This window comes from Oncorhynchus tshawytscha, linkage group LG20 (assembly GCF_018296145.1).
Source record: "Oncorhynchus tshawytscha isolate Ot180627B linkage group LG20, Otsh_v2.0, whole genome shotgun sequence".
In the NCBI taxonomy this organism is placed as follows: domain Eukaryota; kingdom Metazoa; phylum Chordata; class Actinopteri; order Salmoniformes; family Salmonidae; genus Oncorhynchus; species Oncorhynchus tshawytscha.
Genome location: NC_056448.1, coordinates 16,109,080 through 16,253,258, shown reverse-complemented (window position 1 = coordinate 16,253,258; position 144,179 = coordinate 16,109,080). Strand labels below are relative to the sequence as shown.

Below are 144,179 nucleotides of genomic sequence, written 5' to 3'. Positions count from 1 at the left end.
TATGGACAGATCTTGGCATAAAGCTGACCTTGGCAAGGAGCAAGGTTCTGATTTAAAGTTGGCTCTTAACAAACCATACTATTTTATTTGGTTTTTCGCATTGTTCATAACTTGTTTTGTACGTAATGTTGCTGCTACAGTCTCTTATGACCGAAAAAAGCTTTTGGACATCAGAACTGGGATTTCTCACCTCAAATTGTACTAGGAGTTCTTCTTCAATGAGTCGGACACGAGGGATATTGTCACGAATCTCGCCGAAGATGGTGCCTCTTCCTGTTCGGGCTGCGCTCGGCGGTCGTCGTCGCCGGCCTATTAGCTGCCATCGATTCCCTTTGCGTTTGTTTCTGTTTATTGGGTTTAATTGGGTACACCTGTTTTGAGTTAGTGTTTGTTTGTAGGCTATTTAAGGGCACTAGGCCCGCTGGGTATTTGTGCGGGCTTGTTCTCTGTTATTTTGGTGTTGGTGTATAAGTGTATTCTCATTATTTTCCGGACAGTTTTAGTCCTGTGTATTTTGGACGGGTAGTTTCTTACGCCCTAGTGTTGGCATGTCCATGTCTCCGCTGTCGTTGGAATAAATAGATTCATGTACGATATTACCTGCTCTCTGCGTTTGACTCCTCCACCGCACCATTTGTAGAAGTCGTAACAGATATACTATAGTCACCCGACCAGGCCCAAATCTATGTGATTCACTGGAAAAGGAAGCGTAGGTTTTGCAGAAAGAGATCAGGATGACTTGTGAGGATCAGGCAACGAGTGGCTAATCTGCACTTGCCTTCCGTTCTGCTAGCTAACGTTCAATCGCTGGAAAATTAATGGGAGGAACTGAAAGCACGTATAACCTATCAATGGGATATTAAAACTGTAATATCTTATGTTTCACCAAGTCATGGCTGAACGACGACATTAAGAACATACAGCTGGCGGGTTATACACTCTATCGGCAGGACAGAACAGCAGCCTCTGGTAAGACATGGGGCGGGGCCCTATGCATATTTGTAAACAATAGCTGGTGCAGGATATCTAAGGAAGTGTCAAGATTTTGCATCTCATGATAAGCTTTAGACCACACTATCTGCCTAGAGAGTTTTCATCTGTATTTTTAGCTGTCTACATACCACCACAGACCGAGGCTGGAATTAAAACCACACTCAATGAGCTGTATTCCATCTTAACATAAGCAAACAGGAATCCGCTCAACCAGAAGCGGTGCTCCAAGTGGCCGGGGACTGTTTTGCTTGCACAGATTGGAATATGTTCCGAGATTCTTCCGATGGCATTGAGGAGTACACCACATCAGTCACTGGCGTTATCGATAAGTGCATCGAGGACGTCGTCCCCACAGTGACTGTACGTACATACCTCAACAAGAAGCCATGGATACAGGCAACATTTCCACTGAGCTAAAGGGTAGAGCTGGCGCTTACCAGACGAGCTAAATATCTTCTATGCTCACTTCGAGGCAAGTAACACTGAAACATGCATATGAGAGCATCAGCTGTTCCGGACGACTGTGTGATCACGCTCTCTGCAGCCAATGTGAGTAAGACCTTTTAACTGGTCAACATTCACAAGGCCGCTTGGCCAGACGCATTACCCGGACGTGTAGTCCGAACATGCGCTGACTAACTGTCAAGTGTCTTCACTGACATTTTCAACCTCTCCCTGTCTGAGTCTGTAATACCAACATGTTTCAAGGAGACCCCCATAGTCCCTGTGCCCGCACCAACAGCTCCACAGATGATGCAATCTTTATTGCGCTCAACAATACCCTTTCCCACCTGGACAAAAGCAACACCTATGTGAGAATGCTATTCATTGACTACAGCTCAGCGTTCAACACCATAGTGCCCTCAAAGCTCATCACTAAGCTAAGGACCCTGGGACTAAACACCTCTCTGCAACTGGATCCTATACTTTCTGATGGGCCGTCCCAGGTGGTAAGGGTAGGTAACAACACATCCGGCACCCTGATCCTCAACACGGTGGCCCCTCGGGTGCGTGCTCAGTCCCCTCCTGTACTCCCTGTTCACTCATGACTGCACGGCCAGGCACGACTCCAACACCATCATTCATCATTAAGTTTGCTGATGACACAACAGTGGTAGGCCTGATCACCGGCAACGATGAGACAGCCTATAGGGAGGAGGTCAGAGACCTGACCGTGTGGTGCAAGGACAACAACCTCTCCCTCAACGTGATCAAGACAAAGTAGATGATTGTGGACTACAGGAAAAGGAGGATTGAGCACACACACCCATTCTCATCAACGGGTCTGTAGTGGAGCAGGTTGAGAGCTTCAAGTTCCTTGGTGTCCACATCACCAACAAACTAACATGGTCCAAACACACCAAGACAGTTGTGAAGAGGGCAGGACAAAACCTATTCCCCCTCAGGAGACTGAAAGATTTGGCATGGTTCCTCAGGTCCTCAAAAGGTTTTACAGCTGCACCATCGAGAGCATCCTGACGGGTTGCATCACTGCCTGGTATGGCAACTGCTCGGCCTCCGACAGCAAGGCACTACAGAGGGTAGTGCGTACGGCCCAGTACATCACTTGGGCCAAGCTTCCTGCCATCCAGGACCTATACCAGGCAGTGACAGAGGAAGGCCCTAACAATTGTCAAAGACTCCAGCCACCCTAGTCATAGACTGTTCTCTCTGCTACCGCATGGCAAACGGTACCGGACTGCCAAGTCTAGGTCCAAGAGGCTTCTAAACAGCTTCTACCCCCAAGCCATAAGACTCCTGAACACCTAATCAAATGGCTACCCAGACTATTTGCATTTTTTTAGGTATTTTCTTCAAACTGCATTGTTGGTTAAGGGCTTCTAAGTACTCATTTCACTGTAACGTCTACTACACCTGTTGTATTTGGCGCATGTGACAAATACATTTTGATTTGATTTAATGTTGTGCAAGGCCGACTCACCCACACGCTCACCCACACACATTCACACACAGGCCTTGTATCTTTATAGAGCCACGATGAATAGTACATAACCCTCAAATAAAGTCAGACATACACACACACACACACACACACACACACACACACACACACACACACACACACACACACACACACACACACACAGTCAGCCCTTCTCTGGCACTCTGTCTTAGAGTTGTGTGTTCTCTGGTCCGTCATGTCTTGGCGGCTGTACGATTTATTCCGCCATCCATCTATCTTTTATAATGAGTGGAGTTGTCCTTTTTGCCTGTTTCTCAGCCATCTCAATGATTTATGAACTGTTGGGCTTGACTGCGTATTATTTCACTCTGCGGAAGGTTGTGGAGCCAGGATAGGAGAGTTTTGGCTGTGTCTTGGCTTTTCAGAACATTGCTACATATTCATTTTCATACTCTAAATGTTTTATTTGCTTCAAAGTGTATTATACATGCCAAGTCGTTGTTTTGTTGTTGTCAACCTCAAAACTACTCTCTTGCTATCACTCTTAGAAAATGCCTGCAGTATGACTCAATAGAGTTAATTTGATCTTCATTTCTAGAACTGTTCTACTCTACAATACACACAGCTGTCCATGTCCTAAATTAGCATTTTGTTTGAATATAGACTTGAGTCTGTGTGTGTGTGTGTGTGTGTGTGTGTGTGTGTGTGTGTGTGTGTGTGTGTGTGTGTGTGTGTGTGTGTGTGTGTGTGTGTGTGTGTGTGTGATTATGTGATGATGTGTTTGAGAAGTATAGCTAGGTCGCTTTGAGCATGGCAGCTGTTTGTGTGTGTGTGTATGTGTGTATGTGTACAGTATGTGTGTGCTTTAGTGTGTGTGCATGTGTGCACCTGGCCATGTGTGTCTTCATGCCTGCATGTGTGTTTGTGTGTGTCTACATTTGTTTGTATGTATGTATGTGCCTTTGTGTGTGTATGTGTGTTTATTTTCTGTTGTGGATGTGGGTGAATTAAGGTGCACTCTACATGGGTGAAATTAGGTTCTGGGCAATAGGCATCTTCCTCTAAGTATAGTTCTACCTGACTAAACTGGAATTTCAAATGGATGCAATTGGACTTGACTGGCAGCCAAGCGGCACAGCGCCTGATATTGCCATCTATCTTCTCCCCTCTCCAAGAGGAGCTTTTCTAATGACAGCAGGCTAGGGCAATGGCACAGGACCCGACAGATCTGCCACTCATAGTTAATTCATATGGCTTGTTTACACTGTAGGAAAATAGGTAAGAAATGCATTAGCATTGATTTGCCCACTATGACCCAAGCCTCATCCAGCAGGCTGAAAGGCTCTCAGACACGGTGTGTATAAGACTAAATCATGACTTATTTGGTATTGCACTGAAAGTAGGAGTTATTGCGTTGAAGTGAAGTTGAAGTGATTGAAAAAATATGCAGTAGATATTAATCTCTCCGGAAGATTAAACCTTTGAAATCGGATTTGGTTTATTACATTGCATTGTAGTTAAGAAAAGGACATACTGGTACTTGACTGCATTTGTGCTGTATTTCTCTCCAGTTTCTTATCGCTTTTCTTCTGGACCCTGAGAGAATGTAGCAACAAAGTTGGAGATAGAAAAGGAGCAGTATAAAATCCTAGAGCACCCTTGCCGGAGGCTACGGTTAGATCGCAGTTCTGTTTCACAGGTCACTGTCAAAAGAGGAACTGGAGAGACCGATGAGCCAGTGATCAGGACAGAAAAACATTAAGGAGATAATTAATTAGTGAGAGAGCGAGAGAGAATAAGGGAGAGGAGAGAGAGAGAGAGAGAGAGAGAGAGAGAGAGAGAGAGAGAGAGAGAATGAGAGACAGGCTAGAGACAGAGTGATAACAGACTGCAGTGAATATTAGCTGAGGGAAAACGGAGTCACAATGAGGCAGGTTTAGGGAGCCAGTGGAGCAGAAGACTACCTTCTAAAGATGAGGTGTGTGTCTAGACTGGCAGACAGTATTACTGGAACGACAGTCAGCAATGATCGACTGTCACTGTTGGATTAGAGTGATAGGCCTCTACCGATCCGAGCAAAATGTACCCCAAGGAAAATTCTGTCACCCATTTTAGAAGTAATCTCTTGGATCTGTGTGGTAAGCCCAGAGAGACACAGACATCCCTTGTCTCCAGGGCTGTACAGTCGTGGCCAAGAGTTTTGAGAATGACACAAATATTCATTTTCACAAAGTCTGCTGCCTCAGTTTGTATGATGGCAATTTGCATATACTCCAGAGTGTTATGAAGAGTGATCAGATGAATTGCAATTAATTGAAAGTCCCTATTTGCCATGCAAATGAACTGAATCCCCAAAAAACATTTCCACTGCATTTCAGCCCTGCCACAAAAGGACCAGCTGACATCATGTCAGTGATTCTCTTGTTAACACAGGTGTGAGTGTTGACGAGGACAAGGCTGGAGATCACTCTGTCATGCTGATTGAGTTTGAATAGCAGACTGGAAGTTTCAAAAGGAGGGTGGTGCTTGGAATCATTGTTCTTCCTCTGTCAACCATGGTTACCGGCAAGGAAACACGTGCCGTCATCATTGCTTTGCACAAAAAGGGCTTCACAGGCAATGATATTGCTGCCAGTAAGATTGCACCAAAATCAACCATTTGTCAGATCATCAAGAACTTCAAGGAGAGCGGTTCAATTGTTGTGAAGAAGGCTTCAGGGCGCCCAAGAAAGTCCAGCAAGCGCCAGGACCGTCTCCTAAAGTCGATTCAGCTGCGGGATCGGGGCCCCACCACTACAGAGCTTGCTCAGGAATGGCAGCAGGCAGGTGTGAGTGCATCTGCACGCACAGTGAGGCGAAGACTTTTGAAGGATGGCCTGGTGTCAAGAAAAGCAGCAAAGAAGCCACTTCTCTCCAGGAAAAACATCAGGGACAGACTGATATTCTGCAAAAGGTACAGGGATTGGACTGCTGAGGACTGGGGTAAAGTCATTTTCTCTGATGAATCCCCTTTACGATTGTTTGGGGCATCCAGAAAAAAAGCTTGTCCAGAGATGACAAGGTGTGCACAAGGTGTGCATCAGCCCTGTGTCATGCTAACAGTAAAGCATCCTGATACCATTCATGTGTGGGGTTGCTTCTCAGCCAAGGGCTCACTCACAATTTTGCCTAAACACAGGCATGAATAAAGAATGGTACCAACACATCCTCAGAGAGCAACTTCTCCCAACCATCCAGGAACAGTTTGGTAACGAACAGTGAGAGAGCGTGATAACTAAGTGGCTCGGGGAATAAAACCTCAATATTTTGGGTCCATGGCCATGAAACTCCCCAGACCTTAATCCCATTGAGAACTTGTGGTCAATCCTCAAGAGGCGGGTGGACAAACAAAAACCCACAACATTCTGACAAACTCCAAGCATTGATTATGCAAGAATGGGCTGCCATCAGTCAGGATGTGGATTGACAGCATGCCAGGGCGGATTGCTGAGGTCTTGAAAAATAAGGGTCAACTCTGCAAATATTGACTTTTGGCATCAACTTCATGTAATTGTCAATAAAAGCCTTTGACACTCATGAAATGCTTGTAATTATACTTCAGTATTCCATAGTAACATCTGATAAAAATATCTAAAGACACTGAAGCGGCAAACTTTGTGGAAATTAATATTTGTGTCATTCTCAAAACTTTTGGCCACGACTGTACAGTAGCTCATAGCTCCTGCAGTCCTCTCCCCCGGCCAGGCATTAAAACACCCGGTTGAACTAATCAAACTCTTTATTGTCCTATTTTATAGTGTCCGCCCTTGAGTTTAGGTGGCAAGATGATTAGTTAAATCATGCCTTTAAGTGTCTGATTGGAACTAAAACCTGTCCGTCCACTCTCCTCTCCAGCTCTCTGGTGTGCCAGCCATGGTTTGAACATTACAGTGCTGTGTAATAAGACCAAGACTAAAGCACCTCCAATACCTGAATGTAGTTGTAAACCAGCAGTCACATGATCACAGGCCCAGACTTGACCTATAAAGCACCACTGCAATACTCTATTGTAAACACTGGACCCATTTCCTGTCCCCTGATGCTTAATCCTCTACCCTCTGAGTGACATTGGATTGTTGGTTGGTCTGTGGCAATGGACGTGGTTGTGAATGTAATTGAGTATAAGAAGTGGGTTCATTGCGTTTACAATACAATATTGCAGTGGGGATAGTAACTAACCAATAATTTTGCTTTGTCTTACTACACAGCAATGTAATTTTTACACCATAAGAATTGACCAGATCACAACCATGTATCTGTGTTCTTGAGACAAGTAGAATACTGAATAGAGAATTTAAAAAGCTTATTGCAATTTCAATGAGGTAGCCATCAAGGAATGAATGAATCAGGAGACGAATGAATAATCGAAAGCAATTGTGCCAGTATGTAGCATGTGTAATCAGCCCATTCTGTGCCCATTCTCACTTTACTCATGAAATCATTGTTATTACCATGGTGCTACAAAGGTACATTCATCCCCAGTTATCCGTCTTTACACCATCTGCCAATGAAGCATGGACCTGTGAGTCATAAATACATAAATGCATCATGAATACAATACCTTTGGAATAACCTTGTTGAATAAGTTAATCAGCTCGTTCAAAAAGTAGAGTTTAGAAAAAAAGTAGACATTTAGAAAGTGTCACACATTCACTAATGCTGAATTTAAATGGAAACTGTATTTATAGTGTGTTTGGCTGTCACATCACACTTCACACATTGAAATGTCTCTGTAGACTATGACATGGAAAAGCATTCATAACCATTCTATATTGAAGGACAATTTTATTCATAGCCTAGATCCTAAATGGCACCCTATTCGCTATATAGTGGGCCCTATGGGCTCTGGTCAAAAGTAGTGCGCTAAATATGGGATAGAGTGCCATTTGGGACATAGATATACACTACATGACCAAAAGTATGCATGTCGAACATCTCATTATGCAGACAATCTGGAATTTTCATGGCATTATTATTTCTCATAAAAACTAGAAGAGAAGCATTTAATCTCTCATCAACACTCAATCAGTAAATACTGTATGTGCAGTTATAGGCATGTTGCTCGGTTTTGAGCCAGCTGCAGCTTTGCTAGGTGTTTCTTTGCTGCACTTGACCGTATTACCAGACAGTAATCAAGATGGGACAAGACCAGAGCCTGAACAACTAGTACAGTTGTGTCATAACTCTCCTGTGACGACCTGAAGGATCAGGTTACAGTGGGTCTGCTCTGTAGAGCAGAGAGGGAGAGCGGGAAGTCGGCTGTTTTATGGTCGGTCATAAAATACGCTGTCCCTAGTCTCTGTAGTGGTCAAGATTGGAATGTAAACTGTGGAACACAGTGAGACACTTGGACATCAAAAGTTTGAATAATTCAACAATATTTATATTTTTGAGAATGTGGGAGGGGGCTGTGGACACTTAAGGGACAGTCATGACAAGTGTGTTTCATTTGGTGATCTCATGAAGGACAGGAAACACATATAACTGTATCTCTTAAAGTGTACATTATCCAGCTGTCAGGTTTACATCTAAATATTGTGAAACGTATGTGATTAAACATGAAACAACTTGTGAAAAGATGTAATGTGATGTTAACCTTCTAAATGAGAAAATATGTGTTTTCATATAAAGTTAAACAAATCATTGGCCACGCCCACGTGAGCATAGACATTACGTTGGCGTCATGGACCGCCTTTTCCCACAGAGTATAAAACCACTTCCAACTAAATTTACATTAAGTCAGAGAACGCCGGGACGGAGTCCCCACATTGGAATGGCTACAATTCAATAGACCATTAGACTAGAAAATATGATGCTACAATTCAATAGACCATTAGACTAGAAAATATGACGCTACATGTTGACATGGTTAAAGAACTACAACTTCTATAGACCACGGAGACCAGACAGCTGTAGTTTTGGCTACACGGCTTGAAATGGTTAAACTCTGAGACTATCGATCACTGCAGAATAAGAGTAAACCCTAGACGTAGAATTACTAGTCTGCAGCTGGAAATTACGTAAGTGTAGTAGGAGAATACCGACAATACCGGCATCTATTCTATGCAACAACCATCTGTACGCCTGACGTATCCATTATGAACACAGCCAGAGACTTTCTGTCGATTGACTCTCCAGCAGACGGACGGGCGGCCACAGGGAGAGACAACAACACATACACTCGGAAATATGTCAATTGCAATTTATTTTTGAATGAGCGGTCGTTCATGTAAAGTATTAGCAATTTCTATGAGTGTTGTTATTAGCTATAAGTTTCCCGCTCTTGAACATCCCACACCCAACTTTCCTTTGTCTACTAAGCCATCATACTGGTTTAGCCCACTAGGGACTTATAAATGCATTGTGTTAGTAACCAATATCTACTGTTAGTTTGTTATGTATTTTGTATGTTGCTGATTCATCATTTAGGCTAAGGTTTGTGCAGATTTCCAAGGGTTTGCGACGTTCAGTAATGAGAACTGATGAGGTAGTAATGATACATTAATAGAAGACTAATCAATAAGATATGAAAATATCTGAAGAGTTGATTTGGGAAATAGAGACTCTATAAACATTTTCCCATGGTGACCCAACTTCCTAGTTATTTAAAGTTTACATGACTAGTTTAATCACGTAGTAATAATTACACATAGAGAAAATAACAGTCTTCACATTTAATGATAGTCACAGACACAACATTATGGTGCCCCTTGTGAGGAGTCTAAGATAGAATGAGGTCTTCATGATTGAATTAAGTATATATATTAATTGTAAAAACATTTTACTGTACAAACAGACTGCGTTAGATACGATACGAATAGAGCCCATAGAAGTTGTCCCGGTGTCGCGTATCTGATGATGTGTCTTAGGAGTTGGAGAAGGCCAGCATCCCAGTCGCCTCTTCACTGTTGACGTTGAGACGGGTGTTTTGCGGGTACCATTTAATAAAGCTGCCAGTTGAGGACTTGTGAGGCGTCTAGATACTCTGATGTACTTGTCCTCTTGCTCAGCTGTGCACCAGGGCCTCCACTCCTCTTTCTATTCTGGTTAGGGACAGTTTGTGCTGTTCTGTGAAGGGAGTAGTACACAGCGTTGTACGAGATCTTCCGTTTCTTGCTAATTTCATGCATGGAATAGACTTCATTTCTCAGAACAAGAATAGACTGACGAGTTTCAGAAGAAAGTTCTTTGTTTCGGGCCATTTTGAGCCTGTAATTGAACCCACAAATACTGATGCTCCAGATACTCAACTAGTCTAAAGAAAGCCAGTTGTATTGCTTCTTTAATCAGAACAACAGTTTTCAGCTGTGCTAACATAATTGCAAATGGGTTTTCTAAAAAATATAACAAATATTCCAGCAACAATAGTCATTTACAACATTAACAATGTCAACACTTTATTTCTGATCAATTTGATGTTATTTAAATGTACAAAAAATGGGCTTTTCTTTCAAAAACAAGGACATTCCTAAGTGACCCCTAACCTTTGAACGGTAATGTATAATCATTTGCAAAAATTTTGAAAACTTTTTTTCCCCCCGAATTGTCATAATGGGGTATGTAGGATGTTATGTAACAAAATGTGGCTGTAATGTAACAAAACCTTACCAAAATATTGATGTCCTTGTCATTTTCATGTCAGAGAAGGTGTAACCCACTTTTCAATCTTGTGTTTTATTATTTTGTTTTGTTAGCAGAAAGGGCCTTCATTTATAGTTTCTGACAGACATCGACAGCTCAAGAACAGTAGTTCCCATCTAACACAAGCTTTTGTGACACCGCAGACAATGTTGTCTGCCTTCTCCTCAGTGTGTGAGAGACATTCAATATCCCTAGCCTTGACAGTACAATACTGATGAAGTTATTCAATCTGTCTTTACAAAGGAACACTACAAGTTGGATCTTGAAATGTAAATAATGTTACTGGTTACTGCAACCACAGTTTTAAGGCAAACTGACAGCCCAGCAGTGTTTAATCGCAGGGATTTTCTGTGCAGGGCCATTTCTGAGATAGCCATGCAAGCAGTCACTGGGGTATTGTATCCAATTTACCTGAGTGCTGGTCGATGATTCAAAAACTAAAGCCCATTCTGATCAATACAGGGGTTAACCAAAGTGATGCGTGTTATCTATTCCTCTCCTCCTCTCGCTCTCACTCTTGTATTCTCTTTTCCTTTTGTATCGCTCGCTCTATCTTTGTCCCTTAATTCTGTACACCTCTATACCTCTACACCTTTCAGTCACTATCTTATTCTCTCTCGCTGGTCCCATTGTCCATTTCTCTCCACTGTTTCTATGTTCTCCACCGGAATTAGGATTTCCAAAACCCAGAGAGGCACAACCTCTCGATTCAGCATATTTTCTCTCCCCTCTGACGTCAATTATAGCATAGTGACAAGTCATCACCTTTCTCCTGAGAACCCAATCTCAATATATTTCTCCATCTCCCCAGCTAAGATCCACTACCAACCTGCTCTACCCATTCAGAGAGAACACCTCACACAGAACATGCCTGTTGGGCACTTGATGAAGTTTGTCATCACCTACCAGATGGTCAGTAACACACACCCACCCACACACACCCACCCACCCACCCACCCACCCACCCACACACACACACACACACACACACACACACACACACACACACACACACACACACACACACACACACACACACACACACACACACACACACACACACACACACACACACACAGTCAATAACACCATTTATTAACACCTTTGGCTCATAAGAGACTTGACACACATTGATTAATAACAAGGCTTTTCTCATATAATGTTCAAAATATATCCTCAGTGTGTAATGTATATGTACGTGATTTGTTAAAAACAAAATGTTAGTCTAAAATAAATGTGAGATAATCTCTAGATGCTTTTTATAGTGGAGATCAAGTTTATAAATTGCCTGGCTGGAATGATAAGACAGTAGATTGCACAATCAGATGGAACTGTGTAAATAGCATTTTAACATAATAGATTTAGCAGGTTATAACTTGTGGGATAGACACCAGCTGAAATGTGGTTTTAACCAATCGGCATTCAGGATTAGAACCACCCGTTGTATAATATAATAATAATATACACAGTGGGATCTCTTGGGCACCTGTAAACATAGAGGGAATATCAACAATAAGGTCAGCACATAACTACAGTGGGGAGAACAAGTATTTGATACACTGCCGATTTTGCAGGTTTTCCTACTTACAAAGCATGTAGAGGTGTGTAATTTGTATCATAGTTACACTTCAACTGTGAGAAACGGTATCTAAAACGAAAATCCAGAAAATCACAATGTATGATTTTTAAGTAATGCATTTGCATTTTATTGCATGACATAAGTATTTGATACATCAGAAAACCAGAACTTAATATTTGGTACAGAAACCTTTGTTTGCAATTACAGAGATCATACGTTTCCTGTAGTTCTTGACCAGGTTTGCACACAGGGATTTTGGCCAACTCCTCCATACAGACCTTCTCCAGATCCTTCAGTTTTCGGGGCTGTCGCTGGGCAATACGGACTTTCAGCTCCCTCCAAAGATTTTCTATTGGATTCAGGTCTGGAGACTGGCTAGGCCACTCCAGGACCTTGAGATGCTTCTTACACAAACACACAGCCAGTTGCCCCCAGTTGCCCTGGCTGTGTGTTTCGGGTCGTTGTCATGCTGGAAGACCCAGCCACAACCCATCTTCAATGCTCTTACTGAGGGAAGGAGGATGTTTGCCAAGATCTCGCGATACATGGCCCCATCCATCCTCCCCTCAATACGGTGCAGTCGTTCTGTCCCCTTTGCAGAAAAGCATCCCCAAAGAATGATGTTTCCACCCCCATGCTTCACGGTTGGGATGGTGTTCTTGGGGTTGTACTCATCCTTCTTCTTCCTCCAAACACAGCGAGTGGAGTTTAGACCAAAAAGCTCTATTTTTGTCTCATCAGACCACATGACCTTCTCCCATTCCTCCTCTGGATCATCCAGATGGTCATTGGCAAACTTCAGACGGGCCTGGACATGCGCAGGCTTGAGCAGGGAGACCTTGCGTGCGCTGCAGGATTTTAATCCATGACGGCGTAGTGTGTTACTAATGGTTTTCTTTGAGACTGTGGTCCCAGCTATCTTCAGGTCATTGACCAGGTCCTGCAGTGTAGTTCTGGACTGATCCCTCACCTTCCTCATGATCATTGATGCCCCATGAGGTGAGATCTTGCATGGAGCCCCAGACCGAGGGTGATTGACCGTCATCTTGAACTTCTTCCATTTTCTAATAATTGCGCCAACAGTTGTTGCCTTCTCACCAAGCTGCTTGCCTATTGTCCTGTAGCCCATCCCAGCCTTGTGCAGGTCTACAATTTTATCCCTGATGTCCTTACACAGCTCTCTGATCTTGGTCATTGTGGAGAGGTTGGAGTCTGTTTGATTGAGTGTGTGGACAGGTGTATTTTATACAGGTAACAAGTTCAAAGCGTTAATACAGGTAATGAGAACAGGGATTCTTAAAGAAAAACTAACAGGTCTGTGAGAGCCGGAATTCTTACTGGTTGGTAGGTGATCAAATACTTATGTAATGCATTAAAACACAAATTAATTACTTAAAAATCATACAATGTAATTTTCTGGATTTTTGTTTTCGATTCCGTCTCTCACAGTTGAAGTGTACCTATGATAAAAATTACAGACCTCTACATGCTTTGTAAGAAGGAAAACCTGCAAAATCAGCAGTGTATCAAATACTTGTTCTCCCCACTGTATATTGTCAGTATCCATTTTACAGAGCCTTCAGAAAGTATTCACACCCCTTTACTTTTTTCCACATTTTGTTGTTTTTCAAAGTGAGATTAAAATGGATTTAATTGTCACTTTTTGTCAACGATCTACACAAAATTCTTTGTAATGTGAAAAATGTATTCTTTAACAAATCTTCAAGCCCTGTCAAGTTGTTTGTTGATCATTGCTAGACAGCCATTTTCAAGTCTTGCCATAGATTTTCAAGCCAATTTGAGACAAAACTGTAACTAGGCCACTCGGGAACATTCAATGTTGTCTTGGTAAGCAACTCCAATGTATATTTGGCCTTGTGTTTTAGGTTATTGTCTTACTGAAAGGTGAATTTATCTCCGAGCCTCTGTTGGAAAGCAGACTGAACCAACTTTTCCTCTAGGATTTTTCCTGTGCTGTGTAACAATTTTGAAAAACATAATTCAACTTTTATATTGTGGGTATTTGTGTGTAGGCCAGTGTAAAACAAAATCTCCATTTAAATAATTTTAAATTCATGCTGTAACATAACAAATGTGTAAAAAGAACCACGCTGAAGGTAAAACACTCTGACAGGATTTGAACATCCAAAGTAAGGATAGAGATTGACTTGAATTTTGAATATTAGATTCAGTGATGTGCTGCATCTGGTACATTTTTGTTGTGCTTTGCGCTAAGATGTCATAAAGTGTGAACTTTGCTATGATCATTAGTGTGGTTTTACACAATCATTTAAAACAGCACAATCTCTTCTGAATAGATGCAAGTTCATCCCAACAAGCATAACACATTTACAATCCACTAATTTTGGAAACCGCAGACCTCAAGTGTACTATTAGCTAGTGCATTGGGGGCGATCTGTGTGTGGTAAGTGCATCTAGCTCATCCAGCTGTCATTCCCTCTCTCTCTCGCTCGCTCTCCTCTTCTCTCTCTGCTGCAGGCGTTCTGGCGTGAGAAGGGTTTCTCGGGAGAGATAGTGGCACGACCCTCTGCGGAGTGTCCCTTGAGTGTCACCTTCGACGGCACCAGTCCCAGTGGGAGTGCTGCTCTCGTGGGCTTCATCTCTGGTGTGCAGGCCTACGATTGGAGCTCCAGAGAGGTAACCAGGATGGAGAGATAGATGGATGGATGGATGGAGTGATACGAGGCATATGACGGAGACACAGGGAAGACAGCATAGACAATATGTGGAGTACACTCTCCCTGAACACGGCCCCGGTGGTCAGAGTTTCTATGAAGCATAGATCATGTTATTAAAGAATGGATATTGTTGAACTGTGAATAACCTAGCAAACGAGGCCCATGTTTTCACCCTGTTTGAACCCAGAGGCATCTATTGGATCATTACCCGACGGCTTCATTATTTTATTAAACATCCAGCTCGTTACATAACACCACCTACAGCTACAGAGATACAGTACAGAGCAAAACAGGGACACACATCACCTTACTGTAGACTACCTGTCACCAAATACATACCAGATAGATGATTGAGAATGAGAGAAAAAAACAGTTCCACTCCACTGGTAAATGTGTGTGAGATATTTTCACACTGTTTGTGATAGAAAAAGCAAATCGACAGATAAAGTGATCCCTTTCACACAGTCCTCTGTTATCAGCTTCATATGACAGCAGGCGAGAGACATGTGGAGAGGGAAAGAGAAAAAGAACGTGGGGAAATAGAGAAGGTGTAAATGGGTATCATTTGGCTGAAGAGTATTGGGAAGGGTGCTTACTGGCAGAGTGTGGTAAATGGTGTTGTCACCCTTTTACAGTATATGGGCCAACATGAGTGGCTCCATATCCATTTAAAAAATGTCAGTAGTGTTGAAGTGTTCACTTCAACTTTTGGGCTAAATACAAGCTGCTACCTATTTTCAGCCCTGATATTTGAAGTGGTACACCTGGCTGCATCTCTGCTCTCAAGTGAACTATCAAATGGCAAGGCTCAATCTATTTCTTGTTGTGTCATCCTTGAGCCCTAAAACAAAGAGCACACAAAACACTCAAATTGGTATTCTTTCAAAGACGTATTATGAAAAGAGAAAATACAAAACAGATTGCACGCCAGTCCATCTGTGATGATAAGCAGAAGAATAAACAAAACTGCATATCAGTGCGATTCTACAAATCAAATAGAATCAGTCCAAGAAAAAATAGGTTCCCATGTGATTAATCATGTTTTCTCAACTTAAAATCTGCTCAATCAAATTTATTTGTAAAGCCCTTCTGATGTCACAAATTGCTGTACAGAAACCCAAAGTGCTGTACAGAAACCCAGCCTAAAACCCCAAACAACAAGCAATGCAGAAGCATGGTGGGTGGAAAAACTCCCTAGAAAGGCCAGAACCTAGGAAGAAACCTAGAGAGGACCAGGCTATGAGGGGTGGCCAGTCCTCTTTTGGCTATGCCGGGTGGAGATTATAACAGAACATGGCCAAGATGTTCAAATGTTCATAGAAGACCAGCATGGTCAAATAATAATAATCACAGTGGTTGTAGAGGGTGCAACAGGTCAGCACCTCAGGAGTAAATGTCAGTTGGCTTTTCATAGCTGATCATTCAGAGTATCTCTACCGCTTCTGCTGTCTCAAGAGAGTTGAAAACAGCAGGTCTGGGACAGGTAGAACGTCCGGTGAACAGGTCAGAGTTCCATAGCCGCAGGCAGAACAGTTGAAACTGAAGCAGCAGCACGGCCAGGTGGACTGTGGACAGCAAGGAGTCACAAGGCCAGGTAGCCCTGAGGCATGGTCCTAGGGCTCAGCTCCTCAGAGAGAGAGAGAGAGAGAGAGAGAGAGAGAGAGAGAGAGAGAGAACATACTTAAATTCACACAGGACACCGGATAAGACAGGAGAAATACTCCAAATTAAACAGACTGACCCTAGCCCCCGACACATAAACTACTGCAGCATAAATACTGGAGGCTGAGACAGGAGGGGTCAGGGGACACTGTGGCCCCATCCGACGATACACCCGGACAGGGCCAAACAGGCAGCATATAACCCCACCCAGTTTTCCAAAACACAGCCCCCACATCAATAGAGGGATATCTTCAACCACCAACTTACCATCCTCAGACAAGGCCGAGTATGGCCCACAAAGATCTCCGCCACGGCATAAAACAAGGATGGGGCACCAACCCGGACAGGAAGATCACGTCAGTGACTTAACCCACTCAAGTGACGCACCCATCCTAGGGATGGCATGGAAGAGCACCAGTAAGCCAGTGACTCAGCCCCTGTAATAGGGGTCAGAGAATGAGTCAGAGTCAGAGAATCCCAGTGGAGAGAGGGGAACCTGCTAGGCAGAGACAGCAAGGCCGGTTCGTTGTTCCAGTGCCTTTCCGTTCACCTTCACACTCCTGGGCCAGACTACACTCAAACATTTGACCTACTGAAGAGATGAGTCTTCAATAAATACTTAAAGGTTCTTGTGACCGTAGCGTACGTGTAGGTATGTACGGCAGGACCAAATCAGAAAGATAGGTAGGAGCAAGCACATGTAATGCTTTGTAGGTTAGCAGTAAAACCTTGAAATCAACCCTTGCCTTAACAGGAAGCCTGTGTAGAGAGGCTAGCACTGTAGTAATATGATACATTTTTGGGTACTAGTCAAGATTCTAACAGCCGTGTTTTGCGCTACCTGAAGTTTATTTAGTGCTTTATCCGGGTTGCCGGAAAGTAGAGCATTACAGTTGTCTAACCTAGAAGTGACAAGGACATGGTCCAGAGTAACGCCGAGGTCCTTCACACAACCATCAAGATTAATTGTCAGATTCAACAGAAGATCTCTTTGTATCTTGGGACCTAGAACAAGCATATCTTTTGTCTGAGTTTAAAAGTAGAATATTTGCCACCATCCACTTCCTTATGTCTGAATCACATGCTTCCAGGCAGGGCAATTTTGGGGCTTCACCATGTTTCATCGAAATGTACAGCTGTGTGTCATCCGCATAGCAGTGAAAGATAACATTTTGTTTCCGAATGACATCCCCAAGAGGTAAAATATATAGTGAAAACAATAGTGGTCCTAAAACAGAGCCTTGAGGAACACTGAAATGTACAGTTGATTTGTCAGAGGACAAACCATCCACAGAGACAAACAGATATCTTTCCGACAGATAAGATCTTAACCAGGCCAGAACTTGTCCGTGTAGACCAATTTGGGTTTCTAATCCCTCCAAAAGAATGTGGTGATCGATGGTATCAAAAGCAGCACTAGGGTCTAGGAGCACTAGGACAGATGCAGAGCCTCGGTCTGACGCCATTAAAAGATAATTTGCCACCTTCACAGTGCAGTCTCAGTGCTATGATGGAGTCTAAAACCAGACTGAAGCGTTTCGTATACATTGTTTGTATTCAGGAAGGCAATGAGCTGTGGGAGAGGAATGGGAGATTCGATATAGGCCGATAGTTTTTTATATTTTCTGGGTCAAGGTTTGGCTTTTTCAAGAGAGGCTTTATTACTCCCACTTTTAGTGAGTTTGGTACACATCCGGTGGATAGAGAGACGTTTATTATGTTCAACATAGGAGGGCCAAGCACAGGAAGCAGCTCTTTCAGTAGTTTAGTTGGAATAGGGTCCAGTATGTAGATTGAAGGTTTAGAGGCCATGATGATTTTCATCAATGTGTCAAGAGATAGGGTACTAAAAAACTTGAGTGTCTCCCTTGATCCTAGGTCCTGGCAGAGTTGTGCAGACTCAGGACAACTGAGCTTGGGAGGAATATGCAGATTTAAAGAGGAGTCCGTAATTTGCTTTCTAATGATCATGATCTTTTCCTCAAAGAAGTTCATGAATTTATCTCTGCTGAAGTGAAAGCCATCCTCTCTTAGGGAATGCTGCTTTTTAGTTATCTTTGCGACAGTTTCAAAAATACATTTTGGATTGTTCTTATGGTCCTCAATTAAGTTGTAAAAATAGGATGATCGAGCAGCAGTGAGGGCTCTTCAATACTGCATGGTACTGTCTTTCCAAGCTAGTCGGAAGACTTCCAGTTTGGGGTAGCGCCATTTCCTTTCCAATTTTCTGGAAGCTTGCTTCAGAGCTCGGGTATTTTCTGTATACCAGGGAGCTAGTTTCTTATGAGAAATGTTTTTAGTTTTTAGGGTTGCGACAGCATCTAGGGCATTGCGCAAGGTTAAATTGAGTTCCTCAGTTAGGCGGTTAACCGATTTTTGTACTCTGATGTCCGTTGGTAGGTGGAGGGAGTCTGTAAGGCCATCTAGGAGTCTTTGGAATGTCCTAGAATTTATTGCATGACTTTTGATGATCCTTGGGGTCTGAGCAGATTATTTGTTGCGATTGCAAACATAATAAATGTGGGTTCGATAGTCCAGGATTAGGAATTCAGGGAACTCAGTGAGGAACGCTGTATATGGCCCAGGAGGCCTGTAAACAGTAAACAGCTATGAAAAGTGATTGAGTAGGTTGCATAGATTTCATGACTAGAAGCTCAAAAGACGAAAACTTTTTTTGTTTGTTGGTAAATTGGCATTTGCTATCGTAAATGTTAGCAACACCTCTGCCTTTGCAGCATGCACGTGGGATATGGTCACTAGTGTAACCAGGAGGTGAGGCCAATCACATCAAGATTATGATCAGTGATTAGTTAATTGACTATAACTGCCTTGGAAGTGAGGGATCTAACATTAAGTAGCCCTATTTTGAGATGTGAGGTATAACAATCTCTTTCAATAATGGCAGGAAACGAGGTCTTTATTCCAGTGAGATTGCTATGGTGAACACCGCCATGTTTAGTTTTGCCCAACCTAGGTCGAGGCACAGACACGGTCTCAATGGGAATAGCTGAGCTGACTATACTGACTGTGCTAGTGGCAGACTTCACTAAGCTGGCAGGCTGGCTAACAGCCTGCTGCCTGGCCTGCACCCTATCTCATTGTTGAGCTAGGGGAGTTAGAGCCCTGTCTATGTTCATAGATAAGATGAGTGCACCCCTCCAGCTAGGATGGAGTCTGTCACTCCTCAACAGGCCAGGCTTGGTCCTGTTTGTGGGTGAGTCCTAGAAAGAGGGCCAATTATCTACAAATTCTATCTTTTGGGAGGGGCAGAAAACAGTTTTCAACCAGTGATTGAGTTGTGAGACTGCTGTTGAGCTCATCACTCCCCCTAACTGGGAAGGATCCAGAGACAATTACTCAATGCCGACACATCTTTCTAGCTGAAGCTATGTTGCGCTTGGTGACCTCTGACTGTTTCATCCTAACATTGTTGGTGCCGACGTCGATAACAATACCCCTATACTCTCTACACTCGCCAGTTTTAGCTTTAGCCAGTTCCATCTTCAGTTTAGCCTTTACGTCGGTAGCCCTACCCCTGGTAAACAGTGTATGATCGCAGGATGATTCGTTTTAAGTCTAATACTGCGGGTAATGGAGTTGCCAATGACTAGGGTTTTCAATTTGTCAGAGCTCATGGTTGGAGGCTTCGGCGTCTCAGACCCCGTAACGGGAGGAGTAGAGACCAGAGAAGGCTCGGCCTCTGACTCCGACTCGCTGCTTAATGGGGAGAACCGGTTGAAAGTTTCTGTTGGCTGAATAAGCGACACTGAGAAAATTGGCAAGCTGCGGGGACTGTGCGAGGGGATTTATACTACTATCTTTACTTACTGGTGGCACAGACGCTGTTTCATCCTTTCCTACACTTAAATTACCCTTGCCTAACGATTGCGTCTGAAGCTGGGCTTGCAGCACAGCTATCCTCGTCGTAAGGCAATCGTTCTCCTGTATATTATGAGTACAGTGACTGCAATTAATGTTAATGTTACTACTTAGCTTCGGCTGGTGGAGGTCCTGACAAACCACATCCAGATAAAGCATCCGGAGTGAAAAAGTTGAATGAAAAAAGTTGAGTGAGGGAAAAACTAAAACTAAAAATATAAATGGTAATTAAAAAGTAAAAACTGTGAAGTTGGCAGGTAGCAAAGTAAGGTTTGCAACAAAACGCACAGCAGCACGTAAACAGGTGAAACAGATCAGGGCTGATGTTACGTTTGATACTGGAGCTCTGAGGCATGCGTTGAAGTCGCTAAGATTTCAGCATGGAAATGTTGGACTTGAGCCTTGATCTTTCATTTCTTAGATAGTGAACATTCATACCGTAGTAGAAGGCTAGTTAATTCATTATGGACACTGACCTATTCATGACCTGTTGCTCCTAAAGTGTATAGTCATAAAAAAAACACGAATCAGGGTTAAGAAGCAGAGGAGACATGTTAACTGTCTGAAGTAACCCTCAGTTTAAACCTATATAATGATACGTTATGCCGTATGTCATGAAATGGAGTTCTAGAGGAATACTATAATCTGGCAACGTCTGTCCCTCTGTGCTGTGTTGAACGTGGACTTGTGGCCCTCTGGTCTCCACACTCCGTCTCTCCTACTATAACTCAACCAGAGACATGAGGCATTCACATCGATAGTCCACCAGCGGACCTCAGCTTGAAGGAGCTTCTTGGAACTGCATTCATATTTTAACAGGCCAAGCATATTTCTGTGCATGATGAGAGAATGTGAATTCAAAGCTTCAGGATTAAGACTCTCATTTCTCCTCCTGTTCAGCTGAGCGAGAGGAGGGATGCTGTCATTCTCAGCCTGGTGAAATACCTGGGAGAGGAGGCTGCTAGCTACATCCACTATGAGGAGAAAGTAAGTGTCTAATTGGCCTAGATATAAATGTCATAGAATGTCAAGCCTGAATAGGACAGTCATACTTGAACGTTGGGTCTTAGTGGCTGCATAACCCCCTAAACCTCTTTGTATTTAATAATATGCCTAGTATAATATTCTTTATATAGTTAGAAATAGCTTTGGTTTAAAGACACTGGGAAACCTTGGGACTGTGTTGGATGAGCAGTAGACTGGAGCCTCTCCACTAAACCCACTGTTCCGTCTGCTATCATGGTCCCTGGCTAGTAACTCCCTCAACAACTGCACACTGGTTTGTCTCATAATATCTCTCCAGCAAGAACATTTGAGCAGCATGAAGTGCAAGGGTCAATTGCTTCCCTGGGACTAGTCAGTCTTGTAGGGAAGTAGAAAACACACAGATCGCTTGTCGCCGTGACACAACACACTACCAAGATTGACAAACGAGCACATTGGCCTGACAGATGTTGTCTGTTACAATATGTTAGCATTCTGCTCCCTGGGCGGCTTTTCATGCGCTTAAGCTTTGAGTGGCGAGGAAGAATAGCCTCTGAGGAATCCAGGGCTGGGGAGGGCATGGGGGGTGATGATTTTCCCTGCTTGACTAGTTACGAGACTCTGGAGGGAGAAACAATATAGAGAGATGGATATCAACAAGTAGGAGATACAGTGAAGACTGAGAGAGGAAGTGAGTGGACAGATGGATTCACACAGGGGGACTATTAGTGCTTCATTTGAGCTGGATCCGGCACCTCTCAGATTTGCCTTAGTTCGTTCCATTGCCTATTTGCCCCGGATCCAGTATCTCTCGCAGCATGATTTATTAATTATTTCACTGTTCGCACTGTAGATATTGAGCAGCATGAAGTGATCCGAATGAAATCAAGTTGCCTCCTTGTTATTTCTCCCGCACCCCCAGAAAGACCACCATGTAAAAGCGTGGGAATCCTTCTGTGTAATCATCCTATCCTGCCACACTGATTCCAGACCTGCTCTCTTATTTGTAGACATAGAGTTCATGGGGAGGGCCGGGGGGGTAAGTAACTGATACTGGCACAGGTCTTGTCTTGGTAGTGATGGTCCCAGATGTGCTCTGCTGTGTGTTATGTTGCAGGACTGTGTGTTCCAGATGTGCTCCGCTGGTCGTTGTGTTGCAGGACTGTGTGTTCCAGATGGGCTCCGCTGGTCGTTGTGTTGCAGGAATGTGTGATCCAGATGTGCTCCGCTGGTCGTTGTGTTGCAGGACTGTGTGTTCCAGATGTGCTCCGCTGGTCGTTGTGTTGCAGGACTGTGTGTTCCAGATGTGCTCGGCTGGTCGTTGTGTTGCAGGACTGTGTTTTCCAGATGTGCTCTGCTCTGTGTTGTCAGGACTGGGCCTTGGAGGAGTACAGCGGGGGTTGTCCTGTTAATGTCATGGCACCGGGGCTGCTGACATATTACCACCCCAGCCTCTGCACGCCCTGTGGCAGGTAATAAACCCTGCTAAGCTGCTACTGTTCTAAACCTCCCCTCTAGTCCCCTCTATCCCTCCTCTTCATCGGCACCATCCTACCTGCACGTAACGCCACTGACATATCTACCCTGTCTATATTTACCAATGACCGCTATTGTACCCCACTCTTTCACCACCCACATCTTGTCTATGCTCTTTCCTTCCACTATAACACACACACACACACACACACACACACACACACACACACACACACACACACACACACACACACACACACACACACACACACACACACACAATCAGCCTCTGAAACCACCGTATGGCCCCATAACAAACCCGCACCAGCACCAGCTAACCCCTGAGCAACGACCTGAACTAATATAAAGGAGAACAATATGAGTGATTACTTCTTCACTATGAGACATTCATCGAGGCCCAAGGAAAATGGATGTGGGGTCGGAGGGGACATCGCTTTCTTGGGAAGACGGTCACATAATGAATTTGCAATGGCTTGTTAGGAGACGCACACAGCTGAATGGATGCTCATCCATGGACAAGAGAGATGGAGAGAGAAAAGGACGGAAAGAGGGGAAGAGAGGGGGAAAGAGTTAGGGAGATAGTGAAAGAGGGATGGAGAGAGAGGAAAAGATAGATGTAGAGAGAAAGAGCACACATGAAAAAAGACTAACGTTTTACTCTAGAATAATACAGTATTTACTTTAGAATTCTATAGTAAACTGTAGTATACTGTAGAATATTATACTACACACTGTAATATCCCTCAATCGTGTGTAGTACTTATTATAGAGTGCTGTAGTATACAACACTAAATACTACAGTATTATCTGCAAAAAAAAACACTACAGTCCGCAAAAACAACACTTTTTGAACTATATTAAATACTACGGTATACAATTTACATACAGTCCATTCAGAAAGTTTTCAGACTCTTGACTTTGTCCACAGTTTGTTACGCTGCAGCCTTATCCTTATTTCCCCTCATCAATATACACACAAAACTAATAATGACAAAGCAAAAACATGTTTTTAGAAATGTTTGCAAATTCATAAAAAATGTCAAACTGTAAAATCACATTTACATAAGTATAATGACCCGTTACTTAGTACTTTGTTGAAGCACCTTTGGCAGCAATTACGGCCTTGATTCTTCTTGGGTATGACGCTACAAGCTTGACCCAAGGCCCTTCTCCCCTGACTGCTCAGTTTTGCCGGGTGAAAGAGTCTTGATGGTTCCAAACTTATTCCATGTAAGACTGATGGAGTCCACTGTGTTCTTTGGGACCATCAATGCTGCAGCCAGTTTTTGGTACCCTTCCCCAGATCTGTGCCTCGACACAATCCTGTCTCGGAGCTCGGCTTGGTTTTTGCTCTGACATGCACTGTCAACTCTGGGACCTTATATTAACAGGTGTGTTCCTTTCCAAATCATGTCCAATCAATTGAATTTACCACAGGTGGACTCCAATCATGTTGTAGAAACATCTCAATGGAAACAGGATGGACCTGAGCTTTGAGTCAAAAAGCAAAGGGTCTGAATACTTATTTCTGTTTATTCTTTTTATTTTTAATACATTTGCAAACATTTCTAAAAACCTGTTTTCACTTTGTCATTATGGGGTATTGTGTGTAGATTGATTCGGATCTTTCATTTTTAATCAATTTTACAATAAGGCTGTAACATATCAAAATGTGAAAAAAGTCAAGGGGTCTGAATATTTTCCGAATGCACTGTATGCAAGCAGCAATACCCATATAGAACACAACAGAATCAGTGGATTACCCAAACCTCCCATATCTCTCATCCAGACCCACGAGGTGCTTTAAGATCACTGCAGGATCACCAGCAGCATACCACCCTGCATCCTTCTGCTGGCTTGCTTCTGAAGCTAAGCAGGGTTGGGCCTGGTCAGTCCCTAGATGGGAGACCAGAAGCTGTTGGAGTTCCAGTAGGAGGCATTCTTTACTCTGATCTAAAAAAAATGTCCCAATGCCCCAGGGCAGTGATTTGGGACATTGCCCTGTGTAGGGTGCTGTCTATTCCCCAGGTCGTTGCTGTAAATAAGAATGGGTGCTCAGTCAACTTACCTGGATAAATAATTAGAGGAGATTTTAAATTATGTAAGAAGATTTAAAAATTATGTAAGAAACTGTAATGACTTTAAAGAGCTCCCCAATGAATGGAAGCCCTTACCAGAGGATGTTCACTGTTTGTTATTGTGCTGGACAAACTCTTGTTCTACCCTTCATTATAACTCTGTGTCTGCTGAGGATGAACAGCCCAACACACAAACATCCTCCGCTCACATGTAAGTGATCTGTATATATATTATATCTATATTTATATAGGAAGAGAGAGAGACCCATTCAGTTGGTGAAAGGCACTGTGGTTAAAGTGACCCAGGTGTTCAGGCATAAGTAAGCCTGCACATCCATAATGCATGCAGAGTAAACATGTATCTGCTAGAACATGCTGGAACATCTGGATAGTGTTTTTATTCATAGATGTTGAGAGTCATTTTTTAAATTTTCTCTTCAGAGTCATGTAATAGTATCTAATCACATTTTAGATCAGATTGTTCTACAACAGGCTTTCTGCTACAGGCTCTCTATTAGCAAATCATCTCAATCAGAAGTAAATAACATGTTGTCCTGTTTGAAGCATATTCTAAGTGCAGGTGTCATTTCTCATTAACTTTCACTCTGATGTCACAGATAATCACCCCCGCTTGTTTCAGGATTGTACTCTCATCGTTGAAATCTGTTCCTATTTAGCATTGGCAAGCAATGAAATAAGCATGGTAAACATTTCAGTGTGAAGACAGCTGGCAGGGAGTGATAACTGTGAATGCAGATGATTCCATACTCTACATCCAAAGCCAGTGTGCTCACTGAAATTCTAAATAATGAATTACAGTCTATCAGAATGGGGGATTAATAATAAACGGGTCTTAAATACATCTATAACTAAAAGCATTGTAGCTACACTATATATACAAACGTATGTGGACACCCCTTCAAATTAGTGGATTTCATAAATTCAGCCACACCTGTTGCTGGCTGGTGTATGAAATTGAGCACACAGTCATGCAATCTCCATAGACAAACATTGGCAGTAGAATAGCCTTACTGAAGAGATCAGTGAATTTTAACCTGGCACCGTCAAAGGATGCTACCTTTCCAACAAGTCAGTGTATCAAATTTCTGCCCTGCTAGAGCTGTCCCTGTCAACTGTAAGTGCTGTTATTGTGAAGTGGAAACGTCTAGGAGCAACAACGGCTCAGCTGCGAAGTTTTAGGCCACACAAGCTCACAGAACGGGTTCCGGCAAGTGCTGAAGCGCGTTGTGCGTAAAAATGTGTCTGGCCTCTGTTGCAACATTCACTACCGAGTTCCAAACTGCCTCTGGAAGCAACATCAGCACGATAACTGTTAGTCGGGAGCTTCATAAAATGGGTTTCCATGGCCGAACAGCTGCACACAAGCCTAAGATCACCATGCACAATGCCAAGCATCTGCTGGAGTGGTATAAAGCTCGCCACCATTCGACTCTGGAGTGATGAATCACGCTTCACCATCACGCAGTCCGACGGACGAATCTGGGTTTGGTGAATGCCAGGAGAATGCTACCTGCCCCAATGCATAGTGCCAACGGTAAAGTTTGGTGGAGGAGGATTAATGGTCTGGGGCTGTTTCTCATGGTTCGGGCTAGGCCCCTTAGTTCCAGTGAAGAGAGATCTTAACGCTACAGCATACAATGACATTCTTAGCCATTCTGTGCCTCCAACGTTGTGGCAACAGATTGGGGAAGGCCCTATGCTGTTTCAGCATGACAATGCCCTCGTGCACAAAGAGAGTTCCATACAGAAAAGGTTTGTCGAGATCGGTGTGGCAGAACTTCACTTGCCTGCACAGAGCCCTGACCTTAACCCCATCAAACACCTTTGGGAGGAATTGGAATACCGACTGCGAGCCAGGCCTAATTGGCCAACATCAGTGTCGACCTCCCTAATGCTCTTGTGGCTGAAAGGAAGCAAGTTCCCACAGCAATGTTCCAACATCTAGTGGAAAGTCTTCCCAGAAGAGTGGATTCTGTTATAGCAGCAAAGGGGGACCCAACTCCATATTAATGCCTATGATTTTGGAATGAGATGTTTGACGAGCAGATGTCCACATACTTTTGCTAATGTAGTGTATTTGGTTCAAGACATTCTCTAAGACCTCAGCCTTAACTGGAGTTGTGCATAAAGGGTGTGACCATTGAGAAAGTTGAGGATGTTAAACTCTTAGGTATAACATTTGGTGGTCAATTATCATGTTCAACTCATATTGACAATGTTGTTGTGAAGATGGGGAGGGGTATTTCTGTTATAAACAATATATATATTTGTGACACAAAAATCAACTATACTAGTTTTTCAGGCTCTGGTCTTGTCCCATCTTGACTACTGTCCAGTAATATGGTCTGGTGCAGCAAATAAATACCAAGAAAAGCTGCATCTGGCTCAGAAGAGAGCAACATGGCTTTACCTGCGCATACAGAACTAAGGTCAACAACATGCATGCCAGTATTTCCTGATTGAGGGTTGACGAGAGATTAACTGCTTCTCTTCTAGTTTTTATGATAAATATTTTTGTGATGAAAATTCCAGATTGTCTGCATAATCAAATAACATTAATCCCAGACACCCATACATACTGTACGCCCAAGACATGCCACCAGGGGTCTCTTCGCAGTTCCCAAGTCCAAGATTCACGGCAACGCACAGTATTATATTAGAGCCGTGATCGCATGGAACTCCCTTCCAGCTCCAATTACTCATGCAACATCAAAAAAGATTAAACAAAACGTTATGGAACGCCTCCCGGGTGCGCAGTGGTTAAGGGTGCTGTACTGCAGCGCCAGCTGTGCCACCAGAGACTCTGGGTTCGCGCCCAGGCTCTGTCGTAACCGGGAGGTCTGTGGGGCGACGCACAATCGGCCTAGCGTTGTCCAGGTTAGGACACATTGGTGCGGCTGGCTTCCGGGTTGGATGGTGCTGTGTTAAGAAGCAGTGTGGCTTGTGTATCGGAGGACTTTCAACCTTTGTCTCTCCCGAGCCCGTACGGGAGTTGTAGCGATGAGACAAGATAGTAGCTACTAAACAATTGGATACCATGAAATTGGGGAGAAAAACAGGTAAAAAAAATGTAAAATTTAAAAATGTAATGGAACGGTGGGGACTGTGAGGGAGTAGTGTTTGTATTATTGTTAAATTTTTCTGTTGTATTGTTCGTATATTGTTGTATTTTAAATTTGTATGTGACTGTTCTTCTATCAGTGTATCAGTGTTTTGTTACTTGTCAAGTTTTGTGTTTTTTGTGGATCCCAGGAAGAATAGCGGCTGCTCCTGCAAAAGTCAATGGGGATCCAAATAAACAAATAAAATGAACTCTCCTTCCCAGGATCCACTGGGCCGGCACGGAGACGGCCACCCAGTGGTGTGGCTATATGGATGGGGCAATTCAGTCAGGTCAGAGGGCAGCCCTAGAAGTCCTAGCCAGGCTGTGCCCTTTCACCCTGACCCAGGAGGAGCAGGAGGCTGTGCAGGCTGCCCAGAACCAGAATCATGAGTCTGGACCATGCCAACACATACCTTCCACATCCCATCTCCGCAGGGCTCTGATCCTCACCACGCTCATCATGGCCACTGCTGTACTATTGGCTCAGCCACAGCTCTGCCGAGACTGGATTGGACAGGCTCGGCAGGTAGTGCTACGAAGGTTTGCTTTGTGGTAATAAAAGTGGGTGGGGGGTGAGACTATACAGAAAAAAAAGTTTACTTTGGACTGCATTGTACTGTAAGTCAATTCAATTATATGTAAAGGGTTTTATATGTGAACATTCCCTTCAGTCGTATTAAGTCATACAGTGCCGTCAGAAAGTATTCACAGCCTTGACTTTTTCCACATTTTGTTGTGTTACAAAGTTGGATTAAAATGGATTTAATTGTATTTTTTTGTCAACGATCGACACAAAATACTCTAATGTAGAAGAAAAATTCTAAAATGTAAAAAAGTGTATGAAAATAAAACACACATACAGTGGGGCAAAAAAGTATTTAGTCAGCCACCAACTGTGCAAGTTCTCCCACTTAAAAAGATGAGAGAGGCCTGTAATTTTCATCATAGGTACACTTCAACTATGACAGACAAAATGAGAAACAAAATACAGAAAATCACATTGTAGGATGTTTAATGAATTTATTAGCAAATTATGGTGGAAAATAAGTATTTGGTCACCTACAAACAAGCAAGATTTCTGACTCTCACAGACCTGTAACTTCTTCTTTAAGAGGCTCCTCTGTCCTCCACTCGTTACCTGTATTAATGGCACCTGTTTGAACTTGTTATCAGTATAAAAGACACCTGTCCACAACAGTCACACTACAAACTCCACTATGGCCAAGACCAAAGAGCTGTCAAAGGACACCAGAAACAAAATTGTAGACCTGCACCAGGCTGGGAAGACTGAATCTGCAATAGGTAAGCAGCTTGGTTTGAAGAAATCAACTGTGGGAGCAATTATTAGGAAATGGAAGACATACAAGACCACTGATAATCTCCCTCAATCTGGGGCTCCACGCAAGATCTCACCCCGTGGGGTCAAAATGATCACAAGAACGGTGAACAAAAATCCCAGAACCACACGGGGGGACCGATTGAAGGACCTGCAGAGAGCTGGGACCAAAGTAACAAAGCCTACCATCAGTAACACACTACGCCGCCAGGGACTCAAATCCTGCAGTGCCAGACGTGTCCCCCTGCTTAAGCCAGTACATGTCCAGGCCCGTCTGAAGTTTGCTAGAGAGCATTTGGATGATCCAGAAGAAGATTGGGAGAATGTCATATGGTCAGATGAAACCAAAATATAACTTTTTGGTAAAAACTCAACTCGTCGTGTTTGGAGGACAAAGAATGCTGAGTGGCATCCAAAGAACACCCTACCCACTGTGAAGAATGGGGGTGGAAACATCATGCTTTGGGGCTGTTTTTCTGCAAAGGGACCAGGACAACTGATCCGTGTAAAGGAAAGAATGAATGGGGCCATGTATCGTGAGATTTTGAGTGAAAACAGCATACCACCTTGCATACCACTGCTGGCGTGCTTCTGAAGCTAAGCAGGGTTGGTCCTGGTCAGTCCTTAGATGGGAGACCAGATGCTGCTGGAAGTGGTGTTGGAGGGCCAGTAGGAGGCACTCTTTCCACTGGTCTAAAAAAATATCCCAATTCCCCAGGGCAGTGATTGGGGACACTGCCCTGTGTAGGGTGCCGTCTCTCGGATGGGACGTTAAACGGGTGTCCTGACTCTCTGAGGTCATTAAAGATCCCATGGCACTTATCCTAAGAGTAGGGGTGTTAACCCTGGTGTCCTGGCTAAATTCCCAATCTGACCCTCAAACCATCACGGTTACCTAATAATCCCCAGTTTACAGTTTACAATTGGCTCATTCATCCCCCTCCTCTCCCCTGTAACTATTCCCCAGGTAGTTGCTGCAAATGAGAATGTGTTCTCAGTCAACTTACCTGGTAAAATAATGGAAAAAATAAATAAAAAACTCCTTCCATCAGCAAGGGCATTGAAGATGAAACGTGGCTGGGTCTTTCAGCATGACAATGATCCCAAACACACTGCCTGTGGACAGGTGTCTTTTATACTGATAACAAGTTCAAACAGGTGCCATTAATACAGGTAACGAGTGGAGGACAGAGGAGCCTCTTAAAGAAGAAGTTACAGGTCTGTGAGAGTCAGAAATCTTGCTTGTTTGTAGGTGACCAAATACTTATTTTCCACCATCTCCTTTGACTGTGATTAAAGCTGTGAGTCTATCTGGATAAATATTTGTCCATTATTCTTCAAATTCTTCAAGCTCTGTCACATTGGTTTGATCATTGCTAGACAATCATTTTTACATCTTGCCATAGATTTTCAAGTAGATTTAAGTCAAAACTCTAACTCTGCCACTCTGGAACATTCACTGTCTTCTTGGTAAACAACTCCAGTGTAGATTTGGCTTTGTTTTTTAGGTTATTGTCCTGCTGAAAGGGGAATTACTATCCCAGTGTCTGGTAGAAAGCAGACTGAACCAAGTTTCCCTCTAAGATTTAGCCTCTGCTGTTCCATTGTGTTAATTTTTTTATCCTGAAAAACTCCCCAGTCCTTAACAACTACAAGCATACCCATAACATAATGCAGTCACCACTATACTTGAAATATAAAGAGTGGTACTCAGTAATGTGTTGTATTGGCTTGAAAATATGGAGGGCAGTACTCAGTAATTCATTTGTTTAAAAAAATTATCCAAAAACATAATTCCACTTTGACATTATGGGGTAAAAATAAAATAACAAATGCAACATTCAACATTTGATCCATTTTTAATGCAGGCTGTAACACAACACAATTTGAAAAAAGTAAACAGGTGTGAAAACTTTCTGAAGGCACTGCATATCAAATTATTTCACATTAGCTCTATGCTTTTCAAATAAATAATATTATACAGTTATCAGCTTCTGAGTTTTTCCATTAGAGAAGAATATAGAAATTGAAATAGGCTAACAAGATGAGTAGTGTGTTAAATCAAATTGACATGCATTTAACTCTAAAATGACATGGACGGTACACCAGTGTCATGGTGAATAGAGAAGAGTACAATATATAGTATTTTCCTAGGGATATTCCACATTTCTTCATGGTCACACAGCAAGTAGCCAACAATGTAGGTTTGGTTTGAATTAAATTAGGTGTGTTTGAAAACTGGTCTTGACTAGGTTTGGAAAGCACATTTATGATATGCTGTGTTTTTCCCAAAGACCAGGAAAAGCCTGCTAGTGCAGCTTTGTGATATCGCCAGGCAGTGCTTACGCACTCACTCTTTCAAACACATACATGCACCCTTCCACAGACACACGCATACATCCACAGACACACACGCACTTAGATGAGTGTGTGATGGATGAGCCAGTCATACAACGATAACTTCCCAGTGTAAGTGATTTAATCGCTATCGCTCAATTGCACAGTTGAAAGCTTTTTGTCAGACACAGGCTCCCTGCTAGGGGTAGCTCTCACACCCAGCGGTCATTGGACGTCGGTACTGGGTCTCCGTCGGTGCCATGACATGTTATTTGTCTTCGCTATCACTGGTTTTGTTTCAACCAGCCCAGATTAAATCAAGGCCAGCAGCACCACAACTCTTTGTATGTGTCCATTTGTGGGTCCCCGAATGGGTCACGGGACAAATGGTCCCTGGTGGGTCAAAATTCCTAACCGCACATCAATTCAATGTCCATTTGTTGTCATAATATAGTATCTCACCTGATATAATACCAACACACCCACATGGAGAGCTTAGAAAACAGATGCTATGGTAGGTGAATATGGGTAGTTCCTTCTCACTGTTATATATAGTATGTCATCGGCAGCATAAGTCATGCATGTGCCATCTGGGGGTTTGGCAACATGCCATGTTAGCTGTTTTTTCTGGGGTCATTTAACACAAAGTGATGAGTTGACTCTGTTCTGGGTGAGGGACTGGCAGTCCCATACAGCTTTTAATGTAAAAAAAGGTGGACCGGAAAAGGGAGCTAAGATCTATCTGTCAGGTCCTGTCTGTGTCTGTCTGATGAACAGTAATGCTAAGGCTCAGGGTATTAAAGTCTGTGCTTTGAAAATGAATGGTGGTCTTGCCTGAGTCTATGAAAAGCAGTGTGTAACGTTTTTAAACATCTACTTACAATATTGTCATTGCAAAGTCTGCTAAAAGCTAAATATATGCTGTGTTTTCAGAAAGTCACAAGAGCATTACAGTTTGCTTGGGGGACATAGCTGCATTATAGTAATTAAATTGTGGAACCATAACTATCAGCATTAATACTGTCTAAAGGAGATACAGGAATGCTAAATGTGCAATGAAATTGTAGAAATAAACCTTGAAACATAGTGATGATAAGGGGCTCTAAGGACTTTTTTTTAATCAAAGGACTTTCTTCCAATTAGTTTTAGGGGAAGTAAACATACTCAACATAACCCGTGCCTTATCTGAAGTGTTTTTCTTTTTCTCTTTAGCTACATTATCAAGACTGCAACCTCTGAATGGCCTTACTGCATTTTATTGAAGGATGATTAGTAGGCTACGCTGTAACCCATGCTGACTTATGTCATCCAAGAAATTGCAATTTTTCTACATTGCACAATGAAAAGTAAAGTGAGATGGATTCAAATGAGCACTTAGCCTGACTACGTCAGGAATCTCTTTGAATTGAATGTGAGACTATGATAGTGCAACATTTCTTAGAGACAGCCCATGCACCGGTGTAAATGCCTGGGTATGGATGCGTGGGAGAGGAGTGTGGGATGGAGGCCATGCAGGTATCGACACAAGCTTTCAATCTCTGTTCTCCCACTACCTTAAGAGAAGTCAGAGGCATAGCTAGCTAGCTTAAATCAGTTGATCTATGCCCCTATGCAAGGCTAGCCAGGGAGATGCATTCGGCCATGAAGCACAACCTATGCTTTTAATGTCCAGGTAAACAGATGACACGGACCTGCACACTGCAGAATGAATAAGGAAGGGAGCGTCATTCATTTATTGTTTCGAGTCAATCCCCTTGGGACTGTTGTGACTGAAGACGGCTAATTTCACAATTCCCTCCATCACTCTTTTCTCTCTCCTCTCACTCTCTGTGGCGAGAGCAACAATCACAGCCTCAGCAGGTTGCTATGGGCATTGAGGTGGAAGACAGAGTGAACAGAGCAGACGTGGCCATGGCAGTGAGGAAAGGGAAGTGGGAACAGCAATTCCTCCATCACCAACTTACAGACCTGTTATTTCAACATAACTTGAAGAGCATGAGAAGGAAGAGATGTTTTTACCCGACCCGTTATCTTAACCTTTGATGAAAGAATAATTGTACGTGAGAAATGTATGTGTGAGGAGAATCTGTAAATTGGAAAGTGTATTCATCTCGACTGCAACATTTAAAAGACTGTATTCAAGTAGGACAGAAAAAAACACAGTGCTAGGTGTTTCATAAGTGTAGTACTCAAATTACGTCATTCTTAAATGGGATTTTTTTCACCATGGGAAAATGGTCCATGCAAGTGGAGTCTAACTGGCGTAGACACATTGTATAAGTAGATACACTTCCTGGGTCTATTTTCGGTCAATAGTGGCCCCTGCTTGTTTCTTTTTGTGTCTAAGGACTGAGGAGGTGGTCTTTGCCAGTGTAAAATTGGAGAAAAATCCAGATTGGGCTGAATTGCGTTTTTTCTCTGCCTGTTTCAACTATTCTGTATGTAATCCAAATTGCATCCACATGGGAGAGAAATGTAGTACCTTCACAGTGTCAAGCTGGATTGCATACAATGCAGTGGTGGTCCGTGCCATTTAAGATTAGGGAGGATGATTATTAGAGCTTGGCCTCATTTCTATTACAGCACATTGGATGACTGTCATTCAGATTCCATTCACCCAGCTCAATGTAACATCGACAGGTATGGGCTACTACATTATACTTGCATTTTCCCTATACCCATCATGAGGTTGCTACAACCTAGCCTACGACAGAAAGTTTATAACGTAGGTGCACAGGTCGGGAGACACATTGTAGTAATCAAGGTGACAGAATCTTGCCTGCATCTAGCTAATCTGGGGTGTAATCATTAGTCCAAATAAACAAGGGTTTCTATTGGACAAATTCAGGTAGATCACTCATCCTTTTGTTTTCTTCTTTTTAAGAAACATTTTGCAACAGAATCGGTGGAATGAATTCATCCCTGATCAACCGGACACACAGTTCATTTTCATAGCAGCCACATACAGCATCATCACTCCTCTCACCTTTCAAATGAATAAAACTGAAAGCTTACTTTGACTTGGAAGAGTTGCAGTGTTGTATAGCCTTAGCCAGCTAGCCACATAAATAACATTCCTCTCTGTTTGAGTCATGTTGTTGAGTAGGCTAAATTAGCTGCATTATCTAAGTAAGTGAAATGTAAACTAAGAAGAAGAAACAAATACAATGAAATATAGCTAGCTCTCTCGGCTGCTTCTCCTTAATTTTTTAAGAATGTATTTGTTCAAAACTGTTCAACTATTGTCTTTCTCTGAGTCAACTAATCACCACAATGCATGCACTGTAGTGCTAGCTCGCTGTAGCTTATGCTATCAGTACTAGATTCATTCTCCGATCCTTTGATTGGAATGGCAACATGTCAGTTCATACTGAAAGAGCTCTGATAGGTTGGAGGTTGTCCCCCGGATGTCGTCATAATTACTATGCAAGGCTATGGAAAGGGTGAGAACCATGAGCCTCCAAGGTTTTGTATTTGAAGTCAGTGTACCCAGAAGAGGATGGAAACCAACTGTCCTCCGGCTACACCATGGTGCTACCCTACAGAGTGCTGTTGAGGCTGCTGTAGACCTTCATTGAAAAACAGTGTGTTTTAATCAATTATTCGCTGACCTGAATATATTTAGTTTTTATCTAAAAAGGATAACTCTTTTAATGTTTCACTATTTAGATTTTTCCTCTGAGGAGCCTCCACTGGTATACCCTACAGTTGAACATCTTCACTTGGGGGCCTTCCGGAGGAGGAAATGTTATGGACTGCCAACTGTCTGGTCTGGACCCTGGTCAACACTATACAGCCTCATGCATTATTCAATTGGCGTGGTCTCTCCAACACAGCGCTCTGTCTGTGTCACTATCACCGCAGAGCAAGGGGGGGGGAGAGAGAGAGAGAGAGAGAGAGAGAGAGAGTGAGTGGAGGAAGAGATGCCACAGGGAACACCAGGCAGATTTGCCATCTGGACCTCTGAGGTGACAGCTTGACACACGTTTCAAGAGCAGCTAAACGTGGGAGCAAATTCACAAACTTGGCCCCCTCTTGAGAAAAGCTATGCTATGGTACATGGAGCGTAAAGCGCTTGGTGCAGCGGAGCGGTGCACATGGTGTGTCACAGTATACGGTCGAACAGAAGTCAATGCTCCAAAATTAATTAAGCTAATGGTGATGTGACAGGAGAGATGTGTGTGGAATAGAATGGACTCTATCAAGCATAAACTCAGACCAAACTTACAAATAAGCATACTGTGCGGCAGTCAGTCATTTGTACGATCAGTAACACTCATGTCTTGTGAAGAGTGCTGATGTCTTGGTCTTTTGCTAGTTAGCAGGTGCAACGAGCTCATCGTACAACTTCATACATCTGTAGTAACTGCGTATGGACATACACAGGCAGACGGACGCATACACACACCATACAGATACACAGGGTACTAACAAGCTCATCCAAAGACTACTCACACTTTCTCTAGTTGGTGTGCTCATGCTCACGTTTCCTTCAGTTTTATTATTTAATGTACACCCTGAAAATCCATATGCTGGAGAACAGCTCCGTAACAAATGTATATGGTTTCCATTACAGTATGGTAGAAAAAAAGGATCAATGACATTTCCATTTTATCAATTTATATTGCTCACCATTGGCTCAGACATCATTTTCTTATAAAACAGAACAGTTTTCAGTGAACAAATAGTACAGTTAATTATAAAATGTTCGGGGGGAGAAAGCAGAAATATACAGTACAAAATAGCTATCTTTTCAGTGTAGAAATCCATTTAATACTCTTTTGACGAGGAAAACACCTCCAAGCTCAACCCCATTTTGAACACGCATACGAAGAACAAAACAGGTGAAACTAATGACTCCCCCATCCCTCTCAATCTCTCTGTACACACAAGCACACTCAAATGTAAGACATCCTTTGAACACTGGAACTGCCAAAGGGCAACGCCCACTGCCATTTGATTTTGTAATTAAAATAAAGCAACATCCTGCTTCTTCGCTGACTTTCCCTTCATATTTGTATTTTACATTGTTCAGCTGTCAGAATGTTTTAAATGTCCTTTGTAAAAAAATGATCTGATCATGGATTCTAGTACTTACTACTAATCTAATTGATAAAATGTATTTAAAATACATGTTGAAGTAGTTTCTATGTTGGTATTTACAGGTATTTAGGTTGATAACATCACAGTAGATGAATCTCAAAGGGTCACCGTTCTCTAGTGGGTACACTTAAAAGGCTTCTTCAGCTGTGCCCTTAGGAAAACCCTTTTTCCATGTGGAAATGGTTTTACATGGAAGCCAAAAGGGTTCAACCTGGAACCAAAAAGGGTTCTTCAAAGGGTTCTCCTATGGGGACAGCCGAACAACCGTTTTAGGTTCTAGATAGCACCTTTTTTTTAAAAAATTTTTTTAAGAGTGTACTTGTACGCTGAGATGCTCAGCGGTTCTAGTGTTAAATGGGATTTGACATAACCTTTTAAGGAGATTTTGATGTTGTCACGTATTCAGCGTTACTCATAAGTTGTTAGAAGTGGCATGAACTGTATTTGTGGCACACGTACATAATACTGTATCTTGCTCAAACACACTATCAGGAAATGCAAACACACTCATGCATGAAGACACGCGACAGATACACACACACACACACACACACACCCACCCGCCCACACAGACACGCACATTGATTTGGCAGAAGAGCACTGTAGTACTATAAGAACAGGAGAGAGTTGAGGCTTCGTCCATCTTCAAAGATTACAGAGGAATCCAAGGAATCCTCTGTGGAACGTTCATCATTCCAACTAATGAACTCACACACACACACACACACACACACACAAACAAAAGAGCTGATTGGATATAGAACATCTGTCCCTCTAGTGCTCTGACCCTATGGCAATAGTCTCATATCAGTGAGTATTATCCCAGAGGGAACTCTTTGAAATGGTTTCACTGTGAAATCGTCTTGTCCTCTCTTAATGTGACAGAACAACCACAGAGAGAGTCCTCCCCAGTCCCCACGAGACAGAGGGCTGGATTCAATCTGTATTGCTGAAGCGTTACAGATTGCACAATGAAAATGTAAAGGTAATTTACGATTGAGTCGACATATGCAGCGTTTACCGTGAACGCAGTTTAAACTAACGTGGGAACATTGCCTTTAAATTTAAAAACACGCTGACTGGATAGAGCCCAGAGACACTCACCCCTAAAGGCTTTTGTTGTCGGAGAGAGACGGTAGATTTTTTGTTCTTGAAATAGACATATACTCCAGTTGAGAAGTTTGAGACTCAGGTTTACCTTTTTATTTTATTTCCTGGCCTGATTATGGGCCAAGGTGTGTAATTACAGTTGTCTGTGTGTCTGGGAATAGACTGAGTCCTCCACCAGGTGTGATTGGCAAGAGGACCAGTTGTTCTCCAGAGTAGATCCTCAGACCTTTTTAAAAAACGACCTCCAGCTCCCCAGGGGACTAGATGAACAATGACAGCTTAACTCAAATATTACTCAACAGACAGGTGCACACTGTAAACTTATAAAGCAAACAAAATACACATAAATACTTCTGAGCCGCAAATCAGCGGATAGCTTATTTTGTAGCCGTCTCGACGGAATAGAAATGATTCATATTTTTTGAAACCACAGCTGCAAATAATGGGTTGTTCAACAGCAAAGAAAAATCATGGAAAATGGCTGGGCTGAAACTTCACTGTGAAATGTCTGGGCGGTCACAGCCCTGTCCACTTGTCACCTTCATTAGATGTAATGTTCCATAAGCTCCACGGCCCACTTCCGCATCGCCAGCCTCCAGCAGAGTGACAGGGTTCCACTGCTCATTGTGTCACACGCCAAGTCAGAGTCCCACGTTTCCGTGGCAACGGTCAGAGGGGTGCTGCAGACGCGAAGTGTTTCAACCCCCCTCAATCTGGACTAGCACAATTGGCTAATCAAAGGGTTAAAGTGGCCGGTGCGTTAACAGCAACCTAGGTCATAGCTGGATGAACACTGTCCCAGGGCAGCTGAGAACCAGTCAGAAAGAGTATATAGACCTTGTAAAAGAAAAGAAAACATAAATATTCAGTGGGATAGAAATCATGAAAGTCATTCTTGCTCCTATATTAGATTGTCAATGGGCTCGTGGAGGCATACTGTAGACGTCTAGAGAGTGCCATAGTAGGATCAGAACAGACGGTAATGGAGAAGCTGTAGTGTTGTAGGGCCTGATTCCTCTGCTAGTTCGCAATGGGCTGGTTAAACATACATCTTCTAGTGAATGGTGGGTACGTCTCCAAGCCAAGCTCCAGGCAATGGTCGGGGACACGTGTATTCATTCTGAGGGGAAAATAAAGATGACAAAGTTAAAACAAGCGGTGAGTGTGGTACATTGGTGGTGGTTACAACAAAGTAATTGCAGTTCCTGATTAATCTGATCATGGCACAATGGAGCCATGACAATGCAAGCAAAGCAAATTAGGGTAAGCAATTAAGCAGACAATGAAATGCCACCGCTTTGACGGTTTAGAGGTTTGAAATGGAGTGGCTTCGCCTAATGATAGAGACAGAGCGAAGAGACTCCACCAAATTAAAATAGTGACTCGTCATCCATGTTCATTTTCAGAAATGTTAATTAAAGTTTTGCCAATTAAATCAAATTGTTCCATTGTGTTCAATTGACCTTGCATACATTAACACTTTATCTTAAGCAAATTAAAACATCCTGTCTGAATACTAATGGTAATGTGTATTGTGCGCAACGATCGTTATCTCAATTACCCTCTAGTTGGACAAAGGCCTTAATCTAAAGAATCTCCGTGGTGCAGACCTATTAGGCTACATCATGTTTCCCCCTTTGAAAGACCTCAGTAATTACATGACAAATCGGGGCTAGCAGTTTTCCTCTCTGCAGATATGGGAATGCATTAACCCATGTTGCTCCTCCACAGCAGTTGGGTTAAAAGTCCATTAACCTGGTAAAAAAACAACAAAAAAAACAAGCTCCACACCAGCTTGTTAGAATCTTCACACTTTAACTCCAGAGTCACATGCTGTGAATGAATCTTACCCCGAATAACGACAGGAGGAGACTCAGTCTCTGCCTTACCAAGGTTGCCTCTGCATTAACCTTTTAAGAAGCCTATTTTGGGGCTTGGCTCGAGGTAAATCCAATCTTAATAACGGAGATGCTTTGGATTTTGCCATCCTAAGCTATTTCTGGAGTTCTCAGAATCCGCCTGGAATTATAAATGTGAGGCTTTCTGCTGCCACAGCTTAGATAACTGTGTGTCAGTGACAGATGCCCTCTTCCTCTGACGGGCTGTAAAGCTACATATACAGTAGGATGCCCTGAGACTCATTTGGATTCAGTCTGCTATCAAACATACAGACACAACTCACTCATCTCTCTCTAAACATGATCTGATCGAAATTTGTTGCGTCTACACATGGAAATACAATCTGTCTCTTATCTGCTCACATTGTCCATATTGTGACCAGATTCCCTGTATGCAAATGAATCTAACATGCCTTATATGACACACCCACTGGGCACACGCTGGTTGAATCAACGTTGTTTCCACGCAATTTCAATGAAAGTATGCTGAACCAATGTGGAATAGACATTGAATTCATGTCTGTGCCAGTGGGAAGCTGTATAAATCGATAGAAAACACCACACTTTTATAGTCAATAGTTCTATACTCTCATAATTTCAGCCTACTTTTGTTATCCAACATTTTAAGAATGGGCTTAATAGGCTACAGTCCCTATAGACGGGTGGGCTGATGATGTCACGAAAATGATGTGTGTGCATCAATGTTGCCCTAAGCCACACGTTGTTATGCTCCTGAACAGTCAGATAGTGGCAACAATGACAAGAAGCTGCGATGTGAGGAATCGTAGGTGGCTCATTACAGCACGTTGTATCTTGTTAACAGTTGTTGTATCTTGTTGATACCATGTCTTGTTTTGAGGTGTTTTGACTGATTTCATGTCAATGCTAATTTGGCAAAAAAAAAAGCCATCTAGCTAACAAACAAATGTAACAATGTATTTGAGAGACAATGAGTCTGACAACGAGTGTTCAGGGAAACTCTCTGATAGCTAAAAAAGACACCAAACAAACGAGCTGAGTATCTGGATGTGTGTACAAAGTGCAATTAATGCACAGTATGAATAAAGAGCACACTTAAGTTACAGAGTAGGCTATAAATCCGACTGGGATATTTTTTTTTTTTACGGTCATCCAACTCGGAATTCTAAGTCGGACACTCGGGCATCTTTTTTAGATCGATGCCGTGTTCAACACAACTGGGAGCTCAGAACTCGGAAATCTCAGACTTCCAACCTCACTGCGTTCAAAACAACTGGGAACTCTGAAAAAAAACAAGCTCCCACTGGGAAAATCTATTTGAACGGTCATCCAATTCTAACTTGGGAATTCAGGCCTCATTCTAGAGCTCCGAGTTACGTCATGATTTTACCTTTGTATTTTTCCAAGTTCCCGGTTGTTTTGAACGCGGCAAGAGCTATGATTTTCCGACCTGAAGATCACTGACGTCATGATTTTTAAAAAGTGCAAAGGAGGTCACATGTTTAGCAAATACTATGGCCTTAAGTAGCCGTAAGAGTCCTTCATGTTGTAGCCTACATTATATTTGGACATCTTCTGCACTGTGTTAATAGTTGGAAAATGCAACAGAATATAATACAGTTGAAAAGGATTGCATTATAATAGCACTGTATTGTTTTCACATCTGATACAGTAACTGAATTATACTATTCACCTCCCGCCCACTGTTCATTGTGGCTATATCTCCAGGTGGAAAATTAGGCCTACATAGTACACCTAGCCATACACTTGTCATGCATTGCACCCTTCTGCTGTGACTCCATCATAGTCTGTCCCATGCATCCCCAGTACATTTGTAGTTCAGTTGAAATTCTGATATTACAGTCCTTGGTCTTTCTGTACAATGTTTTCAAATGTTTGATTGATGTGGGAACAGGAGAACCAGTTCTCTCTCTCTCATCCAGAACAATATTTTTTAATATATATATATATATCTTTATTTCTATCTGGCAATTTTAGCTGTATGCGGTATTGGACTGTGGATTCCGAACACAGTGCACAGGCACTTGGTTTCTAACGAAGACCATGATCTTAATTCAACTGGCTGGTGTTATTTTTTTGTTGCCAAATGTATAATGCTTTCGTTGTCTGGATTTGATTACTTAAATTTTCAAAATATATATTTTCACCTTAATTTAACCAGGTAGGCTAGTTGAGAACAAGATCTAAATTACAACTGCGACCTGGCCAAGATAAAGCAAAGCAGTGCGACACAAACAACAACACAGAGTTACACATGGAATAAAAAAAAACATACAGTCAATAACACAATAGAGAAAAAGTATATATACAGTGTGTGCAAATGAGATAAGATAGGGGAGGTAGGCAATAAATAGGCCATAGTGGCAAAATAATAACAATTTAGCAATTAAACAGTGGAGTGATAGATGTGCAAAAGATGAATGTGCAAGTAGAGATACTGGGGTGCAAAGGAGCAAAATAAATAAATAATAAATAACAGTATGGGGATGAGGTAGTTGGATGGAATATTTACAGATGGACTATGTACAGGTGCAGTGATCTGTGAGCTGCTCTGACAGCTGGTGCTTAAAGTTAGTGAGGGAGATATGCGTCTCCAGCTTCAATGATTTTTGCAATTCGTTCCAGTCATTAGCAGCAGAGAACCGGAAGGAAAGGTGGCCAAACGAGGAATTGGCTTTGGGGGTGACCAATGAAATATACCTGCTGGAGACCGTGCTACGGGTGGGTGCAACTATGGTGACCAGTGAGCTGAGATAAGGCGGGACTTTACCTAGCAAAGACTTATAGATGACCTGGAGCCAGTGTGTTTGGCAAGGAATGTGAAGCGAGGGCCAGCCAACGAGAGCATACAGATTGCAGCGATGGGTAGTATATGGGGCTTTGGTGACAAAAACGGATGGCACTATGATAGACTGCATCCAATTTGCTGAGTAGAGTGCTGGAGGCTATTTTGAAAATGACATTGCCGAAGTCAAGGATCAGCAGGATAGTCAGTTTTACAAGGGTATGTTTGGCAGTATGAGTGAAGGATGCTTTGTTGCGAAATAGGAAGCTGATTCTAGATTTAGTTTTTGATTGGAGATGCTTAATGTGAGTCTGGAAGGAAAGTCTACAATCTAACCAGACACCTAAGTATTTGTAGTTGTCCACATATTCTAAGTCAGAACCGTCCAGAGTAGTGATGCTGGACGGGCGGGTAGGTGCAGGCAGCGATCGGTTGAAGAGCATGCATTTAGTTTTACTTGCATTTAAGAGCAGTTGGAGGCCACAGAAGGAGTGTTGTATGGTGTTGAAGCTCTTTGGAGGTTTGTTAACACAGTGTCCAAAGAAGGGCCAGATATATACAGAATGGTGTCCTCTGCGTAGAGGTGGATCAGAGAATCACCAGCAGCAAGAGCGACATTATTGATGTATACAGAGAAGAGAGTCAGCCAGAGAATTGAACCCTGTGGCACATCCATAGAGACTGCCAGATGTCCGGACAACAGGCCCTCCGATTTGACACACTGAACAGAGAAGTAGTTGGTGAACCAGGCGAGGCAGTCATCTAAGAAACCAAGGCTGTTGAGTCTGTCGATAAGAATGTGGTGATTGACAGAGTTGAAAGCCTTGGCTAGGTTGATGAATACAGCTGCATTGTATTTACTCTTAACCATAACCGATGGCAGTTATGATATCGTTTAGGACCTTGAGCGTGGCTGAGGTGCACCCATGACCGGCTCGGAAACGAGACTGCATAGCGGGGAAGGTACGGTGGGATGCGAAATGGTCTGTGATCTGTTTGTTAACTTGGCTTTCGAAGACCTTAGAAAGGCAGGGTAGGATAGATATAGGTCTGTAGCAGTTTGGGTCTAGAGTGTCTCTCCCTTTGAAGCGGGGGATGACCGCAGCAGCTTTCCAATCTTTGGGGATCTCAGACGATACGAAAGAGAGATTGAACAGGCTAGTAGTAGGGGTTGCAACAATTTCGGCTGATAATTTTAGAAATTTCACTTCAAGGACATCCGTACAAAATGTGTCTTTGACTACCTCCGAAGGTGGTCAGAAAGATATAATCACAATCAGATCACAATGCGTATTTTGATTGTCTACACAGCGACAAATGTGGGCACAACCAGAATGTGGACAAGATCAGGACAAAAGACGCATGTTAGAACCAGGTATAAATGGAGCTTCGGAGTCTCTCAGTTGGGGGAGCTAATTGGACACTGAGTTCATCTTCGAGCTTCATACAAGTGCAACTTTAACATAGCTCAAACAGCCACACACACACGCACGCACGCACACACACACACACACACACACACACACACACACACACACACACACACACACACACACACACACACACACACACACACACACACACACACACACACACACACACACACACACACACACACACACACACACACACACACACACACCTTGACTACAGTCATTCACAGAGAAAACCTTTACCTCCGGACACTAACAAATGAACACATTGAAGCAAAAATGTAAAATACCCTTTCTACTAGTGAATGCACACAGGATCAGGTAATGTAAGACCCCTGGATACTACCTGCACTTGCTTAGCAGACAAGAATTGAACACAGACACTGTATTGAGTTGCACATAAATCTCTCTATTGTTTCACTCTATCCCTACTTTTCCAAAGAGTAAGTGACATTTTCAATTTTTTGAGTAAAAACTTAAATTATTTTGCTGATCCCTGGTCTAGAGATTCCTCTCTCCAAAAGGTGAACACCTATACTGGCATCTCAAACAAAGTACTGTACAGAGATTCTTCTCTCCTTTTCTGGAAAAAACGGAGAGAGGGCGTCTGACCCCTCTTTCCTCCTCTCCGTCAGTTTGCGATGTGCTTGTAATTAGCCTGTTATAGTGTGCACTAATTAGGATGATATAAACATGAGGTAATTAGTTTGCTCTTTGTCAGGGGAGCGGGAGCTAACACAGACATATGCCAGCTGCTCTCTCTGGGAGCACAGGCTCCTCTCTCCCACTCTCTCCATCCACTCAGGGCTCCAATTAGCCAAAAGTCTCCCCACCAATTTATTGTATTTCTTTTATAGAAGCTTTCACTCCCCTCCTATACGCCATTATGAGAAGAAGCGGCAAGCAGATGCAATTAGAGAAGCTCCGGTGTTCGAAAAAAAGGGAAATCACTGGAATTCTCTGTCTTTTTGAGCTAAATTATGCTTCAGTGACCTGTGCATGCACCGTGGAGCGGGTTAGTGTGGCTGTGGAGGAACACGGCCCACGCTAGGTCTTTGTAGAGCATGTGATTAACAAGGTCGGCTAGGACTGGGGAGGAGGTGAAAGTGAGGAAGCACACTGGGGACTGTGTGATTCACACCCGCCAACAAATGAGATAATGATGGACGTGTAGCAGCTCTAGTCTTCTCACCGGAAAAGGACAAAAGAGAGAGGGATGAAATGAGAGCAAAGCTGAGGTTCTCTCTCAAATCAAATCTCTCTCTCTCCCTGTCTGTCTGTCTGCCTGCCTGTCTGCCTGTCTGTGTAGAGCGTAGGCACATTGTTAATGTTGCATCTTACTGGTGATATATTAATATACAGTACAGCTCTGACGTTGGAGCTATTACAAACCTCATGAAATAGATATTTCTTTAACTCTCTCTCTCTCTCTGTGTGTTTACACCTTTCAAATGAGCATTTTGGAAATATCAAATATATAAAGGACTTTGAAATAATTGTGTTGACTTTGTATGTCTTCATATGCCAATAGCTAGACAAGTTAGTTCCCAGCCACATAAACACAGCACATATCCTGCTGTATCATCCTTAGAAAACATTTCACAGAATGTTGGTGACATTCATGAAGACGTGTTGTGTACGACGGGGAACAACGTTCTGGCTGCAATGTTTTATGTTAGCTGATTACTAACTTCCAAATAAACAGTGTGATCAACACAAGGCAAAAACAGAGGGGCTGAAACCAATTGCTCGTCATCTGTCACGAAGCCTGCAGGGAGACGTAGGCCTGCAGGGAGACGTAGGCCTGCAGGGAGACGTAGGCCTGCACACTCAGTCATTTGACTGCAATCTGCTTGCATTTTGCAGGGGAAAATCTTAACAAAAAATCTCAAATCTATCAGAACATGTAGAGTAGAACTACACGTTTTCCATTTCAGTTATTGCTTTTCAAATGGTCATACATTGACCAACGTATTGTGCAACGCTACCAGAAATGAACAAATCTTGTCATGAAAGTGAGAGGGTAGATAGATCTAAAAAACAAAGCTGGGTGGAGTAGCAATCATTTGGAACTATACTGTAGGCCATTTGATTTGGGTCATTCTCACGGAGGTCTCTACCTACCAGGATACTGTGCTATTACAGGACAATGCTACAACATGAGAACAGTTTCTCTCTCTGAACATAGACTGTATACTTACTATCTTATTTTGAAAGTATACAATTTGCCCCCATCCTTTCCCCCCTTCTCTAAGAAGAAAATAATAAAAGCACATATTAACAGTAGTGCTGAAAGCATGAATGCATGAATATATAAATCTTGACAGCAACAGTAATATTTTGCCCGGGGACACATATCATGACTCAAACTGCAATGCAAACTTCAACGTGACAGGGTGCACAAATCTCCAGGAGCCTCACAAAGGGAAGGCAGGCAGGCAGACAGCCAGCCAACACATCTGCCTGTATAGGAGGTAGCTATGGACTGCTGCAGTGACTAAGTATGTTATAGAATAGTGATTAAGATTTTGGGAGGCTGGATAATGACTGTGTATGTACATGCAATGCAGAGCAGAAAAAAGACACAAGCTTGAGGAATGGTGTTGGCTGAAGGATCTCTCAGAGGAAATGTGTCGCAATGACTTGTAGAGAGGATCCAACACAAGGATGTCCCGATGAAATTGTGCGTGTGTGTGTGTGTGTGCGGCGTGCACGCCTGCGTATGTGTGTGTGTTGTGATTTATGAATATGATTTATGCTAGTGATGGACGACCACATTAGGAGCGGCAGCTTCCTTCCAACATAATCTCACTCTATTCCTCTCTCTCACACACAAACATCATCAACAATCCAACAAACTCTCGAATTCAACGAACCCAGGATATTAAAATAATATTACAATGATGTTAAAATGTTTCCCATATGTATCTATTTATTCATGGTTTATAATACTCTAAACAGGGATAAGCTCTCCACCTCAAATATCTAACAAAGAAATGTGCCTTCTTCAGATTTAATTCAGTAGTTAAGTTTAGAGAAAGGCTATCTCCACTCACCATTATTCTTTAAGAGGCCTCGTTAATATGTACGCAAAGAAGGATCGTATTGTAATTACCGTATTCTAATACAATTAGAAAAATTAGGAAAATAAGTCGACTTGAGTTTTTCCTGTTTTTCTTTTCAACCGGGCAGAAGAGAACACAGGAATTGTGTGTTATATTCCTACGGTCACAGTGACTGCAGTCTAACACTGGCACCAAGTGAACACCCATCTCGACAAATGTCTCCGTTCCTCTCTGAAAACCACCCTTTAATAATTCAAACATTTGCTGAGAAAGAGAGCCAGAGTCTTTGTGAATTAAAATTAATGTGACAAGAGAAAAGAGGCAAATATGTTCTCAAAAAACTTTACGGGGCAAAAAAAATTGTCCCCGTTTTCTTTTCCAAGCAGGAGATAATAGTGTGGAAGCCTGCAGGTGAATTTGATCTTGTTTAGTTTGACAATCTTTCATGATCTCTATTCAGGAGGAGGGGACACAAAGGTGACACAGGGCATTGTTTATTCCATTGATCTAACATTGAAACTGCCTCCACTTAAGCAACCCTAGGAATGGTACAGTCAAAGCATGTGATGTACAGTTTAGAGTGCAAGGTGCAGCCTTGGGACTTACAATTAAAGAACCAGACTAAGGAACACTCATGAGTCATGGAGTAGTTTGAATATGTCAAGAAGCCAAAATGTGACTACTCAGACAATAGTCTGAAAGGAAATTTGGTATGTGAATGGACTTTACTTCGACTGCAAAATCATTTTATAGAAACTGGCAAATGGTATGTGACATAACTCTATTCAGCAAGTAAAATGGAAACAGTTGTATGTGTTGGTCAGATGAAAGTACACTGTGGTTCCCAGTGTTAACTGGTCAGGTTCACGGTCCTGTAGACCAGGCGTGCCTAGATACAGATCCATATCTCCCCTTTGACCCTTCAGTAGAGGGTACTTCTCGGTGAGAAGGATCTTCTGGCTCCAATCACTGACAGTACAAGAGCCATTCACTTTCAGTCGGTATAGTCAACGACCAATCATATTCACCTGAAGAAAACTGAAATCATGCCCAATGGGCCAATGGATGCTAAGCCTGCCCTAGGAAGCCTAGAAATGACTGCAGGTCTCCAGGGGCACAACATAACATGTGACAATTTCTTCTCCTCATATGCACTTAGTCAGGAGCTGCTCCCCAAAACATGACCATGGTGGGGATGGTCAGAAGGAACAATCCTGAGTTGCCTCCTGCCTTACTCACTACCAAGGACAGGGAATGTTTTTCCTCTAAACGTGCCTTCACTGATGAACACACTCTTCTGTCCTACTGCCCAAAGAAAATGAAGAATGTGCTCCTGATGACAACTCTGCACAAGGTTGCCGCTGTGTGTACCAGGGAGGACAAGAAGCCCGTTCTATGGCCGCCAGAGACTGAAGAGACCAAAAGAAGAGGTGCAATCTGTGTGCACCAAGCGATGTCAAAACGAGCATTATGTACCATAAATGCAGTGCATATATTTGCAAGGCACATGCAGCAACAACCACGTAATGTCCAACATGTGCGTGAGAACACACAAAATGGAACCACCATTGATTGACAGATTGTGAACATTTTAATGTTTTTGTTATTGTTAGTAATACTGTTATTGTTACTGTTGTTCTTTAATGTGTTCAGACATTAATTGTGTAATATGGTAAAGTTTTCATGTGTAGTTTTGGACCTATGTCATTTCTTTACTAATAAAATCATTCCGGTCAGTTTTGACTGGGAACGCAGATATTATTTTGTGCCACAATTTAAAAAATTGAAATAGTTTCAAAACAAATGTCCTTGCTAAACTTTGACACGAAGTAGTCTGTGATAAATAGCACAATATGTTTCATCTGAGTATTTGTTATCGTTAATATAATCCATACATTATGCTTTTTTTAAACTCAAAAACGAGTTGTATGAGCTCAGGTCAATGAGGCCTACAGGCCATAAATAGCAAATAGAAGTTCAAAACTTGTAGGGCAGAGACGGTTTGCCTCGGGCCAGGGAGTGACTTCAAGGTCAGGTTTTGACCATCTTCGTGCTTCTGGGCAGCGGCGGACATCTTGGCACAGACGCTGTGCCGGGTCGAAGGAGAGCAGGGTGAAAACCGATTTCTCAGCAGCGCCGTGAAAGAAGCAGACCTCGAACCCTAGCTGGAGGGGGGATATTCTCAGGGCCAGGCGTTTTCCTGTGGCACCAAGTGGCTTGGCCAATGGGAGCAAATTACTGGTTGCCAAAGTCCCTGAACCTGGTGTGGGATGGATATCAGAATGACGGTACCACGAAAGGGGTATCGAGAGTGCGGCGTCGTCCAGCTGTGGGCATAATAAGCACAGTTTCTTCCCCACATTCTGACACACAATTGTCAAGAGCGGTGGATAAGTTGTCCCAGTCCTCGGGGTTTCCCTCTGTCCCTTAAGGAGATAATGTATGGGAGACTGGCAGCATGCTACGTCCAGTGGCTGGCATGCGCAGTTTCACCATGAGTGATGAGGATGGTGATGAGGACGGTGACAAGGGGGTAGTTTTCTGTGTGTCCTCCTCCTTTTCATCATTAAGTCAATGGTCCTAGAAGTCCTAGCACCTGTCTTTAGAGAGGAGATTTCCATCCTGGACTCGAGTGTTTTAAACAAGCACCTCAAGGTTTGCAAAGTTCAAAATGCTCACACTTCACTGGCTATTGCAGTCGGTGTGTCCCATCGATTGGTTCATGTCCGTAGATCTGAACAATGCGTACTTTCATGTAGTTGTACATCTTTCCCACAGAAAGTTTCTGAGGTTTAATTTCAAGGATGTGACCTACGAGTTTCTGGTGCTGTCCTTCGGCTCTCCCTATCGCCCTGAACCTTTTTTACGGTGATGGCGATGGCTTTGGCAATGGTGTGATGCCAGGGGATCAGAGTATTCGCCTATCTGGACAATTGGCTAGTCGTAGCGGAGTCGAGGGAACTTGTTGAGCTACACACTGCTACACTGGTTTCCCAAATTCAGTCTCTGGGGTTCATAAGGAATCACAAGAAATCCTTTTGACTCTGGCTCAGTGCATTCAGTTTCTGGGTCTGCTTCTGTACTCAGTTCTGAATCATGCATTTTTGTCCCAACAGAGTAAGGTCGCATTCCGGCTGTCTGGCACGGTTTCCGTTGGCGCACTCTGTGCCTTTTCACTTGTGCCTGTAGTTATTGGGTCTGATTTTCTCTATGATAGCTGTGGTGCCTCTGGGACTTCTGTTGATGCGTCTATTTCAGTCCTAGGTGATTGCTACGCGTCTGGACTCATCTCATCACCGCCAGCAGTTGCTCAAGGTATCCTCGTCATGCCTAAGGTCGTTGACTCCTTGGAGAGACCCATGGGATGGGTAGTGTCCTGCAGGCTGATCACAACAGACACATCCTTACTGGATTGGAGAGAACTGTGTGTGGGCTATTCGGAAAGAGGGTTTTGATCAACAGTGCAATGGGCGATGCATAACAATCACCTAGAGATACTGTTTTGGTAGCGCTGAGGGGTTTCCTTCCGATGTTAGAGGGCCAGCATGTGTTGGTAAGGTCCGACAACAGGACGGTGGTGGCGTAGATCAAATGGCAGGGGGGGTCTCTCTATCTCCTAAACCTGGCCCGTTAGCCGCTCGTATGGAGCAGTACACATTTCCTGTTCCTGTCGTGGGACGTATCTTGCCGGATCCCTCAACGTGGGTGCAGATCTACTTTCCAGAGGGGTACCCATCTCTATGGAGTGTAGACTGCACCCCTCAGTTGCGCAGATATGTGACCAGTTTCGGCGCGTACATCTTTACGCATTTCAAGAAAACACGCATTATCATCTTTTCTTCTCAATGAGGGATCTGGGTGCTCTGTTGGGAATCTATGATTTTGTGTATCAGTGGCCTCGAACCCTGTTCTATGCATTTCCTCCGGTGGACCTGATTCAGGCCACTGTCGAGAGGGTCTGGCAGGAGGGTCTGATTCTGGTGGCACCTATTGGCCCAGACTACCCTGGTTCCCGAAAATCATCCGACCTGTTGGGCGGGGACCTGTGGAGGATTCCGTGTTGTCAGGATGTATTGTCCCAGGCGCAAGGGACAGTTTGTCAACCCCAACCACAGATATATGATCTGTGGGTATGGCTCTTGAAAGATTGAATTTGACGGCTAGGAGTTTACCCTCGACCGTGATTACAAGAGGGTTGTATACATATAAGTGGCTCGCATTTCAGGATTGGTTTCGGGTTAAATGAGTTTCTCCCCCCCCTTCGGACCTCTTTGTTGGACATTTTGATGTTCTTGCAAGATCTTTTTGAGCAGGGCCTTTCTTTTTCCACATTGAAGGTTTATATGACAGTCATCTCGGCGTGTCATGTAGTTATTGACGGCTCTACCCAGTAGTCTCATCCTCTGATGGTGTGGTTCCCGAAAGGCCAGTGTCTAAGCCCATGGCACCGACATTGGACCTGGCTTTGGTCCTTGACGCTCTGTGTGAGTCTCCCATAGAACCATTCAGAGTGTCCTTTCCTACAAGACTGCCTGCTCATGGCTTTGGCGTTGGCCAAGAGCGTTGAGGATCAGTACACCCTTCCTATTTGGAGTGTGGGCCTGGGGACTCCAAAGTGATGTTACATCCTAATGCAGCTTTTTCTCCCAAGGTTATGCCCATGTCTAACAGGTCACTTGCTTTTCTTTCAAGCTGTTCCCTTTCTCACCTCCTCCGTTTGCTTCCGGTGAACAACAGAGGTGCCATGGCCTGTGTCCGGTGCACACTTTACGCACATATATGGATAGGACCATGGATACAGTGGTTCTTCCTTTAAAAGTTGCAGCACAGCTTACGGGGTTCCGCAGAATTCTATGGCACGTTATTTAAGTGTCAGCCATTGTTGCCAGAACGGAGCAATTTACCACAATCTGCCACCATCTACCACAAACGTTCGCAACATAAGCTCAAAACTTTTAAAGGAAGAACCAGGGTTTGTGACCAGCTTATTGTCTGTTTCGCTAATACAACTCGGGGTAGGGCGCTTTCGAGGCACCATCTTTCTCATTGGATTGTGGATCTCCCTAGCACAAAGGAAAAGGGTTGCCTAGCGGTGTGCATGCTTATTCCACTAGGGGTGTGGCAGCTTCTTGTGCATTGTTCAGGGGCATAAGGATTGGTGACATGTGTGCTGCAGCGAGGTGGGGTTCCCAACATACCATTGTGAGCTTTTATTGCTTGGATGTAACTGTTCCCAGTGTGGCTCATAGTGTTGTTATGGCTGGGTCCGGGAGAGGGTGTTAGACAGTGTGCAGGTTGCGCATGTATCTGGGTTACCACAGTTCCCTGTGGGTTTAAGCCTTGGGCTGCCTTGGGGTGCAGCAGCGCGTAAATTGCGCATTCATCAGGGTTACCACAGTTTCCTGTGGGTTTAAGGCTTGGGCTGACGTGGCAGCGTGCGAGTACACAATTTTCAAGTTACTGCAGGTTTGCTGTGGGTTTGAGCCCCGGGCTGCCATGATTCATTGACTCTGTTTGATGCTATGCAGCATGTATGTGCGCTTTACCAAGAAACGATAGGTGTTTTGGTTCCTTGTGTGAGTTCTGACATTTCAGGCTCACAAGGTAGGTATTGTTCTTGAAACTGTGGGGTCTATAGACTTGGGCTGCAGTGGCAGCATGTCAGTATGCATATCCAAGTGGCAGCAGGTTCTGGTTCCCTATATGGTGCTCTCAAAGTTCAGGCCTCATGAGGCTCTGACAGTTCAGGTATCTGGTAAGTATTAAGCTTCTGAAACCCCTTTTTGAGGCTGGTGGAACCCTTGTGTGCTTGGGCTCCCGTGGGTCTCCTAGTTTGGTACACTCCGAGCCGGCTTATTTGTCCCATGTTATACCGAGTGACATAATGAAAGGGAACATACAGTTATGAATATAACTACTGTTCCTTGAAGGAGGGAACGAGGAATAATATATATATGCACCATTATGTAGTTTGGAATCGTTGAAGAGCGGTACTGAATTCCTGTCTGGGTTGGCGCTCCCCCCCTTGGGTTGTGCCGTGATGGAGATCTTTGTGGGATATACTCGGCCTTGTCTCAGGATGGTAAGTTGGTGGTTGAAGATATCCCTCTAGTGGTGTGGGGGCTGTGCTTTGGCAAAGTGGGTGGGGTTATATCCTTCCTGTTTGGCCCTGTCTGGGGGTATCATCGGATGGGGCCACAGTGTCTCCTGACCCCTCCTGTCTTAGCCTCCAGTATTTATGCTGCAGTAGTTTATGTGTCGGGGGCTAGGGTCAGTTTGTTATATCTAGAGTACTTCTCCTGTCTTATCCGGTGTCCTGTGTGAATTTAAGTATGCTCTCTCTAATTCTTTCTTTCTCTCTTTCTTTCTCTCTCTCGGAGGACCTGAGCCCTAGGACCATGCCTCAGGACTACCTGGCATGATGACCCCTCGCTGTCCCCAGTCCACCTGGCCGTGCTGCTGCTCCAGTTTCAACTGTTCTGCCTGCGGCTATGGAATCCTGACCTGTTCACCGGACGTGCTACCTGTCCCAGACCTGCTGTTTTCAACTCTCTAGAGACAGCAGGAGTGGTAGAGATACTCTTAATGATCGGCTATGAAAAGCCAACTGACATTTACTCCTGAGGTGCTGACTTGCTGCACCCTCGACAACTACTGTGATTATTATTATTTGACCATGCTGGTCATTTATGAACATTTGTACATCTTGGCCATGTTATGTTATAATCTCCACCAGGCACAGCCAGAAGAGGACTGGCCACCCCTCATTGCCTGGTTCTTCTCTAGGTTTCTTCCTAGGTTTTGGCCTTTCTAGGGAGTTTTTCCTAGTCACCGTGCTTCTACACCTGCATTGCTTGCTGTTTTGGGTTTTAGGCTGGGTTTCTGTACAGCACTTTGAGATATCAGCTGATGTACGAAGGGCTATATAAATAAATTTGTTTTGATGATCATATATTCATATGACAACCCAATGATAATTTGTTACGAACTTTATTCATAAGAGGGCCCCGGTATAAAAGCCAGAAAGGTGGGGCTTCTGAGGGCGGGCTTGGCATCCATTGACCTGTTGGGCGTGATTTCAGGTGAACATGATTGGTCGTTGCCTCTCCATAGTATGTTATACCTCGTTCCCCCCAGGGAACAGAAGTTATATTCATAACTGTACATTCATTTGGCTCCCAAATGGCTCTTCGTTCAGTACTGCAAAATGACAACGCTTGCAGTAACAGTATGCAACAAAAAAAAAACACATGAACGTCTATCACAGATGCGGTAAGGTTCTTGGAGTTCACCAAAAAGATGTCAAAAAAGAACCATTCGTTCGTGAACGACTCATCACTAGTAGAGGGACAGACAGAGCTGTAGGACTGTCTTAAGCATATCTCAGGAGATGGATCCATGTTTCCTTGATCCCTCCTCTTGATATAAATAGAAACAGGAGTGCAGGAGCAGCTCATTCTTTGCTTTCAATTACAGTTGAATCCCTGGAGGCTTTTTTCTCTCTGTCCCTCAGCCCACTTAATTGACCTCTTCTTACTTATGGACCACAGTGATACCAGGCAGTGGGGAGGGAAGGGCAGCACAAGGGGGTTGAGGTTTCTAATAAGACAAATGGCTTGACACTGAAGACCTGAGCGGGGGCACTTGGACGACACTGTCTGTTCTAAATAATAACACACTCTCAATCACCGTCTGTGTGTTATTCGACATATTGTGTGTGTAGCCAGTGAATGTGTGTCTGCGTAGCAGTATGTAGGCTACAGCAGTGTGTGTGGGTGAACAGGAAGGTGGGTAGGTGTTACTGTTATCTGTGGACACAGTACAAAGTGTCTGCCAGCGCCGGTGGCAAAAATGAAACAGGAGCAGGTAGAAGATTACAAAATTCAATTTAAGGCAATGGAGGGGGTAGGTCTTTGACATGAGGTTTCACACTGCCACTGCGTTTGTTTCCTTCCAGTGTCACAGCAACAGATCAGCCATAGAATCTCTCCCCTCACTGTCAGTGTCAGATCTGCTGTAAAACAGGCAGACTCTGGCTCTCCCTATTTGTCTTAGCTTCAGGACCCACCGTGGTTCCAGATGTAGCTATTAATAAACACTTCAGTAGGGATTGTAGTGTTGGGGGATTGGGATGAGGGAATAGTCTGCACGAGCCTGGGGTATCCTATCCATGCAGCCACAGTTTTCACACAAGGCGTCCGGGAAACTACTGCACATCGGCACCAATTTGAGGTCGTGCCTGCAATCTAGGCAGGAACAAAATCCTGCTACTGAGACACAGTTGAGGAGTTCAAGCTCAGGATATCAACATGTAAGAACGATCAGGGGCATCATTTGTTTGCCTCACTGGGCTCAGTGATGTTTAGTCTCGTTTCCGTCAGTCACTGCCTTTTTTATAGACCGATTTAGCCTCTCCTTTAGAGAGTCAATGGGAGTGTGATGTAGTGGAGCTAGACAATGGAGAGAGTGTTCAGGGACTAGTTCATCATTCACCACCTAAACCCTCCACTCAACCATGAGACTACCCCACACCTCCATTCTTTACATAGACAATTGTGATCTGCTCACTGAATCGATTAACAAATCAGTTAATTAATAATAAAATAATAGTGAAAAAATTGGATGACCAACACATTAAGCAGCTCTCTAGCAGACCATAGATCCCGTTAGTGGGGATGAGACCGGATTTGAAAAATGGGTACAAAATATCAAACCAGAAGCTATTACATATTCATTAACAAGCCTCAGTGGAATGCGTGATTTGAGCACTTAATGGCTACTTAAAGCCGAAGAGAGAGCGAGAGAGAGCGCGCGCGCGAGAGAGAGAGAGAGAGAGATAGATAGAGAGAAACAGAATGGCAGTGTTCAATGAAAGTGTTCTATAAATCAGGGATGGGCAACTCCAGTCCTCGGGGGCCTGATTGGTGTCTCACTTTTGCCCCAGGCCCAGCTAAACACAGCTGACTCCAATAATCAACTAATCATGATCTTAGTTCAGAATTAAATTAGTTTAATCAGCTGTGTTTGATAGGGAAAAAATGTGACACCACTCTGGCCCGCAAGGACTGGAGTTGCCCATCCCTGCAGTAAACGTTTTTTAGAGGGACACTTGTCAAGTGAAACGTACTGGAGGGTAAATTAGCCATGGGACATGCAAACAGTGGGCTGTGTCGGTCTGAACAATACCTCAACTAGTGGCACTGCTTTGACACTGATTTTTATTCATGCCTCTGCCTGATGAAATTATATTGGAACACGGAGCACAATCCGATGATTCTGATGAACTGTATAAGATCACGTCACCAGTGATATCAAGAATCTAGAGAATATTCAGGACATGAAACCAGATTATCGTTTACTTGAAATCAAAGAACATTTCAGCTTCTTACGTATGTAGTGAGCTTTGAAAAAGGGGCAGCTCTTTTTGAGTAGGAGAAGGAGATCAAAAAGGCAGTTATACTTGACATGAAATCTCATGACATGGAAATTTCTTACACAAAATCTTAATACTGTACATTTGGTTTTCAGTTTGACTTTTCACAGCCTTTGAGATAAACAGTAACCTGTTTCTATCGCTAGCTGTAGCAAGATGCTCATGATGATAACAATTAAGACATCACAATAATAAACATATACAGTGGGGCAAAAAAATATTTAGTCAGCCACCAATTGTGCAAGTTCTCCCACTTAAAAAGATGAGAGAGGCCTGTAATTTTCATCATAGGTACACTTCAACTATGACAGACAAAATGAGATAAAAAAAAATCCAGAAAATCACATTGTAGGATTTTTTAATGAATTTATTTGCAAATTATGGTGGAAAATAAGTATTTGGTCAATAACAAAAGTTTATCTCAATACTTTGTTATATACCCTTTGTTGGCAATGACAGAGGTCAAACGTTTTCTGTAAGTCTTCACAAGGTTTTCACACACTGTTGCTGGTATTTTGGCCCATTCCTCCATGCAGATCTCCTCTAGAGCAGTGATGTTTTGGGACTGTTGCTGGGCAACACGGACTTTCAACTCCCTCCAAAGATGTTCTACGGGGGTTGAGATCTGGAGACTGGCTAGGCCACTCCAGGACCTTGAAATGCTTCTTACGAAGCCACTCCTTGCCCGGGCGGTGTGTTTGGGATCATTGTCATGCTGAAAGACCCAGCCACGTTTCATCTTCAATGCCCTTGCTGATGGAAGGAGGTTTTCACTCAAAATCTTACGATACATGGCCCCATTCATTCTTTCCTTTACACGGATCAGTCGTCCTGGTCCCTTTGCAGAAAAACAGCCCCAAAGCATGATGTTTCCACCCCCATGCTTCACAGTAGGTAGGGTGTTCTTTGGATGCAACTCAGCATTCTTTGTCCTCCAAACACGACGAGTTGAGTTTTTACCAAAAAGTTATATTTTGGTTTCATCTGACCATATGACATTCTCCCAATCTTCTTCTGGATCATCCAAATGCTCTCTAGCAAACTTCAGATGGGCTTGGACATGTACTGGCTTAAGCAGGGGGACACGTCTGGCACTGCAGGATTTGAGCCCCTGGCGGCGTAGTGTGTTACTGATGGTAGGCTTTGTTACTTTGGTCCCAGCTCTCTAGAGGTCATTCACTAGGTCCCCCTGTGTGGTTCTGGGATTTTTGCTCACCGTTCTTGTGATCATTTTGACCCTACAGGGTGAGATCTTGCGTGGAGCCCCAGATCGAGGGAGATTATCAGTGGTCTTGTATGTCTTCCATTTCCTAATAATTGCTCCCACAGTTGATTTCTTCAAACCAAGCTGCTTACCTATTGCAGATTCAGTCTTCCCAGCCTGGTGCAGTTCTACAATTTTGTTTCTGGTGTCCTTTGACAGCTCTTTGGTCTTGGCCATAGTGGAGTTTGGAGTGTGACTGTTTGAGGTTGTGGACAGGTGTATTTTATACTGATAACAAGTTCAAACAGGTGCCATTAATACAGGTAACGAGTGGAGGACAGAGGAGCCTCTTAAAGAAGAAGTTACAGGTCTGTGAGAGTTAGAAATCTTGCTTGTTTGTAGGTGACCAAATACTTATTTTCCACCATAATTTGCAAATAAATTCATTAAACATCCTACAATGTGATTTTCTGTATTTTGTTTCTCATTTTGTCTGTCATAGTTGAAGTGTACCTATGATGAAAATTACAGGCCTCTCTCATCTTTTTAAGTGGGAGAACTTGCACAATTGGTGGCTGACTAAATACTTTTTTGCCCCACTGTATACAGTTGAAGTCGGAAGTTTACATACAATTAGGTCGGAGTCGTTAAAACTCATTTTCAACCACTCCACAAATTTCTTGTTAACAAACTATAGTTTTGGCAAGTCGGTTAGGACATCTACTTAGTGCATGAAACAAGTAATTTCTCCAACAATGGTTTACAGACAGATTATTTCAATTATAATTCACTGCATCACAATTCCAGTGTCAGAAGTTTACATACGCTAAGTTGACTGTGCCTTTAAACAGCTTGGAAAAGTCCAGAAAATTATGTCATGGCTTTAGAAGCTTCTGATAGGCTAATTGACATAAATTGAGTCAATTGGAGGTGTACCTGTAGATGTACTTCAGGGCTTATCTTCAAACTCAGTGTCTCTTTGCTTGACATCATGGGAAATTCAAAAGTAATCAGCCAAGACCTGATAAAAAAAATTGTAGACCTCCACAAGTCTGGTTCATCCTTGGGAGAAATTTCCAAATGCCTGAAGGTACCAAGTTCATCTGTACAAATAATAGTACGCAAGTATAAACACTATGGGACCACGCAACCAACATACCGCTCAGGAAGGAGACGCGTTCTGTCTCCTAGAGATGAACGTGCTTTGGTGCGAAAAGTATCAATCAATCCCAGAACAACAGCAAAGGCCCTTGTGAAGATGATGGAGGAAACAGGTACATAAGTATCTATATCCACAGTAAAACGAGTCCTATATAGACATAACCTGAAAGGCGGTTCAGCAAGGAAGAAGCCGCTGCTCCAAAATCGCCATGAAAAAGCCAGACTACAGTTTGGAACTGCACATAGGGACAAAGATCATACATTTGGAGCAATTTCCTCTGGTCTGATATAATGACCATTGTTATGTTTGGAGGACGGGGACGGGGGACGGGGGGTGCTTGTAGGCCGAAGAACACCATCCCACGGGGGTGGCAACATCATGATGTGGGGGTGCTTGCTGCCGGAGGGACTGGTGCACTTCACAAAATAGATGGCATCTTAAGGGAGGAAAATTATGTGGATATATTGAAGCAACATCTCAAGACAGGAAGTTAAAGCTTGGTCGCAAATGGGTTTTCCAAATGGACAATGACCCCAAGCATACTTCCTAAGCAAAATGGCTTGAGGACAACAAAGTCAAGGTATTGGAGTGGCCATTACAAAGCCCTGGCCTCAATCATATAGAACATTTGTGGGCAGAACTGAAAAAGCGTGAGCAAGCAATTTGGAAAGTATTCAGACCCCTTGACACATTTTGTTACATTACAGTCTTGTTCTTTCTATTACATTTTTTTGCCCCTTTTTGTCCTCAATTTCGTCATATCCAAATTGGTAGTTACAGTCTTGTCTCATCGCTGCAACTCCCGTACGGACTCGGGAGGCAAAGCTCGAGAGTCGTGCGTCCTCCGAAACACGACCCAACCAAGCTGCACTGCTTCTAGACACAATGCCTGCTTAACCCGGAAGCCAGCCGCTCCAATGTGTCAGAGGAAACACTGTGCACCTGACGACCGTGTCAGCATGCATGCACCCGGCCCGCCACAGGAGTCGCTAGAGCACGATGGGACAAGGACATCCCTGCCGGCCAAACCCTTCCCTAACCCAGACAATGCTGGGCCAAATTGTGCACTGCTACATTGGTCTCCCATTCGCGGCTGGCTGCGACAGACCCTGGACTCGAACCAGGATCTCTAGGATCACTGCGATGCAGTGCCTTAGACCTCCGCACCACTCGGGAGGCTGACAGCCTTATTCTAAAATGGATTAAATTGTTATTATTTTCTGATCAATTGACACAATACCCTATAATGATAAAGCAAAATCAGGTTTTTAGATTTTTTTGCTAATTTATAAAATAAAAGTTAAATATCACATTTTTACATGTGTTCAGACCCTTTACTCAGTACTTTGTTGCAGTACCTTGGGCAGCGATTACAGAATTGGGTCATCTTGGGTATGACACTATAAGCTTGGCACACCTGTATTTGGGGTGTTTGTCCCATTCTTCTCTGCAGATCCTCTCAAGCTCTCAGGTTGGATGGGGAGCGTCGCTGTACATCTATTTTCAGGTCTCTCCAGAGATATTCAATCGGGTTTATGTCCGGGCTCTGGCTGGGCCACTCAAGGACATTCAGAGACTTGTCCCAAAGCCACTCCAGCGTTGTCTTGGCTGTGTGCTTAGGGTCGTAGTCCTGTTGGAAGGTGAACCTTCGCCCCCAGTCTGAGGTCCTGAGTGAACTGGAGCAGGTGTTCATCAAGGATCTCTCTGTACTTTGCTCCGTTCATCTTTCCCTCGATCCTGACTAGTCTCCCAGTCCCTGCCGCTGAAAAACATCCCCACAGCATGATGCTGCCACCACCATGCTTCACCATAGGGATGGTGCAAGTTTTCCTCCAGACGTGACGCTTGGCAATCAGTCCAAAGAGTTCAGTCTTGGTTTCATCAGACCAGAGAATCTTGTTTCTCATGTTCTGAAAGTCCTTTAGGTGTCTTTTGGCAAACTCCAAGCAGGCTGTCATGTGCCTTTTACTGAGGAGTTGCTTCCGTTTGGCCACTTTTCCATAAAGGCCTGATAGCTGGAGTGCTGCAGAGATGGTTGTCCTTCTGGAAGGTTCTCCACAGAGGAACCCTGGAGCTCTATCAGAGTGACCATCGGGTTCTTGGTCACCTCCCTCCCCCGATTGCTCAGTTCGGCCGGGCGGCCAGCTCTAGAAAGAGTCTTGTTGGTTCCAAACTTCTTTCATTTAAGAATGATGGCAGCCACTGTGTTCTTGGGGACCTTCTATGCTGCATAAATCTTTTAGTACCCTTCCCCAGATCTGTGCCTTGACACAATCCTGTCTCAGAGCTCTATGGGACATTCCTTTGACCTCATGTCTTGGTTTTTGCGCTGACATGCACTGTCAACTGTGGGACCTTTTTCTAGACAGTTGTGTGCCTTTCCTAATCATGTCCATTGAATTTACCACAGGTGGACTCCAATCAAGTTGTTGAAACATCAAGGATAATCAATGGAAACAGGATGCACTTGAGCTCAATTTCGAGTCTCATAGCAAAGCGTCTGAATACTTATGTGAATAAGTATCTTCTGTTTTTTGTTTTAATAAATAAAATTAAAAAAATGTTGCTTTGTCATTATGGGGTATTGTGTGTAAATTGAGGGAAAAAAATATTTAATCCATTTTAGAACAAGGGGTCTGAATACTTTCCGAATGCACTGTATTTAATGTTGGCCATTTCAACTTAGGTTTCAGAATAAAAGGGACATAAAACTGCTCATCCCTTTTCTTTATGTTTGACTTGATGTTTCTGCTAATATACCTGAGTAAACGATGGATGGTTGCTGATGACAGAGATCTATCATAAAAGTTTTTTTTAAACTATGAAATTATTTTAAAAAACCTTTGAGCATCACTTTAAATGTCCTATCTTGACCATAATCATGGAGGAAGCAGACAATGTTCTGTCATTTAACAGCTGATTGAAATAGTTCTCTCCAGTAGCGGTAAGCAGTGTAGCTCATAATTGCCTGATGGGGAAAAGTGGCCTAACTCAATTGAAGCTATGCACCATACTAATACTCAAACTGTCATGCTGATTGAATGCTTATCCTGATGAGCACTCTTCAAGGTAAAAGTATTCCATTAATTGCACCTAACTGCGGTTTATATCATCAAATCATGGCTATTATTTCCTGAGGGGTTCATTGTTTCAGCCAACAAACTCAAATATGTGTAACATCTGTTGTGACTTCTACCATATGAAAATGTATTTATTGTGACTATGCTCTCAGTTTGTGTCTCAGTGCTATTTTCCATTACCACTGGCAAGAAAACACTCGTTCTCTCTATTTGAAAGGAAATATCAGAGGGGGGGGCATTGTAGTGTACACGAAATTGAACACAAATGTAAGTGTTTTGGAGCTGTCTGAATGTAAATCTGTTCCAATTGAGCTTTCAGAGCATAAAGCATAGCATTGAGCTTTTAGGACATAAAGCATAGACTTCTTCTCAATTATTATATTTTTGATTTAAAGGCGAGAATTTACCTCTGAAAAGGCGAGAAACTACCTCTGTGTAAACTACCTCTGTGTAAACTACCTCTGGGTAAACTACCTCTGGGTAAACTACCTCTGTGTAAACTACCTCTGTGTAAACTACCTCTGTGTAAACTACCTCTGTGTAAACTACCTCTGTGTAAACTACCTCTGGGTAAACTACCTCTGTGTAAACTACCTCTGGGTAAACTACCTCTGGGTAAACTACCTCTGTGTAAACTACCTCTGTGTAAACTACCTCTGGGTAAGCTACCTCTGTGTAAACTACCTCTGTGTAAACTACCTCTGTATAAACTACCTCTGTATAAACTACCTCTGTATAAACTACCTCTGTATAAACTACCTCTGTATAAACTACCTCTGGGTAAACTACCTCTGTGTAATCTACCTCTGTATAAACTACCTCTGTATAAACTACCTCTGTATAAACTACCTCTGTATAAACTACCTCTGTATAAACTACCTCTGGGTAAACTACCTCTGTGTAAACTACCTCTGTGTAAACTACCTCTGTGTAAACTACCTCTGTATAAACTACCTCTGTGTAAACTACCTCTGTATAAACTACCTCTGTGTAAACTACCTCTGGGTAAACTACCTCTGTGTAATCTACCTCTGTATAAACTACCTCTGTGTAAACTACCTCTGGGTAAACTACCTCTGGGTAAACTACCTCTGTGTAAACTACCTCTGGGTAAACTACCTCTGGGTAAACTGCCTCTGTGTAAACTACCTCTGGGTAAACTGCCTCTGTGTAACCTACCTCTGTGTAAACTACCTCTGGGTAAACTACCTCTGTGTAAACTACCTCTGGGTAAACTACCTCTGGGTAAACTACCTCTGGGTAAACTACCTCTGGGTAAACTACCTCTGTGTAAACTACCTCTGGGTAAACTACCTCTGTGTAACCTACCTCTGTGTAACCTACCTCTGTGTAACCTACCTCTGTGTAAACTACCTCTGTGTAAACTACCTCTGTATAAACTACCCAGTTTTGTGTTCCCCAGTTATAGTCATATTATTGACACTTGCACAGTAAACCAGACTTGACATCATAACTAACAATTTACGTTTTTGTAAGTCCAAACACCTTTGATGACCAAACTGAAACAGCCTCAGAGGAAAAATCACACCATCTCTGATCCTTTCTCCCTTGTGCTTTAATTGGGCTTTGACCCAGCATGCAGCATTCCTCTCTCGTCCTCCTCTTGAGAACGGGCTGCAACTTACAGTCTTTCTCACCACTTTCCGTTGGGACTGCCTGCACTGCACTGAGCCATAATGAAAGGCTGTGCTGGTCGGCAATATGGCTCTTTTATCAAGCTAAACCGAGCTGACGCCTGCTGCTCAATTATTAAACATTCCCCGAAATGAGCAACAACATACCATAGAAAAAAAAACTGCTGTAGACCCCCTTTAGTACTTTGCAGAGGACAGGGAGAAAATTGTCTGTGTATGTTTGAGATGATGAGATTCATTTTGTCACTGTAATGGGGAGAAACACATTTGTACTAAGGCTACATTTCACTGGCATGTTTCCATGAAAACAAGAAAGTACAAGCCTTGGGATCCCCTTCCGGGAAAATCCATGCATTGTCTGAGAGAAAACTCAGATTGAATTAAATGAAGTTCCAATCAGAAATAATATGCCAGCCTTTAAAGTTGAGTTAATCACTTTGCAGGTAATACGAGGTCTCTGTATCTCCATGGATTAAGGGCACAACATGTTGACAGAGTGCAAAAGAATTAGCCACGCAACAGCTCTGCTTGTCATAGAGGAGCTTAGCCATTAAGAGGAATTTTAATGAATGGCTTGGTGCCTATAGGTGCTAAATGAAATACTTCTCAAATAACTCACAAAAGGTGAGGCGTTTAAAAATAATTAGAAAAGGTTTTGTGCAGAATGAAAATTTGACGTCGGTGTTGTCAAATCAAATAAATGCCTTATACTTTTATTACAATGAATGACGCTGGAGGCTTACTTAGCTGCATAGACAACAAGGCAAAAATCAAAACTGATAAAACAATTCGCAAACTGCAGTGAGCAGTAAGGGTAAACAATGTTGATCATAAAGTGATCATTCATATGGATAACATAGGTTCCGTGGACTTCTTTTGTTTTGCCGCACTATACTAGCATCATTCATTCAACCTGTAAACACACAAGTGTGTAGATTAATTTACTCATTATACAAACCAAACATTTACAGGGTTTTAGATTTTGCTTACTGTGATCTTTGGTTCCTTCCAGTTGAGTTTAATAAACACATTACTTTCTGTCACTTTTTTTCTCTCCTTCCAAAACGATACCTCTCGGAGCATAAATAATCCCATTTTACTAAATCACTTCAGGTGCGTATCCATTGATAAAACAGTGCATCTGTACAGGGAAACATGCTTCCTGAGATCAAACGTAGACGTGGTGCTGGTGGCTGGTGATTGTAATTACCCTGGTATTGGGTATAAATAAGTGCCTCATCCTGGCAGGCCTGGGGCATCCATCTGCATTAAACAGCCCTATCATAAGCTTTGGGATTACCCGTATTGCTAAGGCTCTTTTATGATTACCATAAATCTTCCCAAAACAGGCGGGAGCTAACCGAATGCCCCTTCCACTATGCCCTCTGCTATTTTACTAAACACACTGTTGAGTTAAGCGGCTGGAGAGACTAGGCTGAAGAAGGCCGTAGCTACTGCAGTCTGGCAGGCAGGGGGACAAATGTTTAATTTTATTTCACCTTTATTTAACCAGGTAGGCCAGTTGAGAACAAGTTCTCATTTACAACTGCGACCTGGCAAAGATAAAGCAAAGCAGTGCAACAAAAACAACAGAGTTACACATGGGACAAACAAACGTACAGTCAATAACACAATAGAAAAATATGTATAAAGTGTGTGCAAATGTAAGGAGGTAAGGCAATACATAGGTCAATAGTGGCAATAGTGGTAATTACGATTTAGCAATTTACACTGGAGAGATATGTGCAGATGAGGATGTGCAAGTAGAAATACTGGTGTGCAAAAGAGCAAAAAAACAAAAACAAATATGGGGATGAGGTAGGTAGTTGATTGTATGGGCTATTTACAGATGGGCTGTGTACAGCTGCAGCAATCGGTAAGCTGCTCTGACAGCTGACGCTTAAAGTTAGTGAGGGAGATATAAGTTTCCAACTTCAGTGATTTTTGCAATTCGTTACAGTCATAGGCAGCAGAGAAATGGAAGGAAAGGCGCCAAAGGATGTGTTGGCTTTGGGGATGACCAGTGCAATATACCTGCTGGAGCGGGTGCTACGGGGGGGGGTATTGCTATGGTGACCAGTGAGCAGAGATAAGGCGGAGCTTTATCTAGCAAAGACTTATAGATGACCTGGATCCAGTGGGTTTGGCGACGAATATGTAGCGAGGACCAGCCAACGAGAGCATACAGGTCACAGTGGAGGGTAGTACTGTATATGGGGCTTTGGTGACAAAACGGATGGCACTGTGATAGACTGCATCCAATTTGCTGAGTACAGTGTTGGAGGCTATTTTGTAAATGACATCGCTGAAGTCTAGGATCGGTTGGATAGTCAGTTTTACGAGGATATGTTTGGCAGCATGAGTGAAGGAGGATTTGTTGCGAAATAGGAAGCTGATTCTAGATTTAACTTTGGATTGGAGATGCTTAATGTGAGGAAGGAAGGAGAGACTGGAAGGAGAGTTTACAGTCTATCCAGACACCGAGTTGTCCACATATTCTAAGTCAGAACCGTCCAGAGTAGTGATGCTAGTCAGGCGGGCAGCGATCGGTTGAAGAGCATGCATTTTGTTTTACTAGCATTTAAGAGCAGTTGGAGGCCACAGAATGAGTGTTGTATGGCGTTGAAGCTTGTTTGGAGGTTTGTTAACTTCACTAGGATAGGGGGCAGCATTCGGAATTTTGGATGAAAAGCGTGCCGAAATTAAACTGCCTGCTACTCAGGCCCAGAAGATAGGATATGCATATAATTAGTAGATTTGGATAGAAAACACTCTCAGTTTCCAAATCTGTTAAATTGATGTCTGTGAGTCTAACAGAACTGATATGGCAGGTGAAAACCTGAGGAAAATTCAACCAAGAAGTACTATTATTTTGAAAGGCTGTTTTTCCATTGAAAGCCTATCCAACATACAAAGACTTAGGACCCTGTTTGTGAGCTCTGTTGCTTCCTCTACATGTGGCCATTCTTTAAGCATTGTTTCAGGCTTTTACTCTGAAAAAATGAGGGAGATACAGCACTTTCAATCAGAGGCCAGTGGAAATTTCCAGACATCAGCCATGCGCCTGATCGGGAACACGCCTGTCTTTTTTCTCCTTTCCTATTGACGAAGCTTTTGTCTGGTTGAAATATTATTGATTATTTATGACAAACACACCCGGAGGATTGATTTTAAACATCGTTTGGCATGTTTGTACTAACTTTTATTGTACTTTTTAAACACTTTTCATCTGGACTTCAGCATTCGGATTACTGGACAAAACACGCAAACAAAAATAAGGTTTTTGGTCATACAGAGGGACATTATCGGACATTTATTGTCTAATATGGAGACCTGGGAGTGCCACCAGATGAAGATCATCAAAGGTAAGTGATTCCTTTTAATGCTATTTCTAACTTTTTTGACACTCTCCTTGGCTGGAAAATGGCTGTATGGGTTTCTGTGGCTAGGTGCTGACCTAACATAATCGCAAAATGTGCTTTCGCCGTAAAGCCTTTTTGAAATCTCATACAGCGGTTGCATTAAGGAGAAGTTTATCATTATCCGTATGTTTAACACTTGTATCGTTTATCAGTGTTTTATGATGAGTATTTCTGTAATTTGATGTGGCTCTCTGCACTTTCACCGGATGTTTGTTTGAGACAATGCATTTCTGAACATAACGCGCCAATGTAAACTGAGATCTTTGGATATAAATATGAACTTTATCGAACAAAACATACATGTATTGTGTAACATGAAGTCCTATGAGTGCCATCTGATGAAGATCATCAAAGGTTAGTGATTAATTTAATCGCTATTTCTGACAACGTGAGCCCTCTCCTTGGCTGAAAAATGGCTGTATGGTTTTCTGTGACTAGGTGCTGAACTAACATTATCGCGTGGTGCGCTTTCGCAGTAAAGCCTTTTTGAAATCAGACACAAGTTTATCTTTAAAATGAGAGGGGGATGACCGAGGCCGCTTTCCAATCTTTAGGAATCTCAGACGATACGAAAGAGAGGTTGAACAGACTAGTAATAGGGGTTGCAAAAATGGCGACGGATAATTTTATGAAGAGAGGGTCCAGATTGTCTGGCCCAGCTGATTTGTAGGGATCCAGATTTTGCAGCTCTATCAGATCATCAGCTGTCTGGATTTGGGTGAAGGTGAAGCGGGTGGGGGCTTGGGCCAGTTGCTGTGGGGGGGTGCAGAGCTGTTGGCCGGGGTTGGGGTAGCCAGGTGGAAAGCATGGCCAGCCATAGAGAAATGCTTATTGAAATTCTCGATTATCGTGGATTTATCAGTGGTGACAGTGTTTCCTAGTCTCAGTGCAGTGGTTAGCTGGGAGGAGGTACTCTTATTCTCCATGGACTTTACAGTGTCCCAAAACTTTTTGGAATTAGTGCTGCAGGATGCAAATTTCTGTTTGAAAACGCTAGCCTTTGCTTTCCTAATTGACTGTGTGTATTGGTTCCTGACTTCCCTGAAAAGTTGCATATTGTGGGGACTATTCGATGCTAGTGCAGTAGGCCACAGGGTGTTTTTGTGCTGGACAAGGGCAGTCAAGTCTGGAGTGAACCAAGGGCTATATCTGTTCTTAGTTAAAACATTTTGAAAGGGGCATGCTTATTTAAGATGGTGAGGAAGGCACTTTTAAAGAACAACCAGGCATCCTCTACTGACGGGATGAGGTCAATATCCTTCCAGGATACCTGGGCCAGGTCGATTAGAAAGGCCTGCTCGCAGAAGTGTTTTAGGGAGCGTTTAACTGTGATGAGAGGTGGTCGTTTGACCACGGACCCATAACGGACGCAGGCAATGAGGCAGTGATCGCTGAGATCCTGGTTGAAAACAGCAGAAGTGTATTTAGAGGGCGTCCTACAATCTAAGCTAGATGCCCTCAATCTCACACAAATGATCAAGGAACCTACCTGGTACAACACCAAATCCGTAAACATGGGCATTCTCATTGATATCGTTGGTCAGGATGATATCAATGAGAGTGCCCATGTTTACAGATTTGGTGTTGTACCAGGTAGGTTCCTTGATAATTTGTGTGAGATTGAGGGCATCTAGCTTAGATTGTAGGACGGCCGGGGTGTTAAGTATATCCCAATTTAGGTCACCTAACAGTACGAACTCTTACGATAGATGGGGGCAATCAATTCACATATGGTGACCAGGGCACAGCTGGGAGCTGAGGGGGGGGTCTATAACAAGCAGCAACAGTGAGGGACTTATTTCTGGAGAGTTGGATCTTTAAAAGTAGAAGCTCATAGAAAAAAGTAGAAGATCTTTAGAAGTAGAAACTGTTTGGGCATAGACCTGGATAGTATGACAGAACTGTGCAGGCTATCTCTACAGTAGATTGCAATTCCGCCCCCATGTGGCTCGTATAGGACCACCGAGGCAGTTAAAGCGGCAATCAGCAGTTCGAATAGTCCCCGGCCCTGTTTAGGTAAAAAGCTCAGGGACGAGCCTGGAGAAATATAACCACTCTCAAAATCATAGATGCAAGGATTGACCATTCATGATATCTACACTATAGTTTTAACCATGGCTCAAGGCTTTTCAGTATTTATTTACATTTACTTTGTTTACAAACATTGGACTAAAACAAGCTGATATTTTAGGTTCCGATGGAGTACGACAGTTGAACTAAGCTCTTGAGGCATCTATAAGTTATAATCTTCAAGAATCAATGGGTACATATCATTAATGTAGAAGTCCATCATTTGATGTAGCAACTGCAGATTGGTCCATTAAATAAGCCACCAGTAATAGGCATCCAGCCATGGAGACTGGGAGCATGTTGATCCCCACCTCTCCTTTTTCTGCCACATTAGAAGACAGGCAGCCAGGGCAGGTCCAGTCGCTCTATTATGGGGGATCCTACTAATGCTGATCAATACCTCATTAATCCATGTTGTGACTTGGCTTGAATAGACTTGAATAGAGTTTGTTTTTTGGAATCTTATGAGTTGGAGAGCTTCACTTCTCAGTTAGGTCAAGACGGGGTTATGTACTGTAAACTAGCTAGTGGCCCTAAAATAATTCCTGCATTGTCTTTAATTTCGGCCTTTAAAGAAATACCTCTATAGATTAAACACACACATTATGAGTGTAGTAAACATAACAAACATGATGTTGTGACTAATCTACAGTATATCTAACCATCCAAGGAGCCAAGCCATGATGCCGTATCAATGACTTATGTGAGACCTTAAAGCAGGAACAGTGTAAACAGGATGTGTCACTGGAGCCATGCAAAATGTTTTTGCTTTTCATCATGTGCATGATTAAATATTGTACCTCAAAATGCTACTGAAGCACAACGCTGTACGAAAATAAGCTGATTGGTAAATAAACTATACAAACCAAAAACTAAACAAAGTGCATTAAAGCCAGAGAGCCGAACATGACACGTGGCAGTGTAATAATGCAGCTCCCTGAACCCGAGCTAGGTTGCCATTGCCTCCTGGTTCTAAATAAAAAATGTACGTTTCCAGTGTCTGGTTCGATTTATGAATCAAAACCGCAGAAATAATTGGAAACCGTCAAGGTTCTAAGTCGACTGTATTATGAACCAAGATTCAAGGGTGCTTACCCCATTATATATTACTTTTTTTGCACTATGTGGTCAAAATAACACTTTGATATTGTGAAAATGCAGTTTTCGTGTTAGAGCGGTTTGAAAACAACGCCTGCAATTTCAGCCTGTTCAGGTGGGATGGAACTTTTGGCCCACGTGGTATCACATTGCAATCTGATTATAATAGACCAATGACTGTTCATCTGGGTAAGGGGGTGGGCTCTAGACCATCAGCCAATCAGGGCTGTGCATGTAAATATCTTCACATTTGTTTCCTAACGCCCACACAATCAGACTGAGCATTTGAAAGGACAAAGGGAAATAAATAATAAAAAAATATTTTGAAGTTATTTTCATTAAATAAACACACACAGTGATGTATTAGACATACAGTGACGGTTTAAAAATACAATTACAAAAGCTGCATGGGGGTTTAACAGTGTATGCCTGATAAAGGATTTACCTCTCTTTCTTGAGCCTTTGTGTTTTTGCTTTTGGGGTTTTGTTTTTAAAGGCTGATGTGACGGGTCATACCTCGCATTCCCTGGAGCCAGAGATGCAGGTGCAGGACCCAGTCCCGTTGCCGAGCACCTCCAAACCCTCCGGGGTGGCAGCCGGGTTGTAGCTCATGTAATATTCCTGCAGCTGGGAGCTCAGGTTCTGCTCTGGCTCAGGGCTCTTTTTCCGTCGCTTGCGGCCCACCACGGAGCTCTGCTGCAGGAGTCGTGCAGCGTTCGGGTAGCGCCTCCACGACACATAGATGACGGTCAGGATGAGCGACATGGAGAAGAAGAGCGCCACACTGCCCACCACTACCTTGTGGAAGGACATGAGCTCCAGCTCTGGGGGCTGAGTCACCACCAGGCTGCGGAGGGAGGGTGGAGCCTGGGGAGGGGAGTCTCTGGGGTTAATTCCTACCCGGCTTGGGAAGGTCGGGCGGGGAAGGGGCTGAGGCCTAGGTGGGGGTAGGGGGGCCAGGGTGGTAGGTGGAGCCAGGGGTGGAGGGGGGCTGGTGGGAGCAGGGGTTGGGTCGGGTGTCGTCTCAATGAAATCTGGTGTCGGGGAAGGAGTTTCTGTCTGGAAGTAGTCTGTTTCCTCACAAATTCCGTTGTTCCTTGTAGCCTCCATGATCTTCTCTCCCTGGAGATGCTTTGGGCTGCTGCATATCATGGTGGTGTCTTTAGTGCCTCGAAAGTTTCTCAGCCAAGCCACCAGTGGGCAGATGCCTGTCCCACATTCCCACACGTTACCCGCCAGGCTGATGGAGGTCAGGGATATCCAGGCAGACACTGCCTCCTGGGACACGTTGGACAGTTTGTTGGACTCCAGATTGAGGATCTGTAGGTTGGGCAGGCAGTGGAATACGGCTGGGTCCAGGGTCTGGATCTCGTTGCCAGACAAGTCCAGTTTCTGCAGCGTGTGCCAGCTCCAGGGCAGGCCCTGGTTGACTACTCGGATGCGGTTCCACTGCAGATAGAGCCCCCGCAGGTTAGCAAGACGTGGAAACAGAAAGAAGTTGATCCGGGAGAACTGGTTGTGCTCCAGGTGCAGCTCCATGAGCCTCTGCAGCCCCAGGAAAGTGGTCCTGGTGAGGGCCCGGAGACGGTTGTAGCCCAGGTCCAGAAACTCCAGGCTGCGACATTCCAGGAAGGCCCGGATGGGGATGTTGGTGAGGCCGTTTGAGCGGAGGTGGAGGTTCTGCAGCTTCCTCAGGCCGTGGAACTGCCCCGGCTGCAGCATCTGCAGCTTGTTGTAGGACAGGTCCAGGCTGCGGAGGTTGGGCACCCCGTGGAAGGTGGCATTGTGGAGCTGAGAGATCTTGTTGGAGCTGAGGATCAGCTCTTTAAGCCTGCGGACCCCCTGGAAGGCCCGGCTATCTAGAGCAGAGATCTGGTTGTGGTCCAGGTAGAGCCAGAGGATTTGGTTGAGGTGGGCAAACTGGTAGGGGAGCAGTGTGTGCAGGTCATTGTAGCGGAGAGAGAGGCCTTGGCAGCCCACTGAGATGTTCTCAGGGACATCTGAGAAGCCAGCTGACTCGCAATGGACGATTTTCCCCTCACAACGGCAGCTGTGGGGGCAGGTGCGTTCACCAGAGCAGAGCAGCAGCAGGGCCTGGAGGACGAGGAGCAGGAGGAGTGGGAGGTGCGCCAGTCGTCCATCACACAGCTTAGAACCTACGGATAGAGAGACAGAAAGGGAGAGAAGAAGCAGGCATGTTAAGAGAGGAATTCTTACTAATCCACATAGACAGAAATACCCATAAAATTATAAATATTAATGATTTTATAGTTCAATTAGAGTATGTTCATCATTGCCACATTCAAGGATGTTCTGTACATTGTAAAAGGATATTCTGAAAAATATTGGATTTTTAAATTAATACATAAAACACCTATACATCATGTTTTCATATTCTCGTTGCAATCAATGTGAAATTGGTGTACAACAGTTAGTGCATTATGAATATTACGCTTTCAAGGTCTGTTGATTGACATTGCAAAAATGTCTAAGTGCGCACACACAATGTTTGTATTGGGTAATTGTGCTCTCTTTTCACCCCGGTGAATCTGTGCAAGGCTCATAGTCTTGTGTTACAGCTCTTTGCATTTCTAATGCTGCAGTAGACAGCACACAGACTACAGGCTTATGCCCTGATAAACTAGTCAGGAGACAAGACCCTACTTGTCTTGACACATAACACTCCTCTCACCCCCTCTGTGATTCAACGCTTTGATCCTATTCTTCTCTGCTTTGTTCTCTTTGTGCAGCAGATAATAACGTCTTGTCCCCATTTTAAACCATTTGTTAGGAAACAAGAACACCTGTAGATTTAGCTCTAATTGAGGCACATTGCTGCCTGCTGTGTGATGTCTTCCCTTTGCGCATAAAGACAGACAGTGTGACGTGACAGTTAGCAAAATTGAATTCCCTCAAGAACTGATGTGTCCATGAAGTGGCACCTTCAGCTGGAATGTTACTTCAATGTAATCGAGGAGGTCTCTAGGTTATGGATGGATGACTATGTATGTGTGATCAGAGGCTCCGTACAGGACATTGACATGGGACCCCTGATCAAAGCATCCCATTCTCTAGGGCAGTGTTCCCTGTTTGATATACAAAAATGTGAAAAAAATCCCTATTTACTGAAATGACATAACTTGCACACCATGCCACTGATGAATGCTAGATATGACGCCCTCAATGAAACAATTGAATATTGAAGCGTATATATGAAATGTAAATGTATGTTCTAAGTAATTTAGCAGAGCGACACAGTTGTTGCATTCATATTAAGGTAGCTATGTGAGCAAACCACATAACAAAGTCAGATGCTAGGTTTTCATCAAATTGGCAACAGATTTTAATGTGAATATTCAAAATCTGCATAAAGAAAATATTCACATTTTCCCAACAGTGGTGTGTTTCCACCATGCTGACTTGTTGAAGATAAAAATCAGTGTGTGATGACGTAGGTCACACAAAATGTACTTCGCTTACATTTTCATGTACTGAATAAAAATCTAAAGTTCAACATGTTTCCATTGCATTTTCAACTCTACCAATAGTTTTGTCAAAAATAAATAAATAATCTGTTGCGTTAAATATCAAATGTGCCGACTCTGGTCTTGGCACATGCACTCTAGCCAACAGCTCACAGACACAGTGCGGAAAAGGCTGTGTGGGGAGGCTACTTACATTATGAAATTATTATTGATAAGAGCGATATTTGTATTTGTCAAATGGCAGTCAAGCATCGATCATCACGTCACCAGAAAAAGACCCTTGATATTTATTTGAATGTACAGTTGAAGTCGGAAGTTTACATTAACTTAGGTTGGAGTCATTAAAACAAATTTTTCAACCACCTCATAAATTCCAGAAAATTATATCATGGCTTTAGAAGCTTCTGATAGGCTAATTGACATCATTTGAGTGAATTGGAGGTGTACCTGGGGATGTATTTCAAGGCCTACCTTCAAACTCCGTGCCTCTTTGCTTGACATGGGAAAGTCAAAAGAAATCAGCTATGACCTCAGAAAAAAAATTGTCTGGTTCATCCTTGGGACCAATTTCCAAACACCTGAAGGTACCACGTTCATCTGTACAAACAATAGTACGCAAGTATAAACACCATGGGACCACGCAGTCGTAATACCGCTCAGGAAGGAGACGCATTCCGTCTCCTAGAGATTAACATACCTTGGTGTGAAAAGTGTAAATCAATCCCAGAACAACAGCAAAGGACCTTGTGAAGAAGCTGGAGGAAACAGGTACAAAAGTATCTATATCCACCGTAAAACGAGTCCTATATTGACATAACCTGAAAGGCCGCTCAGCAAGGAAGAAGCCACTGCTCCAAAACTAATGATGACCATCGTTATGTTTGGAGGAAAAAGAGGGAGGCTTGCAAGCCGAAGAACACCATCTCAACCGTGAAGCACGGGGGTGGCAGCATCATGTTGTGGGGGTGCTTTGTTGCAGGAGAGACTGGTGCCAATGGACAATGACCTCAGGCATACTTCCTAAGTTGTGACAAAAAGGCTTAAGGACAACAAAGTCAAGGTATTGGAGTGGCCATCACAAAGCCCTGACCTCAATCCTATAGAAGCTGTGTGGGCAGAACTGAAAAAGCATGTGGGAACAAGGAGGCCCACAAACCTGACTCAATTACTCTAGCTCTGTCAGTAGGAATGGGCCAAAATTCACCCAACTTATTGTGGGAAGCTTGTGGAAGGCTACCCGAAACGTTTAACCCAAGTTAAACAATTTAAAGGCAATGCTACAAAATACTAATTGAGTGTATGTAAACTTCTGACCCACTGGGAATATGATGAAATAAATAAAGCTGAAATAAATAATTCTCTACTATTATTCTGACATTTCACATTCTTAAAATAAAGTGGTGATCCTAACTGACCTAAAACAGGGATTTTTTACTAGATTAAATGTCAGGAATTGTGAAAAACTGAGTTGAAATATATTTGGCTAAGGTGTATGTAAACTTCCGACTTCAACTGTAGCATCAATCTCATCACCATGCACTTTCACCACCGTGTGAATTTCATCGTAACTTATTTAATCTGTGACTCCAAGTTTCTTCAATATGATGGTTATTATATCAATATTTACGCATAAAGGCATTTCCACCGCAATTTCTCGCATAATTAATCTTACAGACACAAAAAGATCCCACCATGTCAAACGAACAAATGATCTGTCAGCATTTGTAAAATTGTACCGAAACGTACTGTTTCCATCATACCGTAGCTGTCGAGATGTTCTTTTATACAGTACTCGCATGAAAACTGTTGAAGAAAACGTGATTATAGTAAGTCGTTTTTCCCTTAATAAAGTAGCTATCAACAAAGTTAGTGCTAGTAAGAAAAGACGAGGGAGTATAGTTCACAAAGGCAAGTGTTTTTTTGCCTTAGTGAGATTAAATACCAACCTTTGCTGCTGTTTGAGAAAAAAAAATCTCTCATTCAGAATGCCCTAACCTGCAGTGCCTTTGCAAAGTATTCAGACCCCTTGAATTTTTCCACATTTTGTAAGGTTACTGCAGTGTTACTCACTATTTTTTTGTAAGGGGGGCCACTTTGGGTTGAGACAATCATTCAGAGTGCCACACAGATGTTTCATTTGTACTTTTTCTTCTGACATTATCAATTGAGAGAAAATTCAGAGCAATAGAGCAATTTATTTGATGTACAGCACATCACAAATATATATATACACATGTTATGTTTCCTATTCGATGTGTGTAAGACCCATATTAAGGGTTACCTCAGTAGTTCGATGAGCGAAAATGTGCCTTCTGCTCCTTGACTGAATTCATTCTACATGTATAGTCCGTTGGTACTATCCTTGTGAGGCAATCCAGGTGTGCATTGGTCAGTCTGTTTCTGTTTTTGTTTCACAATATTCATTGTTGAAAACGTTTCTTCACATGAACAAGTGTTGACAAAAATTGTCACCTTTTGCACGCACTGCTTCAGAAGTGGATACTCTGTGTCTGACACAAGGCTCCAGAAAGGGGTTCACCTGATCTTAGTTCACCTTACAATGTGTCAGTTTCCTGCAGCTCCTCTATCTCACTCTTTATTCCAGCATGGTCAGGACAGAGGGCTGTGATGACTGGGGTCAAAGATGACACTAGAACATGAAAGGGGTTCTCACTGACGTTGATAAACTCCTTGTATTCCATGATATCCTTGAATCTTGACTCAAACTTCTTCAACTCTTCCAACACACACAAATGCATCACAGCTAAAAATGTTGCAGTATGCTGGGTTGGATGTGGTAACTGCCCTGAGTTTTGGGAAATATGAACAGTATGGTGATTTAATTTTGAAATGCTGTGACCACACGCAGCATTTTGCCCAGTTGTATCTTTCCTTGGAGCTGGAGATTCACCATGTTCAGGTAGCATGTGATGTCAGTTAAAAAGCCAGAATTAATATCCACTATGGATCATCCAGCTCTGGCTCCTCTCTCCCTTTGCTTGTAACATGAATTTGAGGGAGGAGAAAGAGAAATCTTTCCAAACTGCCACAAAACAGCCAACTCACCTCGTTGTGAAATATCAAGTCGCCGTATTCTATCTAGTATTCCTCCAGCAACTCAGTGCCCTCGCAATAATAAATGGTCACCATGTGCACGACTTGCTGCATCACATTCTTTGAGTTTAGCCACAAGTGCTTCCTGATGAATGATACTGTACAATGAAATGTAACAAATTTGGGGAAATCCTCTCTCTTTCTCACCAGGCCTATGAATCCCTTCTCCTTACTTCGCATGTTTGGGGTGCCGTCAGTGCACACAGATGCCAGATTTGACCAGTCAATATTATTATCAGCAAAAAATGTAACATGGGCAGTAAACATTTTTGAGGGAAGCGGACCCAAACACATAATTGGGCAATGTCACTTACATCAGTGCTTTTGTCAAACGCAATTCTAAAACACGGCACCACGGATATGTCAGTAATCAGTCGCTTACCGATGTCCTCGCCGATGTCTTCGATGTGTCTTGTTATGGTCGAGTCAGAGTTGCAGTCCCTTAGTTTGTGAAATCAGCACATCGGTCACTTTCAGCTGAGGCCAAAAACTATTCTTTGACAATCTCCACATCTGTGAAGGTCTTCTTGTTTCTCGGAGTATCCAAGCAATCTCATATGTTGCCTCTGTTGTTTTCTCTGCAACAGTGCTAGATCTGTCCATCATCTGTTGTTGTTCTTTGAGCTGTCCTTTGAGTTGTGCAATTTTGCGGTTTCTGTGGTTGCTTTGTGGCAGATATGTTTTGTCAAAGTGGGCATGATGTGACTGGAAATGTCACTCTAAATTTGCTCGTTTAAAACAATTGACTGCTTTCTGGCAAATTGAGCAACTCCCATCATGCAGTACAAAAAATACTGGTATGTCCATTTCTCTTGGAACGTTCTGTGTTTTTCTTGAATTGACCGAATCCTTCTCTTTGCCACCGGAGCCATGTTAGCTACGTTAACTATGTTAGCTATGTTAGCTACGTTAGCTACGTTAACTATGTTAGCTATGTTAGCTATGTTAGCTAGGTGCATTTCCCCGCCGCCATCTTCCTGATCTTCCTGGTTCTGGTATCACATTGTCATAAGTACTCTGTACTTTGTTGCAGCATCTTTGGCAGCAATTAAAGTCTTGAGACTTCTTGGGTATGACACTCCAAGCTTGGCACGCCTGTATTTTGGGAGTTTCTCCCATTCTTCTCTGCGCTGTCAGGTTGGATGGGGAGTGTCGCTGCATAGCTATTTTCAGGTCTCTCCAGAGATGTTTGATCGTGTTCAAGTCTGGGCTCTGGCTGGGCCACTCAAGGACATTGAGAATCCATTTCCGAAGCCACTCCTGCGTTGTCTTGGCTCTGTGCTTAGGGTCGTTGTCCTGTTGGAAGGGGAACCTTAGGACCCCAGACTGGGGCGGAGTGCTCTGGAGCAGGTGTTCATCAAGGATCTCTCTGTACTTTGCTCTGTTTCCCTCGACTAGTCTCCCAGTCCCTCCCAGTCCTGAACACGCCCACAACATGATGTTGCCACTACCGTGCTTCACCGTAGGGATGGTGCAAGGCTTCCTCCAGACGTGACGCTTCAGTCTTGGTTTCATCAGAACAAAGAATCTTGTTTCTCATGGTCTGAGAGTCTTTAGGTGCCTTTTGGCAAACTCCAAGCGGGCTACATGTGCCTTTTACTGAGGAGTGGCTTCAATCTGGACACTACCATAAAGGCCTAATTGGTGGAGTGCTGCAGAGATGGTTGTCCTTCTGAAATGTTCTCCACAGAGGAACTCCGGAGCTCTGTCAGAGTGACCATCGGGTTCTTGGTCACCTCCCTTTCCAGATTGCTCTGTTTGGCCGGGCGGCCGGCTCTAGAAAGAGTCTTGGTGAGAGAAATAATCTTCTTCCATTTAAGAATGATGGTGGCCACTGTGTTCTTGGGGATCTTCAATGCTGCAGAAATGTTTTTGGTATCCTTCCCCAGATCTGTGCTTCGACACAATCCTGTCTCGGAGCTCTACGGAGAATTTATTCAATATCATGGCTTTTGCTCTGACATGCACTCTCTTGTTTTTGCTCTGACATGCACTGTAAGCTGTGGGAGCTTATATAAACAGGTGTGTGCCTTTCCAAATCATGTCCAATAAATTGGGTTTACCACAGGTGGATTCCAATCAAGTTGTAGAAACATCTCAAGGATGATCAATGGAAACAGAATGTACCTGACCTTGATTTGGAATCGCATAGCAAAGGGTCTGAATACCTATACAGGGTCTGAATACAGTATATATACCTAAATAAAGTATTTCAGTTTTTAATTTTTAATACATTTGCAAACATTTCTACAAGCTTGTTTTCGCTTTGTCATTATGGATTATTGTGTGTAGATTGCTGAGGATTTTTTTCTTTAATCCATTTTAGAATAAGGCTGCAACGTAACAAAATGTGGAAAAAGTCAAGGGGTCTGAATACTTTCCGAAGGCACTGTATATGGTGATGCTACAGCTCACTCATGAAAAGACGTATGGTTTTCATGAATTCATAATGGTATGTAAATGTTGTACTTGTCTGGGCCTTGAATTGCATTTACATTCTGTGCCCCCTCAGTATTTCCTAATGTTCTGACCTTGGTGGTTTGAGTGCCCATTGCCCACACTATTGCCTTACATTGGCTTTAGTGTCTTTTTAATAACCGCACTGGACACACACTGGACATGAAGAAACAGGCTTCTTTCTTTTACAACTCCGATGCTGATGTCTTCAGCGAGTTTTCTGCCATTGAAATCGTTGTGCGGGCCACTTACATGTTCTTTCAGGACACATTAGTCCAAAAAAGTGTAAAAATATACAGTATATATACTATAATATTATATATACACACACACACACACACACATATTGTATACTGTTCTGTACTGAATTCACACCCCTTGAAATGAATTCAAAATGGATTCAAGTTAGATGTATTTTGTCACTGGCCTACACAAAATTCCCCATCATGTCAAAGTGGAATTATGTTTTTCACATTTTTACAAATTAATAAAAAATGAAAAGATGAAATGTCTTGAGTCAATAAGTATTCAACTCCTTTGTTATGGCATGCTAAAATAGGTTCAGGAGTAAAAATGTGCTTAACAAGTTACTTAACAAGTTGCATGGACACACTGTGTGCAATAAAATGTTTAATATGTATAATATGCTTAACATGCTTTTTAAATGATGACCTGATCAATGTACCCCACACATACTGTACCACAAAGACCAGGGTGGTTTTTCAATGCCTCGCAAAGAAGGGCATCGATTGGTAGATTGGGGGGAGCAGACATGGAAGTTGGTGAGGTTATTATTACACTTTGGATGGTGTGTCAATACACCCAGTCACTACAAAGATACAGGCGTCCTTCCTAACTCATATGCCAGAGAGGAAGGACTTTAAAACAGTTACAGAGTTTATTGGCTGTAACAGGAGAATAATGAGGATGGATCAACAACATTCTAGTTACTCTACAATACTCTACAGAATACAAATATTCCAAAACATGCATCTTGTTTGCAACAGGGCATTAAAGTAATACTGCAAAAAATGAGGCAAAGCAAATTCACTTCTTGTCCTGAACACAAAATGTTATGTTTGGGGCAAATCCAATCCAACACATGACATCCATGCTTTTGTTACTTCTAGGTTAGATTACTGCAATGCTCTACTTTCCGGCTACCCGGATAAAGCACTAAATAAACTTTGGTTAGTGCTAAATACGGCTGCTAGAATCCTGACTAGAACCCAAAAAATGTATCATATTTCTCCAGTGCTAGCCTCCCTACACTGGCTTCCTTTTAAGGCAAGGGCTGATTTCAAGTTTTACTGCTAACCTACAAAGCATCACATGGGCTTGCTCCTACCTATCTTTCCGAATTGGGCCTGCCGTACATACCTACACGTACTCTATGGTCACAAGATGCAGGGTAGCCTAGTGGTTAGAGTGTTGGACTAGTAACCGGAAGGTTGCAAGTTCAAACCCCTGAGCTGACAAAGTACAAATCTGTTGTTCTGCCCCTGAACTGTTCCTAGGCCATCATTGAAAATAAGAATTTGTTCTTAACTGATTTGCCTAGTTAAAAAAAAAAAAAAATTGTCCTTAGAATTTCTAAGCAAACAGCTGGAGGCAGGACTATCTCCTATAGAGCTCCATTTTTATGGAATGGTCTGCCTACCCATGTGAGAGACCTACTCGGTCTCAACTGAAGACTCATCTCTTCAGTACGTCATATGATTGAGTGTAGTCTAGCCCAGGAGTGTGAAGGTGAACGGAAAATCTCTGGAAGCAAACGAACCGCCCTTGCTGTCTCTGCCTGGCAGATTCATCTCTCTCCACTGGGATTCTCTGCCTCTAACCCTATTACAGGGTCTGAGTCACTGGCTTACTGGTGCTCTTCTATGTCGTCCCTAGGAGGGGTGCGTCACTTGTGTGGGTTGAGCTGCTGACGTGGTTCCTGTCTGGGTTGGCGCCCCCCCCTTGGGTTGTGCCGTGGCGGAGATCTTTGTGGGCTATACTCGGCCTTGTCTCAGAATGCTAAGTTGGTGGTTAAAGATATCCCTCTAGTGGTGTGGGGGCTGTGCTTTGGCAAAGTGGGTGGGGTTATATCCTTCCTGTTGGGCCCTGTCCGGTGGTATCATCGGATGGGGCCACAGTGTCTCCTGACCCCTCCTGTCTCAGCCTCCAGTATTTATGCTGCAGTAGTTTATGTGTCGGGGGGCCAGGGTCAGTCTGTTATATCTGGAGTTTTTCTCTTGTCTTATCCGGTGTCCTGTGTGAATTTAAGTATGCTCTCTCTAATTCTCTCTTTCTCTCTCACAGAGGACCTGAGCCCTAAGACCATGCCTCAGGACTACCTGGCATGATGACTCCTTGCTATCCCCAGTCCACCTGGCTGTGCTGCTGCTCCAGTTTCAACTGTTCTGCCTGCGGCTATGGAACCCTGACCTGTTCCCTGGACGTGCTACCTGTCCCAGACCTGCTGTTTTCAACTCTCTAGAGACAGCAGGAGAGGTAGAGATACTCTCAATGATCAGCTATGAAAAGCCAACTGACATTTACTCCTGAGGTGCTGACTTGTTGCACCCTCAATAACTACTGTGATTATTAGTATTTTACCATGCTGGTCAGTTATGAACATCTTGGCCATGTTCTATTATAATCTCCACCAAGCACAGCCAGAAGAGGACTGGCCACCCCTCATCCAGTATCTCCGAAACTTCCCAGGGTTCACAGAGAATGGTAAGGCAAACAAAAAACATCCAGTCAGCGGCAGTCTTGTGGGTGAAAACAGCTCGTTGATGAGAGGTCAAAGGAGAAAGGCAAGAATCATGCTAGCTAACAGGCGGGCCACAAACAGGCAAATAATGGTGCAGTACAATAGTGTAGAGGTCGACCGATTAATCGGAATGGCCGATTAATTAGGGACGATTTCAGGCTTTCATAACAATCGGTAATCGGCATTTTTGGAAACCGATTATGGCCGATTACATTGCACCCGACGAGGAGACTGGGTGGCAGGCTGACTACCTGTTACTCGAGTGCAGCAAGGAGCCAAGGTAAGTTGCTAGCTAGCATTAAACTTATCTTATAAAAAACTATTTTAACACAATCACTAGCTAGCTACACATGGTTGATAATATTACTAGTTTATCTAGCTTGTGCTGCGTTGCCTATAATCAATGCGGTGCCTGTTCATTTATCATCAAATCACAACCTAATTCGCCAAACGGGTGATGATTTAACAAGCGCATTCGCGAAAAAAGCACTGTCGTTGCACTAATGTGTACCTAACCATAAACATCAAAGCCTTTCTTAAAATCAATACACAAGTATATATTTTTAAACCTGCATATTTAGTTAATATTGCCTGCTAATATGAATTTATTTTAACTAGGGAAATTGTGTCACTTCTCTTGCGTTCAGTGCAAGCAGAGTCAGGGTATATGCTGCAGTTTGGGTCGCCTGGCTCGTTGCGAACTGTGTGAAGACCATTTCTTCCTAACAAAGACTAATTCATTTTCCAGAATTGTACATAATTATGACATAACATTGAAGGTTGTGCAATGTAACAGCAATATTTAGACTTAGGGATGCCACCCGTTAGATAAAATACGGAACAGTTCTGTATTTCACTGAAAGAATACACTTTATGTATTCGAAATGATAGTTTCCAGGTTTGACCATATTAATGACCCAAGGCTCGTATTTCTGTGTGTTATTATTTTATAATTAAGTCTATGATTTGATAGAGCAGTCTGACTGAGCGGTGGTAGGCAGCAGCAGGCTCGTAAGCATTCATTCAAACAGCACTCCTGCATTTGCCAGCAGCGCTTCGCTGTGCTTCAAGCATGTGCTTCAAGCAAGTTTATGACTTCAAGCCTGCCAACTCCCGAGATTAGGCTGGCAATACTATAGTGCCTATAAGAACATCCAATAATCAAAGGTATGTGAAATACAAATAGTATAGAGAGAAATAGTCCTATAATTCCTAGAATAACTACAACCTAAAACTTCTTACCTGGGAATATTGAAGACTCATGTTAAAAGGAACTACCAGCTTTCATATGCTCTCATGTTCTGAGCAAGGAACTTTTTTACATGGCAAATATTGCACTTTTACTTTTGTTACGTTTTTTTTTTGTCAAAGGAGAGGAGGACCAAAATGCAGCGTGGTTATTTGTATACATCTTTAATAAAGATGAAAACACAAACAGTATACAAAAACAATAACCGTGAAAAAACCTAAACAGCCTATTTTTTTTTATTTTTATAAAAAATAATTTATTATCTTCAATACCATTCATTCTTTACAACTCATAATTTTCATACATACTCAAATAATGGTATTTTAATTTAACTAATTTAACTAAACATAAACCCCAAACAAAACCTCAGGGGAGCATCTTCCCTCCCCGTCACCCTACAAAATACCTTTCCCTATCTCCCTGTCCCTAATCTATCCGTTCACAAATCTAAATGACACCCATCCCTAAACCCCCCTTCCACCTCTTCCGAGCAGCATGCTGCCCCCACTTCCTCTCCTCCCTCAAATCTCCTTCCACCCTCCTCACTATCCCTTCCACCCCCCAATCTCTCCCTGTCTTCACCATGTTCTGCCTGGCTTCCCACAGCCCCCGTTTAAAGAGACTCATGAGAAGCCAGAGCAGAAACCTGTCCCTATCCGTCCCTCTCACTCTCCCTACATCTCTCTCTAACCTGGCCCACGTCGATACAAAATCCCCCCTTACCAAACCTAACAACACCCGTGCCCTAGCCCATACTACTCCGGCAAAGGCACAGTCCCAAAAGACATGGCGCACAGTCTCCTCCCTGCCACAAGAGGATCTTGGAAAGGTGGGGGATTGCACCAAACTATACCGGTAGATGATGGAACGTACCGGCAAGCACTTATGGAGGCTCAACCAATTCAGGTCCTTGAGTCTGTTGTCCAGACCCCGCGCCTGCACTCCCTCCCAGACCACTTCTGAGATGCCCACTACAGGCGCCGGACTCCCTGCCTTTCTGACCTCCTCGTGCAGGTGCCTGTGATCTAAACCTACTCGGGCAACTTCAACCTCAGGGTGCGCACGCAGCCACTTGGCCACATGACCAAAGTGCCACGGCAGCTGTTCCGCCCGAGGACCCGTGTTAGACCACACCATTACGCTTCTCGCCTGATACGAGAAGAACACCCGCAGGAGGTAACCTGACGGGTGTATCACTGGATGAGCAAGCTCCGTTAACAAGAAAGAAAAAAAAATTGTGTCCAGCTTGAGGGGGAAATGTGGTACCCCCCTACCTCCCTCCCCGATGGGACAGATCATGCGTGCCCTGGCGACCCACTCGCACCTGCCACTCCACATGAACTGAAACACAAGCCTCACTAGAGGCCTCCTCAGACAAGCCGGCAATGGGTAGATGTATGCCAAATACAAAAGAGACGGCAACACATCCACCTTTAGGACCAGGACTTTGCCCATAAAAGACAAATACCTAGCCTTCCACATTGCTAGCTTCCTCTGTACCACTGCGATACGCATGTTCCAGTTTAGCGTCGCTGAGCCGGAGGTCTCAAAATGGACCCCGAGAATCCTCAGGGCCCCCTCACAGAGAGATAACCCCCCAGGCACATCCGTTCTACCGCGCCATCCGCGAAAAACTTGACGGAAGACTTTGCATGGTTCAGAACTGCTCCCGACGCTCGGGTGAAATCCCCAAAGATGGCAAGGGACCTTGTCAGGCACGAGTCCTTGCACAGCAGCAAGGAAGTGTCGTCGGCGTACTGCGTCATCTTAACACGCAGCCCACCACTTCCAGGGATCAACAAGCCTTCCACCCCTGTGTCTGCCCTAATGGCAGCCCCCAGAGGCTCCATGTACAGAACGAAGAGGAGAGCCGAGAGTGGGCACCCCTGCCTGACCCCAGACGAGAGGTCAAAAACGTACCCCAAGTGACTATTTACACTAACTCGGCACCCCGCTCCGACATATAATGTACGAATCCATCCTATGAACTTCTCCCCAAATCCTAATCGACCTAACACTCTGAATAAAAAGGATCTATTCACGCGATCAAAGGCTTTCGCCTGATCTAGCGCTGCTACCATTAAAGGCAGTCCTCTATCTTCAACCCAAGCGATGGAGTCCCTGATTAACTGTAGGTTCCATCTAATAGAGCGGCCCTCTACCCCGCACGTCTGATCCTCATGGACGACGTAGGGAAGGGCTGTGCGCAACCGGTCTGCTAAAACCTTTGCAAGTAGCTTGTAATCTACACAGAGCATGGTCAACGGCCGGCAGTTTCCAAGGTCTGTTACTTCCCCCTTCTTATATAAAAGTGACAGCACACCAACAGCCATTGATCCCCCCGGGACCCCCGTCTCAAGGATGGCCTTCAAGACTTCGAGGACCACTGGTCCAAGTATACCCCAAAACTTGAGATAAAACTCAGCCGGCAGCCCATCCATCCCAGGCACCTTCCCTTTTCCCATCCTCCTAAGAGCGCTTTCAACCTCTTCTAGTGAAATCTGGGCCTCCATCACTTCTCTAATGTCCTCCAGCAACCGCCTGGACAAGTGTTCTAAAAACACATTTCCCTGCTCTACATCTATTTCCCTTTCCTTAAATAAACCTTGGAAATGATCAGTTGTCACCCTGACCATATCCTCTGGTTCTCTAACTATACTACCATTTTCTTCCCTAACGCCATGCATTACCTTCCTACTCTGTCTGGCCCTAACCGACTTAAAGAACATAGCAGAACAAGTCTCATTGTGTTCTAGAAAGCCACTATGCGCACGCTCCAGGAAAGCTCGAGCCTTCCGCTCCTGCATCTCCCTGAGCTGCGCCTTTAGGGTTGCGGATCTCTCCCAGTCAAACGACCCGCCGAGGTTGCCTGCCTCGTAACTTTTGGATACGATCCACCTCCCTCCTCTCCTCCCTTTTTTTCCTCTTGCAATACCCTAATATAAAAGCCCTAATCCTCACCTTAACTAATTCCCACCACTCTAACACCCCCTCGCACATGGACCGGAGGCCTTCAAGCCTCCAAAAGAAACCATAAAACCCGTCAACAAAAGCCTGCTCCTCCAGCACATCCCGATCTAACTTCCAGTACCCCCTACCAAAGAGGCAGACTGGCGACCCCACCTGCAGGAGCACCCCGTCGTGATCCGAAAAGAAAACAGGCAACAGCCGCCCAGACAACTTACCCAGAGACCTGGGTACAAAAATATAGTCGAGCCTCCGCTCAACCCCCCTGGAGTTGCGCCATGTAGGACCGGCCATTTTCGGAGTAGTGTGTGCAGACCACCATCTACCAGACCATGGCAAGCCATTAGCCCGGTAATGGCGCCTGCACTGCTATCCCCCCCTATTTCTAAATCTGTATTAAAATCCCCCCCTATCACTAATTTCCTATTTGTGACACACAGGGGCGTCAGACAGTCCACCATCTCCCTCCTGTCTGCCACCACCTGTGGCCCATACACCACCACTAATCTAAATTTACAATCCCTTATCGTGACATCCACCCCTATAACCCTCCCTGCATTACCACAAAAGAATCCTCCACTTTTACCTCCCTGTGCCCACACAAAATCCCTACCCCGATGAGTGCACCCCCAATACCCCAAACCGACTCCCCCTTGTCCCACTCCCTCTTTAACCTACTAACATCCCCTCCATCCCTCAGGTGAACCTCCTGTAAAAAACAAAAATCAAACCCCACACCCTCCAAATAACTAAAAACCGCCCTCCTCTTAACAAAATCCCTTAAACCCCTTACATTTAAACTAACAAAAGTAAAATTAGACCCCATGAAAGAATGAAATAAAAACATGTAATACACTCAAATTCTAAACCCAGACAGAAAAAAAAAAAACAGGAGACTCACCCGATGCTCCCCTGCTCCATATCTACCGGTGAAAACACCATCCGTACTCCCGACATCCACCCCTCTTCCTCCATCTCACCAACCCAGGATGCAGGAATAGTGTTTGGCTCCGGGGTGCCCTGCACCCTGGGTCTACCCCCACACTCCTCCCCCTCCCCAGTGCTGCAGCTGGTTTGGAGAAAAAAAAATCGGGGAGGCTGAGTCCCCAAACAAAAAACTCCCCACCTCCTCCTGTACCCAGTCCTGAGTCTTGTTAGGTGTGTCCCCACCCAACAGAAGTTGAGGGCCTGGGGAGACCAGCAGCAACCCAGAGGTTTCTCCCACCCCCATCACTCTCTTGACCATCCCCTCCCTCTCACTGTCGGCCAATCGCACCCTCCTCTTCATTCTCTTCTTTGGTGATGGCGGCAGTGGAGAGATACCACCCTCCCCCCCTGCCAGCTCCTCCACCATACCCCTCATCTCTCTCATCTCATCTCCCCACCAGGGCACTTTCCCCCCACTCTACTTGCTCTTCCACCGTCTCCTTCTCCACCACTCCTCCCTCGCTTTCTTCTCTCTCATGCTCCTCGACTCGGTTGCCTTCTTCCGCCGCTTTTCCTGGTTCTCCTACTGCCGTGCCTTCTGTTTCCTTCTCTATTCCATCCGCCGCTTCTTGCTCCTCCTCCTTCCTTGCGGCCTTCCCCTCTGGACCTGTACTCTGGTCATGAGGCGTGCTTCCTTCCCCTCCTCTTCTTCCCCCATCCCCCGCTCCTGCTCCCCCCCCAGCCACAGACGCATATGACCTCTGACGAGCCGGGCACCCCGCCACAGGTGTGCTGACGAGCCACACCCGTGGCACGCCTTAGGCTTGTCAAAATCCTCGCTTCGTGTTCCTCAGATCCACAAAACCTGCATTTTCTTGTGCTGCACGAGGCGAATATGTGGCCGTAGGCCATACAGCGCCTGCAAAATGGGGGCTGACGTGCATAAAACAACGTCCCCCTGTCAGCCCCTAGGGAGAACATAGCAGGAGGATGGAGGTAGCCACCATGTCCCTTTGGGTCCTCTCTGAGGAGGGCCTGGAAGCCTCTCCTCCCATTCCAAAACCCAAAGGAGTCTTTGAGGTGCCTTGCTGAGGAGACGTTATCCATGTATCTCCCCAGAAAGGCCCTCACCTCTTCGTCCTTAACGTATGGGTTGTAAATGTTGACAGTTACAACCCTAAAGTTGTTCTTCGCAAGGCTTGTTATTTCATAGTGGCTCATCGGCCTCTCACCTCCCACTGCTCTTGCCCTTCTCAGGATATCATCGTGTTTCTCTTATATATATATATATATATATACAGATGTTTCTCCTCTGTATATGTCGTATGCTCCCTCCAACGAGTTGCCTAGGAAACAAAACACGTCCTTCACCGTCAACTTTAGAATCCCCATCAATATTATCCTTCCAAAAGTTTCCCGTCCTAAAGGCTAAAGGCCTTTTCCTTCCAAGCAAACCGAATCGTGTTGGCCAGCCCAATCCCAGGGACCGACCGTGTTGATGGATTTAGCACCATCTCCGCAAGGAGAATGGCGCTCGTTCTCTTCTCTTCCAAAACAAGGAAAAAATCAAAAATAAAGTGACTGAGCCTATCTGGTGCAAACAAACACAGAGACAGGAACAATCACCCACGAAACACTCAAAGAATATGGCTGCCTAAATATGGTTCCCAATCAGAGACAACGATAAACACCTGCCTCTGATTGAGAACCACTCCAGGCAGCCATAGACTATTCTAGACAACCCCACTAACCACTATCCCATAACCTACAACAAACCCCTAGACAAAACACACCACATAAAATAACCCATGTCACACCCTGGCCTGATGAAAATAAAGAAAGAAAACACAAAATACTAAGACCAGGGCGTGACAACTTTCTTCTCCAACACTTTGTATTTGCATTATTTAAACCAAATTGAACATGTTTCATTATTTATTTGAGACTAAATTGATTTGATTGATGTATTATATTAAGTTAAAATAAAAGTGTTCATTTAGTATTGTTATAATTGTCATCATTACAAATATATATATATAAAAATTGGCCCATTAATCGGTATCGGCTTTTTTTGGTCAACAAATAATCAGTACCTGTGTTGAAAAATCATAATCGGTCGACCTTTACCATAGTGGTCTGAGACGCGTGCAGAACGGCATCTCTGAACGCACAACTCGTTGGTATTTGTCACGGATGGGCTATTGCAGCAGACGACCACACTGGGTTCCATTCCTATCAGTTAAAAACAAGAAGCAGCAGCTTCAACGGGCACGTGTTCACCAACACTGGACAAATGAGAAGTGGAATAACATCACCAGGTCTGACGAATCCCAGTTCCTGTTGTGTCATGCTGATGGCAGAGTCAGGATTTGGCATAAGCAGCATGAGTCCATGGCCCAATCCTGCCTGGTGTCAATGGTACAGGCTGCTGGTGGTGGTGTAATGGTGTGGGGAATATTTCCCTTGATACCAATTGAGCAATGTTTCCATGCCCTGAAGATTTCAGGCTGTTCTGGATGCAAAGGGGGATCTGACCTGGTACTAGATGGCACTAATACCTAATAAACTGGCAACAGAGTTTATATACACACTTTACATTCAATACGCAACAATTGAAACATTTTACTGAGTTACAGGAAATCAGTCAATTTAAATAAATTCATTAGCTCCTAATCTATGAATTTCACATGACTGAGAAAACAGATATTCATCTGTTGGATTCATCTGTTGGTCACATTTACCCCCCCCCCTGTCAGTATCTGCTGTGGCAACCATTCACCTCATGCAGAGGGACACATCTCTTTCACATAGAGTTGATCAGGCTGTTGATTGTGGCCTGTGGAATATTGTCTCACTCTTCTTCAATGGCTGAGCGAAGTTGCTGGATATGGGCGGGAACTGAAACACGCTGTCGTACACGTCGATCCAGAGCATCCCAAACATGTTCAATGGGTGACGTCTGGCGAGTATGCAGGCCATGGAAGAATTGGGACATTTTCAGCTTCCAGAAATTATGTACAGTCGTGGCCAAAGGTTTTGAGAATGACACAAATATTAATTTTCACAAAGCCTGCTGCCTCAGTTTGTATGATGGCAATTTTCATATACTCCAGAATGTTATGAAGAGTGATCAGATGAATTGCAATTAATTGAAAGTCCCTCTTTGCCATGCAAATTAACTGAATCACCCCATATTTCCACTGCATTTCAGCCCTGCCACAAAAGGACCAGCTGATATCATATCAGTGATTCTCTCGGTAACACAGGTATGAGTGTTGATGAGGACAAGGCTGGAGATCACTCTGTCATGCTGATTGAGTTTGAATAACAGACTGGAAGCTTCAAAAGGAGCGTGGTGCTTGGAATCATTGTTTTATCTCTGTCAACCATGGTTAACTGCAAGGAAACAAGTGCTGTCATCATTGTTTTGCACAAAAAGGGCTTCACAGACAAGGATATTGCTGCCAGTAAGATTGCACCTAAATCAACCATTTATCAGATCATCAAGAACTTCAAGGAGGGCGGTTCGATTGTTGTGAAGAAGGCTTCAGGGCGCCCAAGAAAGTCCAGCAAGCGCCAGGACCGTCTCCTAAAGTTGATTCAGCTGCGGGATCGGGGCACCACCAGTACAGAGCCTGCTCAGGAATGGCAACAGGCAGGTGTGAGTGCATCTGCACGCACAGTGAGGAGAAGACTTTGGAGGATGGCCTGGTGTCAAGAAGGGTAGCAAAGAAGCCACTTCTCTCCAGGAAAAACATCAGGGACAGACTGATATTCTGCAAAAGGTACAGGGATTGGACTGCTGAGGACTGGGGTAAAGTCCTTTTCTCTGATGAATCCCCTTTCCGATTGTTTGGGGCATCCAGAAAAAAACTTGTCCGGATGTAGTTACCTGGTATATTTATGTTTACCAATAGATGGCAGTATTGACTTAAGACGGGGCATAGCTTCCCGCTAACCATAGTTATTTCCTAGGTCTGCCTATATAACTATGATTAAGAACGCTTCAGGTAGCTTAAAAGCCAGGTGCATTGGAGAATGTAATTCTAAGTTACAATTAAATACTAAACCGTACTTAAGTCTCATGAGTCATAACTCTAAGAAGCCTTTGAGGATACTACATATTTGGCGATGAGGATAACTATGGAGAACTGCGCTGGATTTTTTTGCCACGAATTTAACATGCATTGGAGAATGTAATTCTAAGTTACAATGAAATACTAAACCGTACTTAAGTCTCATAACTCTAAGAAGCCATTAAGGATACTACACCGGAGAAGACAAGGTGCGCGCTACCATCAGTCCTGTGTCATGCCAACAGTAAAGCATCCTGAGATCATTCATGTGTGGGGTTGCTTCTCAGCCAAAGGAGTGGGCTCACTCACAATTTTGCCTAAGAAACACAGCCATGAATAAAGAATGGCACAATACATCCTCCCAGAGTAACTTCTCCCAACCATTCAGGAACAGTTTGGTGACTTAATTATACTTCAGTGTTCCATAGTAACATCTGACAAAAATTTCTAAAGACACTGAAGCAGCAAATGTTGTGGAAATTAATATTTGTGTCACTCTCAAAACTTTTGGCCACGACTATACATATCCTTGCGACATGGGGCTGTGCATTATCATGCTGAAACATGAGGTGATGGGAGCGGATGAATGACACAACAACGGGCCTGAGTATCTCGTCATGGTATTTCTGTTCATTCAAATTGCCCTTGGTAAAATACAATTGTGTTTGTTGTCTGTGGCTTACTCTGCCCATACCATAACCCCACTGCCACCATGTTTGCCCACTGAAGTCGGTCACAATGCCGAATTGCAGTCAAGTCAAGACCCTAGTGAGGATGAGCTTCCCTGAGAAGGTTTCTGACAGTTTGTGCAGAAATTCTTTGGTTGTGCAAACCCACAGTTTTATCCGGGTGGCTGGTCTCAGACGATGCCGCAGTTGAAGGAGACAGATCTGAAGGTCCTGGGCTGGCGTGGGTACTCGTGGTCTGCGGTTGTGAGGCCGGTTGGACGTACTGCCAAATTCTCTAAAATGACGTTGGATACGGCTTATGGTAGAGAAATTAACATTACATTGTCTGGCAACAGCTCTGGTGGACATTCACACAGTTAATATGACACTTGCATGCCCCCTCAAAACTTGAGGCATCTCTGGCATTGTGTGGTGTGACAAAACTTCACATTTTAGAGTGACCTTTTCTTGTCCCCAGCACAAGGTGCACCTGTGTAATGATAATGTTGTTTAATCAGTTTCTTGATTTGCCACAGGTCAAATGGATTACCTTGGCAAAGGAGAAATGCTCACTAACAGGGATGTATACAAATTTGTGCATAACATTTTTATGTCAGCTCATGAAAATAGAATCTGCACTTTACATGTTGCATTTCTATTTTTGTTCAGTGTATACATACTTTAAAAATACATTTTCGGGACGGAAAAACTTTTAGTGTAAACTTAAACGACTACAGGACCTAAATATAAAAAAATATATGTAATCTTTGAGAACTAACAATCACTAAAATAAAAGCTAGACAGTTAGAGATAATTACAAATTTAGAAGTATGTTATTATGTTTGAGCAAAATAACAGAGCATTCGCCATGGCAAAAGGGATAGAATTACAGGAAATTAGTTTTAAAACGTCAAAAATGTATCTCAGATCCATGGAGAAATGGAAATAGAACATTTCGGAACATTGGCAATTAAAAAAAAAAATAACATTGTCTACACCGCCAAAATGGGGGATCTCAAAAATTCTCTCTCAAATCCTGCCTCGTCGACGGGCTGACCGTGCCCATTGCCACACCCACTAACTAATCCCTTTTTGATCTAGAAAAAAACTCTGGCCTTGTTGTATGTTTCATCTCACAGTCCTTTTCTTCTGGATTTCAGTTGCCATTCATCCATGTAAAACATGTTTAAACTCTGACAAACAAGTATTAGGGTTGTGACAAACGTTTAAAAAAAAATGCCTTACCATTTCAACTACCATCATAAAATGATGTGAATTCGCAATTCAGATATAGTCCTGCGTATGACCGCTAGGGGGCGATGCAGTTCAAATCTACCGCAGTCCAGGCTACCTACCAGACGGCGCTCACCTTACTGCTGCACCCGACCTACTCAGCAACAATATAATTAATGCCGTTTTAGGTTCTCTGTTGTGTGCCTCTCCTCCACGTTATCAGTTGTCAGTACATGGAACTTCACTTCTCATCAAGGTTATGGCTTGTTGCAGTGATGTATGACGATGTGTTTATAGATGTCCAACCATCTGTTGTTAATGCCACATATGGTTTTTGAGAGCTCGTATGGTGTTTGCAGAGCAATCATTGTACAATTTCTCCAGCCAGGCCATCACGTTGTTTTTACATGGCATCTTGCAGTCTATATACCATTAGGGTATTGAAGCTGACATCCTCTACCATTGACAATGGCTGCATATCAACTGCAATCAGCACTGTGATTTTCTCACTCTGTCCCTTATCACACTGCTGCCAGCAACAATTTTGGGTCTCACGTTGCCTCCATTTCAACATTGCACCTGTAGCCTGGTGCCACACTAGCTCAATTCCAACTCATTTCATCACTTTCTCATTTAACTTCTCAAAGTATTGCCATAGAGGATTTCACTGCTGTGACTTCCCTGTCTTAATGATGATGAATAATTGATCATTTGAAAAATGCATTACTCCTCCTACTAGGCCTATAGTATTTTTGCATTAGGTATTTGTAAAAATAAATGTTTTGCCTTCATGATGATGATTAAGACCTGTTAGTGGCAGTTTTGTGATAACTGCACTGTGATATAAATTCTATGAAAGAATATCTTGGGATTTTTTAGTAAACGTTAACGATCACAAATCCATGTAAAGGTTTAAAGGTCACACTCATAACAAGGTCAGAAAAGGATCAGCATCCATTTCGAGGCTGTAATTGATCAGTGACCCATTTGGGCCCAGAATCGCCCTGATATTTTGAGGCTGGCTTTCAAAGATGAGTTACCAAAATTAAACCCATTACAGGAGAGAATTCCCATAAGTCTCTGGCTTAGTAGAAAGAACACCTCTGTGAGAGAAAATCATCCAGCCTACAATACTTCCAGTTTATGAAATTATGATTCAAACTGTGTTGGAAATGATGATTTAAGCTACTGTGTGTAAATTAAGCTCTGAGGTCCTCAAAGTGATACAGTATGCAAGGCCAGCGCCCTCACCTTTATTAAGAGTACACCGACAGAGCCATTGCAATTTACAGACTCATCACTTTTACCTAAATGGTAATCCCACTGGAACAGTTAGCACATCCCTCAATGAGCCTACAGAGAACCCTCTCTTAAATGAAATAACTTACAGATGATTTGGTGGCTTGCATTAGCAGACGTGCCTCTCAATAAAGACCTATGCTATAAGGGGGGAAATCAATAGAGAGACACATCTGGACATATTTAAACCACGAGCTAAATTCTCCAGGTGTAACATTATCTGGGGTCGGACCAGTCTCTCGCGCTTCGGGCTCATTGATGACTTTGCAAGATGGCTACGCTAATTAGCACACATCGGCTCATCATAGATCTCAGAACGGACACGGAGCGATAACACCCAGTGGAAGTGTCTTTATTGTGCTCCCTCGGGGGCTTTTAAAGAGTGCCAGGCAGAGACGTGGCCATTACTGGTCATTAAACATGGCGTACTGTTCAGACGTAACCTGATTTTCTCCCTCACATAGATCTGACATAATATAGGGCCTGCCAGGAGTCCCCCTTCCCAACGTGGTGCCAATACTCTCTAGAAACCACTTAAACAGAGATGAATCAACAAGCCTGTGAGATAAATAGAGTAAACAAATTGTTATGCCATTGCCTGCCTCTGTAGGCATACCAAGGGGAATTAAAAAAGAACATGAGAGGTGCAATGACAAAAGACTAGAATTACTTAGACACACACGAGCACACACACAGACACACAGGAGCACACAAACACTAGAGCACACACACACAAACTTATTTGAGATTCATTACAATGCTTAGCTAACATTAGCATTACATAAAATACTCCCAGCCTAAGGTTTTATCTGGTACCCTCTCTATCCAATGTTAATTATAGACTAAAGTTACTTTTCAATCTGATTTCAGAATGAACTAATTGAGCATGTGCCTCCCAATGCTCTAAATTCTGCTACAAACATCATTGAGAGGAAAATATCATAAAATTATGAACACTGACAGCTCAACTTATTCTAATGTCATTTTTAACAACAATGTTCTACTTCAAGGCCGTTGCATAATGGTAGTATATTCCACAGAACCTTCTTTACAAAGTCGAAGGCATGAAACAAGGTTCTGGTGTAAGCATAGCTACCACCTCAGGGTTGTACTGCAGATAAAAATCTATCCAAATTCCACCCGCTTCTCTCTGTTGCTAAAATACATTGATGGCATCGAGCTCCTCCAAGGTTAGTTCATTTAAAAGCAACTCATTTAAAATCGTCTAAGAGGCTGGCCCTTTCATAAGCCTGGGTTGGATTCTGGCAGCCATGGCAGAGTCAGCTGTCGTCTTCCTTGGCGGAGCGACAAGTTGATATTTCATTTGAATGCACAGTGCTCTTGTGGTGGGCTGACGCAAAGGCTATTACCCAGAGTGCCCATGTGAGCAGAGTGGCCAGCCCCAGGAGTGCTGCACCGTGAAGCACTTCAGAGAACCAAAAAATATGACATATAGCCTAAGCCCTCAGCATAGAGCATGAGTCAGGTATGGTATGCTATGGAATGTGCAAAATACATAGGGCCCTCCCTATTCAATCACTCTCAGTAATAGGTTTCCTTAATAAGTAGAAATCCATAAGGATATTGCACTACTAGCAATGGGGAAATTCATAAGGACATTATATTTTCTTTCCCCATTGCTAGTAGTGCAATATCAAGATAACATGGCTCAAGATGTTCTATTCTAATGTGTCTTTGAAATTAAGAATAAGATACTCAAATTGTATATCTGAGCTCATTAAAACACTTCGACGTCATCTTATGTATTCTACCCTGAGCTGCTGCCTACATCGAAACATGCTCTCCTCTATAGTAGGTAATTACTAGAGGTGGGGATACCAAGGGACATGGGAGTTAGGTGCTTCAAAGACAAACAAAATGGAGGAATTAACCTCTCCTTGTAAAGGTAAAACGCCAAGATCAAACACATCCTTTATAGTACATTTTGCTAACTCAACAAGTGGATAAGGAATAGATGCAAGAGAATCCATAGTCTAGACTTATTCTTTCAACATTGATAGTGTCTCCTTGGACACAGGAGCAGAGAGCTTATAGTACATTGCCTTCGGAAACTATTCAGACCCCTTGACTTTTCCACATTTTGTTATGTTACAGCCTTATTCTAAAACGTATTAAATAAAACATTTTCCTCAGCAATCTACACACAGGTTTTTAATTATTTTATTATTATAAATGTGCAAAAAATATGAAATAGCTTATTTACATAGGTATTCAGGCCCTTTGCTATGAGACTTCAAATTGAGCTCAGGTGCATCCTGTTTCCATTGATCATCCTTGGGATGTTTCTATACATTTCTTGATTGGAGTCCACCTGCGGTAATTCAATTGTTTGGACATGATCCAGGACAGGCACACACCTGTCTATATAAGGTCCCACAGTTGACCGTGCATGTCAGAGCAAATTACCAAGCCATATGAGGTCAAAGGAATTGTCCTTAGAGCTCCGAGACAGGATTGTGTCGAGTCACAGATCTGGGGAAGGGTACCAAAAAGTGTCTGCAACATTGAAGGACCACAAGAACAAAGTGGCCTCCATCATTCTTAAATGGAAAGTGCCAAACTGAGCAATCTGTGGAGAAGGGCCTTGGTCGGGGAGGTGACCAAGAACCTGATGGTCCCTCTGACAGAGCTCTAGAGTTCCTCTGTGGAAATGGGAGAACCTTCCAGAAGGACAAACTGCTCTGCAGCACTCCACCAATCAGGCCTTTATGTTAGAGTGGCCAGACGGAAGCCACTCAGTAAAAGGTACATGACAGCCAGCTTGGAGTTTGCCAAAAGACTCTCAGACCATAAGAAACAAGATTCTCTGGTCTGATGAAACCAAGATTGAACTCTTTGGACTGAATGCCAATCGTCACATCTGAAGGAAACCTGGCACCATCGCTATGGTGAAGCATGGTGGTGTCAGCATCATGCTGTGGGGATGTTTTTCAGTGGCAGGGACTGGGAGACTAGTCAGGATCGAGGGAAAGATGAACGGAGCAAAGTACAGAAAGATCCTTGATGAACACCTGCTCCAGTTCGCTCAGGACCTCAAACTGGGGCGAAGGTTCCCCTTCCAACAGGACAACGACCCTAAGCAAACAGCCAAGACAACGCAGGAGTGGCTTCAGAAATGGATCGGCCCAGCCAGAGCCCAGACTTGAAGCTGATCAAACATCTCTGGAGAGACCTGAAAATAGCTGTGCAGCAACGTTCCCCATCTACAAACCTGTTTTTGCTTTGTCATTATTGGGTATTGTGTGTAGATTGATGATGGGAAAAAAAAACATTTTATAGATTTTAGAATAAGGCTGTAACATAACAAAATTTGGAAAAAGTCAAGGTGCCTGAATACTTTCTGAAGGCACTGTATGTATTAGTGCTGAGCCAAGCTCTGGCTTAGTAGCACTATACGTGATATACTGCAATATTGAGTGTGTTCACTCAGATTTAAGACACATACAATTAAAAAGACTTTCAAGCCATAGAAGTTCGTGACATATTACCGATGCAGGACTGCCATCATGCAACACAGATTAATTGGTCACACTGAAATTGCAATATTGAAATGAAGTACGCCTTACACACTTAAAACCCATTATTTCACACACATTTATTTAGAAATGGGAGAGAGCTGTAAAGTTCACAGTGGAAGCAGGGCGCAGTATAAAATCGACTGATTTATGATAAAAGCTTATTTTATAGGTAGAGCTAGCAGAAGTGTAGCAGCAAAGGCAGTGGAAGTGGAGGCAGAGGTAGAGTTGATAAAGCTATAGCACAGCAACAGCTGTAGATGTACAATAAAGGAGCTGGTTACTGGTGGCAACAGGATACAGCTGCTAATCGTTATCAGAGAGACAGTAATTGTGAGAGAAATTCATCCTGGATTACAGTACATAAATTAGAGCCTTAAATGAAATGAGGACAAACATCCTTAACCTCAATTACTCTGTGTTCATCTCTATGGCTGGAATGAGGTAGATTTGGTATGTCTCTGATGCAGAACTGAGGGAGAGAGGCCAACCCACACACATCCCTGGGATCATAGTGGGAGGCTGGGGAATGGATTAACAAAGCATGTTAAATTATTTGAGAAAAAATATATCAGGGAAGGCTCAAGAGAAGAGCAAGAGCTGTCTTATGTGCTCTCTTCAAGAACATTTTGGGGGGGGGAGACTAGTTTGCATTTTACTTTGTCTTTTCCTATGTTTCAACTGTGCTGATTAGTGTTTTCCTGTGCATATTATATAACGGTATAGTTTTGGGTCTATTTTTCTAAATGATTTATTTTAAATAAGGAAAGCAATATTTTCCAGTATTTCATACAGAGTAGATAACTCAAGCGTTAAGAGATAATGTCAAGATTAAACTGCACAATTATGGGCATTAAGTGCTGATTAGCAAATATAATCTTCCGATTAAAGGATTGTAGATAATTCTAGGATTTCATCGCTTATTATCGATGAACAGACTTGCAGTTGAGCCAACAACTTTTTAAAAGTTTCAAGTTTTATTAGTCGTGTATACGAATCAGAGCAGGTGGTCAGTCCAGTTCAAGTGTTCTGTTGTCTGATGGCTTTTCAAATAGAAACTGTCTCTGAGCCTGTTGGTATCAGACCTTACCGTGATCTGGGGTCAGGATCTGGGGACCCAGCCCAAATCTTTTCAGTCTCCTGAGGGGGAAAAGGTGTTGTCGTGCCCTCTTCATGACTGTCTTGGTGTGTTTGGACCATGATAGTTTGTTGGTGATGTGGACACCAAGGAACTTTAAACTCTGGACCCGCTCCACAACAGCCCTGATGATGTGAATGGGGGCGTGTTCGGCACTCCTTTTCCTGTAGTCCATGATCAGCTCCTTTGTCTTGATCAGGTTGAGGGAGAGGTTGTTGTCCGGGCACAACACTGTCAGGTCTCTGATCTCCTCACTGTAGGCTGTCTCATAGTTTTTGATGATCAGGTCTACCTACCACTGATGTGTCGTCAGCAAACTTAATGATGGTGTTGGAGTCGTACTTGGCCACGCAGTCGTGAGTGAACAGGGAGTACCGGAGGGGACTAAGCACGCACCCCTGAGGGGCCCCAATGTTGAGGATCAGCGTGGCAGATGTGTTGTTGCCTACCATTACCACCTAGGGGCGGCCCGTCAGGAAGATTGAACTCTTTGGCCTGAATGTCAAGCGTCATATCTGGAGGAAACGTGGCACCATCCCTATGGAGAAGCATGGTGGTGGCAGCATCATGCTGCAGGGATATTTTTCAGTGGCAGGGACTGGGAGACTAGTCAGGATTGAGGCAAAGAATGAAAGGAGCAAAGTACAGAGAGATCCTTGATTAAAAAAACCTGCTCCAGTTCGCTCAGGACCTCAGACTGGGATGAAGGTTCACCTTCCAACAGGACAACGACCCTAAGCACACAACCAAGACAACGCAGGAGTGGCTTCGGAACAAGTCTCTGAACGTCCTTGAGTGGCCCAGTCAGAGCCCTGACTTGAACCCGATCCAACATCTCTGGAGAGACCTGAAAATAGATGTGCAGCAGCACTCCCCATCCAACCTGACAGAGCTTGAGAGGATCTGCAGAGAAGATTGGGAGAGGGTCCCCAAATACAGGTGTGCCAAGCTTGTAACGTCAGACTCAAGGCTCTAATTGCTGCTAAAGGTGCTTGAACAAAGTACTGAGTAAAGGGTCTGAATACTTACGTAAATTTGATTTTTGAAAATATATATAATAATAAATAAGCAAAGAAATCTAAAAACCTGCTATTGCTTTGTCACTATGAGGTATTGATAGGGAACAAATCTATTGAATCAATTTTAGAATAAGGCTGTAACCTAACAAAATGTGGAAAAAGTCAAGGGGTCTGAAGACTTTGCGAAGGCACTGTATACCTGTTTGTTTTAAGTGTGTGGTATCTTTGTCACAGGAAACAAGCTGTAATAGCAGGTATAGGAAATTCAGCACCATTGAAACTACTGACAGAATTCTGATGTTCAGCACCACATTACACTGGACAGCGACTGTCTCTGGTGCAGCCTGTAAATAAGGCCTAACCATGAAAGTAACTCCGTTTGATAGCCTGGTTAGTCATATTGATGTTTTTCAACCACGCTTTTGAAATATAAATAATAAGGAATACATGTTTACATTTTAGTAGACACTCTTATACAGAGCGATTTACAGGCGCAATTATCGTTAAGTGCCTTGCTCATGGGCACATCGACAGATTTTTCACCTAGCCAGCTCGGGGATTCAAAAGAGTGATCTTTCAGTTACTGGCCCAACACTGTTAACCGCTAAGCAACCTGCCACCCTAAACCATTTAAACTAACCGAAAACAGTCCTCTCCATTGTTGCTTTGAAATCCCAACCAAAAAGTGTTAAATAAAGTAACTTTACATATCTTTATCCAGGAGGAGATTAAGTGGCTACATTAAGCCAGATGTGATCCCAGGTCTCGATGAAGCTGAGAGCAGTTCTTGCATGTCTTGTTTTAGTAAACATGCAAGGCAAAGGGGATTTAGCATGGATCTACTGTCTTACAAGCACTCATGTCTGGCCGATTAACAAGCACAATGAGCAAGCAACAAATAAATTAGCATGGCAGCCGACAGACACAGCCACAGACAAACCATTCTACATCAAAGAAAGCTGGTGATTAGACCATGTCATTTTATAGCTCCCCAATGATCCCTATCACCTATCTGTCATCATTTGTATCTAAAAGCCACCAATAAAATGCTAATTGTTCTTAAATGTTAATGTCCCACCCCACAAAATCTAAAGAGGCCCTTGAGAGGCAAAACCATGCCAGTGCCTGCATCTACGGATCTGTGCATTTCAAAGTCTGACATTAATTAGGTAAGGGATGGGATTTAAAGTGGAAGGTAGTAAAACTGTTTTACTTTGTTCCATCACAGTTAAATTTAAAGGAAGGGGCTTTATATAGTGTCAATCGAAAAATATTATTCATCTCAAGGGTAAAATAAAGGTGAAACAAAAACAACTGTAACTCATGAACTGATTTATCTCATTATGATTCAGGATCCAATATCTACGCAGCATTCAGAATTTATACAAAGCAAAGCAAGCACATTTATGAACGTTTCTCAGTGCTACTAGCTACAGTTGAAGTCGGAAGTTTACATACACTTAGGTTGGAGTCATTGAAACTTGTTTTTTCAAACACTCCACAAATTTCTTATAAACAAACTATAGTTTTGGCAAGTCGGTTAGGACATCTACTTTGTTCATGACACAAGTCATTTTCACAACAATTGTTTACAGACAGATTATTTCACTGTATCACAATTCCGGTGGGTCAGAAGTTTACAAACACTAAGTTGACTGTGCCATTAAACAGCTTGGAAACTTCCAGAAAATGATGTCATGGCTTTAGAAGCTTCTGATAGGCTAAATGACATAATTTGAGTTAATTAGAAGTGTACCTGTGGATGTATTTCAAGGCCTACCTTCAAACTCAGTCCCTCTTTGCTTGACATCATGGATAATTGCAAAGAAATCAGCTATGATCTCAGAAAAAAAGTAGACCTCCACAAGTCTGGTTCATCATTGGGGGAAATTTTTAAACGGCTGAAGGTACCACGTTCATCAGTACAAGCAATAGGACGCAAGTATAAACAACATGGGACCAGGCAGCCGTCATACCCCTCAGGAAGGAGACGCGTTCTGTCTCCTATAGATGAACGTACTTTGGTGTGAAAAGTGCAAATCAATCCCAGAACAACAGCAAAGGACCTTGTGAATGTATTTGGCTAAGGTGTATGTAAACTTCCAACTTCAACTGTATATATAATCAATTAGTTGGATTATTTGTTGGATTTCAGTCCAACTGTCCTTTCTACCAAAAAGCTCTGACACATGAGGCGAATCAAATGCCACCATTGTTAAAGAGTATTAACTCCTTATTTCTAGGATACCCACTAGCCTACAGTACTCCCATGTCGTTTTTCACAGTATACCAGTACCACGGTACTATCATGGTACCAAAGCATCATAATAAAACATTTTAGGATACCTAGTACCATTTCATATGATACTACCACATTTTTGGTGGTATCATATGCCCTACCGATCTAAAGAAGCCACTAGCGCCTGTTATAAAATGTTTATAAAGTCACTTTCATTTACAAATTGAAGCAACAGCCACTAACTAGTCACTTGTACGCGCCGGTCCAATATCCACTTCACTTTCAAACGTGTGGCAGGTGTAATCTGCCAGCCGCATTTCCTTCCAGCCTTCACTCACCTGCTTCTCTCCGTCCACTCTTCCTAAACATCTATTCCCTTCATCAGTTTTTGAAAATATAATTTAGGCGTGATGGCGAGAGGGGATGCAGACCATGATGAGTCTTCTGTTGTTACATATGTACTGTACATTTAATACATTGGAGCAGCGTGCAGAACGAGCAAAGTTGATACATTGTATACAGTGGTGGGGAAAGTACTACATTTTCATACCTGAGTAAAAGTCTAAAAGTATTTGGTTTAAAATATACTTAAGTATCAAAAGTAAAAGTTGTAACCATTTCAAATTCCTTATATTAAGCAAACCAGATGGCACAATTGGATTGTTTTTTTATTGATGGATAGCCACGGGCACACTCCAACACTCAGACATAATTAACAAACAAATCATTTGTGTTTGGTGAGTCCGCCAGATCAGAGGCAGTAGGGATGACCAGGGATGTACTCTGGATGTGAATTGGAACATTTTCCTGTCAAAATGTAACAAGTACTTTTGGGTGTCATGGAAAATATATGGAGTAAAAATTACAATATTTTCGTTAGGAATACAGTGAAGTAAATGTTGCCAAAATATAAATAGTAAAGTACAGATATTCCAAAGAACGTTTTACTTAAAGTACTTTACACCACTGATTGTATATAATTCCCCTGGTATAATAGCCAAGAGCACCAGCCAATCAGATAGGCTTTGCAAGTTTACTTTCACCCAGTAGTGCCAGAGAGGAAAAACCACTTCACGACAGTCATGCTTGCAGCTTTACATCAAAGAAAACAGCTTGTCTGTAGATCAAACGGTAAAAAGAACATGACTCATATTACCAGAGCTACCTTTCTTTCTTACTGCGCGACTTCGTGCGCATTTGATGTCATTTCACAAAACATGTAGAGGGCCGTTTTGAACTAACCCCGGCCGTTTGTTATTGTTTTGATAACAAACAACGTTGTTCAGTCATGTTACCTAGCTAGCTCACAACCTGGTAACTTGACAGTAGGTCTTAGGCATACTTGATTAGCGCAGGAAGAAAGGAAAAGGGTCTGCTACTCATGAGATGTGTTTCAAAAGGTAGGATTCACATAGGCCTAACTATATCAAAATCCTCTCTCTTTCTGAAGCTTCTTACATTATGTTTGGTGCCTAACATATTACAGTTGGAAGCAGTGTGTATGTTTGTCGGAGAGAGAGAGTGGTATTTATGATGGCGACAGAGAGAGTGTGCGTGTGTGTGTTAACTGAAGAGTAAAGGTTTCATGTGTGAATATCAGTGACAAAGTTTTTTTTGTGTAGCCCGTGCATAACATTTATATAACGGGAACAAGTGTCATGGGACTGGGCGAAAAGGACACACTCTGAATCTCCAAAAAGTGACCGAGGTGACAGGTATTGTTCTGCCCTTAATGTCAGATAACCGGAGCTTACATTTTGACGAACAGGTATCAGTAGGAATGAAATAGCCCATCAGAGAAGCTAACCATAGTATTGGTATGAATTCAGGGCCTTGAAGCCACTGTCTGACTCCATCTCCATTGTTATCCATACTGAGGAGCTATACTCAACTGAGTGGTCAGTGATGTGGCCTGCAGCAGTTGAGAAATCTATATCTAGTCACTGATTAAAGGAGTCGATATGTGAAGCAGTAATTGGGTTTAACCTGCCGGGGTCCTGCCTCACTGCAGACTGGCAGGAACAGCTCATCAGCTAGGTCAACATTGGATGACTATAGGGGGCAGAGGGCAAAAAAACGATTCAATTTTCAGTTGAATTTAATGAGACCATACCAGCATCTCACCAGTGGAATCCTCATGCAGAGCAGGGCAGAGCAGAACAGCACATTGGTGCGATTAGAAAAACCTACAGTTTTCTAAAATGAGAATTTCTCAACAGCTGTTCATAATGCACTAGTGCATAACTCATGCATAAGTAAATCTAAGTAAATACATCATTAAGTTCCTCTATTAGCAACAGCCAATGATCTGTAAACAAGTGCATCACACCTATAGCCTTCCAATTAAAACCAAGAGAAACACATTCATATCTTAAAAGCAGTGGTATATAAGGTGCATAATATGTTGTCCATTATGCTACAAATGTTTATAATGATATAGTCATCTCATATCACTCAGTGTGCTGTTACCCAGTGGCATAGCGCAGTTTGGTGAGGTGCCCCCACAAGGTCCAAACAAGCCCCCCTAACTTCCTGCAATTCTACACATTTTGCCATGTGCCAAAGAGAACAATATTTTTTACATTCATGCTGGATGGACCTAGCAGCTGGGTCTTTTTTTATGATCTCATTAGGTTATTTCCAGGATGCATGGCTTATTAGGGGCGTGGCTTTCAGTTCGATCTTATTGGACACCCATGAGAGTAAATGTAATTCCTGTTCATCATCATATGTTTGGATACTGCACATGTAAATTGTTCACTTTTGTTGTTGTTGCATTTGCCATATTCTTTGAGAATATTATGATTATTTATGACATATTATAATAAGGTATGCTACCTTCAATGCATAATAAGGTTGTATCCCAACAATGAGGTTTAAGAGAACTCCAACTTCTGTAAGCCTCATTGAAGATACAAAAATGTCAACATTCAACCTTAACTACACAACAAACTGATGAACAGGAATTACATTTACTCTCACGGGTGGCTAAAAATAACTGTGAAAGCCACGCCCCTACTAAACTACACTGCCAGCTTTCTGATCTGACCTGATGTGTCATATCACTATAACCCAACATCAACAACCCAACCGTGATCTTTTTAAAGAAAGCAACCCAACTAAGTGACCCAACGCCTGCAATCCAGTAGTTGGGTCAACCAAACAACCCACCATTTTTTGTGTGTAGTTGGCGATTCATTTATCAAAATGAAAAGTAGTCTCGTTTAAAAATCAGACTGTATCCACTCACCCATATCGGCGTGCCTGGCTTTTCCCCAGTGTTCGGAGGCGTAATCCCCAGCACAGATCACCGCTGATCACTGCGCCGTTCTCCACCGTTCTCCAACACTTGGCTTCGTCCTATCCGTGGGCAATGCGCGCGTCGCCTCACTAGACAAACACGAAGACTGACTCACCTGCTCTCATGCTAAGCAATTCATCCAAACGTTAATGGTTTAGATATCGCAAATTCAAGTTTACCCCCATGACTACATTCACGATTAGTTAACTTTTGTAGTTATATTCGGAATTGCGTTTAAGTTACGGATGAATGTAGGCTATTTTTGACGTAAGGAAAAAATACCCCACGCACAAAACTCATATTTTTGTGCTATGGTTTTATCCACAACAGCAATACACCAAATAACGAAAACGCTAAAGGCAGGATGAAAAGTTAAATAAACTCTACATGTTGCTACAAAAAGAAAGACCCCCTTTCAAGATGCCCTCATAACTGTCTTGCAACAAACATCAAGAGGAAGCGTCGTATTCTGAGGGAGACCAGAGGAATCCGGGCTGTCATTACATTGTGCAGTCTGCGCGCGTGCGCCTGAGCGTGCGTGTGTAAATGCGTGTGCTTGTGTGTGTCAGGCAGAGCTGCAGCAATGGAAACAACAGTTTAGTCTGCAGGTGGCTCTGTAAAATGACTGCCCTACTGGTTTATGGGCTCAGATTGATGTTTAATACACCCATTTTCTTTCTACCTCGATCGTCTTCCCACAACACTATTCTGCTAACCCTGTACCGCCTACGCACTCGATTCGGAAGGTAAATTCACAAATGTTGTGCTAACATTGAGGAATACTGAGGGCTACTGTACACAGGAAGGAACTTGCTTTATAATGAGGGATACCGGGAGAAAATCGGACCTCTCTGAAATTAAAATGGTGTCCCTCCCTTCATTAAAATATATTTTTACCTGACCCTCCCTGAACACTTAAAAAACAACAACAAGTGACCCTCCCCTATACTCAAAATAATTATTAAAACATAAAGTGGATAGCAGAGAACATGCCTACAGGTTACCCAGTGGTGTAAAGTACTCTTCAAAGTAAAAATACTTTAAAGAACTACTTAATTCGTTTTTGGTGGTATATTAACTTTACCCAAAAGTACTTGTTACATTTTGACAGGAAAATGGTCCAATTCACACACTTATCACAAGAACATCCCTGGTCATCCCTACTGCCTCTGATCTGGCAGACTCACTAAACACAATGCTTTGTTTGTAAATGATGTCTGAGTGTTGGAGTGTGCCCCTGGCTATCTAGAAATAAAAAAGCAACAATCAAATTTTGCCCTCTGGTTTGCTTTGAAAGGATTTCAACTTTTACTTTTGATACTTAAGTAGATTTAAAACCAAATACTTTTATACTTTTACTCAAGTAGTATTTTACTAGGTGACTTTCACTTTTACTTGATTCATTTTCTATTAAGGTATCTTAACTTTTACTCAAGTATGAAAATTGAGTACTTTTTCCAACACTGAGTACCCTCACATAGGACAGACCAGTACTGAGTTTACCAAAAGCATCGTAGCACTAAGATCATCTTAATTCTATTGACACTAAATGGACAGAAGATTATCTTAGTGCTACAATACTTTTGGGAAACCTATTTGAGAGCCTTAGATATGCCATTTTAGAAACTGTTCTTGTTTTTGTATGCATTACATTGCGACAGTAGCCAGAAGGTTGTGGATTCACAGACCACCGCAGACAAGGGTAGGGGTGAAAAGATATCCAATATAATAAAAGTACTGCATGAACCTATCACCTTATTTTCGGTCCAGGAAAATATATCCTTTTATTAACTAATTTCATGCAATTTTATGTCAAGTTACATGACTGGAGACAAGCAGAATATTTTTTAATACCACAACAAAGCATGCAGCACTCTAGACTTTTTGATTTCTATACAGGCTATTGTTAAAAAAGAGGACACTGGTAGTCTAAGTTTGGAACAATGCTAAAGTTGTCTATCAACTGTAAAAATGTAGCGCAACAGAACCAGTTACAACTGAAGTATCTGATGTCATGATGTTGCCCTCTTTGGGTACAGCAAGCCCCATCCCCCTGTCTCCTACACCCAGGCTGTCGTGGTCAGAGAGAGGTCATAAATTCCTGGAGGAGATTATCTCCTCATGGCCACAGTATAGAGAGAGAGTAGAGTTTTCATAGAAGAGAACAAAGGAATTTCTTCCACCTCACAGAACTTGAGGTCCGAACAACATTTATGTTCTGGAGAAGGTATAAAAGATCAGTGAATAATCCAGCTACGAACTGGTCCGTTTGGTACAATTTTGTGAAACTCATGGGAGACAATACTGCCATATTACCATAACACTGTTTATATAATAGCCTCAGATATGAGGTTTACATCTAATTGTTGTATAAGATGAATGAGCGAGGATGATACTGTTTGTAAAATTGTGTAATGTGATTTTGGACTGTTTAATGAAGGTTAACTCCAATTCTCTTTTGAGTTTAACTAAATCAGAGGACTGCCCATGAGCACAGTTAGCACCTGGCGTCATGAGACAGCCTTTTTCTGATCTCCTGATAAAACCCCCACCTTGAGAATTTCTCAACAGACCATGTTGCTCTCAATTACGAGAGGACAAAGGTTGTGTGGTTAAACTCTTAGACTATTGATACCGACAGAATAAGAACAAGTCTTTGATATTAATTACTAGACTGCAGCTAGGAATTCGGTATCATTGAACGCGAAGACCGACAACCACCAAAACATTTATTCTATAACGACATGAATTAATGTCACTCTGAACTATCCATCCTAACCACGACAGAGAGGGCGGACAAACTCTCCAACAGAAACAAACTTTTCAACAGAGATCCCGATGACACACTGAGCATAAATATATACATTAATTGCAATTGTTCCCGAATGAGTGAGCGTTCATGTGCAAAGGATTAGCATTTCAATTGTTATAATTATCAACTGTGTGTTGTCTTATCTTTTGATTTTATCTTTATTTAACTAGGCAAGTCAGTTAAGAACAAATTCTTATTTTCAATGATGGCCTAGGAACAGTGGGTTAACTGCCTGTTCAGGGGCAGAATGACAGATTTGTACCTTGTCAGCTCAGGGGTTTGAACTTGCAACCTTCCAGTTACTAGTCCAATGCTCTAACCACTTGGCTACCCTGCGTCGACCCCCACTTCCCTTTTGTACACCAAGCTGCGATGCCGGTGTATCCCACTAGGGAAACTCCGTTATCGTTTCCTTGTAACTATCTACCGTTTGTTTATGCATTTCTGTGAATTACTTAGTTAGTAAATTGACAATTGATGTATGGATGACTCATAGTGAAGACTGGGTTCATGCAGAATAAGACTAACATTTGGAATGAGACGAATGTGAGGTAAAGAAGAATTCCTTAATAATCAGAATATGAAAATATCTGAAAGTTATATTTGGAAAATTATAACTGTATAATCTGAATATTTTCTTTGGTGCTCCGACTTCCTAGTTAATTACAGTTACATGATAAATCAGTTTAATCGCTTAATAATAATTACAGAGAGTTATTTGATAAAGATTCATCTTCAGTTTAATGATGCCAAAGACACGACACTGATCATATATGAATTAAAGAAAAAGCCCGTTGTTGTTTAACACAGCAGCTGTATATCATCAGGTAGGCCTATATGCACTTGTAACTATTTTCTTTGGGGAAACTATCATTTTCTAATTTATTCTGTGTTATTCCATGATATTTTTTTCAGAACATAGATTTGTGTTGACTGTGATTAGGGCATGGGAATATAAAAACATCTGCTGGGCTAAATTGACAAACTAAAGTGTAGGCATGTTTAGATCACAGCCGATCACTTATACCAGTGGGAACGTAGGGGCACTCTGAAGGACAGGTAGCAGGCACGGGTTCCCTCTCCAGAGCCTGGCGAATGCCCACTTCTTCACACCAAAGCACGGGGGCAACGACTTGGGAGGGCGGAATGATGGGTGCACTCAGGAAAATAACCCCTCCCAAATCGTAGAGACAGGATGTTTTGATGACAGGCTTTGATGTTCTTTGAACCTGGGCGATGTGACAAGGTGAAGTTGAATCTAATGAAGAAAAGGGCACAACTTGCTTGGCGTGGGTTCAGCCGCCTCGCAGTCTGTATGTACTCCAGGTTCCGATGGTTGGTGAGAATGAAAAATGTGTCCTTGGCACCCAACAGTTGCCCCGCTCCTCTAATGCCAACTACACAGTTCTGAAGCGTCCAAGGAAAGGTTGTCAGGATCCTCCGCTAGTTGGAGATGAATCCTCTCGGGTGTTGCCGAGGTGGTTGAGAACGCGGAGGATCTAATCCATTACTGTACCCAGTTGAGCCAGCTGGTCATGATGTTGACGGAGTCCGTGTCCAGTTTGTCGACCATCTGGGAGATATCAAATCAAATTGTATTTCTCACATTTGCCAAATACAACTGTGAAATGCTTACTTACGAGTCCTTAACCAACAATTCTGTTCAAGAAATAGAGTTAAGGAAATAATGACAAAATAAAGTAAAGTAAAAAAAATTTATTATAAAGTAGCACAATAAAATAACAATGACGATGCCATATACAGAGGATATTGGTTCCCGAGTCAATGGGCGGGGGTACAGGTTTGTTGAGAAAATGTGTACACGTATTGTAGGTGAGGGTAAAGTGACGATGCATAGATAATAATCAGCGAGTAACTGCAGTGTAAAAAAATTGGGGGAGGGATTTCATGAATTGCAGTCTCATGGCTTGAGAGTAGAATCTAGACTTGGCGCTCCGCTACCGCTTGTCGTGCGGTAGCAGAGAGAACAGTCTAGAATTGGGTGACGGAAGTCTTGGACAGTTTTTGGGGCCTTCCTCTGATACCTTCTAGTATATAGGACCTGGATGCCAGAAAACGTGGCCCCAGTGATGTACTGGGCCATACGCACTACAGTCTATAGCACCTTACTGTCGGATGTTGAGCAGTTGCCATACCAGGTGGTGATGCAACCGGTCAGGATGCACTCGATGGTGTAGATGTAGAATTCTTTGAGGATATGGGGACCCATGCCAAATCTTTTCAGTCTCCTGAGGGGGAAAGGTGTTGTCGTGCCCTCTTCACAACTGTCTTGGTGTGTTTGGACCATGATAGTTTGTTGATGATGTGGACACCAAGGAACTTGAAACTCTCAACCCACTCCACTACAGCCCCATCGATGTGAATGGGGGCATGTGTAGCCCTCCTTTTCCTGTAGTCCATGATCAGCTCCTTTGTCTTGCTGACATTGAGGGAGAGGTTATTGTCCTGGCTACCGGCGTGAGTGTTACGGGGCAGCAGTCATTTAGGCAGGTTACCTTCGCTTTCTTGGGCACAGGACTATGGTGGTTTGCTTGAAACATGTAGGTATTACAGACTCTGTCAGGGAGAGGTTGAAAATGTCAGTGAAGTCACTTGCCAGTTGGTTCACGCATGCTCTGAGTACACGTCCTGGTAACTCTGTCTGGCCCCGCGGTCTTGTGAATGTAGACCTGTTTCAAGGTCTTGCTCACATCGGCTACGGAGAGCATGATCACACAGTCGTCCGGAACAGCTGGCGCTCTCACATATGCTTCAGTGTTGCTTGCCTCAAAGCGAGCGTAAAAGGCATTTAGCTTATCTGGTAGGCTCACGTCACTGGGCAGCTGGATTTCCCTTTGTAGTCTATAATAGTTTGCAGGCCCTGTGACATCCGACGAGCGTCAGAGCCGGTGTAGTACGATACGATTCAATCTGACCACTTCCGCATTGAGCGAGTCACTGGTACTCCCTGCTTTATTTTTTGCTTGTAAGCAGGAATCAGGAGGATATAATTATGGTCAGATTTGTTGCAGAAGGTGAGTTTAATAACAAGAAACATGAAGATAATCAAAACAGGAGTAGCATACTCAACGTAAACAAAACCAATACTGCCCGAAGATTGAGGCTACTGAGGGCTAAATAAAGGGGAAGTAATCAAGGTATTAATGAAGTCCAAGTGTGCATAACGATGGGGAGCAAGTGTCCATAATGATGGTTGCCAGGTGTGCGTAATGGGTTGCCAGAACCGGTGGTTAGTAGACCCCATGCCATTGAGCGCCGGATAGGGAGAGCGGGAATAGGCATGCTGGTTTTTGTTCCTTCCTGGGTTACCTGGCTTGCTCCTGACTGATTTAGAGTTAGTATGTGGTTTAATAGCTTGTTGAATTGTGAAACGTCAATTGATCGTGACAAAATCACAAATTACTTCTCTAGCAAAGTAAATGTTTTGTGTCCTGGGCTGATTGTCAAAGACAAACCAAAGATATCACATATGCATCGGTCAGGTCTTTTAGAGCTTGGTTCTAGCATAAAATGCACTGCGGACTAAAGCGTTGTTATAGGTCATTTATATAACCAGGTCCATATATATATATTTTTAAACATTTCATTTTAAGCTTGCAAGGGGAAGGCCTGTGCTTTTAGCCATTATCTTTAACAAAAGACACAATACCCTCACATACCCACTCAATTTGAGCCCTGGTTTAACATAACACACCAAGCTCTTCACTGAAGGAATTGGCTGACAGAATCTATGGATAGTAGACAAAATTGTATCTGTCAAACAGATAGGTCTACCTCTTATTTATTGAATAGGAAGACATAGGCTCCAACACAAAGCACTCTTGTTGTTAGTAGCCTAAAATCAAATTTAAATGAAAACTGTTTAAATTAATTATGGCTTCTCAAATTAGCCTACTTTCAGCACCCATGCGCTGTCCAGCTCTGTGGGTGCCAATTCATAGTAACATAAGTTATGTAAATGACTAAAATATGGCATATTGTAAGGTAAATAACTCTGATAAATAGCTTCATTATGGGCAACAAAACATATTGCTTTTATTAAAATCAATTATAGCAGTAGCAAGCTTACCTCCAGTCCTCCTCATTTTCCCGCTCTTCTTCTCAAACTGACAAGGACATCATTAAGCCTAGTCCGCATGCACAGATCAAGGTTTAAGTTAGCTGGAAAATGCTGGCGTATGCCCCCCACCCACTAAAAAAAAGGAAAAGCAGAAAAAATGACTGAGAAAAAAAATCTAATTGCAAAATAATGCTTTTTATTCATCGATGGAAATACCAGTCAATGTACTAAATAGTAAATACATTTGACATTCATGCTTATCCATCTATAGGTTCATTTGCATAATTTAGTGGAATTAAATCGTCCTGTGTGTATTTCAATTAGTCATCATGTACAGTGCATTCGGAAAGTAGTCAGACCCCTTATTCAAAAATGTATTCAATCATTTTTTCCCTCATCATTTTACACACAATACTCCATAATGACAAAGTAAAAACAGATTTTTAGAAATGTTTGTACATTTTTTACAAATAAAAAATAGAAGTACCTTATAAGTATTCAAACCCTTTGCTATGAGGCTTGAAATTGAACTCAGGTGCATCCTGTTTCCATTGATCATCCTTGAGATGTTTCTACAACTTGATTGGAGTCCATCTGTGGTAAATGTAATTGATTGGACATGATTTGGAAAGGCACACACCTGTTTATATAAGGTCCCACAGTTGACGGTGCATGTCAGAGCAAAAACAAAGTTATGAGGTTGAAGGAATTGTCCTTAGAGCGCTAAGATAGGATTGTGTCGTGGCACAGATCTGGGAAAGGGTACCAAAATATTTCTGCAGCATTGAACATCCCCAAGAACAGAGTGGCCTCCATCATTCTTAAATGGAAGACGTTTGGAACCACCCAGACTCTTCCTAGAGCTGGCCACCCGGCCAAACTGAGCAATCGGGAGAGAAGGGTCTTGGTCAGTGTAAAGGACATCACGCTGCTTGCTTAACAAATACCCCTTCCTCCTCATTCAGCCCATACCTGGTGTGAACTCAGGACCTCTGCCTCGCTAACACACTTTACGCTCTCCACGGTAAGCACGGGGAGTTGGCTCAGGTCTGCTTCCTGACTCTGCCACACTCCCCAGGCTTCCTTGCCAGCCGTGTTCCCACATACCGCTGGTTCCTTTCTCCGGCTGCCTCTGCTCTCCTAGCTGCCTCCACCTGTTCCCATGGAAGGCGATCCCTTCCCACCAGGATCTCCTCCCATGTGTAGACTCCCTTGCCGTCCAGAACGTCCTCTCATGTCCAGGAGTCCACCTTACCATACTGCTTGGTCCGTTGGTGGTGGGAAGTTCTGTCACGGCTGGCTGAATTACCAGGGTGCAGCATGGTAAGCGTACATTTTCTTTTTATTAAAAATGACGCCAACAAAACCAAACCGTGAAGCTTTGGGCTATGTGCCTTGAACGAAGCCAAAGTTAACTTCCCACAAAACAGGTGGGGGAAAAGGGTACCTAAGTATGGTTCTCAATCAGAGACAACGATAGACAGCTGTCCCTGATTGAGAACCATACCAGGCCAAGACATAGAAATACAAAACATAGAAAAAAGGACATAGAATGCCCACCCTAGTCACACCCTGCCCTAACCAAAATAGAGAATAAAAAGCCTCTCTATGGCCAGGGCGTGACATATAGCCTGGAGGACATTATTGTCCAAAGAAACTCCAGTGGTTGACACACAGCTGTACATTTCAATGAAACATGGTGAAGCCCCAAAATTGCCCTCGCTAGAAGCCCGTGTTTCAGACTTAAGGAAGTGGATGGAAGCAAACTTTATACTTTTAAACTCGGACAAAACAGAGATGTTTGTTCCAGGTCCCAAGAAACAAAGAGATCTTCTGTTGAATCTGACAATTCATCTTGATGGTTGATGGTTGTACGTCTCAAATAAAACTGTGAAGGACCTCGGTGTTACTCTGGACCCTGATCTCTCTTTTGACGAACATATCAAGACTGTTTCAAGCAAACAGCTTTTTTCCATCTAAGTAACATTGCAAAAATCAAAAACTTTTCTGTCCAAAAATGATGCAGAAAAATGTATCCATGCTTTTGTTACTTCTAGGTTAGACTACTCCAATGCTCTACTTTCCAGCTACCCGGATAAAGCACTAAATAATCTTCAGTTAGTGCTAAATACGGCTGCTAGAATCCTGACTAGAACCAAAAAAATATATATTACTCCAGTGCTAGCCTCCCTACACTGGCTTCCTGTTAAGGCAAGGGCTGATTTCAAGGTTTTACTGCTAACCTACAAAGAATTACATGGGCTTGCTCCTACCTATCTTTTCACAAGACGCAGGCCTCATAATTGTCCCTAGAATTTCTAAGCAAACAGCTGGAGGCAGGGCTTTGTCCTATAGAGCTCTATTTTTATGGAATGGTCTGTCTACCCATGTGAGAGATGCAGACTCGGTCTCAACCTTTAAGTCTTTACTGAAGACTCATCTCTTCAGTGGGTCATATGATTGAGTGTAGTCTGGCCCAGGAGTGTGAAGGTGAACGGAAAGGCTCTGGAGCAATGAACCACCCTTGCTGTCTCTGCCTGGCCGGTTCCCCTCTCTCCACTGGGATTCTCTGCCTCTAACCCTATTACAGGGGTTGAGTCACTGGCTTACTGGTGCTCTTTCATGCCGTCCTAAGGAGGGGTGCGTCACTTGAGTGGGTTGAGTCACTGACGTGATCTTCCTGTCTGGGTTGGCGCCCCTCCTTGGGTTGTGCCGTGGCGGAGATCTTTGTGAGCTATACTCGGCCTTGTCTCAGGATGGTAAGTTGGTGGTTGAAGATATCCCTCTAGTGGTGTGGGGTTATATCCTTCCTGTTTGGCCCTGTCTGGGGGTATCATCGGATGGGGCCACAGTGTCTCCTGACCCCTCCTGTCTCAGCCTCCAGTATTTATGCTGCAGTAGTTTATGTGTCGGTGGGCTAGGGTCAGTTTGTTATATCTGGAGTACTTCTGTCTTATACGGTGTCCTGTGTGAATTGAAGTATGCTCTCTCTAATTCTCTCTTTCTCTCGGAGGACCTGAGCCCTAGGACCATGCCTCAGGCCTACCTGACATGAAGACTCCTTGCTGTCCCCAGTCCACCTGGCCGTGCTGCTGCTCCAGTTTCAACTGTTCTGCCTGCGGCTATGGAATCCTGACCTGTTCACCGGACGTGCTACCTGTCCCAGACCTGCTGTTTTCAACTCTCTAGAGACAGCAGGGGTGGTAGAGATAATCTTAATCATCAGCTATGAAAAGCCAACTGACATTTACTCCTGAGGTGCTGACTTGCTGCACGCTCGACAACTACTGTGATTATTATTATTTGACCATGCTGGTCATTTATGAACATTTGAACATCTTGGCCATGTTCTGTTATAATCTCCACCCGGCACAGCCAGAAGAGGACTGGCCACCCCTCATAGCCTGGTTCCTCTCTAGGTTTCTTCCTAGGTTTTGGCCTTTCTAGGGAGTTTTTCCTAGCCACCGTGCTTCTACACCTGCATGGCTTGCTGTTTTGGGTTTTAGGCTGGGTTTCTGTACAGCACTTTGAGATATCAGCTGATGTACGAAGGGCTATATAAATACATTTGATTTGATGATCATATATTCATATGACAACCCAATGATAATTTGTTACGAACTTTATTCATAAGAGTGGGGGAAATGTATGGACAATACAGCATAGGACAAAGGCCTCAATGGCATCGGACAACCTGCTGTGTTGACTGTTGGTTATTCAAGCCCAAAAATAGATGTAATCTTTTTATGACAATAAAACACCTGAATTAAATACAACCAAACCATTAAGAGCCCTGATGGTGTAGGTGACCTGAAGTGATTTTCTAACATCAGGTTTGCTTTTAATTTGTTTATGTACTACTGTAGGTTCACCAGCTGACCTCTAGACACCCATGCAGACTGGATTCCCACTGAGAAGATGAGCAATTTCTACTTCAATGTCTACTTTTATGATTCTGTCGTGCCAATTGAGTAGAGCACCTTCACCTTGTCGTCATGACAAAAGTGCTCCCTTAACCTCAAACAGTATGAATATATAAAATGTAATTTGGAACGTGTACAATACTATTGTTTATGATATTGTAAACATATTGTACTTTTCTAATGGGCTATATTGTTGTATGGGTGAAATTAAAAGTATTTTGTCATCTCTGCTTTGCCTAGCCCCATTGAATGAAACATCTTTGTTATCGTCCAACAATTTGTTTTATTTACAATTTTAAATACATTTAACAGACAATGTAATTGTGGTAGTCTTTGGCAAACCATCTCCATTACCACAGTGGCACCTACAAGTGCCACTCAGACATTCTTGGCGAAAAGTATCTGGCAGTGAACTTGGTGGTAGCAGTTGTGTGTGTTTTAAGCTTACGATCCCATCTCTTCCATACACCACATTTGTGGTGTTACATTTCACCACAAATGTAACATTAGAACAAGGCATACACAAAATCTAGCATAATGATTAGCCTCATATCCATTATCTACTGGTATCGTTTTTCATTTGAAAACATATAGCTGAACAGTGTGTGAGTTAAGCTGTTCTCTGCTTCAGATGCACAATGTCAAGGGATGCATTGCAAATGCACATAAGGCTTTAAGGCGCTGCACGGTTAATCCGGCGTCTGCATTGGCCATGCAGCATTTACATGATACGGCCTCTGCAGAAGCCAGGGCACTCCTACTTCTTGCGCGTCACGGAGCAGCACAGAGCTGTTGTGAAGGAAGTGAGTTTGTTTTATAAAGGAACTCTCGCCCCCAACTACTGTCAACCAATCATGTCAATGCAGAGCTACATGGAGGCCTTCCCATTGTGACAAAATTTGAGAGGCACACGGCGTTGCGGAACAGAGCTCAATTTGGCCTCTGCAATTGTGTCACACCACCCATATGGCGCCTCCTACCACATTTTCGGGTCAAGCATGAATTGGCTCTGTCATAATACTGTAGGTCAGTGGTTCTCAACTCCAGTCCTCATGGACCCAGAACAGTGCAGTTTTATTGTAGCCACAGACACCTGATTAAACTTGGCAACTAATCATCAGGCCCTCAATTTATTGAATCAAGAATGTTTTTCTGGGGCTACAAGTGTGTTCGGGGTACTCAAGGACTGGAGTTGGGAACCACTGCTGTAGGCCTATGGCTGCATTGGCATTGCATGCTATTATCAGTTGTGAAATGGGTTCACATGGCAGATAAACAAAATTGTGACAATCAAAAAACTAATTGGAGAGCTTATGACTGAACAAAAAGGTCATGTTCATTTGAGAATACAACAGAGAAATCAGAGACAGATTCCCTGCCCTCATTTTGTTGCTGGATTGTGAACTGTGATTAATCAACATCAACACTAGTTCATCTTGAATAATAGTTAAGTTACCAAATTAAAACACTTACCTTCAATTAACACTTTCATGTAATTTTAAAGTGTACAAGTAAGTGAACTCGTATGTAAAGGTTCAACAGTTCGGTAACAAGTAGGCTATTATTACTAAAACACAATTTCAGCTAAAAAAAAAGAAAGAAATACCAGAGATGGCCAACGTCACTCCACTGATCCCTGATCTACTAGGTGAGCAGACTTCTGTTGCAGCCCAGCGATAACACACTTGATTATAAACTAATTAGGTTTGATACATTGAATCAGGTGTGTTAGTACTGGGCTGGAACAGAAGCCTGCACACCACAAGAGGTTGGTGGCACCTTAATTGGGGAGAACGGGCTCGTGGTAATGACTGGAGTGGTGGAATGGTATCATTCATGGTTTCCAGGTGTTTGATGCCATTCCATTTGCTCAGTCCGGACATTATTCTGAGCCGTTCTCCCCTCAGCAGCCTCTACCGTTGTAATAGGTTTATACAATGTGTGACCTTGAACTGTATTTTTGTTCACGAAATTTGCGAACATATACAGTAATCCATTGTATATAAGGATGACCCTATTCTCTTGAGACGTTCATTGGGACCTCTTCATCTGCAGACAGGGTTTGGCAGCTCTTTGTATATGAGGACAGAAAACATCACCAAGAAACCGGCTGCATTCTACTCAAGTTAGACAGCCCTGACTATTATGTTGCTAAATCTCTCTCTGTCCTCGGTTTCTCACCAGGGACTGAAACTGGAGAATAGTTTCATAATGTCCTCCGACAAAGTTACCTGCCCTATTCAGAGTAGCCTACTCTCCCTTCTGTCAGCGCTAGCTAATCCTTTCATCCTCTTCCATGGCTGTTAGCAAGATACCTACCTAGCTACAAATGAATCAAGATAGCTAACATGAAGCTATTTAATTCATGTAGCTAGCTAGCTATACAGAATGTAAAGTTAGCTAACATTACGTTAGCAGCTCAAATTTAGGTTAGCCTTCACACTAAGTTTCTGTGTCAAGCTAGTTAATAATACATTGTTTAATCACTTTCAACATATTTACTTACTTGAATAGGTTCACCCACTGGCTCCATTTTCTGGGTCCTTGGAAAAACTAAACTTCTTCCCGAAGTTTCTGGTGGTAACAAAATGCAGCCAGTCATGTGGACGATTGGAGGACTTTCAACAGACTGAGTTTGGTCTTCCAACATGGTAATTTGTGACGCAACTGAAAGCGCTCTATAGAGGCTTGAGAAAGGGTTATTATTTGTCTGTGTATATCAGTCATCATTATTATTCACATGAAGGTGATCATTTTATGATGGGTCATCCCTATAACTCATATTGGGCAATTACAGGGGAGGAAAAGGGTAGACCTGCGAGTCAGATCTGAACAGGAAAAGACACACTGTTTGACAAGCATTAAGGGACAAATCATTCTAATTCATCTGCTGGTCAGACAATTGGCTTATTTTCAAGCTGTTCCTGTGATCTGTGGGCATGTCATAGATGATATAAACTCAAGTTGAAAAAGTTCGGAGGAGAACTCAGTTGAGGAACACAGAGTTCTATATATGACTGAGCTTTTACATTAGAAGTTTATTAATGTACAATAACCCCCTAGGTGTTAGTTTCCTAGTTAATTAGCCACCACCATCTCATGCAACCAATCATACACATGAACAGGTGACATTAACAGACACCACCACCTTGATTGAAGTATCTCTAAATCATCTCAAGGCCATAGTTACATCATACATCACATACTGTACCAGTACAAGTCCGACTGCACATAGGGAGCTCTATCAGAATTTTTACAGATGGTTTCTTTTTTTTCAATGCCCGAGGGTTGACTTGTGAGGTTAAATGTAATGTGTCAACACATATGACATAAGAAAATCTATGGGCACGTCTCTGACACTCTTAACATGAGCAAGGATCATTCAAGCATAAAAAGGTCATATTACCATAATTAGCAATTGTTATCATCACCAACCATTTAATTCAGAGTGGGTTTATCCATAGCCATCGGAACTGAAGTCTAATACAATGGCCTTTCCCACTGGGCAAAAAATGGTTTGAATCAACGTTGTTTCCATGTATTAAATGCATAATAATGTGACGTTGAATCAATGGCTGCGTTTCAAACACATGGAAGTACACAGGTCCTCCACTTACCCTGCCATATGCCCTAGGGGAATCCCCGCGGCCATCTTTGCCGTCGATCCAAACAATTAGCCAAGCAAGGGAAGTTGGCAACGTAAGCCCCTCAACCCTCTTTTGTGATCGAGGTTGTGAGTGTACAATTCTGTTCACTCCGGGGCCTGAAACGCCCCATAATTCAATTTGCAATAATTGTACATCTGCTAAGAAGTCAGCCAAAACTTAAAACCAACATCAATATGGATGAGTCAACATACTTGTAAGTAAAAACTAATGTAAATAAGTTAGAAATTGTGCTACTAATGCACATGACGGCACAGACACGTATCCTAAAAGTAATTATGTTTTTGTTCAGTTAGCTTTTGGACACATTAGCTAGCACATACAACTTTCCCTGACAATACACTTATACGTTGTAATTTTAGATTTACCAGATATAGTCGGATGTCTACGGATGCGTTGTCTTTTAGTCAAGATAGGAAATGCAATCATGATTGACGGTAGTGCATAAAGAACACACAACAGCTACCGGTGGTTCTATGATGACTGAAAACACAACCGTGGGATGAACAAGTGACACATTTCCAGGCAAGGGCGGTCCATTTAGAATGAATTCGTTCCCATGCCCTGCAAGTGTCAACTCATCATACGTCATGATACGTCATCCGAAGTGTACTCTTAACTTGAGGGCAGAGGGTGTGTCTTTTACATGTTTGGAATGCAGGCAAATGTAAAACTTTTTTATTTTTTATTACATCAACGTAAGGAAATTGTCTCTTTTTTTCCACCCAACTTTTAGGCTAAATCCAATGACATGGTGATTTTTTTTTCTTGATTTCACGTTAGTTGACAACAACCAAATGCAAATCAAAACTAGACGTTGAACTGACATCTATACCCATTGGGTTGTTTCTCATTATAAGCATATTCTATCATTTATTGAGCATTATTAGCTCAAGGCTTTGTTTTAAGCAGGTTTTCTTGAAACAGGCAGCTCACTGCCACTCTTCATCTTGGTGTCATAATTCAGCATGAAAGAGAAAGAGATGCAATGCATAACGTACATCAAAGCATAGACGTTCACCATTCACAACTAGAAACAACTGACACGGAAGGTTAGAAAATGTGCATGTGTGTGCCTGCTTGTATCCCTGCGCTTATGAATGAGTGTGTGGTGTATGACCGTCATATACTGTATGTGTGGCCTATAGGTGCGGATATGGGCGATTCCAGCGGGAGGACTGGGGAGGAACATGTCTAAGGTGGTGCTGGAGTTGTTTGTGTGTGTATGTCTGTCTCACTAGAATCTAAGAAAATGGAATTTGGATGTCTTGACTTTATGAACTCTTCCATTAGCGCACTTCTCTGTGCTGTAGATTTTGGGATTTAGAAATGATGAACGCTGCAGTTAAATCAATGATAGATAAGAGTTCACACTACCCATAAACCTGTAATTGATTTTTTATTACGTTTAGAAAGTTAAATGCCCAATGCAGCCATTTTATCTCAATGTCAAATAATTTCTGGGTAACAATTGAGAACCTTACTGTGATTGTTTTCAATTAAAATTGTCCCCTCCCCCCCTTCTTACCAAAGACCAATTTGTCAAGCAATAATTTTTTCTAGGACTGTCTGGGAGTGGTCTGAGTGGGGAGGGGGAAACTGAAAACTAGCTGTTATTGGCAGAGAGGTTTGGAAGTCTCTTTCTTGTTGGTCGATTAAAGGTCCAATGCGGCCTTTTTTAAAATCTTAATATCAAATCACTTCTGGGTAACAATGAAGCACCTTACTGTGACTGTTTTCAATTAAAATGCTCAAAAAGAACCAAATTGCTTCTTAGCAAAGAGCAATTTCTCAAACATGAATTTTGCTAGGACTGTCTGTGAGTGGTCTAAGTGGGGAGGGGAAAACTGAAACTAGCTGTTATTGGCAGAGATGTTTGGAACCAGTGGAGGCTGCTGAGGGGAGAACGGCTCATGGCCTGAACAGAGCAAATGGAATGGCATCAAACACCTGGAAACCATGTTTGATGTATTTGATACCATTCCACCAATTCCGCTCCAGTCATTACCATGAGCCTGTTCTCCCCAATTAAGGTGCCACTAACCTTCTGTGTTTGGAACTCTTTCTTATTGGTCTTTTAATTAACCACCTGGTGTTGTCAGGAGGCAGGCCAAAACTCCCTCCCACCAAAACAGGCCAAAATTTCTGGTGGTCTTTTCAAACAGCTCTTACACTAAAAGTGCATTATCATAATATGGAAATTTATATAAAACACAGGAAATTACCGTTTTGCAACATAAATATTCATATGCAGTCAGCCAGCCTACCTCTTTATTGTTCCCGACAGTGGTCACCAATGCAGAGTAGCACATGATCTAAGAGTTCAAATCTAATGTTATTCATCACATGTTTCGTAAACAACAGGTGTAGACTAACAGTGTAGTGCTTACTTACTGGCCCTTCCCAACAATGCAGAGAGAAAGAATAGAGAACAAATAGAAGAAAAAAACACGTAATGATAGAAGTAATAATAAATACCCAATAAACGATACCGTGGCATATACATGGGTAACCACTACCGAGTCGATGTGCAAGGGTACGAGGTAATTGAAGTAGATAAGTACATATAACTAGGAATAAAGTGACGAGACAACAGGTTAGATAATAAACAGCAGCAGCAGCGTATGTGATGAGTCAAAAAAGTAAGTTCAAAAAGGATCAATGCAGGCAGCTATTTGGTTAACTATTCAACTAACTATTTAGCAGTGCATCTGTAACGCCTGCCGTGTGGTCGCAGAGGGAACAGTCCATGACTTGCGTGGTTGGAGTTCTTAAGGCCTTCCTCTGACACTGCCTGGTATAGAAGTCCTGGATTTCAGGGAGGAGCTCAGCTCCAGTGATGTACTGGGCTGTACGCACTACCCTCTGTAGCGCCTTACGATCAGAAGCCAAGCAGTTGCCATACCAAGCGGTGATGTAGCCAGTCAAGATGCACTCAATGGTGCAGCTGTATAACTTTTTAGGTTCTGAGGGCCCATGCCAAATCTTTTCAGCCTCCTGAGGAGGAAGAGGCGTTGTCGTGCCCTCTTCACGACTGTGTTGGAGTGTGTGGACCCATTATCCTTAGTGATGTGGACACGAGGAATTTGAAGCCTCAACCCGTTCCACTAAAGGCTACCGATGTGAATGGGGCATGCTCGGCCATCTGTTTTTTTTAGTCCACGATCAGCTCCTTTGTCTTGCTGACATTGACGGATAGGTTGTTGTCCCTGCACCACACTGCCAGATCTCTGACCTCCTCCATATAGGCGGTCTCATTGTTGTCGGTGAACAGGCCTACCATCGGTGTGTCTTCAGCAAACTTAATGATGGTGTTGGAGATGTGCACGGCCATGCAGACGTGGGTGAACAGGGAGTACAGGAGGGGACTAAGAACGAACCCTTGAGGAGCCCCCGTGTTGAGGGTCAACATGGTTGATGTGTTGTTGCCTAACATCAACACCTGGGGCGGCCCGTCAGGAAGTCCAGGATCCAGTTGCCAAGGGTGGTGTTTAGTCCCAGGGTCCTTAGCTTAGTGATGAGCTTTGATGGCACTATGGTGTTAAACACTGAGCTGTAATCAATGAACGGCATTCTCACATAGATGTTCCTCTTGTCCAGGTGGGAGAGGGCAGTGTGGAGTGCAATAGAGATCCCGTTAGAGATTGCGTCAGCTGTGGGTCCATTGTGTCTGGGATGAAGGTGTTGTTGTGATCCATGACCAGCCTTTCAAAGCATTCCATGTCTACAATTGTGCGTGCTACGGGGCGATAGTCATTTAGACAGGTTACATTTGCGTTCCTGGGCACAGGGACCATGGTGGTCTGCTTGAAACATGTAGGTAATACAGACTGGGTCAGGGAGAGGTTGAAAATGTCAGTGAAGACACTTGCCAACAGAGCCTGCTAACCTTCTAATCAGCTTGTTTGCATGGTGGCATCACAAGACTGTAAATTGGTTAATATACCAATAACAAAGAGTTCCAAACCTCTCTGCAGTTTGTTTACTCAAGGAGAAAGCCACTTCTATGTCAAAGATAATAAAACAAAAACACAAGATTATATACCTGTAAATTGCAGTCTGCAAAAACACTACATGAATTACTATATATAAACAGTGGAGAAGTTACTTTACTATAGTATTTACACTATAGTTAACTAACTACTAGTACAGTATTTACTGTAGTGTTTTTGCGGACACAGTGAATACTACAGCAAAGTCCACAAAAACACAACAGTGAATACAATAGTATGTTAAATGAGAGTTTTAATGCAAAAGTATTCATCCCCCTTGGCATTTTTCCTGTTTTTGTTGCATTAGAACCTGTAATTTAAATATATTTTTATTTGGATTTCATGTAGTAAACATACACAAAATAGTCCAAATCGGTGAAGTGAAATGAAAAAAATACTTGTTTATAAAAAAGGCCCCAGAGTCCGCAACACCACTAAGCAAGGGGCACCACCAAGCAAGTGACACCATGAAGATCAATGAGCTCTCCAAACAGGTCAGGGACAAAGTTGTGGAGAAGTACAGATCAGGGTTGCGTTATAAAAAAATATCCGACACTTTGAACATCCCACGAAGCACCAGTAAATCCATTATTTAAAAATTGAAAGAATATGACACTACAACAAACCTGCCAAGAGAGGGCCGCCCACCAAAACACAATGACCAGGCAAGGAGGGCATTAATCAGAGAGGCAACAAAGAGACCAAAGATCACGCTGAAGGAGCTGCAAAGCTCCACAGTGCAGATTGGAGTATCTGTCCATAGGACCACTTTAAGCCAACCCTTCACAGAGCTGGGCTTTATGGAAGATTGGTCAGATAAAAGTATTTGCTTAAAGATTAAAATAAGCAAACACGTTTGGTGTTCGCCAAAAAGCATGTGGGAGACTCCCCAAACATATGAAAGAAGGTACTCTGGTCAGATGAGACTAAAATTGAGCTTTTTGGCCATCAAGGAAAACGTTATGTCTTGTGCAAACCCAACACCTTATTACCCCGAGAATACCATCCCCACAGTGAAGCATGGTGGTGGCAGCATCATGCTGTGGTGATGTTTTTCAACGGCAAGGACTGAGAAACTGGTCAGAATTTAAGGAATGATGGATGGTGCTAAACACAGGGAAATTCTTGAGGGAAACCTGTTTCAGTGTTCCAGAGATTTGAGACTGGGACAGAGGTTCACCTTCCAGTAGGACAATGACCCTAAGCATACTGCTAAAGCAACAGTTGAGTGGTTTAAGGGGAAATGTTTAAATGCTCAAGTTTTCTGTTTTTTGTCTTATTTCTTGTTTGTTTCACAATAAAATATATTTTGCATCTTCGAAGTGGTAGGCATGTTGTGTAAATCAAATGATACAAACCCCTAATAAAATAATTTTAAAATCCAGGTTGTAAAGCAACAAAATAGAAAAAATGCCAAGGGGGTGAATACTTTCGCAAGCCACTGTAGTAAGGTACTTAATTCTTACCCAGAAATTATTAGATTTTTTTTATAAATGGCTGCTTTGGGCCTTTAACAATGTCTTCTGTTGTGTATGGCCCTGATTCTCTCTCCTCTCTACTAAACTCAGTAAAAAAAGAAATGTTATCTCATTGTCAACTGCATTTATTTTCAGCAAACTTACCATGTGTAAATATTTGTATCAACATAACAAGACTCAACAACTGAGACAAACTGAACAAGTTCCACAGACATGTGACTGACAGAAATGGAATAATGTGTCCCTGAACAAAAGGGGGTCAAAATCAAAAGTAACAGTCAGTATCTGGTGTACCCACCAGCTGCATTAATTTCCAGCTGCACCAGATTTCCCAGTTCTTGCTGTGAGATGTTACCCCACTCTTCAACCAAGGCTCCTGCAAGTTCCTGGACATTTCTGGGGGGAATGGCCCTAGCCCTCACCCTCCGATCCAACAGGTCCCAGACATGCTCAATGGGATTGAGATCCGAGCTCTTCGCTGGCCATGGCAGAACACTGACATTCCTGTTTTGCAGGAAATCATGCACAGAACGAGCAGTATGGCTGGTGGCATTGTCATGCTGGAGGGTCATGTCAGGATGAGCCTGCAGGAAGTGTACCACATGAGGGAGGAGGATGTCTTCCCTGTAACGCACAGCGTTGAGATTGCCTGCAATGACAACAAGCTCAGTCCGATGATGCTGTGACACACCGTCCCAGACAATGACGGACCCTACACCTCCAAATCGATCCCGCTCCAGAGTACAGGCCTCGGTGTAACGCTCATTCCTTCGACAATAAACACAAATCCGACCATCACCCCTGGTGAGACATAATCGTGACTCATCAGTGAAGAGCACTTTTGGCCAGTCCTGTCTGGTCCAGCGACGGTGGATTTGTGCCCATAGGCAACGTTGTTGCCAGTGATGTTTAGTGTGGACCTGCCTTACAACAAGCCTACAAGCTCTCAGTCCAGCCTCTCTCAGCCTATTGTGGACCGTCTGAGCACTGATGGAGGGATTGTGCGTTCCCGGTGTAACTCGGGCAGTTGTTGTTGCCATCCTGTACCTGTCCCGCAGGTGTGATGTTCGGATGTACTGATCCTGTGCAGGTGTTGTTACACGTGGTCTGTCACTGCGAGGACGATCAGCTGTCCGTCCTGTCTCCCTGTAGCGCTGTCTTAGGCGCCTCACAGTAATGACATTGCAATTTATTGCCCTGGCCATATCTGCAGTCCTCATGCCTCCTTGCAGCATACCTAAGACACGTTCACGCAGATGAGCAGGGACCCTGTGCATCATTCATTTGGTGTTTTTCACAGTCAGTCGAAAGGCCTCTTTAGTGTCCTAAGTTTTCATAACTGTGACCGTAACTGCATACCGTCTGTAAGCTGTTAGTGTCTTAATGACCGTTCCACAGGTGCGTATTCATTAATTGTTTATGGTTCATTGAACAAGCATGGGAAACAGTGTGTAAACCCTATACAATGAAGATGTGTGAAGTTATTTGGATTTTTATGAATTATCTTTGAAAGACAGCATCCTGAAAAAGGTCCGTTTCTCTTTTTTGCAGAGTTTATACAAGGCCATGTAAACACAATGCACCTCTCCCCATGACATGTCAGTACATTAAGAGAGCAAGCATGAATTAGTGAAGAATGAAGGAGGCGAATGCGCTGTAATTCCATTCAACACATCTCTCCTGTCTCCTTGAGAACATGGTTCTCTCTGATCATCGAGAAGCAAAACAAAGCAGACCTAACTGCTGCTGTGCTCTTAACGTACGACACAATGTCGCCAGGAATACTCGAGGGAGAGGAGATGCATACAAAACGAGAATAATGACACAGGATTAAAGGGAATCTATTGGCCTTCTTGGAATTCGTTTTTTTCAATTGCTAACAAGCATTGATCAATACTGAAGCCACTTTTGCAAAACTCTTCACACAGTCTGCATTACCAACATGCATCTTGGCCAAACAGTTAATCTCACCTACAAAACTCAAATCACCAAAACAATTTATACATGTCTCAAAATAAGCTCGTTTGACCATAACACTGGCAACAATTCTCACTCAGAAAGCATATGTTGTCACTCATAACACACTGACCTAAAATACACTAACAGGGAGCATTACATAAATTATGAAAATGTTATCTTTGAAGTTTGAATGATTTTCCACGTAAATCAGTATAGAATAAGAATAACACCTTTTCACTTTAACTGTACTAATGAGGGGGAAAATTATTTGATCCCCTGCTGATTTTGTACATTTGCCAACTGACAAAGAAATGATCAGTCTATAATTTGAATGGTAGGTTTATTTGAACAGTGAGAGACAGAATAACAACAAAAACATCCAGAAAAACACATGTCAAAAATGTTATAAATTTATTTGCATTTTAATGAGGGAAATAAGTATTTGACCCCTCTGCAAAACATGACTTAGTACTTGGTGGCAAAACCCTTGTTGGCAATCACAGAGGTCAGACGTTTCTTGTAGTTGGCCACCAGGTTTGCACACATCTCAGGAGGGATTTTGTCCCACTCCTCTTTGCAGATCTTCTCCAAGTCATTAAGGTTTCGAGGCTGACGTTTGGCAACGCGAACCTTCAACTCCCTCCACAGATTTTCTATGGGATTAAGGTCTGGAGACTGGCTAGGACCTTAATGTGCTTCTTCTTGAGCCACTCCTTTGTTGCCTTGGCCGTGTGTTTTGGGTCATTGTCATGCTGGAATACCCATCCACGACCCATTTTCTGAACTGTTGTCACCTTCTCACCTAGCTGCTTGGCGATGGTCTTGTAGCCCATTCCAGCCTTGTGTAGGTCTACAATCTTGTCCCAGACATCCTTGGAGAGCTCTTTGGTCTTGGCCATGGTGGAGAATTTGGAATCTGATTGATGGATTGCTTCTGTGGACAGGTGTCTTTTATACAGGTAACAAACTGAGATTAGGAGCACTCCCTTTAAGAGTGTGCTCCTAATCTCAGCTCGTTACCTGTATAAAAGACACCTGGGAGACAGAAATCTTTCTGATTGAGAGGGGGTCAAATACTTATTTCCCTCATTAAAATGCTAATCAATTTATAACATTTTTGACATGTGTTTTTCTGGATTTTTTAAAATTTAAATTATAAAATTAATTATATTAAATGATCATTTCTTTGTCAGTGGGCAAAAGTACAAAATCAGCAGGGGATCAAATATTTTTTTCCTTCACTGTATATGTAACAAGAATTAATCAGAAATTTAGCAATTTACTATATCTTTGCATATAGTAATTTACTTGTGAAAAATAAAAAGTTGAAACAAAAAACAAGTTCCTAAAATTCCAGGGCTGCAATAATATTTAGAACAAAAACATCAACAACATGTGTAGTATAATCACTCATACTGTACAGTACTGTGAGGGTTCTAGTTCTCATCAACATGTGTAGTATAATCACTCATACTGTACAGTACTGTGAGGGTTCTAGTTCTCATCAACATGTCTAGTATAATCACTCATACTGTACAGTACTGTGAGGGTTCTAGTTCTCATCAACATGTGTAGTATAATCACTCGTACTGTACAGTACTGTGAGGGTTCTAGTTCTCATCAACATGTGTAGTATAATCACTCATACTGTACAGTACTGTGAGGGTTCTAGTTCTCATCAACATGTGTAGTATAATCACTCATACTGTACAGTACTGTGAGGGTTCTAGTTCTCATCAACATGTGTAGTATAATCACTCATACTGTACAGTACTGTGAGGGTTCTAGTTCACATCAACATGTCTAGTATAATCACTCATACTGTACAGTACTGTGAGGGTTCTAGTTCACATCAACATGTCTAGTATAATCACTTATACTGTACAGTACTGTGAGGGTTCTAGTTCTCATCAACATGTACAATTTAATCACTCATACTGTACAGTACTGTGAAGGTTCTAGTTCTCCCTCTCTCCTGCATTTGGCCACAAGTTCTCATCAACATCACATATTGCGTCTTTTCTGGCGATGCAGTTTGGAAATTGTCTTCAGGAATGTCTAATCCAACCCTGGCAGTCTTCAGGAGAAGTGTCTCCACACCCTGGCAGTCTTCAGGAGAAGTGTCTCCACACCCTGGCAGTCTTCAGGAGAAGTGTCTCCACAGCCCCCGCATTCATAGCATCCAGTAAGGACATCTGGTCATGTGGATGGTGGTCATAAACCTTCCACCTCCACGCTGAGAAAAACTCCTCTATGGGGTTTAGGAAGGGGGGGTATGGAGACAGGAATAGTACTGACATCCTGGGATGTGCAGCAAACCAGTCTGTGACTGCAGCAGAGTGGTGGAATATCACATTATCCCACACAACAACGAAGGTAGGAGAGTTTCTTGTCCCTCTCTCCTCTACTGGCACAAGTCGATTGTGCAGGTCATCCAGAAAATAAATTAGCCTCTCTGTATTGTAGGAGCCAATGAGTGGTTTGTGTAACAGCACACCATCATTGGACAGTGCTGCACACATTGTGATGTTAGCTCCTCTCTGGACTGGGACCTCCACGGTTGCTCTCTGTCCAATCACATTTCTTCCCCTGGGGATTCTTTTTGCCATGTTGAATCCAGTTCCATCCACAAGATGAATGTATGTGCAGTTTGCTTGGTTTCCATCTCCATTACTCTCTAAATTACAGTAAATCCACAGTTTTACAGTACTTTACAAATCAAAGCAAACTTTATTTGTCACATGTGCCAAATACAAGTGTAGACTTTACCATGAAATGCTTACTTACAAGCCCTTAACCAACAGTGCAGTTGGTTACATTATGCATAGCGGTGTATGTACCCTGTTTGGTTGAACAGACATCTTACCTGGACATATTGATACCGAAGTTCTTTCACACGTTCACCGTTTCTCGCAAAGGGTGCAGTGTACAACTGCATCATCCTTATTTTATGTTTCTCTAGGACTCTGGAAATCGTTGTGCTGACCGTATTCACATTCCCAAAAGTGATATTGTCTGCCAGCACTCTGTCCCAAATTTCTCGCAGTTTTATTGCATCGTTGCCAATTACCATGTCAACAATGGCAATTTCCTGTGCATCTGATAATATTCTGCCTCTGCCTCCTGTGGGAGGCAACATTTGGATCCTACTGAAAAACACAAAACAATCAATATATTTCAAAATGTCAGTACATGTAAAAATGTGAACATACTGTAATATGTAGTTCAATTATCATTGAAGGATGCACATCTCACCTGTTGTTTTGACGGAAAATGTGTACAATTGATGCAACTGTTAAATGCTGCAGATTTGGTTGCACCTTAAACCAGCCTCTCTCAGAGAAGAGAGGCTGGTTTACAACATGGTCAATAATTGTGGCTCTTATCTGGCCAGAGACCACCGCTCTTGGTCTTCCTCTCCTTTGTTCTCCATGCATTCTCTCTCTCCCTGCCACTCTTCTTTCCCCACCAACCTGTCTTCCTTGATTCATGTTTCCGAACGAAATCATTCCAAAGCCGTCCTCTTTTGTCTGTTTGGTGATGAGACTAAAAACAGGACACGTGGGTAGGCTTTCAATTGAAATTGCAATCAGCTGTGTTTCGAATTATTAAATATTCAGCTGACATTTTCTATATGTTTCAATAGACCATAATTGATTTTGTCCCAATAGGCCTGGTATATTCCCACATTCAAGGAGCTTTCTGTTTTGATTGGGTTATTTTACCTAAAAACCTCTAGGCCTACCTATAGAAAAAATGTTTGTTTTTTTACAAATGTGTGTTTCTAAAAATGAATTCAAAGGCACTAATACGTCATTTTCATTTAATGTATTTAATTTAAGTGAGTCACAGCCTATATGCGCAATTTACAGACTAATGATTTAGTGAGCACGAGCGCTTTATGTTTTATGTTCCTACCAGCCTATTGTCTCACACTTGCAAATGCTTCACAATGTGTATCTTTGTAGGCTATAGCTTTGAAACAATTGAAATAATATAGCCTAAATTATTCATTTTACGTTCCTTCTTAGGCTCGCTGTCTGGCTACTGACCTATTTAGAGTGTTTATATGCAGTTTAATATGATGTGTAGCCTATTTGAAATGATGTTCGCTTCTGACATTCACCTTTTCATGTTTATTCAAATAGTTTTCATTCAAGTCCATATGGTTCGGTTTCAATACTTCAAAACCAATTGGTAGGTTCAGGTAGTCACAAAAATAGATGGGTGTTGGTTCAATTGTGATTTTAATGAATGGAGTGAATTTAGAGCGGGAGTTTTTTTTCTTCCTGTGAGCGATGAGAGGGATTTCTCACTGCTCAACTCCGCTCAAATGCTTTGATTAGCACCCATAGGCTCTGTCCTGACCCAGTTCCTGCACTCTACATACCAACAGTCCTTGTGACCAATGCTCTAATCCCTGTTTTTCCCTACTGCCTTTATGTGGTCCTCTGCATGTGTTTGTGCCTGACAGTCAAGTCTCATTCTACAGACTGACTGGGAATGTCAGTGGAGCCCCTGGCCCTTGAGATCAGTCTGACCCGCATCTGGGAGATTTTTTGGGGTGTTGCAGTGGCTACACGACTCCCTGGGGAAGTCTCCTCCTGGTAGCGCTGACATCCTGCCTATCTGAGGAGAGAAGCATAGCACACATCCCAGGGTGATTCAGAGTCAGACACACAGCAAGAAACACGATGCAACAGGATGCCGGCATTGATTTCTCAGCCCTTGATTGGCTGGTTGGAGCCTGACCTTGCTGCTGTTGAAGGGAATCTGTGTGTCGACAAGTAAGGTACTGTAATCACGTTGATAGCACAGAGCACAATGCAACACAAACAGAACAGGTTGACCTGACCCCACACCCTGACCTACACTCTACTCCGCCCTCTCTCTCTTGCTCCAAGGAAAACAATCTACAGAACACATCTTCATTGTGAGAAATAGAATAGACACTGCAGAAAGTGTTCACTACAGATATTGGGCTAGTAAGAGGTGCTTACTGTAATAGGGTGGACATGGGTTACACTTGAGTAAAGTTATCTGTGATTAGAGAGTTTGAACTTTACATGCTTGCTGCAAACTCGTTATAGATGTTCCAGACAGTTCTACCTCAACCTGGTCCTTGAGAAGCTAAGGACCCTTATTCCCAGCTGTCAGAGCATGAACTTGATTCAACCATACCAGAGCCTGCAACTGCACTCTTAGTCTCTGAGTAGATAGTACTTTACTTTATAGTAGTGCCTTCAGAAAGCATTCACACCCCTTGACTTTTTCCACATTTTGTTGTGTTACAACCTGAATTCAAAATGGGTTCAATTGTGATTTTTGGATACTGGCCTACACACAATACCCCATAATATCAAAGTGGAATGATGTTTTTTTTAAACATTTTTACAAATGAAAAGCTGAAATGTCTTGAGTCAATATGCATTCAACCCTTTTGTCATGGCAAGCCTAAATAAGTTCAGGAGTAAAAATGTGTGAGACAATTCCTGCCCTATATGTGTAAATCATTTCATTTTCTACAGCTGTGAGTGCTACGAGGCGATAGTCAGGACTCAAGTAAAAGTAAAAGTCACCCAGTAAAATACTACTTGAGTAAAGGTCTGAAAGTATTTTGTTTTAAATATACCTAAGTATCAAAAGTAAATGTAAATCGCTAAAATATAAGTATACATAATTTCAAAATGTATGGATAAACACTCAAATAAACCATTTGTATTTAGTCCGCCAGATCAGAGGCAGTAGGGAAGACCAGGGATGTTCTCTTGATAAGTGCCTGAATTTGACCATTGTCCTGTCCTGCTAAGCATTCAAAATGTAACACTTCAGTGTGTCAGGGAAAATGTATGGCGTAAAAAGTACATTTTTGTCTTTAGGAATGTATTGAAATAAAAGTTCTAAAAAATATGAATAGTAAAGTAAAGTAGAGACCCCAAAAAACTACTTTAGTAGTGCTTTTAAGTATTTTTACTTAAGTAATTTACACCACTGTGAATGACCACATTGTCTTTGTACCGCACACATACAATTATCTGTAGGTCCCTCAGCCGAGCAGTGAATTTCAAACATAGATTCAACCACAAAGACCAGAAAGGTTTTCCAATGCCTCGCAAAGTGCACCTAATGGTAGATGGGTAAAAATAAAAAAGCAGACATTGAATATCCCTTTAAGCATGGTGAAGTTATTCGTTACACTTTGAATGGTGTATCAATACACCCAGCCACCACAAAAAAAGGAAGCCTGAAAAGAAGGAAGCCTGTACAGAACAAAAATATTCCAAAACATGCATCAATCAACCAATCAAAAGGCCTTTTTTACATCAGTCGATGTCACAAAGTGCTATACAGAAACCCAGCCTAAAACCCTGAACAAGCAATGCAGATGTAGGCTAGGGAAAACTCCCTAGAAAGGCAGGAACCTAGGACGAAACCTAGAGAGGCAGCCAGTCCTCTTCTGGCTGTGCCAGGTGGAGATTATAACAGTATATAGTCAAGATGTTAAAACGTTCATAGATGACCAACAGGGTCAAATAATAATAATCAGTGGTTGTAGAGGATGCATCATGTAAGCACCTCCGGAGTAAATGTCAAAAACAGCAGGTCTGGGACAAGGTAGCACGTCCGGTGAACAGGTCATGGTTCCATAGCTGCAGGCAGAATAGTTGAAACTGGAGCAGCAGCACAACCAGGTGAACTGGGGACAGCAAGGAGTCATCAGTCCATGTAGTCCTGATGCATGATCCCAGGGCTGAGGTTCTCAGGGAGGGAGAGGGAGAGAGAAAACTAGAGGGAGCATACTTAAATTCACACAGGACACTGAATAAGACAGGAGAATTACTCCAGATATAACAGACTGACACTGGGCCGCCGACACAAACTATTGCAGCATGGCTACCAGAGGCTGAGACAGGAGGGGTCAGGAGACACAGTGGCCCCGTCTAATGACACCCCTGGACAGGGCCAACCAGGCAGGATATAACCCTACCCACTTTGCCAAAGCACATCCCCCACACCACTAGAGGGATATCCGCAAACCACCAAGTTACAACCCTGAGACATGGCCAAGTATAGCCCACGAAGATCTCCCCCATGTCACAAACCTGAGGGGGCGCCAACCTGGACAGGAAGATCACGTCAGTGACTCAAGCCACTCAAGTGACACACACTTCCTAGGGATGGCTTGGAATGGCACTAGTAGCATGTGACTCAGCCCCCGTAATAGGGTCAGAGGCAGAGAATCCCAGTGTGGAGAGGGGAACCAGCAAGGGCGGTTTGTCGCTCCAGTGCCTTTCCGTTCACCTTCGTACCCCTGGGACAGACTACACTCAATCATAGGACCTACTGAAGAGATGAGTCTTCAATAAAGACTTAAAGGTCGAGACAAGAGTCTGCGTCTCTCACATGGATAGGCAGACCATTCCATAAAAACTGAGCGCTATAGGAGAAAGCCCTGCCTCCAGCTGTAATGGATTTCCTCCTCTTCGTCTGAGGAGGAGTAAGGATCGGACCAAAACGCAGCATGGTAAGTGTCCATATTGATTGATTCAAAAACACAACTGAACACTGGAACAAAACAATAAACGATGTGAACAAAACAAAAACCCCAAAACAACAAACACTCACACGGAAACAAACACTCACAAACCAACAGTGAAACACAGGCTACCTAAGTATGATTCTCAATCAGAGACAACTAACGACACCTGCCTCTGATTGAGAACCATACTAGGCCGAACACAAAAACCAACATAGAAAAACAAACATAGACTGCCCACCCCAACTCACGCCCTGACCATACGAAAACAAATAATAAAATAACAGAACTATGGTCAGAACGTGACACCAGCTGTTTGCTTTGAAATTCTAGGGACAATTAGGAGGCCTCCGTCTTGTGACCATAAGTGTGTATGGCATATCAGAGAGATATGTAGGAGCAAGCCCATGTAATGCTTGGTAGGTTAGCAGTAAAACCTTAATCTGCCCTACCCTTAACAGGATGCCAGTGTAGAGAGGCTAGCACTGGAGTAATATGATCAAATGTTTGGGTTCTTGTCAAGATTCTAGCAGCCGTGTTTAGCACTAACTGAAGTTTATTTCGTGCTTTACCCGGGTAGCCGGAAGATAGAGCATTGCAGTAGTCTACTCTAGAAGTGACAAAAGCATGGATTAGCTTTTCTGCACCATTTTTGGACAAAATGTTTCAGATTTTTGCTATGTTGCAAGAATGAAATAAACAAAAATGATTACAAGCATACCCATAACATGATGCAGCCACGACTACGCTTGAAAATATGGAGATTGGTATTGGAAGCCCCAGTGATGTTCTGGGCCGTAAGCAACTACCCTCTGTAGGTGATTCTAACAAGGGATTGAATACTTATCTAATGAAGATGTGAGTGATTTATTTTTCATAATTTATTTGACAAATATCATATTTTTTCTTCCACTTTGACATTACGGAGTATTTTGTGTAGATCGTTGTCAATTTTACTCCCAGTTTGTAACACAACAAAATGTGGAAAAAGTCAAGGGGTGTGAATACTTTCTGAAGGCACTGTATACATCTCCTGAGCATATCCTATCTCCATATATCGGCCTTACTGTTGTTTCAATATAGGTCTCCTGCTTTCATGAATAATTTGAGAAACCATTTTTAAGATTCACATGCATTCACTTCTGTTTCTGGGTAGATTGGGATCCCAGCGGTCGGAAGATGCTACCCATGGCAGCGGAAGTCACTGTGGAGAGGTGCAGTACATATGGTTGTGGAACATAAAGACAGTTTTGTATTACATGGGGTTATTTACAATACAACTGCAGGTGTAGGTAGGGATTAGGGTGCTGCATGTCTACTGCCTGCTGCCTGGAGGCTGTATGAGGACATTTCTAGTGCTACGGTACCAGAGTGTGTCTAATGCACTCTGTGGTTCATGTGATGTTGTCTGTTGCCTACATAACTACATGTCAAATCCTTTTAATGATATCATATGAATCTGAATATGAATGTTTCGGGCCATGTTTTGGCCTTTGGATCTAAACTGTATTGAATGTTTGGGCATATATCTCACAATATGAATTGTAACATGCTTACCCTAATACACGTGTTGGGTGTGCAAAATAAATGTATACGTTATTCAATCATTTCATCTAAACTGCTAAAGCGCGTCTGCGTAGTCAGGTGTTATTAAAATAGAACTTGGTTCTATTATCCAACTAGTACTTGGATTTTTTTTATGCCTGACGTGCTGCAAGTTCCGCCTCTCCCATCTCATTGTTTTTTAGGAGCATATAACCATGTACAGTTGAAGTCGGAAGTTTGCGTACACTTAGGTTGGAGTCATTAAAATTCGTTTTTCAACCACTCCACAAAAATCTTGTTTAACAAACTATAGTTTTGGCAAGTCGGTTAGGACATCTACTTTGTGCGACACAAGTCATTTTTCCGACAATTGTTTACAGACAGATTATTTCACTTATAATTCACTGTATCACAATTCCAGTGGGTCAGAAGTTAACATACACTAAGTTGACTGTGCCTTTAAACAGCTTGAAAAATTCCAGAAAATGATGTCATGGCTTTAGAAGCTTCTGATTGACATCATGTGAGTCAATTGGATGTGTACCTGTGGATCTATTTCAAGGTCAACCTTCAAACTCAGTGCCTCTGTGCTTGACATCATGGGAAAATCAACAGAAATCAGCCAAGACCTCAGAAAAATAATTGTTGACCTCCACAAGTCTGGTTCGTCCATGGGAGCAATTTCCAAACGCCTAAAGGTACTACGTTCATCTGTACAAACAATAGTACGCAAGTATAAACATCACGGGACCACACAGCAGTCATACCGCCCAGGAAGGAGACGCGTTCTGTCTCGCGTTCTGTCTCCTAGAGATGAAATTACTTTGGCACGAAAAGTGCAAATCAATCCCAGAACAACAGCAAATGACCTTGTGAAGATGCTTGATCAAACGGGTACAAAATTATCATATCCACAGTAAAATGATTCCTATATCGACATAACCTGAAAGGCCATTCAGCAAGGAATAAGCCACTGCTCCAAAACCGCCATAAATAAGCCAGACTACGGTTTGCAACTGCACATGGGGAGAAAGTTCATACTTTTTGAAGAAATGTCCTCTGGTCTGATGAAACAAAAATAGAACTGTTTGGCCATAATGACCATCGTTATGTTTGAAGGGAAAAGGGAGAGGCCTGCAAGCTGAAGAACACCATCCCAATCGTGAAGCACTGGGGTGGCAGTATCATGTTGTGGGGGTGCTTTGCTGCAGGAGGAACTGGTGCACTTCACAAAATAGATGGCATCATGAGCAAGGAAAAGCCCCAAGCAATGTTGTGACAAAATGGCGTAAGGACAACAAAGTAAAGGTATTGGAGTGGCCATCACACAGCCCTGACCTCAATCCCATAGAACATTTGTGGGAAGAACTGAAAAAGAGTGTGCGAGCAAGGAGGCCTACAAACCTGACTCAGTTCCACCAGCTCTGTCAGGAGGAATGGGCCAAAATTCACCCAACTTATTGTGGGAAGCTTGTGGAAGGCTACCCAATACTTTTGACCCAAGTTAAACAATTTAAAGGCAATGCTACCAAATACTAATTGAGTGCATGTAAACTCCTGACCCACTGGGCATTTGATGAAAGAATTAAAAGCTGAAATAAATAATTCTCTCTACTATTATTCTGACATTTCACATTCTTAAAATAAAGTGGTGATTCTAACTGACCTAAGACAAGGAATCTTTACTAGGATTAAATGTCAGGAATTGTGAAAAACTGAGTTTAAATGTATTTGGCTAAGGTGTATGTAAACTTCCGACTTCAACTGTATTAGTTTCCCCTTTTATTTGTGGATTAAATGTTGGAGAAGAGAACACACAATTTTGAGTGACTCAAAATGGGTCAAAACTCAACAAAAATCAAAAAGGTAGAATAACAACCCAATGTTTATATCCCCGTACAAATTAGCTAACAGGCTAGCTTGCTGAATGGCCATGAATGTTTCATGTGTTTCGACCTGTCCTCAAATTAATATAGTTGGTTCAGAGTTTGTTTTAATATTTCAACCTGCGTGTCTGGATCGCGTCTGGTGTGGATGAACAAAATCAACATGCGTGCCCGGTCTAGACAGCATGCTATGGTCAACTGGATGTTGGCTATGGCGTTGTGGCCATGGGGGCTCTGGCAAGTGGACTGTGCTGTGCCTGTGGGCGTCTTGGCCTTTCACCAAGATTCTGCTTGGAATCCAATGTCTAACTGAGCATGATGCACTTCAGCTCCCCACAGCAGTGGTCTGGTGCCAAACACTAATGGAGAGGATGTTTATCATACACTTCCCTTGGTCATGTATCCATGATTATGACATGTCTAGTCTAAACTTTCCTTGAGTCAAAGAGCCCCAGAGTGTCCAAACTAAAGCGTTGCATTGGTGGAATAGCATGGCAATTTTAATACTTATGACATTTGGCACAGAATTAAGATTTATATTAACATAATAGCTTTCGGACCAAATTTGTAATTCCTTTCCAGGTCATCATTAATGATTAATTTCCCTCAGTGACAAACAATGAGGTAACCCCATCGTTCCTGGTTAATGAGACGGCTGTTGCGTGTGAGACAATTCCTGCCCTATATGTGTAAATAATTTCTAGAGACAATGTCAAAATAATTAACCACACACAACTCCCATGCTCTTCATTTACATAGCAAAAGCTAAATCCGTACATTATAAAAAATGTATTGGTAAATGTTATTAGATGAAAACGTGTCATGTACTACAGTGTACAGGAGCACCAGGAGGGAATTACATTGTCACATGGGAAAATACTGTATCTTTACAACACATCTCTCTCAAAGCAAGTAATGCCTTTGCCAATGTTGATAAGACTTAGAGAATTAACATTATGTGCACTGCATTTTTATCATTGTGCAGCTGAAGAGTGTATTTAAAGAGAATGTGCTAAAGGAATTGTGTAATTATGTTAATTCAAAGGGATCATATTAACAATATCATACTTACCAGATATGAGGAGAAGCCTTTGGCCATTCTGCTATACAAGGGTCTATTGTATCTTGTTCAAGCATCTAAAGATATGGCTTTACAGGCTGTTAGCGACTGTATTTTTGTGCTACTTTTTTTATGAACATAAAAAAATGTATAACCTTTTTTCCAGGGAAAGTGAGTGGACCCAAAGGAAATCACAGTGTGAAATACTGAGTTCATTCAGTGAGACGAATATTGAATAAAACCCACAAGGGCACAAATCGTTCTCTTAAATTGAAAATCATTTCATTTTTCACTGGTCCAATCAATATTTAATGAGAGGTCTTTAATGCATATATTTCTCTATCTACAAGATGACAAAATGATAGCGGCATCAAATCTCAACCTTTTAAAAAATATAACAAAAAAATCATTACAATACAGTATGGGCCCTTCAAAACACTATAATCTCCTTGCCACTTGTTTTTTTCTCTTTTTGGGATTATCCACATTATGTTTATGTAAAACCGAATTTCACTGAATGCCTAATTAAAAACATCTCAAGCTTACAAGCAAGCCAAGGTAGTGTGTATATTGGCAAGTGATAAGACACCTTCGGTAGCAGCACTGCTCTAACTCCGGTAGCATGTAACAGAATGTGGCTGGCTTCTCCCCTTCAACTGAGATGATGATAAGTAGGTGCAGTAGGCTGTAACACGTTTGATTAATAACTTAACACACCTCTTTTCATTTACCCTCACGCTCTATTTTCTGCTCTGTCTACCTTCCCTTCACAATCTGGAGACATCTCCCTAGAAACTAGTCTCTCTCTCTCTCTCTCTCTCTCTCTCTCTCTCTCTCTCTCTCTCTCTCTCTCTCTCTCTCTCTCTCTCTCTCTCTCTCTCTCTCTCTCTCTCTCTCTCTCTCTCTCTCTCTCTCTCTCTCTCTCTCTCTCTCTCTCATTGTGGCTTGGCACAGTGTGTATTGGGTTAGATGACTAAAGGCCCATGACTAAAGGCCTGCTCCTCTTTCATGTTGCACTCAGCATTGCACAGAGCTAGTGAGACTCTAAATCCCCTTTTCCACAGTGGGAGAGGCCTAGGCAGGCACCCCACTCACTGGGCATGGTGCATGTTCCTCTGTTTGGAAAACCCTGGCGTGTGGGTGCGACCTTCTCCGCCGTGCATTAGTAATGTCTTTGAAGGAATTGTGCTAGAGTTTATCGCTACAAGGAAATGTGATGCATTGACAAAGCTCCCTGGCTCTGAGTTGACCTCCTCCCGCAGCAGGTAGGCTGAACAGCACCCACACTCTCTTTCTCTCTCAGTGAGGGAGAGGGAGAGAGACTCTTTACACGTGCTCTACTGAATACACCATTTCACTAGCCTGATAATGTAGTCTACTACAAGGCCCAATAGTTAATCATTTAAAAGGATAAGTACGGTCCTATGTGGAAGGGGCTTCTACACCTGTATTCCCTGCTGTTATGGGTTTTTAGGCTGGGTTTCTGTACAGCTCTTTGAGATATCAGCTGATGTAAGAAGGGCTATATAAATACATTTGATTTTGATTTCCTGTATAGAGAAGTAGACAAATGCATGAAATACAGTAATACTTTATTCATCCGTGTGTAAACACACTTGAACATTTGGCCCAACTGGCATGTACGTGGATAATCACAAGTTGGGGCTGTTTCAGTGCTGTAGCATGATTCATTTCCTGTGATTTTAACATGGTGTCATCCTACCATCTGGGCTTCCTAACATTCTGTTCCACTAATGCATGTCCACAGTTCAGAGTTGCCAAGTATGATTTTATTCAACACTAATGACATGATAAAAAGGCCATGCGTTTATGTTATTTCCAGAAGAGTAGCTGTATCTCTGCACTCTTTAAACAGTCTCTAAAAGTGATAGTAAACATGCTACATAATTTAGTCCATAGCTCATTACGGACATGTGCACTGAGCCTGCTGACCTCTTGGGGGAGGGCTTTAATGCCTGACTGGGCCTGACAGAGCAGAGATAGAACCACAGAGCCTGTGGTCTCTCACCCTCCCTCATCCTCCCATCATCCCCATGGGTACCCAGAGCAAGGTCACTCTTAGAGGTTTGCTCCTCACCTCTCTGCACTCAGAGTTTACCTCTGGCTCAGAGGGCTTGACTGCTAGGCCCTGCTGCCTCCCAGGTTCACTTTGTGGCCAGGCAGGGATTAGTGTTTCTGTCTACCCTGCACTCTGACGGAGCCCTCCCACCCATACCCCAGAGAGACAGGACACTAAGGTCAGTGGCAGAGTCATCCTAGTCCAAACACCTCATTATCTACCCAGCCTTATTCACAAATTGCCGCACCCAATTACTTCCATTTCTTTAGTGAGCACAGAATGTTGTTTGTCCCTATTTAATGTATCATACCACTTTATGGTGATGCATCCACTAGAGAAGTTAAACTCTGGGAGCTATTTGGTCACAGGCCAGCCTAACCGCTAGACCTTGGCCACATGCTAATGACCATGGTGTTGAAAATGTCACCGTGCCTGTCCAATCTATTTCAGCGGAAGGAAACAAGTCTCAAAATAGCAGATGAGAGAAAATGTTTATTCAACAATCTTTTTCAATTTAGAACAGAATGGACAATATGTAAATTGGGATTTCTAATCAAATGTGAGCCCATATACTACCAAAGATGACTTGTGGCTTTTTTAATTTAAAAAATCCCTCTTGTCACTTCCAGTTGTGGTAACATTATGTAGGCCTACTTACATAATCAATCATTATTAGCAATAACCTATTATTGATACAAGTTTTAACAAGCCCCACCAGTCATGCCCCTCTCTATGCTTTAACGAGCAATGATGTCAGGTAAGGCTGGAACTACCATTAATGCAGCTCTCCAGGCATTTAGGAGTGGGAGGTCAATTTGTGTGTGGTGTGTGTGTGTGTGTGTGTGTGTGTGTGTGTGTGTGTGTGTGTGTGTGTGTGTGTGTGTGTGTGTGTGTGTGTGTGTGTGTGTGTGTGTGTGTGTGTGTGTGTGTGTGTGTGTGATATTTCACATTTCCATAAACCTCCACAAACACAAACTTTATAAAGAAAGAATGAAAATGATAAACTTTTAAAAATGCCTACAAGAAAGTTTGAATCTCAGGGTTCTTGTTGATGTAAGTCGCTACAGTAAAAACAAGTATACATTATTAAAATGCTAATTAGCTTGCATGCTCCTTGAAACTTCAATACTTTTGTTTACCACTAAATGGCAAATGTCTTGTGTTTTTATTTTCAAATCACTTCCCACTCCTGCTTTGCAATTGCCTTAAAGGATCAAGAGTGCTATGATTACTGTTGTTTTCCCTTGAATAATAGAAAATGTGAATTGTACAATTTGAGAGTGAGCTGAATGCACAAACATTTTCTTTTCTTTCTGTTTCACTTTTGAAGAGAGCAGAGGTTCACATCTGTATTGTTCATTATACTGTACTTTAAGTTGAAAAAAATGATCAAAGACCTAAATACACAGAAAGTTGACTGGCATAGTCCCCATAAAATCATAACATTTTCTCCAGGATTTAACCCCTCAACCATATAATCAAAGGACTAAGGTGTTTGACCTACTCCTGTAACTCTCTCTCTCACTCTTTCTCTCTCTATTCAATACCAGTCAAAAGTTTGGGGTATGAATCATTTCTGAAGGCACTGTACATTTGGTCAATGAATGATTTAATTAAACTATTTGGTGAGTTTCAGAGGTTACCATTTATATACTTTATATATCAAATATAAATAATATACAGTACCAGTCAAAAGTTTGGACACACCTACTAGTGTTTTTCTTTATTTTTTACTATTTTCTACATTATAGAATAATAGTGAAGACATCAAAACTATGAACTAACACAAATGGAATCATGTAGTAACCAAAAAACAAATCAAAATATATATAAAATGTTAGATTCTTCAAAGTAGCCTCCCTTTGCCTTGATGGCAGCTTTGCACACTATTGGCATATACACATATAAACATCTCGTATACATAAGTATTCACAACCCCTGAGTCAATACTTTGTAGATGCACCTTTGGCAGCAATTACAGCTGTGAGTCTTTCTTGGTAAGTCTCTAAGAGTTTTCCACACCAGGATTGTGCAACATTTGCCCATTATTCTTTTAACATTCTTCAAGCTCTGTCAAGTTGGTTGTTGATCATTGCTAGACAACTGTTTTCAGGTCTTGCCATACATTTTCAAGTAGAAAGTCGGATATGTAACCGGGGCTCCCGAGTGGCACAGTGGTCTAAGGTACTGCATCTCAGTGCAAGAGACGTCACTACAGTCCCTGGTTCAAATCCAGGCTCTATCACATCTAGCCATGATTGGGAGTCCCCTAGAGTGATGCACAATTGGCCCAGCGTTGTCTGGGATTGGCCAGGGTAGGCTGTCCATTGTAAGAAATAATTTGTTCTTAACTGACTTGCCTAGTTAAATTATATATATATTCAAACTCGGTCACTCAGAAA

At 42.8% G+C, this 144,179-nt stretch overlaps 2 protein-coding genes across 5 annotated transcripts in view; one reads left to right on the top strand and one right to left on the bottom strand.

Moving 5' to 3' along the window:
• si:ch211-127i16.2 (probable flavin-containing monoamine oxidase A) overlaps nucleotides 1–28,867 on the top strand; it is a 36,966-nt gene extending 8,099 nt beyond the window's left edge. For 2 of the 3 annotated variants that reach the window (XM_042302247.1, XM_042302248.1), the window contains exons 8-12: nucleotides 11,409–11,509; nucleotides 14,676–14,834; nucleotides 21,317–21,403; nucleotides 22,772–22,872; nucleotides 28,322–28,867. In XM_042302247.1, the coding sequence (XP_042158181.1) occupies nucleotides 11,409–11,509; nucleotides 14,676–14,834; nucleotides 21,317–21,403; nucleotides 22,772–22,872; nucleotides 28,322–28,655 (782 nt within the window). In that variant the 3' untranslated portion in view covers nucleotides 28,656–28,867. The remainder of the gene's footprint in view (nucleotides 1–11,408; nucleotides 11,510–14,675; nucleotides 14,835–21,316; nucleotides 21,404–22,771; nucleotides 22,873–28,321) is intronic. The other variant, XM_024381342.2, reaches the window with a different exon arrangement.
• Nucleotides 28,868–36,084: 7,217 nt separating this feature from the next.
• On the bottom strand, nucleotides 36,085–106,309 carry LOC112219372 (leucine-rich repeat transmembrane neuronal protein 4-like). 2 transcript variants are annotated; one of them, XR_002948748.2, is made up of 3 exons: nucleotides 105,709–106,309; nucleotides 70,736–72,446; nucleotides 36,085–39,105 (listed from the first exon to the last, which is right to left on the bottom strand). XR_002948748.2 is itself a non-coding variant. In XM_024380559.1 (3 exons), exons 1-3 carry the CDS (start codon nucleotides 105,710–105,712, stop codon nucleotides 39,040–39,042), a joined length of 1,710 nt encoding a protein of 569 aa, XP_024236327.1. In that variant the 5' UTR covers nucleotides 105,713–106,308; the 3' UTR covers nucleotides 36,085–39,039. The 2 variants fall into 2 exon arrangements, 1 of the variants encoding a protein (XP_024236327.1); XM_024380559.1 differs by having other exon boundaries at nucleotides 70,807–72,446; nucleotides 105,709–106,308.
• Nucleotides 106,310–144,179: the final 37,870 nt, after the last annotated feature.

Coding starts and splice junctions, on each gene's coding strand:
- LOC112219372 (XM_024380559.1), bottom strand. Junction 39,106..70,806: donor CTGGCTCCAGGGAATGCGAG/GTATGACCCGTC, acceptor TTTTCCCCTCAG/AATGAATACACGTGTCCCCG.